Source organism: Cupressus sempervirens, chromosome 8 (assembly GCF_028749045.1).
Source record: "Cupressus sempervirens isolate cs-2001-9-10 chromosome 8, ASM2874904v1, whole genome shotgun sequence".
Classification (NCBI taxonomy): Eukaryota; Viridiplantae; Streptophyta; class Pinopsida; order Cupressales; family Cupressaceae; genus Cupressus; species Cupressus sempervirens.
This window is the reverse complement of record NC_143125.1, coordinates 369,872,385-370,016,563: the sequence shown is the minus strand read 5'-3', so window position 1 is coordinate 370,016,563 and position 144,179 is coordinate 369,872,385. Positions and strand designations below refer to the sequence as shown.

General features: G+C 35.9%; 1 protein-coding gene across 2 annotated transcripts; it reads right to left on the bottom strand.

Annotated features, from left to right (window-relative positions):
* Window positions 1-41,482: 41,482 nt before the first annotated feature.
* Window positions 41,483-110,419, bottom strand: COP9 (COP9 signalosome, subunit CSN8). Of its 2 annotated transcripts, none has more exons than XM_089797752.1 (5): window positions 110,227-110,419; window positions 109,764-109,843; window positions 109,422-109,603; window positions 42,268-42,375; window positions 41,483-41,826 (listed from the first exon to the last, which is right to left on the bottom strand). In XM_089797752.1, the coding sequence occupies exons 1-5, from the start codon at window positions 110,308-110,310 to the stop codon at window positions 41,687-41,689; spliced, it is 594 nt and encodes a 197-aa protein (XP_089653878.1). In that variant the 5' UTR covers window positions 110,311-110,419; the 3' UTR covers window positions 41,483-41,686. The 2 variants fall into 2 exon arrangements, with proteins under 2 accessions (XP_089653878.1, XP_089653879.1); XM_089797753.1 differs by lacking the exon at window positions 41,483-41,826 and adding an exon at window positions 41,915-42,003.
* Window positions 110,420-144,179: the final 33,760 nt, after the last annotated feature.

Here is a 144,179-nt window from a genome sequence, read left to right as displayed (position 1 = left end):
TTATCAATCGACTTGATGCCGAACAAACCTAACCTTTTTTTGACAAGAATCAAGACATAAACAATAGACCTCAGTACCCCCTAGGTCCCTAGGTATCCCACCTCCATCGAGTTCCTTCCCTTGTTGGCCTGCCTCCACAGTTGCCTCATGTTGACCTCCCTCTCTTGATGGGCTTGCAACAGTTTCGTTTGAAGTTTGAATTCCACCTTTCCTGCTCACTGCCCTAACTACTTTAGCCATCCTGTCCCATTGATAAAGAGTTATCAAATTAAATTATTTCTTGGAATTATGTTGTTTTATATTTAATTGCTCCTAAAGAAATAATATATGAAATTGTAATATTATATAGCACATCAAGATGAAAATACTTATAATCTAAGACCTAAAATATGTTAATAGAGTAAATTAATTTTATTAAAATAATGATTTTTTATTATTAGTAATAAATTCTAACACATTTATAATAATATTACTATTAACAATATAGTATTAAATTAAAATTTTAGTGAAAGTTTCATTATCTAGTCTAAATTGTATATTAGATTTTTTTTTTTAATACCAACATATTTAAATCAGCTACAAAAAACAAAAACTTCCAGAGATCAACTATAAAAGAGGGTTAACAAGGACAACCCTGGTAATTCTAAAGATGATCTCAACTCTAGTGAGGATGACACATATATGGATATAGAGGTTTTGTACATGCCTGAGAAGACTAGCATGACTAAGAAATAGAGGAAGGATAAAAAGCCCAAGAAACCCTGAAAGAAGAAAGGAAGGGAGTCATCTTTTGAGAATGATGAGGAGGAAGGTGAGGAAATGGAAACAAAAGGGGAGGAAGAGGCTGTGAGAAAGACCCCCAAGGAAAGGAAGAAGTGACCACATCAAGAGGGGACCACATGATATATGGAGGATAGTGAGCAAAGCTCTATCAACAATATGGACTTGGGAGACTAGCAGGGGTTTGAGACTCCCACCAACCCCGTGGAAGAATAGATGAAAGATTAAAATGTGATGGTTGATGCTGCTTCTAAAGGGAGGGTGACAATTTGGAAAAATAAGAACATGGACAACATTCGCCTGGGGATGGCCAGAGAAACTGTCAACCTACAAATTCATGAGGACCTAAAAGAGAAGGTGGAACTCCATAAGCTCATTGACCTTGCGATGTTGATCATGACTGATTTTAGCAAGGAAGATAACTTTAATTTTCTCTACAATGCAAGAACAACATGAAGGACACCTTCAGGTCCATTAAATGGTTGTTCCCCTAGATTGTTGTGATTAAGGAAAGAATGAGTCTGTTGGAAGGAAAGAAGATCACTATAGAAGGGGACATAGTTGAGTTTTTCTAGTATGTTTACCTTACTACCTTCTATAGTATAGAAGCTAAAGTGCAGGATCTCACCAACAAAGTGGATACCACTCAAGCTACTCTATGGGGCATAGCTAACTAGAGCTACCATATCCTGAAGGCCTCCAATGAAAACCTCAAGTCTTTAATCAATAAACTAGAGGGCAAAGGAATGGAAAAGGTGATTATCATCATAGATGATAGGGGTGCTAGAGTTGAGGTAAAAGGCCTAGGGAGTAGGACTAGGTCCAACAACAAGAAGAAGAAACAACAATAAGCTCACTGAGATCAAAGAGGCTACTAGAAACATGGAAACTCTGGAGAACGAGGTTGTAAACCTCCTTATGAATATGGGCTCCTAGTTCTAGTTGTCTCTTTCGTGTTGATTTAGATTGTCCTTGTGTTGATGGCCTTTTTTGATAGACTTTTTGGTCGTTGTCCTTTTGAACTCTATTTTTTGTTAGCTTGGTCTTTTAATGTTTTATTCTCCAGTGTCGTAAAGGGTTTCAAGGGCCCTTCAAAACATGTTTTCTTTATAAAAAATAACATATTTAAATCTTGAGAATGTATTTTATATTTTAATTTTATTTAAAAAATTAATTTGATAATTGTTAGTGTAAATTATTATTATTTACACTTTACTTAAGTTTACTTAGGATAAATGCATTTATTTATTACTTGTCATCTAGGAGTTGTTGACAACATGGGAGTTTGTTCCTACCTAGTCATACTTATCTTCTCACCTACATGGAGGATAATCCACCTTTTGTGGACGTATGCTGAGTTGTCATGCTTATCTCCTAGCACTTTCTAGCTCATTCTAGAAGCTTCCTAGAGGCCTTTATAAACAGGCTCTCGTAGTGTATTTGCATAACATATTGTACAACAATTTACATTTTATCTAAGAATACAATTTTCTTATTTTCAAACCAAACCCTTGCCTCTTCTTGTCTTTTTCTTCTCTATGACAGGTTTTCTATGTACAGGCAATTCAAGGGCTTGTGGACTTGATTTGCATATTTGCTCAAATCCAACATGGTATCAAAGCCTCCCTGTTGCTTCCTAACTGAAGGATTTTTGAAGTCACAATTTGAAGACACAAACCCTAGTTTGTTTGCGATTATTTCTTCAATCCATGGGAAGAGCATTTTTTCGGAGCACTTTGGGCTAAATGGATGTTTCCATTGAGTTCAGAAGGCCCATTATAGTTAGGATTCATTTTTTTTTTTTTTTTGGTGACAGGAGCTTCAAGAGGCAAAAATTTTTAGTTCAAGCTAGTCGTACGAACTGTACAGACATTTTTGGCATGCAAAAAAAAAAGAGCATAGCCATAGTAGCACCCTTGCACCACCCCCACAGTACTCCATGGCCTCCTCCACTAGCCTAGCCACCGTGGCATAGCCCGCCTGCAGCCACCACTCTGTGACCACCTCGACGCCCCTACCCATCACCTCCACCACAATGACACCGATGGCAATCACCCTTGTGGCCACCACCACCAATGGTGATCTCTAGTCCACCGCCTCTCTGCACATTGCCTGCATGGATTTTTTTTAGGTACACTTAGACCAATCTTCGGGTGACATGTGACACAGGTGCCATATTGGCATCTACTACGTGGCCCTTGCCAAGTCACCCAAACACATCAACATCTTGCCACATGGCCTCTTTTTTTTATTACAATGGTTGCAAGGCCGTCAATTTTGAACTAGTGTTTTTATGATGTTAGCATGATGTCACTCTACATCAGCACCCCTATAGGCTCTCTAAGGTCCTTTTTTACCGAGTTGCAATTTTTTGGCCATAACTTGAGCATACAGAGGTATTTTTTTGATCTGAAAGAAGCGCCAAAAAGTTAGTTTTGAGACAGAGATATTGATGTAGGTATTTTCAGGTTTTGATGTAGTTTTATTGCTCATTTTTGTAGTCAAATTCTACAATTTTATTTTTCACTTCGACAAGCTTATCTTTTGCATCTCATCTCTATTTTTTGAAAATGTTATATTTTTGGAAAGCTAGTTTTGTCTACTTTTTAGAAATGTTGTCCTTTCCATCATATTTTTCCTTATGCTCTCTCTATCATGTTTTTGGCATTTTTCTCTATGGTGGATATCTTGGGTGTTCCAGGTTTGAGGATCATTTTCATGGCATGGGATCTTTTTTTTTGGGTTGTACTATCTTTTGTATCTTCATTTTTCCTCTTATGATCATTGTAGCTATTATTTGTAAGCATCTTGATGCAACTACACTGAGATAAAATGCCACTCTTGCATTTTGGGTTCACGAACGTTGTTTTGAGATAGTTGTACTTACATTATTTTATAAAGCACCATGGGGGGGATAGTTGTTGCCATTTTTGTGCACTCTTCCTTTGTCAAGTGAGTGTCCCTTCCATGAAATTAGCCCCATGTAGAGTCGGTGACTGTGTCTTTATAGGTGTTTGTACCTCTTCAACTATTTCATCGTTCTTGGTTCTTTCTGTAGAGGATTTTGGCCCACTTTCTCATTTGCTTTTCACCTCACTTTGTCTGCATTAAGAGGAGGTTATTCTATTGTTCTAATGCTTCCTTGGTTCGATGGTTTGATAGTGTGAACTATGTATTTAGTACCTGATCCTATATACTAGGGGATTGTAGTGGTTGGCTACGTATGCATTTCGGTGAGATGGATCATCTACCATATAGACATGCTCGATTTTTACCTTCTTCTTCCATGGAGGTTCTTCAAATCAACAGTTTCTTTTTTATGACAAAGTTTGTAGCTTCTTCATGCTTCAATGATGCTCTTCATGATCTTCTCTTTGTTCCTATTTTATGGGACATTCCTCTAGTTAGATGCTTCTTCAGTCCTTCACTAAATTTTCTTACCTCTTTTTAGGGGAGGGTTTTTTCCATGAGGTTTTCTCTCTTTCTCCATTTTCAGAGGTTGCATTTCTTTGCATTGTACATGGGTACCTAACATAGCCTAGTTGTTGGGACCCATTATGTATTTCATCATAACTTTTGTGAGCTTAAGTGCATTCCACTAAGTTGCACTTAAGGAGGGTGTTAGTGTAAATTATTATTATTTACACTTTACTTAAGTTTACTTAGGATAAATGCATTTATTTATTACTTTTCATCTAGGAGTTGTTCCTATGTGGAGGATAATCCACCTTTTGTGGACGTATGTTGAGTTGTCATGCTTATCTCCTAGCACTTTCTAGGTCATTTTAGAAGCTTCCTAGAGGCTTTTATAAACAAGCTCTCATAGTGTATTTGCATATTATATTGTACAACAATTTACATTTTATCTGAGAATATAATTTTCTTATTTTCAAGCCAAACCCTTGCCTTTTCTTGTCTTTTTCTTCTCTGTGACAAGTTTTCTATGTGCAGGCGATTCAAAGGCTTGTGGATTTGATTTGCATATTTGCTCAAATCCAACAATAATGTATTGTAATTTTTAAAAAAAAATAAAAATTTTATTGTATATTTTTAATATTATTTTTTATAAATATAATTGTTAGTTTTCATCTATTAAAAATAATTTTATTTCATTCTACAATTTTTCCCCCACTAAACTATCTTAATATAATAACTTTTTTACATCTTTTATCATAATATTGTATATTTTTGATCAAAATTACTGAATCTGACTTTAAGGTAATTCACAATTTGTAAAGGAGATTTCAATTCTTGAACATGGAAGCCTCAACATATAGGACATTGAATATGGTATTTGTATTTGTTATTACAATTATTGATATGGATAAACTCACCCTATGGAAATATCATTTTAGTGCGAGATAAACAAAAATATTTCATTATTTTTTTATTTTTATTTTAATATAAAGGAGCCATAAAGATTGGGAGTCCACTATACATTTTTTTTCCACTATACAATTTTAGCCTCTTTACTTAGGCTTAGGGATTCCTTGGAATCTACGTGTTTGACAAGGTCTATTAAGATACCATTTTAGTACACTTACAAAAAAATATTTAATTTAATTTTTATTTTGATATGGAAAGGAGTCGTAAAGATTGTGAATCTTTCATGTTAGCTTTTATGCTAATATCAAGTTTAGATGGACACTAAGTGCATATAATTTAGTAATTAGTCAAACAAGTGTGAATTAGTTTTATGTTGAAGTCGCCAAATATTTTTCAGCCATTCTTGACATTTATAGGGCTCATTTGGTTGTTGGAATTTGTTATTCTAGCATTGGTTTTATATCTAGAATTGGTCAGCTTCTGGACTTGTATTTCTAGATTATGTTTTGGAAAATAATTGGACCCATTCGGTTCACCTAGAATTTGATGGGGAAGATGTTTTTTCTACAGTTGGTGCTACATGATTAAAATTGGAATTAGAATTAGAATTAAAATATTCTAAAATATTTTTCTTATATTTTTTCCTATATAATCATGATTGATTCTCTAGCAAGAACTATATTATATAGTCTTCTATTAATCATAACATTTTGAGAAGAATATATCATTCTAAAAATTCTAATTCCTAGAACTGGTCTCGTTCATGTTGTTTCTAATTTCTATGGGTTTGTAACACCAATATTGCATAGAGAACATGAGAGCATTTTCCAAGGAATCCCTTATATTGTGTGGATATGTTGTTATGTGAAGCCTAATCAAACTCATAGCTTATTTTTTCCCACTTCATTTGGTGTATTTTCCCCTTAGTTTTTCCTACAGGGGTTTGGGCAAAATGTCCCCATGCTAGGGGTCAATGGGTGATGCCGCTTACAGGGTCAAGGGGTAGTTCCCTAGGTGCACTCCCTATCATGTTAGGATTAGAGAGACATAAATAATAATTACATGCAAATATAATCAATATCAGACAGGAATAAAGCATATAGAAGAGAACACAAGACACAAAGATTTAATTTGGTTCACCCAATCCCTAGGCTACATCCACCAAACAATCAGTCCAATATTATTATTATTATCTAGTGATTTCATTTTGATTATAATTTGCAATCCCTTGCAACTCAATATCATCACAACAAGCTACTAAATCATCATACATCATAAAATCCCTAACGATATTGAGTTGCAAGGGATTGCAAATTGTAGTCAGGTTGAAATCACTAGATAATAAGAATAATAGACTCGATGTTTGGTGGATGTAACCTAGGGATAGGGTGAACCACATTAAATCTTTGTGACCTGTTTTCTCTTATGTGTTTGTTATTCCTTTCTGATATTGCTTATATTTGCATGTAATTATTTTTTATGTCTCTCTAATCCTAACATGATAGCAAGTGACTCCCTATAAAACAAATATATCAATTTCAAAAATATCCAAGCTTGAATTGTTGCACTTGTCATCATCACCATCCTCATTATTATTCCTTCCAAACTTGGGTATTTTGAGGTTGGAATCAAAATAAACTCTTCCTAGCTCTTTCTACATAAAATAGAAACAAATGCTTGCATAAATCTCAGGGCTCCATTGGTCATGTTTTCACTTCATGCCTATCTGAATATATTTAAGCGATTATTTCAGGTTCTTTTTATGAAAATTATGGTTTGGTCTCTCTAACTTTGTTAACCCTAGAAAAACACTAAATTTTGTTTCACTAAAATATTGCCCTAGAAAAGATTTTAGGTTATGTACCTTTTTCAATTAATTTGGGCAAGAGAAATCATCTTAAAGTAACCCTTTATATTTAAGGGAACTTTTTAAAACATTTTTTGTGTTGTTTCCTAAAGCTCTCAAAATAATCTTTAACTGTCAGATCTGTTCAAGATTTACAGTGGTCGCTATGTCCTTATAAGAAATGGTGTTCCTTTTACCGCTAGTGACATAGTGACCAAAATGATTACATGTGAGACCTAGTTAATAAATAAACAATGTTTCAAGGTGAATGACCCACACCGTCAAATCTTCCTATGATTGACGATTGTCGCCTTGTCGCTATGGGAAGTTGCATGAACTTTACCGCTAGCGACATAGCAACCACCCACAAAAAGGAAATACTATAGGACCAAACCTAAACACAATGCTATGAATTTATGTATCATTAATAGCCTTTTCAGCACATTAGTTTTTAGATTGTCAGTTGCCACTAAGGATTTGTACTAAAAGCAATGTCCTAGTGATCCGCACCTTCAGATCTCCTCAAGATCGACAGTGGTCACCATGTTGCTATGGGAAGTTGCATGAACTTTAACACTAGTGACATAGCAACCAAATAGAATTACCATGGGCCCACTCTATTTACAATAAAGTTATTCATTAAATTCTAACTGTCTGATGCAAAGATCATCAATGATGGTCACTATGTTGCCAAAGAGAGTTGCTCAATGTTTGCCCTTGGTGACATAGTGAGAGCATGACACATGTACAAAGGCACAAGTGGGTCCAATGTAAATCACCAACAGTGAAAGAAAAGGCTTATATGGAAGGATTTAATTGGGTTTATATGGAAGGATTTAATTGGGTTGACTGTCAACTTGGAGAGTTGAAGCTGGGTCATTAAAGGTTTTATTCCTCGATTGTTGGATTTTTCAAAAAATCAATGGCTTATTTTTAAAATTAGAAGGTTGTGCCACTTTATTTTTTCTACGATCCATTTATGAGAATAAAGGCTCCCTATGTGAAGTTAAACCAGGGATATAGTGCAGGGTTCAGAGATTTTTCTTCACACAAATGAATTTGTAATTTTCTGAGAGCCAAGAACCTATTGAAGAGCTATTTTCCACCTAATCAAATCATGAAGAATTTTCTATACTATCAATTTCACTATAGAATTCAGAAAGAAGAACATAGAGAACCAAGTAAGTATCTCAATCCATAATATAGTTCAAAGAATTCTAGTTTTTTCTGCATTTTTATCAAGTATGCCTCCAAAGAAGGGTTTCTCGGGGAAAATAGAGTATGTTAGTAGAAATATACATGATGATGAAATGGAACCAGATGAAGTGCAAATAATTGACACATTAGTAAAGGCAGAAGAGGATAGAGGTAAGCAATCAATTATAGTTACAAGCATAGAGGCCCAAATAGATGACTTGGCAACAGGACCACCAGCTGTGATTGTCAATCTATCACTACAAGATGACATGGATGGAGAACCTCAAGTTCAACTCAACTTTCAAGCACCATTACAAGGCTCATCACATGCAAGTCCAATAGTTGCACACTTCAAGGAAGAACAACAATAGCAAAGCCGATCATAAACTCCTCTTAACAACAAAAGGTGTAGCAAAAAGTGGTCCCCATAGAGGAATATTCATGATGTGAAATTTTTTTGTTGCACCAATTTTGTCTTTTGTGACATTAACTTTGTAAATATCTTTCTATCTTAAGGACAATTGTCAATACTTTCTAGACCTAAAGCTTGTTGCATCTCACACTATATAAATGAGATTCCAAAGCTAGAGAAAGAGTCTGAGTCATTGTATAACTTTAAGTTTTGTTAAGTTTCATTCAGCCTAGTCCTTGATGCAGGTTTTATGTTGTATTTTCTCTACAAATCTGAGGTTACATTAATTTTCAAGGATCATAGTGTTTTGTCTTGATTTAGTTTGAGTTCTATTTCAATGTTACTTAATTTTCAAAGAAAATTAATACGAAGATGAACTATCCCCATATCTTTTTCTCTCAATCTTGTCTCCATTGTTATTGACTGGTTATTTTGAGATTGCATGGGCAAAAGTTGTTAAATTCAATGCAACTAAGATAGGTTGTACATCAAATCACTATTGATTTTAATTCAATGAGTTAATTAAATGCTTCAATGATATGGTAGGATTTCTAGCCAGTACCAAGGATATGCGTAATAATGAGTTTTAGAGAGAATTGTTGATAATATTAATTGTAATGTAGTCAATAAGGTCAAGAAATTGGATAGACTTTGAATCCCAATGGATGAGGCACTGATCAATTAATTCAGTTTCCATATGAAGAAATAATGGATAAGCATCAAGCTTAAAATAAAAATCAATTTTATTTTAAATTTATGAAGAGTGTCATAGTTGGTCAATACTTATTTACACTTAATCTTTGTGTTTTTGTTAGTTGTTGTTACCCATAATTACTTGTAAATCTGAGAAGAATTATGACCAATCTACTGTAGGGGATGAGAATTGTAATAAAATATCATTGCATGAATTAAATTTGAAAGAATTATTAAGTTTTGAATCTTTCATCCCTAAGGTGCACCCGCCTTGGTTTTGCAAATCCAAAAAGAGTAGAAAATCTTTATGATTTTGTTGAAGTTGGGTCCAGATCTGAAGACCATTTAGTTGATCATGGGAAGTAGCTAATCCTTAGGTTATTTTGACCTTCACCATCTTGGTATCAAGTACTTTTTTTTTCTTGGTAGTGTAACAAACTCCAACAAAATGGAAACTCTACTAGGAAATTGTTCAACACATGCTTATGTGTGCAAAGTACTGCACTTCTTTGGTCCTATTTATATATGAATTTTTCAATTCCTTTTATGTAATTGCTCATGATTATATGGGATGTTTCTGGTGACAAACCTTGAGAATTTTAAAAAGGAAGTCCTCAGTACCACAGGTGCAGACTGACATAAACTCACCTTGTGAACATGTCTTATCTATTAAGCAAGAATTGTAGTCTTATGTTCTTTGTGATTGGTTCTTTTGTATGTCAACCTTTTTCATACTATCTCATATCTTTTCCCTAAGTCAAGAGCTATTTTATGATATATTTTCCCTAGGATAGGGTGGTGACTCGATCAAGGTTTTGAAAATTAGTGCTTGTTGACAAGTAATTTCCACAAATGGAAGACAAGAAAAAAGTACACAAGCTTATACAAGGGCCAATCCTCAAATACCATTGTATACTGATTTACCTCAAGGTGGTAGGAAGAACCAAAATAAGAAGAAAACATATGTAAATCCTACTTGGAAGCCAAGGGGTAGTGTATTAGTAAACTCTCAATACTAGCTTGTGGTAGGGAGAGAATCTTCTTCACTAAGCTCTAAATCAGAAACCACAAGACTCTTAGGAGGAATTTTTAGTATCCCATTGCAAGAAGAGAGAGCCTATCAAGATAAAAACATCTCTTTAATGGGGGATGCATTGCATAGACCAGATGTGATAGCTGAAATGAATCATAGGATGACATATAAGAATGTTATGGAAGATCCTTTTAATCCCAGAACAACCCCATATCTAGAAACAAATCTTATAGATCTTGATGACCCTACTAATTCATAAGCAACATCTATAGATCCAAAGGAAGTGTACTCAGAAATAAGAGTTCTAAAGAAATGGGTTGCAGAAGAAGAAGCCAAACATGCTCATTTGGAGAAAGAAAGGGAGCAAGCCACATTGAATGGTCTTATTTAAAGGGATAATTTGTTCAGAAGGATGGCTACCCCAAAAGAGAAGAAAAAAATTTAGAAGAAAGGACTTTGGTTCTACATGCTAATGTTTTTGGAGATATAGGTAGCTTGAGAGCCAAGGTGCTAGAACAAGAAAAAATCATAAGCCAAAGGCAAGAACTGTCACATCTCAAGTTCAACCCTATAAGCCTATTCAAACAGACCATGTAGAACCTACCATCAAGCTGTCAGATAAAGTAAAAGGTAAGGTTGTAGGAATCCATATAAATGAGCCTCAAGTTGTACCAAATAAGTCCAAAAACCCTCCTATGTCCAAGTTAGATATGGATCTTGAAAAAGCTAGAAAGGAGAAGGCAGATCTAGTGAAAGAGCTTGAGAAGGTTGAAAATGAGGCCTGGGCAACAAAAACTAGGAGAAAGATTCAATTCATTAAATCCAACTTGGCCTTAGTCTCATGGCCTAATTTATCCACCCAAGCCACAACCTCTATCCCCACTTGTGGACCAGTAGTCTCTATCAAAATGTGTGTCAATCTACCCTTGCTTCATCATCTACTACTAGTGCTCAGATCCCTATTGTTCAAACACAACAATCTCAAAGTATTGTCCATAATCAGACCCATGCAACAAGTACATCAAATGATGTTGGTTTTTAGAAGAAACCTATATACATGGAGAAGTACAGACAAATGCCATTCTTAGGTATTCTTGGTTTTCCACATCCAATATCATTTGATTTAAGAGACAAAGTTGTAAAATTATTAGGAAATAATGTTATTTTTTGATAAGAAAAATAGGTTTTACAGGGATCCTAAAACCCAAGAGTTAAAACACATCATAAGGCTGATAATAAGCAGTAAGAGCCCAGCCAGTAAAAGAAGGCCAGCCAAAGGGCCAATTCAATAGATGGACAAAAAGGCAAGGTTGGTAATAAGAAGATAAAGCCCACCCAAAGAATGAAGGCCAACCTAAAGGCCAGTACAACAAACTATCAGGAAATAATGTTGTTATTGGTGAAGAACATTTGAGAATTTTCATAGATATGTTAAATGACTTTAAAGTTGAACATGATGATGTAGTGATGAATTTGTTTATGCATTCATTAACTGAAGATGTAAGGGACAAGTTTAGAAGATTACCAGATGATAACATTAGTTCATGGAGTGATTTCAAAAAGTCATTCAAAGAACAATATGGAGATAACAGTAATGTTGGATTCATGTCGAATGATTTTAACATAAAAAAGAACCCTAATGAATCTACCTTTGATTTCAACATAAGGTTTCAAAAGGGAATGTACAAGTTATTTCAGGTCATGATATTAAATGAGGATGTGTGCCTTACAACACATTTCAATGCTTTTGTTAGTAAAATGGCTTATCAATTGAGAGACAAAGATCCCAAAACTTTAAGGGATGCTTACAAGGTAGCTATGAATATTGAAAACAATAGGAAAGCATCTAGTAAGCTAGGAAGGAGAGATGACCCAAAGTTGTTCAACCCCAAGAACAATAAGAAAGAGAATGATAAATCCCCTACAGGTAAGAAGCCTTAGGAAGCCACAATAGGTCAATTGTTGGATTTATTGAAAAAGATGAATCCACCTGCTTTCAGTACACACAAATCAAATGTTGGTGAAAAGCTCCCAGTAAATACAATCATTTCAATAGGCAACCAAGAATGCAGAACTACCCATACACTACTCAATGGAAAGATGGAAAACCTATTCCTAATTAGACTCAAAATGTGAAAGATAAGGTTACCCCAAACCCTCTGCAAAGGAATTATGTTAACATGAATGATGATGTGCCATGGTGCATCATATGCCAGTCACCTCACTCCTCAAATTATTGTGCAGTTGCCCAATCCTTTGCTATAGATCAGAATGTGTAGAATGAGGAAGAAGAAGAACAAAAAAATCATGATGATGTAAGTTGTAATATGGTCAATATGTGTGATTATTATGAATATTTTTACTTAGAAGAGCATGAAAATGACATTGCTAGTCAGAGAATTTTTTACCAACAACATCATCAACAAATATTTTCAAATAATGAGAACTATGATGAAGATTAGATATGTACTACATCTTCTGATGTTGGTCATATAAATATGAGAGTGCCTTCTAAAGAGGAGATTGAAAAATTTACGACAGAAATGATTTCTCAAGTTTGTAGTAATTATAATTTGAGAAGCAGGACAGTTGGTAAAGAAACTGGTAAACCTTATGGTATTTTTATAAATGATATTACTCATAAGATGAAGGATGACAACAAGAAAAATAATGTAGAGACAACAAAGGTTAAAGATAGTAAGACCAAGAAGTGGGAGCCCAAAAAAGAAGGTCCAATTGTAGATAAATGAAACAGTTAAGGAAAATGTGCAAGAGAAGAAGTTAGGATCTGATACTACTAAGCAAATAGTTGTGTATGTTGTTCAAAAGACTTCAACTCTACGTATTCTTGTAAAACCTAATGTATCTGAACCAATTAACATGATATATATGTTGTCTCAAATAACTATCAAGGTTCCTTTAGCTAAATTGTTTAGAATTGATGAACATAAGAGTAAATCTTTAACATGGTTGGGTGGAGTAGGTAACATTAGTAATACTACTGAGCAAAGTGTCATACAAAAAACCCCACTGGTAGTTGAAGATAGTGGCATTGTGTCTCAAATTACTCAAATGTTCTAAGATGATTCATCTATAGCTTACTTGCAGGATATTAACCCCTTTTTTCTCAGTTTGATTATAAAAGGAAGAACTCTTAAGAATTGCATGATAGACTTAGAAGCTTCTAACACCATTATGCATTTCAAAGTCATGGAAGCCCTAGGTTTATAAGGAGATACCAAGCAAGGTAGATGTAGAGGTATGGATGCTAGGGAAGTGTCTATCATAGGTACTATCAATGCATTACCTTTCAAATTAGTTGCATACCCTGATGTGGAATTGACAATGACAGTCCTTGTAGTTGATATTCCTCCACATTATGGAATGTTGCTATCCAGAAAATGAAGTGCTGCTATGGGAGGTAGCCTACAATGTGACTTATCATATGTCACTTTTCATATAGGTGACAAAGTTGTTAGGGTAGATAGGGAACCAAGGGTCAATCATATTTTTGGGGATGAAATTGATAAGGATTCTACTTGTTTTCTAGGTACTAGTGTGAATGCATTCGTGGCTAAACTGATTATCCAAGCGGCTGAGAAACTCCCTACTATAATTGCACATGATGTTGAATCTTGCATGGATTCACAAATTTTTTGGACCATGTATTTTGATGGGACAAGTTCTAAAGAAGGTTAAGGGGTGGGAGTAGCCTTTGTTTCTCCTAAAAAGGACACTTTCAAATATTCATTCACACTAAATTTTTCATGCACTAATAACATAGCAGAATGTGAAGCACTCTTATTAGGATCAAGAGTTGCAACTCACTATGGAATCAAGAAGCTATATGTTATTGGTGATTCTAAATTGGTAATTTCTCAAGTATGAGAAACTTATGCATCAAAAAATAAGATATTGAAGTAGTGTAGAAATGTTGTATGAGATCAAATTAAATTATTTGATGCATTTGGTATTTATTGGATGGAAAGGAGTCATAACAAGATGGTTGATTTGTTGGAAAACGTAGCTATTAAATCAAAGGATGTATCATTCATTGGGATTTCACAGATTGAGGTGCAAAATCATCCTTCAATACCTGATAATATAGAACATTGGAAAGTCTTTGAAGATTATAAAGATATTTTAAATTTCTTATCAAGTGAAGATAAATATCATGGCCAAGAATTAGATTGTAGTGCCCTAATTGAAATAACAGATAGCAAGGAGACAATTTTTGGCTAGGATATTATGCAATTAAAAACTAATAAAGTACCCAAAGGATTAGTAGTTTTGGAAAGCATGTTTAATAACCAAGATAAGTGAAGTCTGAAATCAGAGATCATAAACTACAAGAACTTGAAGACATAAACCTTGGTACTTCTAAAGCCTCAAAGAAGGTTTATATTGGTCAAAACTTATCTAATGAAAATAGAAAGCCTCTAATTGATTTGCTAAGAAAGTATAGACATATTTTTGCATGGTCATATGATGGCCTTAAGGCCTATAGAGAAGACTTATTCCAGCATGTCATACCACTCAAGAAAATGTTAAACCTTTTAGGCAAAAGCAGAGACCTGTAAACCCTACCCTTGCTCCCAAAATGCAAGAAGAACTAATGAAGTTGAGGGATGGGGGAATAATTAAACCAATTAGGCACTCCACTTGGGTATCAAACTTGGTGCCTACTAGAAAAAATAATGGACATATAAGGCTATGTGTGGATTTTAGGAACCTAAATATTGCTTCCTTGAAAGACAAATATTGATTGCCAAATATGGAAGCTATGTTGCAAAAGGTGATTGGTTCTGAATTAATGTCTATGATGGATGGATTCTCAAGATACAACCAAGTCCTTGTAAATGAAAAGGATCAATTTAAGACAACTTTTACAACTCCATGGGGTACCTATGTCTATGTAAGAATTCCATTTGGGTTAATTAATGTAGGAGCAACTTTTCGGAGGGCTATGAATGTGGATTTTCATGATTATATTGACAGTTCATGGTAGTATATCAAGATGACCTTACAAAAAATTCTAAGAAGGCTAAAGACCATTGTAAACATTTGGAGAAAATTTTCATCAAAGCCTTAGAAGATGGGGTATCCCTAAACCCAAATAAATGTACTTTTGAAGTAATAGAAGGGAGATTATTAGGTCATATAGTGTCAAAGGATGGTGTAAAAATTGACCCTGAAAGAGTAGCTACCATTGATAAAGTTCCCAAGCCAAAGAATGTAAAAGGAATACAATCATTTTTTGGGTACGTAAATTTTTTAAGGAGATTCGCTATTAATTTTGCTGAGATTAGTAAACCAATATCTAAAATGCTAAAAAAGGGAGTTATTATCAATTGGGAGGGTGAACCTTTAAGAGCCTTTTAAAACATCAAAATTACTATAAAAAATTCTCTAGTTCTTAGGACTCATGATTATACAAAACCAATGCATATATTTTCTTTTGCATCCTTTCATACTGTGGCAGCAGTTCTATTATAGAAAAATGAAGAAGGGTATGAACAACCTATTGCATTGTTAAGTAAATCCCTTGAACTGGCTGAATTGACATACGAGATAAATGAGAAACAAACTTGTGCCTTAGTAAAATTTGTCAAAGCCTTCAGGTGTTATCTTGTAGGTGCCATTGTTATTGCATTTGTACCAAGTGCAGTTGTTAAGGATATCTTTTCTTAGCAGGGAGTATCTAGTAGGAGATGCAAATGGATCAACGAAATTCAAAGAGTTTAACATTGATATCTAGAACACCAAATTGGTAACAGGTCAAGGACTAGCAAAGTTCATGGCTCAATCAAACTTGGATGCCAATCAAGTAAATGTAGTAGCAAATGATCTGAGGTTAGATTTATGTGATATGGATCATTGTGAATGGTATACCAATGTTTTATACTATTTGCAACACATGGAAGCTCCTTCCCATTTGACAGATAATGAAAAGAGAAGCATAAAATTGCATGAAATTAGGTACATTATTATTAAAAATAATATTTGGTGGAGAAATCTTGAAGGAGTGTTACTAAAATGCATTGATCAAGAAAAATCCAAGGAGAAATTGAATGAGATGCATGCAGGAATCTGTGGAGGACACTATATGGCTAAAACTAGTGCCCACAAGGTGATGAGAGTTGGTTTTTGGTGGCCTTCTCTTTTCAAAGATGCTTAGTTACTTGTTAAAAAATGTGATGCTTGTCAGAGATTTGCAGGTAATCTGAAATTTTCTAGAAATGCTCCTTTAAAACCAAGTGAGCTCCAAGCACCTTTCTAGAAATGGGGCATGGATTTTATAAGTGAAATTTCTCCTAAGTCAAGTACTACTTATTCATGGATCCTGGTAGCTACTAATTATTTTACCAAATGGGTAGAGGCTATTCCTACAAGGAATGCTACTAGCAAAGTGGTGAATAACTTTCTTTTGAACAATATCATTCCAAGGTTTGGATGCCCACAAAGAATTGTAACTGAAAATGCAATGTGTTTTAGGTTAGAGGAATTCATAAAATTCTTTGATAAATATGGCATAACAAGGTCAACATCTTCCCCTTATCATCCATAAGGAAATGGACAAGCTAAATATACAAATAAGAGCTTGTTAAAAGTCATAAAAAGGACTCTGGATGACAACAAAAAACATGTGATTCCAAACTATAGTTGGCAATATGAGCTGACAGGGTAACAATAAAGAAAGCAATAGGTGTAACACCTTTTGATATTGTATATGGAATCCAGCAAAGAATGTCCCAGAACAATCTAGTAGCCTATACAATTACATTTAGATGTATGACGAGGATGCCATTGATGACATGCAGGAAAGAATGGATGAATTGGTAGGGCTAATTGAGACCAGAAAGGAAGCTTCTCTCATAAATGTAAAGTTGCAACTACAAGTCAAAACATTACATGACGTGGAATGCTAGGATTGAAGATAAAGGGAAGCATGAAAATTTTGATCCTATATGGCTAGGCCCCTATCTGATTGAAGCCACATGGGGAGAAGACTCTTATATTCTAAAAGATTTATCAAGCAATATTCTTGAATTGCTAGTTCATGGATAGTTCTTGAAGAAGTATTTTTGTTAAAAATACAAGTATTCTATGAACAATAGTTTAAGGTTTTCTATATATTTTGTAAATCCTTGTAAATTCTTGTGTGGCCTTGTATAATTTTCATTCCTGTCTCATTGCTCTCTTAGAGTTTTCATAAAATTTTGTTTCAAGTGTGTGGTCTGCTTCTCCCAAGGATTCTGAGCTCTCGTATGAACATGCATATTCATCATCCCCAGACAAAGCCACTGTTGATCATGTTTTCACTTCATGCCTATCTGAATATATTTAAGAAATTGTTCCAGGTTCCTTTTGTGAAAATTAGGGTTTGGTCTCTCTAATTTTGTTAACCCTAGAAAAACCCTGAATTTTGTTTTGCTAAAATATTGCCCTAGAAAAACTTTTGGGTTATGTACCTTTTTCAAATTAATTTGGGTCGGAGAAATCATTTTAAAGTACCCCTTTATATTTTTGGGAACCTTTTAAAAGTTTGTTTCCATTGTATCCTGAAGCTCTTGAAATAATGTTTAACCGTCAGATCTCTTCAAGATTGATGGTGGTCGCTATGTTGTTATAAGAAATCGTGTACCTTTTATTGCTAGTGACATAGTGACCAAGCAACAATTACATGCGAGACCCAATTAATAAATAAACAATGTTTCAAGGTGAATGACTCACACCACCAAATCTCCTTGTGATCGACAATGGTCGCCTTGTTGCTATGGGAAGTTGTATGAACTTTATAGCTAGTGACATAGTGGCCACCCACAAAAAGGAAATACTGCAGGACCAAACCTAAAAACAACACTGTGAATTTATGTGTCATTAATAGCCTTGTTAACATGTCAGTTGTCAAATTGTCAGTTTCCACTAAGGCTTTGCACTAAAAGCAATGTCTTGTTGATCTGCACCGTTAGATTTCCTCAAGATCAATGGTGGTTGCCTTGTCGCTATGGGAAGTTGCATGAACTTTATCGTTGGAGACAAAACGACCAAAGGGAATTACCATGGGCCCACTCTATTTACAATAAAGTTATTCCTTAAATGCTAACCATCTGATGCAAAGATCATCAATGATGGTCGCTATGTCACCAAAGGGAGTTGCTCGATGTTTACTTTTGGCGACATAGTGAGAGCATGACACGTTTCCAAAGGCACAAGTGGTTGTAATGTAAATCACTAGCAGTGAAAGGAAAGGCTTATATGGAAGGATTTAATTGGGTTGACTACCAACTTGGAGAGTTGAAGCTGAATCATTAAAGGTTTTATTCCTTGATCAAATTTTTCAAAAAAATTGACAACTTGTTTTTAAAATTGGAAGGTGGTCACACTCTGATTTTCTACAATCCATTTATGAGAATTAAGGCTCCTCATGCAAAATTAAACCAAGGATATAACGTAGGGTTCAGAGATTTTTCTTCACACAAACAAATTTATAATTTTTTGAGAGCCAAGAACCTGTTGAAGAGCTATATTCTGCCTGATCAAATTGTGAAGAATTTTCTATACTATCAATTTCACTACAGAATTCAAAAAGAAGAAAATAGAGAACCAAGTAAGTATCTCAGTCTGTAATATAGTTTAAAGAATTTTTGTTTTTTCTGCATTTTTATTAACTATGCCTCCAAACAAAGGTTTCTCGAGAAAAATAGAGTATGCTAGTAGAAATATACATGATGATGAAATGGAACTAGATGAAGTGCAAATAATTGATACATCATTAGAGGCAGAAGAGGATAGAGGTAACCAACTAATTGCAGTTACAAGCACAAAGGCCCAAATAGATGACTTGGCAATAGTACAACCGATTGTGATTATCAATCTGTCAGTACAAGATAACATGGATGGAGAACCTCGGGTCCAACTTAGCTTTCAACTATCAGAACAAGGCCCATCACATGCAAGTCCAATGGTCATACACTCTGAGGAAGAACAAAAATAGAAAATCCAATCATAAACTCCTCTTAGCAACAAAAGGTGTAGCAGAAAGTGGTCCCCACTAAGGAATATTCATGATGTGAAAATTTTCTATTGCACCATTTTTTGTCTTTTGTGACAGTAACTTTGTAAATATCTTTCTATCTTAAGGACAATTGTCAGTACTCTCTAGAACTGAAGCTTGTTGCATCTCACACTATATAAATGAGATTCTGAGGCTAGAGAAAAGGTTTGAGTCATCGTATAACTTTTTGTTTTGTTAAGTTTCATTTGGTTCAGTCCTTGATGCAAGTTTTATGATGTATTTTCTCTGCAAATCTGAGGATGCATTAATTTTCAAGGATCATGGTGTCTTGTCTGGAATTATTTTGAGTTCTATTTCAATGTTACTTAATTTTCAAAGAGAATTAATATGAAGATGAACTTTCCCCATATCTTTTTCTCTGAATCTTGTCTACATTGTTATTGATTGGTTATTTTGAGATTGCATGGGCAAAGCTTGTTCAATTCAATGCAACTAAGATAGGTTGTATATCATATCACTATTGATTTTAATTCAATGAGTTAAGTAAATGCTTCAGGGATATGGTAGGATTTTCTAGCCAGTAGCAAGGATATGCATAAAAATGAGTTTTAGGGAGAATTGTTGATAATATTGATTTTTAATGTAATTAATTAGGTCAAGAAATTGGATAGACTCTAAATCCCAATGGATGAGGCATAGATCAATTAATTCAGTTTGCATATGAAGAAATCATGGATAAACATCAAGCTTAAAATAAAAATCAATTTTATTTTAAATTTATGAAGAGTGTCATAGCTGGTCAATACTTGTTTACACTTAATCTATGTGTTTTAGTTAGCTAATGTTACCCAAAATTACTTGTAAATCTGAGAAGAATTATGACCAATCTGTTGTAGGGGATGAGAATTGTAATAAATGTCATTGAATGAATGAAATGTGAAAGCAATATCAAGTTCTAAATCTTTTATCCCTAAGGTGCACTTGCCTTGGTTTTGCAGAGCCAAGAGTAGATAATCTATATGATTTTGTTCAAGTTGGGTCCAGATCTTAAGACCATTTAGGTGATCATGGGAAGTAGCTAATCCTTAGGTTATTTTGACCTTCACCATCTTTGTATCAAGTACTTTGTTTCTTGGTAGTGTAAAAAACACCAACAGGCTCTATCTCCAAGAATTGTGCATTGGATGCATCACCATCTTGTTGTCTAATAATTGTATCTTAGTGACCCAAACTATCTAGGGGTCTTATCTTACTTGTTTGATAATATTTCTACTAGTCCAATTTGTCAACATTCAGTATCGTGGGAATTAAGTCCACAAAACTGTGATTAAAATGAAAATTGGTAAGTGCATTATGCAATGGTGCAAATCACATGGAATGATCTTGGTTTTTATGGAGTCCTACATTATCCATGGGAACAATGCAATGACTAGAGTCCACATCACCATGTGACTCAAAAACCATTGTAAGTGTCGAGAATTTTGTGATGGAAACAGTTTTTGAAAAGGATTGTCCACTCTTTGTTGCCCACCAATATCTTCAAAATTGGGTGTGCAAGGGATTCAAACACTTCCAATGGCCATCTCAAACTTTCTTGGGATTCAATAGAAAGAATTAACAAAGAAAATCCTTCATGATTAAAAGAACTATGGACGCCTTTGTTGATTTAAGGCTCTTTTCTTTTGTGATTGAAAATGGGAATTGGAATTGTCCTTTGGAGGTGGAATACCAAATTCTCATTTGGGCCCAAAATGAGACTATGAAATCTAATTCCCTTCTGATTCGACACAGCCAAACTATGAATTAGAAATTTTAGAAATTAGCAACTTCTAATTTTAGTTCAATTTTGACAAACAAATAGACTTAAAGAAAAAATTAAGCTACTCCATATGGAATAGTTTAACAATTATCTCAACTGGTTATTTACATGAGCCCCTTTCCAAGCTATAGTTCCCCATATTAAAATCTATAATATTAATCATGCAATTTTTTGACCAATTGACGTGCATTAATCTAACCCCACTTGATATCAGGCTCAGCTTGGTTTCAACTATTCCACACCAACAATTGAAAATCAGAAAATGTCTTCTCAAATGGTTGATGAAAATCAAACCCATGCCCACAAGTTGGGGGAGAAAATTATCTCTAAGGACCCGTTTGGCTGTGAGAATAGGAATAGGGGAATAGGAATAGCTATTCTGGAATACTTATTCTAGAATAAAAAATGGGGGTATGTATTCCTATTCTCTATTTGGTTCAGCCAAAATTTGATGGGGAATTCACGGACTCAAAAATTTATGTTTTCTAAAATAAATAAAACTGGATTAGGAATAGGTATTCCAATTCCACCTATTTGGGTGGAATTGTAAAATCTCATTTTTTGGCCAAAATTGGAATACATATTCCTATTTTATTTCATATTCCAATTTCAATTTGGTGCATCCAAACGAAGAATTCAAAATTTTAAGAATTTACATATGCCTATTCCACTTGTATTCTAGTTGCCAAACGAACCCTAAAAGAGATTTTTTAATGTCATGGATGTCATTGCTTTCCCTTCAATGGGTGTTTGATTCAAAGAAAATGAAAGTCGCACCCCTTTAACTTTGTCATTCACACCTACCCACACCTTCTCCTTTGTCTCAAGCACCAAGGATCTCTAGATGATGCATCTCATGCTTAGAGTTTTGTGCTTTCTTTCTTTTTCATTATAAGTAAATTCATGTACACTTCCCATTTTTTTATCTTTCATTATAAATCGATTTTCTTAGAGTTTTTTATGGTCACCCCTCACTAGATTTGTTAACTTGCTACTCAATAAGTCTATTCTTATTAGCATGAAGTGAAGAAGGCAATCCAACATCGATATTGGCATCATGAACAATAGCTTCATGCCAAGTGTAGGAGCATCAAGACCTTTCCCATTGACAAACATCATTTCTGCTTTGTAGACGAAAATGATTAGATAATTAGAATAGCTAAGTTAAAGATAAAAACGTCATCTATAAAGTTCTTGAGGATAATTTTCCTTATCCAACTCAAATATGAAGAGTAAGGATAAAATTACAAAAGTAATCTATAGATAGAGGAAAATATTATGAAGAAGAACGCCCACAATGAGCCCAGATTAGGAAATGACAAAAAAATCATCCAAAGCTAGTGTGCAAAGGCATTTTTTTCTGTTGGGCCTAATCATACTTTCACCTTATAATTATAATGACCCACCCTATGATGTTTCTAGTATTTAGTTTTTTTTAGCAATTTTAATGACCTTGACTTGGTCAATATTAAGCATAATAATCAAATTGAATGCTTTTAATTTTGAAACTTTGTGGAAATTATATGACACATATGATGTTATGTTTTGATGATGATGATAATTGAATGCTATGTCATTTATGTTACATGATCATGATACTAACGATTTATGTTTCATTTTATAATATGGATAATTGAAAATGCATTTTTAGTTATTATGAATATGCAAATGATGTCTTCAATATTGACTTATTTTGTGTTTCAAGTGTCTAAGTGGTTGTAGGGAAAGATGAGTGTCATTAAGGTAGAGGAGGTTAGCTCCTCTGAAGGGGATGGTCGGATTGTCTGACAACCCACACACACACCACATAGAAAGTCCTGACTATTTGATTTATTTATGAGAATTCTTGCATAAATCATGATCTCAGTTTTGTTTCTATCTTAATTAGTTGTGGAACTATAGATGTGAAATGATAAGAATAGATAAATATTTTATTATGTTGTCCTTGTATTATGAGATATAGTGTGGCGATGTAATAAATGGATATAATTACACAATTATTCTTATGATCAAATGTTAAATATCGCATGATATTAGAAAATATTATTTCCATGTAGACATAATATTTTTTTTGTCTCCAACAATAAGTTAAGATTGTAGTGATTTGTTAGAAAATGAAAAAAAACCCTAAATAATGTGCGATAACTAATTGATAACCTTACCTTCTTTTAATTTTCAATGGAAAATATATAACTAACACTTGTACCTACAGGTTCAAGATCGTGTCGATTGTTAAACCATAAACATTTAGATATGACAATCAATTTTCCAAAAGATAGTAATATGAAATATAACAGATAAAACTTTTTGTTGAACACATCACTTTTACATTGAACTTTATGTCAAGTAGTAGGTGTGCATCCTTTATATTTTGTAAAATTATGCAATGATTTGCATGCCTTGTGTATGCTTGTACATGGGTTTTATAGACATTGGAAAAAGTTGGGTGAGAGATGCAGGGCTGTGTGGGACGATCCTACTAGGACAATAGTGTTGAAGAATGCATATAAAAAGCAAATTGATTTTTTTGATTTTTTTTTCTTTTATATATATATATATATATATATATATATATATATATATATATATATATATATATATATATATATAAACAAACTAATTACCTTCCTCATAGTAGCTTAATCAATAAATAATTTTGATTCATAAATGTATGCTTTATCCTTGTGTGAATTTGATAGGCTATGGTAACAACGATCGCTACAACTATAAAAAAGCCTTTTGAGTGCCAATCAAAGAGGTGATGTGAGTTTCACAATTCCAATTATTGCAACTGACAGAGTTCTCCTACAAATTAACTATGATTGGTAAGGAAAATAGTAACCTATGAGGCCGCTAACTGTGAGATGAATTTTGATGAAATGCATAAAATTAAAAGAAAGATAGATCCATTATGACCTTTGAAACTTAGCTCTCCCATGGTCTTCAATCATTGTTGTGAGTTGTGTCTCCTTCTATTGTTGATCTTCGTAGTGGAACCACTCTTGTTGAGAACTCAAGCTCTCTATTCCCATATAAGGTGAGGTTGAAAGGAAGAATTCTCACCACATGTTGAGAGAAGTTGTTGATTTCTTTTTACTTCAATGTAATGATAGATGTCTGGTTTAATATATTCAGTAGTTGTTACCTCACTATACAAAAAATCTACGAAGTGTTATGTCATTCCAAAAATTGCGCACTACTTCTCTATATTCTTGGCTATTAGTAGACATATCCCAATTCATCTAACCTTTGTTCTAGTCCATTCAGTATACATGATTCTATCCTTGTAAATAAATATAGACCAAATCAAATGATTGTTATGTCTTTAAACAACAAATAAATGACCAAAATAGAAGTTTTTATAGTAAAATTATGGTAAATTTTTTGAATATTAGGGAATAAGATATTTTGTGTTTCATCAAATTCCATCAAATATGTTCATCTTGAATCAACTTAACTCATGCATGGGTTTAGACATCAATGGTTTCTCAAATTGGCAATCACTTACTATTTTTTAATGGTGAAACGAAATCTTATGAATTGGTCATCTACAATAATTATTATATTGGTATGGAACTTGTTGATTTTATCGTTATTATTGCCCTAAACTATGTTTGGTTATTATTATCGAAAAAATGAATACAATGGTAATGCTAGATAATTACGTTCATACACATGATAGGAAACCTACATTAATGGATATGTTGAGAGTTGAGAACTAGAGTTGGGATAATGTTAATATTGTGACATGATAACTGTCTGAATAATCCCTATTAATCTCAAAAATATTAAGGAATGATCTAACAGATTCCTATACACTAAATGCCTTTGATATTTTCAATCCCAAATACTTCCCTCCTATCTATTTGACAATTCTACCCGAGAGGATCTCCTCTCCTTTTATAATTGAGCTGAAGTTAGAAAACACAAACATAAGTGCATTCAACTTTTCCACACAAAATGGCCTTCGCTAAATAAATATTATTTTGTTTGTAGCTACATTCACTTAGGAATGTAACATTCATGCTGACATTGAAATAATAAATCATCATCAGTAATGTTACCTCATCCACATTGTACCTTATGGAAAATGTAAGATGCAACGCAACCCTTTTTTCAAATAGGGTTAGTAGCTCGCAAGCTTCGTGCCTCGCTGGGCTGCCTCGCAGGTCTGAACCCTCCATCAAAAAAAAAAAAGGGGATGGGAACCTAAATTAATATTATGTCATGTTAATTTATAGGCAAGCATAAATAAGTCCTTACACCACAAACCATGTTTGATGGTCTTAAACTTTTGGTTTGACTTTCTTTTGAACACCTTTAAAAGCCCTTCGCTATAAATGTCAACTTGCATAAATACTGCAACAAACCTCGCTTGGGTTGTGCAAATAATTAGCCAAAAGCACTAAAAGAGAATTATAGTAGACAATCTGCTTTAGACAACTCCATCCATGGCCTTTGTGGCATAAGAATTTATTTCCAAGACTAAAAGAAATGCAACCAATCACAAATAGTCATAATGGAACTAAAGCATTTTCATAATGAGCATTCAAAATATAATGAGAAAACCTGCATTCACATAACATAAATCTCAAAGGAAACACAATAAGAATGCACAATATATTTGCCTAAAATTATTATGATGGAAATTTCCATTTGCATCGCAGTAGAGTATTTTGGTAAGAAAACAGACCCACAATCTGTGTGGCAATGAATGACAAGACACTGGCCAACTCATAATAACCCATCATTTCCCAAACCTACCCAAATCATAATTAATCCTCGATGCCTTATTCATCATTAACGAAACTTCTTTGTTTGCTTCTAACTTTTTCATACTTAATCAAGGAAAGCCCCTCAATAGGAATAATATCACCTTGACTCCAAATTAACTTTTCATGACTTTTGCATGCCACATTAGTAGCCCAATCAACAACTTGATTAGTTTCTCTATAGTTGTCAATGACAACACAATTTTCAAAAGAATCGATTAGATCAATGGCCTTGCCAATAATATTATGAATAGTCCTCAAAGGATTAGTAACTTTATTAAGACAATTTATAATATTAAGGGAGTCCCTCTCAAGCAAATTTTTTTTTCAAATTCAAACTTTTGGCATAGCTAAGACCATACAAAGCCACACCCACTTTCGCCACATGATTAGTTTGTTCCCCAATAGGAATGGCCATCCCACCCACCCAATGGAAAAATGAGTCCAAATGTTGTAGTGAAGGAAAACACTAAAATAAACTCAAGAACCCAAAGATATATGTATATTATAACACACAAAAAGAACCAAACAAAGCACCTACCAATCTAAAAAGAAGGGGAAAGAACCACCATCCAAAATAAGAAAATGGGGAAAAGAGAGAGAACACAAAAGAGGAGGAAAAGTGGAATGCCGGTCTACAAGGCCAAAGTGGACAAGGGGGAAAATAGAGGGAGAAGAGCCCACATGCAAAGTACAAGCAAAGATGCCAAAATGAGGAAGTACAAGGAAGGAGCACACGAGTAGGGGGAGGGGGAGCACAAGACACAAGCTAGCTACAAGGATTGGAATTTCTAAGGAAAGCTAACAAGAGTTGCTACACAGACATAACATCTATCCTTTATCCCTATTGAGATTAGAGGGGTGATTGCTAAGCTTAGTGGCTTCATTGTTATCATTTTCATTTTAAAGAAACAAATTCAATATTTCAATTTTAGTATTTCTTTACAAATCAAGTGAAGCAAGTAGTTGTGTATTGACACAATCAAATCCATCTAAAAAAAATTGTCTTGAGAAATCACTTGAATCTAATCTTCTATAAAATGCCAAAAACCTATAATTTGGGTTAAAGAATAGGCCTACCAATCTTGGTCCTACAGAACCAGAAGTGCAAGGGAATTTGATCATTGATCACTTGTGGTTATTGGCTAAAATTGATTAATAAATCTTTAGAAGAGAATCAACAAGATCTCTTGGATTTCCAATTTGTTGTCTTGGAAATTAATAGAAGGAATTTTTGGAGAAGCAGAAATCATGTTAGAATTGATATTGGAAGGAAGAATTGAATATGAAAAGGCACACTCTGGTAAGAAGTCATAGATGAAGGCAATAAAACACATAGATTACTTGTAGGAAGAGAAGGAAAAATAGGATTACAGAGACTCACATGTGTAGGATTGGAAGCTTGAATTGAAGTGGTGATGAGAGGTGGAATATATAGAGTGGAGATAGTAGGACTAGAGATAGGCAAAGAAGTTTAAAACTTTGTAAAAGGTGAGATATAGCCTAAGTTTTGAGAACATTCTAATATGAATGCAACATTCAAATCAATAAGATGGGAAATGCTACAAAAGAGGTTAAGATTGTGTTAATCATTATGAACGAGTTTCCTTAAGCCTTCTACAATGGAAAGAGTGTTAGGATTATGATTTTCTTGAGCTAACCAATATTCCAACTTTTCAAATTCATGAGTAAGCTTTTGGACTTAATGAATCATAATCATCATGAGAAGAATGAGAAGAGTTATTCTACTTGAGATTATTAGTACCCTCAGGATGCATGTTGGTTTCATCAAGATTCCCAGGAAAGGAGGGTTTGGGATCAAAAGAAACCATGAGTCTATGAATTCTGAAGGTGTACGTGGTTTTGGTGGGATTGCATGTTTGATTAGAGATTATCTGTTTAGTACTACCACATTGGTTCTTTCTGACACTTATGCTAGATTTATGTGGATTTGTGTTAGAGGCACCAGCCATCATCAAAGAGATATCTTCATTGTTGTTTGCTACTTTCCATCAGCTTCCTCACCTTACACCATGCATAGTGTTGAGGACAGGAACCCTTTTACATACCTATATATGAGCATCTCCAAGTTTGGGGCTATGGGAAATTTCATCATCTTAGGTGATTTTAATGCATGGACTAGAGATCTCCAAACCCCCTAGTATGATTGTGGGTCTGACTTGATTTGTACTATAGAGAGGGATCCTACCAGTATGGGGCTTCAACATTTGTTTGAGGATCACAGTGGGCCTATTTCTTGCTATGGTCACCGCCTTCTCGAGCTCTGTGAGTCCTCCGACCTGGTGATTCTGAATGGCCTCTCTTTCTTCCCAGGCTTTGAGCTTTTTATGTGTTGGCCTCATAGTGGGGGTGTGAGCGTGGTTGACTACATCCTCATTGTTGTGCCTTTCCTCCCCTCCATCCACAAATTTACCACCTCTCGTCTTCCCTTGGCTAGTCATGCTCTCCTTAGCCTTTCAGTTCGTGTTTCTTCCCACCCACCTCTAGTCCCCCTGCTCAAATCTGCCCCCATACCTATTTTTATTTTGATGAGAGTGATCAAAACCTCTTCATCTTTCATTTGAGAAGATTCCTCTATCCTGCTAGCTTCAAAGATCACAATCAAGTGTCCACCATATTTCACTCACTAGCCACCACGATTTGGAAGTTGACTCTCCTCTTTATCCCCCACCACTCCATTCCCAACACCCCCAAATCTACTTGACAGAATACTTGCCCCATGAACCAGTGGTTTGATGATACCTATAAAACTTTCCATAGCTCCTTGCACTTGGCTTTCGATACTCATTCCCCCGCTTTCACCAACATATGACTCTCTTTCAAACACTTTCTTCACCATAAGAAGCAGTTATTTATTGTTTCACAAAGAAGATCCCTTTGTGACACGCTTATATAGTGTCCCAAGATGTTTTGGTGCATCATGTTCTCCCAGTGTCCCCAACCCTCATCCACCCTTGACCTTTGCCTCCTCGCTGTACACTCGAAAGTGTCCCACTCTAAACCCTTCTATCCAAATGATTCCATGAGATTGGAATGTTCAGATGCCGGCTTAGAGCTCCCTATCCACGGAGTGCAAGAGAGTATATTTTAAGAATAAGAAGGCTCTCAGATGAGCCTTAGAGATACTCTTCTTGCTAGTAAACCATGCAATGGGAGGTTCCAAAGACAAGATGCAAGAATGCAAATGTCCCAAGGAGTTCCTCAAGAATGCAATGCAAATGAAGATTAAGCTAGAATGAGAATGCAAAATGCAGCTATGCTAGAATATGAATGAGAGTGTTACAATACCATTATTAAGCTATGTGAGATTAAGCTACATGTAAAAATGAAAGCTAAGCTAAGATGCTATGGTATGAGAGAATGTAGACAAGAAATAGAAGTTCTCCACAAAGCTCCAAAGAAACCTGTTAGAAAACCTGCAGCATAACAATGTTCAAAAGATGGATGGATTGAGGGGGAAAGCTCTCTCCCTTTTAAAGATGTATGGACGGTAGAGATCAAGATGAAGATGGTGGATGATCAACGGTGGAATTTGAAAAGAGGAGTGATCCATGTGCACACACAAATCAACCAATAGAATATAAGTTGACTTGTCATATAAGACAAAAGTCACAAAGCCTTTTCTTTTAATTGCAAAATAGAAAAAAGACTTTATGTGTGCACTTTAAGTGGGTTAGAAGAATGGGGTCTTTTATTTAATTAAAAGGGGACATGTTCTTTTAATCAAATAATGAACTTAGGATAGCATAGTCAAACTATAGGTTATAATCAAATAAATTGATTATTAGCAATTTGGTCTAGGTAAATGATTAAATTAATTTAGCCAAAATGCTGAGAAGGGGGCTAATAGTCTAGATGACCATTTTTAGGTGATTACATTTCTCTTTGCCTCCTAGCCTTCCATGTCTCCATGATGTATGACATCCCAAGTCAGCTTGCTCCCCTTTCCATCCCACCCCCCCATTGTCACTTGTTCTCCACCTCCAACATTTACAAGGCCATAAGACTTATGAGATGCAATAAGGCAGTTGATGAGGAGGGTTTTTAGGCTAAGCTCTTCAAGCATAGTACCACAATCCTGGGCCCTTATCTCTCTACACTCTTTAATAGTGAGGTTTGTTTTGGTTTTCCAAACTCATGGGTGAGACATAGTATTCATTTGATCCATAAGTTTGGGTTAGCTTTTGATCCTAGAAACTATAGGACCATCATGATTAGGCATACATTTTCCAAACTTCATACCACAACGTTGAATACTATTCTATCCAATGAGCTTGACAGGAGAAATTGCAGGGCTAGGGTCTAAGCAAGCTTCGAGGCAAACTAACAGACCATGGATCATATCTTGATGCTATGATCTATTATCGAGAAGGCTCGACACCACTCAAAGAAAGTCTATTGTTGTTTTGTGGATTTTCATAAGGCTTTTGATTCCATTCCTAGAGCAACCCTTTTCCAAAGACTTAGAGATATTGGTATTTCTGAGATCGTACTGACAACTATCATGAGGTTATATGAGACAATGGTTGGTAGACTTAGGACCACTAAGGGCCTCTTCGACCCTATCTAGAGCACCATTTGAGTGAAGCAAGGATGCCCTCTCTCGCCCACCTTGTTCGGGATCTACATTAATGAGCTTGAGGCCTTTCTCAGTAACTCCTGGCTTTTGGGTGATGGTTGTCATCTACACCAGGTATTGATCTCCATCCTTCTCTTTGTTGATAATGTGCTTCTTCTCTTGTAGGTCTTCAAAGGCTTCTAGATAGACTTGCATCTTTTTTTTACATGAGATAGCTAGTCGTGAACCTAGAGAAGACTCATGTTATGGTCTTCAATGGTTTGAAGACCTCACATCTCCATTTTCACTTCTAGGGTCAGGAGGTTGAGATTACGTCATCTTACACATACCTTGGGGTTAAGTTTTTCGGATCCCATTTCAAATTGAGATAAGTAATTTTTCCTTGGATCAGCAAAGGGTGGGGTTCCCTTGCCGTGCTTGAGAGACAATGCTTCAAACAGTACTTTCAAGACGCATTGTCTAAGCTATCCCTTCTGGATTCCTTAGTAAGAACCACAGTGCTCTATGGTTCAGTGGTATAGGGACCTTTCCATTTGAACTCGGATTGGGCCATGATCGAGTGCACCCAAACTCTTCTCCTCCATCAAATTATCAGATATCATAGATCTACCCCCACAATGTTATTTTGGCCGAGTTTGGAGCCCACCCATTCAGGCTTGTAGCCATTTTTGACCTGATCTAGTTTCTCCATAGTCTTTGTGGATTTGTAGACTCAAATGAAGGCCAACACAGATACCCTTACTTAGCCTACTACTCTTCAGTTTCTATTGCAAACTCTGATCCAGCCACTGAGCTTGTTGTTGGTATGCTTAGGCTACTATCCTATTGAGATTGGTTGGGATCGACATTGATTTTCTCCCTCCCTGTCAGTTCTCATTGGATGCCTTTTCTCATCTCCTCCCCTCTCGACAGGACTTGAACAGGCATGTCAGATTTGACATCTACAAGTAGTATATTATACAGACCTAGGTTGATCCTCCAAGGGGTCTACGTCTGAGGATGGCATTCTATGCCAAGTATTTCTTAGATATTCAAGATGGGATTATTGTATGACCTGACTACTTACATAGACATTGGACACGTCCTATGTATTTCTTTTGGTTCCTTCAAGGTGGGCTTGCACTGACTCTAGATCCAGGTTGATCACCATACTGCTAGAGAGGATCGGGTTTGTAGACTCTGTACCTTAGCAAAGGCAGAAACTGAGATCCATTTACTTTTCAGATACCCCATATACTACGAGATTAGAGGAAGATTTAATTGTTTTTTTAGAGATTTTAGATCCCTCTCAGATTTCTTCAAGTACATAGATCAACGTTGCATTGTGCTCTCTATGAGTCCTTATAGCTTCGCGACCATACTTTACAACTATCATTCCCCATGAGTCGGACCTAGGCACAACTTATCATGACCTTCTTCTTGCCCTTAGCTTTGGCTCAGGTGTGAAGCGATTGTGCAATTTCTCTAAAACGGGCCATTCCAAACTAGTGAGACCTCGCAATGGACTTTTTTGCCAGCGACACTCCTCTTGTAGCACTCAGCTACACCATAGGGCCCTTAGTAGCCGCTGGGCATATCAGTCGTTGTTGGATTTTTTTTCCCTTTGAAGAAGGATACCTAATCTTTTTCATGTTGTCTCCTGCTTTCTTCTTTTTTGTGCTTGTTCTTTTGTGGACACCATTTGGTGCTCTGTTTGTCCACTATCTTCTTGATTGTAAGCTTCCAATCCCATAGACCCAAGTTGTGGTCTTTTGTTGGACATTAATAAAATTATCTTATCTTATCTACTAATTGAAATACTATAGGTTGGCCTCAAAGCAATAAATCTCATACATAAAAGGAATGAAAGGGAAGGAATATGCAATGCAAGGTGTAAGTAGAAGGTTACAATCCATACAAAGTAGAACTTATACAAATAAAAACAAAGCAAATGTAAAAGGAGAAATGCACAAAGAGGATCTAACTACCAAATAAAGAAGCTTGTAAATGAGATTTGACCCCAAGATTGAAGGAAGGTCACATAAAGAATGTCTAACTGCCTTATCAAAAGGTAGAAAGAATGAAATAGAAATAAATCTAACTAGATACATACAATGTATTAAAGTAGATCTAGATAGAAAATGAAAATCTAACACTAAAATCAAAATGGAAATGTAAGAAGTTAGGTTTACCAAAAATGTATTGTGGTAAATGGTAATCAATGATGGATAGCCACTTTCTACGCCTAATAAATTTGGAAAAGAAGGCGAGGTCCTATAATGTAGCCCACCTTTAAGGTAAAAATCACATTAGTGCGATCCAATAAGATGTAGGGATGCTAATGCAATATCCACACCTATTGGAAACATGTTGATTCTAGGATCCCTTTGTGTTATTTTTTGTTTAATGTATAGAAATGTGATGCATACGCAAGGAAAGTAAAGTAAAGAAATCACTAATGCAATGTTAGACAACAAGATATCAAATCTAGCATTTCAAATTAAATGCTATGAAGGAAGGAGAAGGAAGATGTACTCGCCTTGAGGGCTAGTAGAAGAAGCAACTTCAAGTATGTGGGAACCTTGTCACATTGTACTAAAATTGGAAACACAAAATTCTGAGAGCTGCTCCTTTCTACTGCAAAAATCTAGGTTTTGTCAAACAAGTCATAGTTTAACCTATGCTAGTATAGTTTGAATGTGGTTCAAGCTATAGCATAAAGGGTTGAATCTAAAGGTCGCATGACTATGACTATAACTACAATTTTGAATCTAAAACTCGAAATATGTACCTGCACACAAGAAAAGGGAAAAAATGTTGGAGGAAAGGGGCTTGCGTTGATCAAACCCCTATATACAAATTAACCTTAAAATGAGATAATTGAAGCATATAAAACAAAATAAAGTGTAAGTATTAGTTTTCTTGTCAAATCCTTGTTGATCGATCTAGGTCTATTATATGCATTAAGATGTATAATTGCTTGAATGTATGTAGAATGTAGAATGTGGGATATATTCACGTATGTAATAAATCAATATTTTCCCAAATCGTACTCTACATATATGAATGCTTGATATGCTTGAATGGAGAGGAAGAAAGAAGATTGGATGTAGATCTCCTCCTTTGATGGCCAACTCCTTTCTCTTATATGAAGAAAGAAGCTACATCTATGGAAGGAAATTATTGATGGATGGTTGGATTGAATGCATTTAATAAATGCTTGTTTGTTTGAGATTTCTTGAGATTGGATTGCTTGCAATTAATGGATTGAGATGTGAAAATGAAGAGAGGAAACCTCCTTTTATACTAACTTCGTGGTTAAGTTTTGTGAAGATGGACTCCACTGAGTGGTTAAAAGAAAATAGTTTGCATCAATCCCTGAAGCTGACCAAAATAAAATCCTTGAGGTATAGGTCAAGCTAGTTATGACCTATACTAGTATAGGTCTAACAAGGTGCAGCCTATAGCTAAAAGGGTTAATTTCAAGGTAAATTGTGTTGGGTTCAAGTAGCTTCTAAATTTTTGGAGGAAAATAGAAAGATGAGTGGAAAAAATAAGTGCAAATGCATCCAAAATCAAGAAGAGCCCTAGAATGGGGCCTAATAGGTCATGGAGCTTCCAAATTTATGGGTTGTAACTTTTTAGGACTATATAGGAGGATGTATGGCGCATATTGTGGATTCCTATTAATTAGGAGTAGGTTTTGTGTGATAGAAGAGTAAGGATAGGTTATCTATGTAGCTTATTGGATTATTAACAAGTAAACCTAGACAAGGATGATTACTTAAGAGATCAAGCCGAAAACCATGTTGGGTATGTGTCATAGCTCCTTTATAGTACAATGTCAAATGGTAGCATGCATCTTGGCTCCTTATCGATGGGGGTATGGGTTCCCAGTGGATTGGTGGTAGATGATTTGAGGTTTGAGGATAGATAGTACAATTTATGTATGGGGGCTCTACGTGCTTGGGATTGTCCATTATCAATTACACTCCATTTCTTATATAGACTTTCATCTTTGTAATGTGAAGTGACACCTCTTCAAATTTGGGTATGGAAACCTATCACCATCTATATACCTATTTTTTTGGATACATCTAGTGGTGGGTTATCCTTATCCATACAATTATTGAGGTGTAATCACAAAAAGATAGGCCAGGGATACCTTTTACAATTGTCATCAATTAGATATTATGACATATTTCACAAGGCGACCATACACAAATTACATTTCCTACGATGATGATGATGACCATCTACCATATTGTTGGCATGAGATATATTTGATTAGGTGTACTTGTGGGTCTAGTATGTTTCCTAGGATGAACAAACATTCATGTGAGTGGGATCTTTAATCAGTCCACTTGTGGCATATGTGGCATTTGATAGCTTGGTTCCTATGAAATGGGAGTGGAGATTAATATTGGTATGTACAAGTACCACACTTGGGTATGATCCTTTGTGAGTGCTTTATAGGCCTAATCCCCTTAAAAATTTTGGTGTTCTAGCTCAGATAGAGATGAGTTAGAGAGAGACAAGTGCAAGAGTGGTGAGGGAGGCTAGGAGGGAGAGGGAGAGGGAGGTATAGAGGTGGTAGGAGATGTAGAGAGATACCACTAGAGAGGTAGACATGATGGAGAGAAGGAATACAAAGATGATGGCTCAGATGGGTGGGACAAAGGGGGAGCAATAGTAGGTGTTGTCCCTATTAGAATTATGGTCCCAGTTTCAATGGGCTAAGAGGTGCATAAGAGTGCTCAAAAGAGATTTTCTTGTAGGAGATGAATTCTAATGACTCTACTTTAGATGATTCAATCTCTAATAAAGGAGACATTATAATGTGTGACGTGGACATTGGGGAGCATGATAAGATGATACTAGACATGGGTATATTGAGGGCACATATTCAAACATAAAGAGACTAATTCTTGGATATCCAGGAAACATTGGATGTTACAAAGGCTAAGAGAGATATGCTTTAAGTGGAGTGAGACACATGCAAAATGTAGATGGATAGGGCCTTAACTAGAGGTAGACATGTAAAGGAGGATACCTAGACAAATATCAATGGATTACATGACCTAACTATGTGGAATCCTCTAGATTGTAAATGACATGCAAGAAAAGAGATCAAGTATTTGAAGGAGCTTTATGCGGACATTGTTCTTTCATATCAAAGAGAACCTACATTTACAACTTCTCAATCTCACAATCACTCACAAAGTTGCATTGTAGTGGAGAGGCTACGGGATTATTGAGGCGACCTCAATCATTATAGAGGCACTCTTTTAGGAAGGCAGGTACAAGACCACCTATAGTTAGGCCACCTGAACCTACAAGCTCAAAGGGAAGAGGAAATACTAGTTGAATTTTCTTTTGTATAAATAGTTGGCATATTTCAAATGTATGAGATCCATTTGGATTGACAATAATTTGTGTACTCTTAACATATTCTTGTGAGAGATATATGGGATACACACTTTCAAAAACTCCTATATGATGTTTTCTATATGCGTGTTCATGTGTGATGGGAATTCTCTAAGGCTTGTGACATTTACATATAACATGCACATGATATGACCTTCGTACATGTTTATTGTGAATGGATGTACTACTTGAATATTTTTATGGATGCTTACATATACAAACTAAAATGACATGTTTTTTGTATTTTTATATGCATGTTTATTATGATGACTATGAGATGTGATGTAGATGATATGTTAACATCTATATGCTAATATATTTTTTTATTAATATTAATAAAACTTTTGAAGGGATCTAAAAGCCTTTACAAAAATGGTTACATAAGATATTCCAAGAAAGCCCACAAAAATAGAATGGCTCAAGATCAAAATGAGAGTCTTACCAGCAGACTCTCTCAACCTGAGACCAATGCTACACAAAAAACCAGGATACAACCAAAAAACTAAAGAAAGGACTAGAGAAAACTCCAATGCAACCACCCGCAGCTCCAAGTCATTTAACATTCCTTTAACCATGCTCTTGTGGGAAGAAAGGGTCATTCCAAAAGAGGATGAGGACATTTGAATTTTTGTGCCTTTAGTATAATTTAATTCCCTTCCACCTTAGTAGTTGTATCCTTCCATGCCAACAAATCTACCTTTGGAATCATAATACCCTAAGGTGGAAAACTAGCAACACCCACAAGAGAACCAAAGACAGGTTCAACAAGAGCCTAAGAGACAGAGCCAACTTCAACCAATGGAACAACACCAACAATTCTTTCAAGAGGTAAAGAATAATTAGCAACCAAAGACCTATCACATGCAACAATACATTCTAAGACACAAAAGTGTAGAGCCAACAATGCCAACCATCCTAGAGGCACCATCATGAGAAGAAACCAAACAACCAACTTGAGGCATGTTGTCCTCATCACATCCAATATCTCACGTATGAGCATCTAGAGAAGAAGACATGAGGCTATCATGCACAACTACCTAGGAGAAGTGCTTTTGGGAAGACAATTTCTCAACCATATAATGTTGAGCTCAAGCACCCTTCGATCATGAGGTAGACTTTTAAAAAATTTCTGCCTGACTCACATTGAATTGCCACATGACCAGTTTTAAAGCATCTTCTCACCTAATGGGGATCGCTTCAAAGTCCAAAGGTAAGATCCAACAACCCTTAGAAGATTCAATTTTAATTTCCTTGGGAAGCACTTGTAGATATCTGAAGCAACCAAAATCCAAGGAAAGGTGGGATGGAAGGTATCAAAAGATTACTCTACCATCAAAACAATCCCAAGAGCCTCCCTCACTTCCTCTAAAAGAGCCACCCCACATATTAATGGGGAGGTAGGGGAGTATAACCCAAATAGACATCTTGTTGAATGTTTTAGAAGCATGGTTGAAATCAAGATGCTAAGGTTCAATCATAGTATGAATCTATCTTCCTAGATAAAGGAAAACTCGCACAAAATCCTGGATTTATTTATCTATAACATTCTCAAATTTAGCAATTAAAATTCCCTTATCCATATGGGAAATATGGACAGTATTAATACACATGGACTCCCAATGTTGAGAGATCCAAACATGTAGCTCAAAAAGACAAGGCCAAATCCCTCTAAACCAGTAGATCACATCATGGGTAGAAAAGACAAAGACATTATGATCAATATCTTCCATCATCTCCACCCCAACATGATGACAACATACTTAGAGATAAGGAAAGGCCTTTTTTGAACACATGTTTTCTTTGAAATGTTCCCCTAGCCAGGCTAAGGCGAATTTGGAAGTGGACCTAGGAACAAATCGAGCCACAAGTGCACCTCCCACGATATGAGAAGCGGGTCGCACAAATCCCAAAACAACAGGGGTTAACACAAGTCAACAAAAATCCAAGCTACGAAATGAAGAGTTTGAAGATGACAAAAGACCAAGTGTCAACCTAACTTGTGTGCACCTAACATGTTTATGTATGTAGGATGTACTTGATTTTGTCATGCAACTCGTTTTTGTTATGCAAGAGTATTATACCACAATGATTACGAGGATTGACTAAATAAATTTTAGTGAGATAATGTGGATGAGACTAACAAAAGATTTGTTAAAATTTATGGCCAGATAGCAACAATACTCACAACTCTATCGAAGAAGGATTCTTTTCAATTGAATGAATTAGCTAATGCAAAATTAGAGATATTCGGGAAGGCTATGTGAAGTAATGAAATTCTTAGTACTCAAGATTTCACCAAGAATTTATGGAATGTGAAGTTTTTGATAGCAATATTGGAACAATTCTCATGTAGGAGAGTCAATCCTTTGGTTTTGAGTATCATCAATTATATGGTAAAAATTAGCTTAAACCTATATATGAGAAGGAAATATTATCTATTATTCATGTAGTGGAACAATGGAGGCCACATCTAATTGGATGACACTCCAAAGTTGTGCTAGGTCATGATGAATTAAAATGCTTTTTGCTTTTTTGGAAAAGAGAGTATCTTCTGCAGAGCAACAAAAATATCTAAGTAATCTGGGAAGTGTCTTTGGAATTGTATACAAACATAGAAAATATTGTAGCATATGCATAATCTCAAAAGGATGAAAATGATGAAAGTTTATTGTGATCCTACAAAAGTGGACAAATGATGTTCGTACAAGAAATGTCATTCAATAATTATATTGTGAGCCGAGTAGTTCCTAAAAGTTTTGTCATAAGGGAGATGCTTTGTTTTTATAACTAGTGATTATATCTATGCAAGAATTCCACTCTCAAACAAAAGATCCTCAGTAAACATCACGAGTCCTCAAAAGTGGTTATTCGAGATTTTTGAAGACACTATCAAATCAAACAAGATTTTCTTTTGGGAACATCTAAAACAAGTTGTTCAAAATTTTGTGGCTAAATATTTGGTTTTGTCAAAAAAAAATGTAGGAGATAAAATTAAGATATTGGGTCTCTTGCAACCCTTGCTTATCGCAATCTAGCATTGGGAAGAGGTCTTCATGGACTTTATCAAGAGTCCTTGAAGATCGTAAGGAAAGAACGTCATCATGGTAGTAAGGGTCACCTCACTAAATATACCCATCATATTTTTTTAGAATACATTGAAGCTACATGTTACACCTAAGGTTATTGTTAGTGACTATGATCTTACCTATATTAGTAACTTTTGAATAATTTTTCTTTTGTTTGCAAACTTGATATTGTTGCTTTTGTTCAATCCCATTTTGATTAATGATGCAAAGTCATAAGCTGACTGGCTAAAGATTTGAGTGGCCAAACTTTAATGGAGAGAACATTTGATTGGCTCATTTTTTATAGGAATGCAAAGGCCATGCGTAAGATAATCCTTTTTGAAACAAAAATTCAGGCTTTAGTTGCGATTATCCTAGAGATGACAAGAGTTCAAAAATAATAGATGTGAATAACCCCCATGGATTGGTCATATTAGTTGCAACATTCATTAATTGGTAGTAGAAATAGATGAATGAAATATTATTTCCATGATTGGCTTCTTCATTAGTAGAATCAAACAATTAAATATTTAATTTTGAACATTTAATTCTAGATATTCTAGACATTGTCTCCAATTAATGAATGTAGATAGTTAATGAAATTACTTCACGTCATGATTTTGGAGTAAGCACCAAAGATGAGAGTAAAATCAACTATCGACCTTTGAAGTGAGATTATCTTTGATTGAAGAGTGACTACATTTATCAACGAGAGTTGAAACACCATTTTGAGAGATGGCTCTACATATCAATAGCAAGGTATTTGGAGAATTAAAACATCTAAGAATGTAGAATTAAAACATCTAAGAATGTACCACCTTTGATTATAGCTACATTAGATTTAGTCGTGCAACATTTGAGTGGTCAATTAATGACCATGCCAATAGCAAAGGATCGACACTAACCCCCTTTTTTCATTTCAACGTCCACTTTTTTTCAGTCTAGGTGGTTCTAGTTATAGGACTATCACTAGTTAATAAAATGTATTAAACGGGGGTCCCGTGAGGGGGGACTTGGGCTCTATGTTTGGGGAAGATGGTGCTCCCATTAACAATTTCAGTTTTGGATACAAAGATTATTTGGAATCTTCTATTTCAAAATAGCTCGTACCTTTTAGCATTGCATATTTAAGTGGGTGAAAAGAGTGGTGGGCTAGAAATTATCCCATCACCTTGGGAATGCTAGTTCAAAAAATTTATTTTCATCGTTACCTTAAAAAATAAATTAGAAAAATGATCTTTTTACTTGTTTAATGCACAAGGTACCAAAGACGAGACCAACTTAAATTTTGGAGCTTAGATTTTTTGAGCTGAACTAGACTACAAAATTCATGGGACCACTAGCTTAAAAATACTCTTAAAAAATAGCATGTAGCTTCAGCTCTATTTTTTAGGATGCCCCCTTCCATGGTACCACTAGCTATGGATTGACAAACACATTATTTGCTTCAACATTCACTTTTATTGGTCTAGGTGGTTCTAGTTATAGGGTTATCACCTGCTAACAAATGTACGAGACAGGGATCCCATGAGGGGGGCTTAGGCTCTATGTTTGAAGAAGAGGGTGGTCCCACAAACAACTTCATTTTTGGCTCCACCAGTTTAGAATGTTCAGTCAAGACCCATTTGTGAGTAATCCCCCTACTCTAAGTACTAACTTGAATTATCAAGTCTTTCAAGGTGACATCTTAGAATCCAAGTAAAACAGCCATCTGCCATGTCTTGACAGTCCAAGCATTCAAACTCTTGATCCATGATCTGATTCTGATTTTGTATCCTAACTATGGGGTCACTGACTTGTATTCTAGCCTATGGGGTAGGCATGTACAATATTTTAGTCAAAAAAATCTTGCCTTCAAAGATTTAGATTTCACACATTTAGTCAATTCTTGAATAATTCGCAAAGAAGACTTCACCTTGTACCTTTGATAATGAGGTATGCACCTGTTATTGTTTGCACTAGCATTTGATGGCACCTGTTTAGAATGTAAAAATAAAGGTCAAAGGAATTCAATTTTTATATATTAAAAAAAGAAAATTAAATATTATTTCAATCCTTGTTGCAAATTCAACATGAACAATTTATTTTGTGCATTTTAAGAGTTTGTAAGGGAATATATAGCAAGCTTCTATAGAAATGCTCCGATGGAACTCATTATCAAAGCTCACAATGTGTGCTAGATTATCCCTGCATCTTCAAAGAAGAATAGCATTTTTCGTTTTGATTTTGATACCTGAAATATATTGTGCAAACTTTGATGCCCTTCTATATACCAGATAGTGGGGTCAAACCACATAATGATCACAAACTTTGATACCATCCTATGCACTATTCTTGACAGATTACAACACAGCACGAGTACCTAACACCAAGGAGCCTTGCCAATATTCACAATACATAAAAAAATTATATGCCTGAAAGCCTTAAAATTTGAGTGGGTTCAAAACATCACAAGGAAAATTCAGTGAATGCAAAGAAACATGGTATATCCTATAACGAGCATTTGAGAGCTAATTTGAACATGTGAACACTCTTTCCATTAGAGAATCTTAAGCCAGAACCATATAGTAACGGCAAAATTCTTCTGACCTGAAGAAACACCCATTTTGACAATTTTGCAGAACACATTAATTTGATTTTTTTGACATTCGTATTTCAACTTCTTCTGTCATGGGTGAATGGATATAAGTCTATAAGGATATGGCCACTGATAGAATATCAATGTTCCAAGTGAAAAACATATTCGGTTAGATTTTGCAGTCTACTAGAATCTAATTTCTGGTCCGCAACTACTGGATTTCCTTTTACAGTAAGCATCTGCAATTCATTATCCAGAGTCCAACCTCGTTGTAATGTATCTGCACGGTGGAAAGAATATTTCAATAATAATAATAAAATGTACTTTCAATCACATGTAGGACAGGCAAGGCCTAAAAAGATAACAAATGAAGTTTTGTGCCTTTATAAGAAAGAACACCCCATTAGATTCTCTCCATAATTTCCAGTCCTCCACAAAGATATGTTAGAAACCATAGCTACATCAACCAAAAACATTGTTTATCATATTATTGATAATAATCTAGTCAACTTTATAAATAAAGGAAAAAGCATACACAATATTGCATCAGTCTACCATTTCCACAAATAATGCTTTGTTAGCCACAATTACAATAACTATGCTACTGGTCTAACAGAGTTTGAAGTCTATCATATTTATGCTAACGATCAAACAGAATTTAAAAGTCTATCATGTTTATGTTAATGATCTAAAAGAATTTATAACAAAGCAAGGAACATACATGTTATTGCATCTATCTCTGTCATTCCCAAGAACTGTGCTGTGTCGGCCACACTTATAGTGGAGTATGCAGCCACAAGTAGCTCAAAGACCTTCTTTCTGTAATTGTCTGTATATCAAAAGTTAAACTCTTTGTAAATTCTCTTTGGATGAATAGATTTAAGTGTTATTTAATCCCTCTACAGAAATGCAAGAAGAAAATTTACTACTTTTTATCCAAAGGTTTTTCCCACAAACTTTTCACAAGCTATTTTGTCGAATGGCTATATTTTTCCCATTTTCTTGAAAATCGAACTGACCAAAATAGAAAATTGTTCCTAAAAAATTAGACAAACCTTATATATCCAGTATGCCTAAAATTGCTGCATTTAACACTTATTGGAAACAAAACCAATCATTTTCTACTACAAACTATCTAAGCACCTCATGTTTATATTTTTTAAACATACAAACGTTTGTCTCATGTAAAAATTCAACAATGCTAATGGATCCTCAAAAACTTCCAGATTTGGCACCTAAATCTGTTGGAAACAAACCAATCATTTTCTACTACAAAGTATCTAAGCACCTCATGTTTATACTTTTAAAACATACAAATGTTTGTCTCGTGAAAATTCAACAATGCTATTGGATCCTCAAAACCTTCCAGATTTGGCACCTAAATCTGTTGGAAACAAACCAATCATTTTCTACTACAAAATATCTAAGCACCTCATGTTTCTACTTTTAAAACATACAAATGTGTGTCTCATGTGAAAATTCAACAATGCTATTGGATCCTCAAAAACTTCCAGATTTGGCACCTAAATCTATACGTGGAAAGATGCTTCTGTCATCCACGAACAAACTCAGAAGACCTAAAGTAACCACCTCTGAAAATGGCTGATAGGCAAAAGTAGACACAGATTTGCTTGAAAATGCTGAGGTATTTATTCACTAACCTTACATAGGAATACATGTGAGATATATGCTTGTATTATGAAACTAAGTGTTACCCATGCATGTTTACAATAAGCCGGTGGTTACAGGGCAACTTATACTATTTTGACTGCAATACGGTGCATATGAATTGCACCATAGACGGTGCCGTTGCAATAACAGTCATTATTAATAAATCAAACCTAAGGTTCCTTGATTACTAACCTCTCCAATTAGTTTCTTTAGACCGCAGTAAATAAATCTAGTCAATCTTTCCATGCTTAATTGAATGATTATTTCTCATCATAGGGGTTCTTTATTGATTTTCAGTTATAATTAATTGCTTGGTTTTATTGAGTCTGTTTGGGATGGACTATTCACTTTAATGTTATATATTTTCCACAGGCTCAATGTTATTAATGTTAGGCTCTTAATGGCTGCCTTCTCGTGTTATCAAGAATCTGGATCCACATCACTCTGTATCACATCAAATTCTCCTCTCCTGATGATGGAATGTATGCTTAGGCCCCAACACATGTTTAGGCATTTAGTTTCATTGAAAGATTAGGTCTTCACAAAAGCTTTTACTAATTTAAAACTAAATACTAAATTTCATATTAAATGCTTATATGAAATTAAAGACATACAGAATGTAAGAAATATAATCTTCCAAATTGATGTCTTTTGCAAATGGAAGTCATTATGATATTTCAGTTCTTGAGATTGTAAAAGAAATTCAAATAAAAACACAAATAAATTAATTACAAATGGCAGCAGAAATCAAAGGGTACTAGTAAATACAACAATCTTTAAAGATTGAAGAGCCTAATCAACATGGTTGGATTCATAAACACTAAGAATGATCAAATGCTATTGATCCTCAATCATGAGCTCACAGTCTGGTCCAATCAGTTGATAACAATATCCATATAATATGACATCAAGTTCCTTCTACCAACCTCTACAACATGCCATTACCTTGCCACTGAAAACAGAGACCATGTAATGGAAAAAATTATGCCATGTCCAAAAATGTGTATCCTGTGATCAATACCCCAGTTACTCTAGTAAAACTGCCCTTGACTCTTCACCTATGCTGCTCCAAGCAATATCCTATTGACTCTATACAAAATCCTCAATGAATGTCTCACCCCTCAAAAGCTGATCCCATCAGCTTTTCCTCATTATCACTTGGGAGCTAGGAAGTAAACATCATATCACATCCATCTATGTGCAAATGCATTGTACTCTCATGGTTACGATCTAAGTCACAAGATAGCCGAATTTCATCCATGTAGTCCGAATTTCAGCGAATTTTCACCCTTTTTGAATTTATTCGAATTTTATAATATTTAATATAATAATGTTATTTATAATAATACTATTTTATTTTAATATAATATTGAGTTATTTAGTTTAATTATTTAGCAATGTCAAATTATTTTGACAATTTTGTGGATATATTACTTACATTTAAAAATAAATAAATTTATCTAAGTTAAATTTAATGTCAAATTTTTTTCTAATTTTCTCCTTGCCGAATTTCATCCGAATTTTATAATCAACAAACTTGAATTCGAATTTGAACCTTGTGACTTAGGTTACGATCATCACTAGAGTGAACTCAATACAAAATTAAGATCACTCTGCCAACTTTCTCCCTCCCTATCCTAACATCAGCGCCTACATTCCCTGCTTCAAATTGACAACCAAACTGACCACTCAGAGATCCCCAGAAGATGTTAAAGGTCCTCTTCATATGTTGAATCTCTAAAGGCTATTTCCAAGTAAGAAAAAATCCAAACTGGCAACTAGAATCTCTCCTCCAGTTGCATTAGTTATGTGTACAATTTCCTTACCAAAAATGAAGACAAGGGTGAAGATTGAAACATCAACTCTCAGCATTCTACTTGGATTAAAAGGCTGACACCTGTCTTCAATGAGAAATTCAATTTGAAAAACATTATGTGCAACACGCTAAATATAACCAACACTCATAATCTCAATCTTGCCAAAAATATGATATCCACATGAAATATTTCCTGTGTATAATTTGGACACTAAATGATACAATTTGATCTTAAGTCCTTGTTTTCTTAACTGTATATTACAACTTTTTGAACTAGTAATCTACCTCTTGTTAAGGGAGCATCATTGCTAACACAACCAACTCAATCAAAAGTCCATCCCCTTATCTTTAATCATGAGCTCAGAGTTTGATCCTAACGAGTGAGCATCCTAGAAAGCTGCCCCACACCTTGTGAACTTAGATATCTCATCATATAGACCACACAATTTGATTTCCTGGTGGCAATACCTTATAGAATGAAATCATGTGTCTACTACCAGCCTCTATCACTTAGCATTACTTGACAGAAATAGTTGCCAAACCTAGAATAAAAAGTTGTGCCCCTATTCATGAATTTTTAGCATGAAACATGTGCACAATGATACAACTACTACTCCTAAAAACTTGTAGCATGCAACAGCTATGCAAAACTCTAACTACTCCTTTGAACTTGTGCCTTTAGTGTGGAACAACTATGCAATGCAACAACTATTTAACATGTCCCTGACCCTCAAAACCCCCATTCATCAAATTCAGAGGGTAAAATTCATACCATCTTCATCAAATCCCTTCAATGCTGAAATGACTTCATCGTTCATCTCTTGAGTGTTAGGATCAGGCTATCTCATGTCATCACCCAAATCAATTACCAACTGTACTCTAGGGGACGATGGCATATCTTTGTACCTTGTTGTACAAAATGCATGGATGAGGTTGCCTCCTGATTGTCCTGAGGTAAAAATTCTGTATGCCCACCCTGTACTAAATCCCGGTCCATGTCTTGTGTCTCCATTTCCTTATTTGATGAAGAACTGCGAATAAAAGTAGGTCTGGTGGACTTATGCCTTTGGCTTCCAGATCCTCTATTGATAATTCTGTCATTTGTCGTCTATGATGTTACTGCCACGTTACCCCTTTCCTTTGAAGTGTGTCATGCATTCTGAATGCGCAATCCTTGAGTGTTGATAGTAGGTTTATTGCCTCTAGAAGAAGAATCCCCACTCTACATCCTCATATGAGTGAGAGTAACACTTTGTTTCATTAAGTTTTTTCATTTTCTTCTCAAGCCATGCCCTTGCTCTATCCATCATCACTCTCATCAAGAGCCCCAAGACTGAAACTTCTTTTGGAGACCAATTGGGTAGCTCAATTGACTTGTTCTTTTTCATGTTCATAGAGAGGATGAGTAATACTTCCATCATCCTTAACCTGGTCGGAAATGGAGAAAACACCACTTTTCCTCATGAAATCCACTATGATCCTGGAACCCATTTTTCTCCTCACAGCCTCTTCCTCTATTTGATTCATCCAATAATCCTCAATATCAATCATTTGTTTATATTTCGTACCTTGTAAATGTGGATCCCCTAAATGGATCAAAATCCTTCCTTGCTTTGTATGTCCCCAATTGGTAGAACTGTAACTCTACAATAGTTGTCTCTGTTGTCTGCAACGAAGGACATGACTCAAGTGCTTTCCTTGATGTGATAGAGGAAGGCATTCCTTGCTTGCACTTCTCCTTCTTCATAGAATCAAACTCTGAAAGTTGTTTGACCTCCTCCAACAAGACCATTTTGTCCATGTCATACTAAGAAAGTTTGTATGGTTCTGAGGAAATTCCCTGGATCCTGGCATAAGTAAACATAGTGAATTGGTTATACGTATACCCACAATACTCAATCAAAGCTATGGCATCCTTAGATAACCTTTTATATGATCCCTCCAGAAGTGTGTTTTGTGATATTTAGGGTGAAGATGTCATTGATCCTTCTGTAACTAGCCTTCTCATGTTACTGCAACTCAAGATAACAGTCATATACTTTAAATTGATCTTTGTCATTTTCAATTGTGCTTTTGCATATGAGGTTTCGATAATATTTCTTGTCTGTTAAGTAGATCACATAGGAACGCATGTGGATTTACTTTGTTTTCCTTACGTCTTTCAGCTGAACATCTATGTTATTGCTAATCATCCTTGCCCAGTCCACTGTCATATCCCCTCTTATTATCTCCTCTATAAAGTAAAACATCCAAGCGTCAAAGAAGGCCCATTCAGTTGTTCCCATAACTCTGTTCAACATAAAGATCAAATCTCTATATTCATCCTTAAAATCCTCACTCACTAGCTCCTTGGGCAGCTTAGAATGGTGTTTCCCTGGTTGACTGGTCCAGTTCTTGTTAATGATGTTCATACAAGCGTCTGGATTCTCACAGACAACGCTTTAGCTGCTTCCCAAACACCTTCCCTTTAGCCCTGATTGTCCTGGTATTCGAATCATAGTTCTTTGCACATTCCACCATGAGTTCAATGCACTGGATGGCTGAAGGGAATCCTACATGGTAAAGACCACTCCTCATTGTTTTCACTGCTATTCTTGAAGGGAGACAATCTTTGAATCCATACATTATTCTCTTTAATCTCTTGTTGCGTGTCAGTGTCTGCAACTTTGCCCGATTTGGAAGTCATCGATGACTCGGGATAGAAGCCTTTAAATAGCCTCTTGATCAATACTGTCCTCATTGAGACTCCCTTACTTTCTGTTATTTCCCTACTCAACGCTCGGAATTAGTAAAGTTTTAAGTACTTAAAATAATAAATTTCAAACTTGAAATCCTTGCACCAATCCATGGATTAATTGATGATACACACCCTAACCTAATGAGGAACTTATTTCTTCATTAAAATCTGATTTCTGAGGATAATATGAACATGTCTGAAAATAGACCATTGCATTGGCCCCAACAACTTGTAGAATTCATTAATCACCAAGTCCATGGATCGTTATGAGGATTATGAATCAAAATCACAAAGTTCATTAAGCATTAAAATCATATCCCGTCACCATGCCAAATCTGAAGAGATACCTACAACTTGTACTTTCTGAATGAATTTGAGTAGCAAATTTAGTGCTTTGGATGCTCAAAGACCTTATGAAGACATAGCACTATCAAGCTTGTAGTTTGGTGAAGTTTAGAATTATGGGGAATTTCTTAAGAATCGCGCCTATTGCTTGAAGTCTGCAGACCTTGGTCTGCTCATGACATTCAGGCCCTTAATGGCTAAAAATGAGCCTCAAAACAATGCCAAAAAAGTCAGCAATAACCCCATGATCAGATTGTGGTCAAAGAGCAAACCAAGATTTAGGCCAAAAAATTGATTTTCAGAGGTGGTCTTCAGATATTTACTCATAAGTCACTTACCTTATCCCTTTAATGCCTCAGATTAGCTGTGAATGATGTATTTTTCGCCAAGGAACAATCACCAAACAAGTTTTAGTGGGTTGGACACCAAATAGTTTTATAAAATATTCTCTAAAAATCGTCCAGTCTGAGGGAGTTCTCAGATTTAAGCCTGCAAACACCCTTGTTTCAGCACCCTAAAGTCTGAACTGCAGAAGACGTACCTTGGGCCGGAGAACAGCTTGCAAATAAGTTTTGGAAGCTTAAGGCACTTGGAGAATTTATATGTTTTTTTTCAAAAATCACACAACTTCGAAAGTTGGAGACCTGAACTGTAAGTAACTCCCCTTTCAGACTTGGAATGGCCTCCAAAATCTCAGAAAACGTCCACCCTAAGTCTGCAATGATTGACGGATTGATTTAGATGTTTCAAAAAAATATTATATCATCTATATAGGGGAGTAACACGGGCATTGAACTTTCCATATTGTCTATATAGGGGTCAAGTCATGTTGACAGATAGATATATAGTGTTAAGTTTATAACTGTGATAATCTACTGGTCTGAAAGTGCAGACCGCACCTAATCTTCCTCCTCTTTAATATCATTTGAAGGCATTAAATATATAACAAAGACCTCTTGTGATAGGCGGCGAATTTTGAGATAGTTTATTATTAATGTTAACACATTGTGTTAGTTATTGATTATTGTTAACCATCCTTGCTCAGTCGCCGATTTCTGGGAGAGGGGTTTGAGCCGACTTAGGAAGGGTCATGATATTAAAGGAGGGTGTTATTGTAGTTTGAGGACACACAAGAATTACAAGTCTGCTCCCTCAAGCAATAATACCAATCTGAATTTATTGCAGAGATAAATAACATTTCAGTAAAGAATAAAAGTTGACAACTCCTCCATACTTCAGAATATAAGAAGATCATTTTCAGCAACAAAGGATAACACAGAAGTCTGAATTGTTTAGTACAGAATTTGCAGAATCTTTATATTTAGGCCATCAATCACACGAATCTAATCTTTTGGTAACTTATAAGCTGCCCCAGCAAACAGCCTGAGGAAGAGTTTCTTATCTTGGCGTTGCCTCTTCAGCAGGAAGGGTTTTGCGAAACCAGAGATGATCACAGTGATAAGATCACCAATCAAGCTTCAATCAAGATCACGCTATTAGTGATGACGCAAAAGAATCTCGATGGCCCCTATCTATATCTAGATATGGGGCGATCGTTATGAAGATCATCCTCAGATTAGATATGTATAAATTGATGCTCTCATGACTTGCCTCAGGCCCTGAATCTCAGTCCCATGGTACAGACCTCTGCAATTTGTTAACGGTCTCTTCTTTGCTCCATTTCAGCCTCCTTAAGCTGGATCAATTTTCATTCCAGCCTTGTCTTGCTTCACTTTGATCATTCAAATTTGCTGCCAGCCTTCTCTGGATCTTCATTGCAGCTGCCATGTCTTTTTGAAGGTGATTTAGCTTTGCATTTACCTCCCACAAGCAATGTGGGATAAAAGACTCCCAACAACTAGAAGCCACCCCACTCTATTGATTTCCCATTCTTATTTATTCATTAATTTTTGAAAAAGGACTTGGGAAAATCAATCCATGCATGCATCCCCCAAAATTTGACTAAGCCCACATTGTTACTGAAAATATGCAATCCATGGATCAAAAGGGGACATCCACACCTCATTTCCATTCATCCCAAGCAAGAAAATCAACCGATGTAAGGATAAGATTTCTCTTGCACACTTCGAAACATTTTATCTTGTTTGCTCTTTAAAGGAGAAATTTGACCCATGTGCGGAGAAGTAGTTTCCTTATCATGCTCAAAGGTGGAAAACAACTTTGGTCTGAACATTTCCACACCTTGTATTCAGAATTTGACTAAGTATAAAACAAAAGGTGAAGTTTACCTTGTATCTAGATTCTTCATTCAAGTGTTACGAGACTCGGACTCACCTCTGACTTGGAAAGTCAAAATTGGGCTTGGACTCGGACTCGACAAGGACTCAGAAAATTGAAAAACTCATAAAATTTAAAGATTTTTAAGGATTTTAAGATTTTTTCGTGCATCTTTTAGTCAATTAACATCAAATACACAATAATTGAGATAAATAGAAGCTACTTAATACACATACACAATTTTGCATAGATCACATAAGTATAGAAGCGAATTTCTGAAGGAAAAAAACTAAATAACACAACATAAAATAATAAACATAGTGCCACTGCAGTGTCAAATGTCTACAATATTCATGGATTACGAAATCCATGGTGTCAAGAGTTCAAAACATATATCAAAATAACAACTAGAGTGTAGAAGACTAAGGCTCATAGTAGCCTATGTCCTCCTACGAGTATGCCTAAGATATGTCATGGAAGACTGTAGAGCCATTCTCTCTCCCTCTCTCTAAGGTTGAACCTCAAGGGCACCCTCATCCTCATCCTCACCATCACCCTCACCCACATAATCCTCATCATCAAACTCAAGGCCATCACGATCAGTCTCAGGGTCCTGCACTCTGTCTTCTCACGCTCTAGCCTCCTTGACTGCCATCACTACTACCTCAGCCTCCCGATCCACTTGATCAACCCACTCCACCTCTTCATCACTAAAGACGGGAATCATTGAAGACAGGATCAACAATCTCTTTGTTCCACTCTACATGTGGATCAACAATCTCTAATATAATCGGTAATGTATCATTGCCTTGGATTTGTCTATGGCGAAGGTGAAGGTTGTAGTGAACAAAGACCAGATCATTCAATTTTTGCACTGCCAACTCTTTCATCTTTAACACAAGCATTAGAAAAAGGTGGAAGGACCATTTTAGGTCAAATGGATGTTATACAAAACAAAACAAAAACAACTTAACCTTCTATTTTTATTTAATTTTTCTCTTATGGCTTTAGCCGCTGGCAAGAGTCCTGAGCTCGGGACTCTACCGAGTTTAAGTCCAAAGGCCATTTGCCTAGGAAATGTGGACTCTAGCTCGAACTCGCAAAGTCCAATATCTATGCTTCATTCTCATCCTCTTATCTTTGGATTCCAGGTGGGGAAAAATAAACCATGTTTAGAATTACTCCAACGATTAATAAAGTTTCAAGAGAATGCCATTTAAAGTGGGGAAATTCATAGTAAGTCTAGAATTAGTGTATTTTTACAAAGAACACTCAATTTTCCTTAAGATTTTGACAATTTTAAGTATGAAAAATCAACTTCATTGAGGTTTTTAAACCACTATGCATAAAACACATCTTTATAATGTATTTTAAAATTTAGACCATTTGACTGACTAAAATTTAAATACACTTAAGATTTTAAGCTTAACCCACTACAACTTGACTGTGGGGGACTATAATTTTAACAACCCCATTCAAAATCACGACTTTGACAACTTGATTTCTCCATAACCCCTAGATCTCTTAAAGCTCTGAACTACCAAAACCTAACTAACCTAACACTTATGAGTAGGGGGGGTGGGGTGTCTCCATTTGCAATGGTGAAAAGGTCACAACAAGATGGTAGGGGTTGTGTTTTCAAGATGTTTCCTAGAGGGCCAAAAATAGGGGACATGTGCCCTTTAAACAAAGTTTTTAGCAATGTTCACCTTCAAATTGAAAAGAAATAAATAGAATCATTTATTAGGAAATAGAAAGAGGTCCACTTGTGGATTCTTTTTTCTTTCAAAGTAGATACTCTATGCACAAGTATAGACTTAAGGAATGGGATAAATCCACAAGCTAGCAATGTTCACTTTCAAGGTAGATAGTCCTCTATGCATAACTATATACTTAAGGAATGGGATAAATCCACAGGCATTGTCTTATGCATAATCACTCCATTTCAACACTCCAATGCAAATATTTTTAAACTACAACAGATTTGAAGTGAGAAATGTTTGTTTCTTTTGAAAATGTCAATAATTGTTTAATGCCTCTTTAAGCTTGAAATTAGCCTACTAAAACCTTGATCTAGATGGTACAAATGTAGCAAATGTTAATGTTGTAGCTTAAGTCAGATTGAATTGATCTAGAATTAATCCCCAATGGTTATTGAATAATCATTATCACATTTGATTAATCATCAACTATCTATCCATCTATATCAACTGTCTATCCATCCGTCCGTCTATCTATCTATCTATCTATCTATATATTATTGCTAATAATGCCTAATGGAAATTAACTAACCATAACCAATATTGATTAACATAGATGTCTCTTCATGAGACATGTCTCTTCTATTCCTATATATATGCACTTGGAATACACAGAAATAATCAGGAGTGTTACTACATTTGCAAAAAATGATTATATAAAATTAACATGGTAGAGTCAAGTTGCAAATATAGAATAGGAAAGGAAAATGAGAGAAATCATATTTTCCTCCCAATGTAGATAACTCCTTTGCTAATCAATGGCAAATGAATTAGGAGTCTCTTGATGACAGCATAATATAACTGGGTATAAATTAGCATCCATTATAGAACCTACGTTCATCGTGGCTTGTTAATCTTCACTATGAAGGCATATATTTATGAATATTTATGTCAAATAACATTCTTTGCAAGACTATTGACTTCAAGGCTTCCGACCTGTGATTTTATGTTGTGAGAATATGGAGTATGGGGGAGATATAAGGAGCGAGATTCAGAAATAAATGAATTAAATCATATTAAGTAAAGACCAACTCACATAAATATATTTTCCATCTGTACGAAGGGAGTCACATATCAATAGGTTCATAAGCATAGTACAAGAAGAAACTTCACAGAAGAAAGCCAAGTCTGTGACTGAAAGTGAAATGTGAAAAGGATATATACAGTCAGTGAACAATATAAGAGTGAAAGAATAACTACAGTTACAGAGCAGTATAATCTACTGAGCAACCATCCCAATTAGAGAATGAGGGTATTGGAAGTTGGATACACATCGTCATACTATGAAGACCAAGGTTACTGCAATACACTAGAGTGAACATTTTCCTGAACAACATCTTGGGAGATTTCTCAATGTTAATAGCACCAAAACTCCAGGCACGGGGATATCAGAATGGATTCTAGTGCATCATTACAAGAGCAGAGAACAAGGAAATATGTCGTCGGGGAATTCACATAGCAGTCTTGAAATAATTATAACCCAACAAGAAAATATCCAAATTGAGATACGAGGAAAAATAAAAGAGAAAAGGATAATTAATTTCTCCTACACCCAGATTAATCAGTTGACACTTGCCTACTTTGGAGAACCAGCAAATAGAAAAATAGTTACAATTCAAAGGGAAAAATTACCTTTTGGCAAAGGAAACACTATATCAGTTCTTGAATATAAGTACTCAATGCAAAGACAATAATCTTATTGGAATTGAAACCAATATGCCATTCGACATTGCTGAGATCACCATGAGGAGGTGCATTGGAAGTATAACAGACTACTTGTAAGCACAGACAGGGAAGAGAACAATCAATTTGCATGTTTTCTTAGATATGACTGTGTTTGGGTTGTTAGCTGACAACACAGTCTGAGTCACCGCTAAGGGAAATCAGTTTGTCAAGCAATGTATTTGAAGACTGTCAAGAGATAATTAGTATCTCCAGTGGCACCTCAGCATGCAGCCAGACATAGACAGACACAAATAATCCAGTTGTGTCAACATCGGAATCCTCGTCAGATGCTACAGTAGCATCGGAACATGTGTGAACAAACATACTGCTAAATTGTGACAAGACACTTGAACAAGTGAGTAACTTGAGCAGAGAAGTGTAGCATTCTTGCAACCATGAAATTCTATTTTTTACTATGCTATCTCCTCAATCTGCCTTTAGCAACATAGCCAGCATCAGAAATTGATTCCAAATTAAAAACAAACATAGTTTAAGGGCGATCCATCATTGGTCTAACATGTCAACACAGACCAATGACGTGTAAAGGAGCACAGTATATATTGCAGGCAATAAAGGACAAAGCGCATCAAACGAAGCTCCTCCCCAGCGGGCATATGAAGTGGATCCCACAATGTGGACAGACATATGATGTGGATTCCACGATGGGAGAAACGTATTAAATTGGCATATAATATTCAGGAGATGCAAACATATATGGCCATCATGGGTGGCAAATAATCTATAAACATCTTTAGCTTCCCCTGCAAGATAAGCCATGTAGAATATATCACTGCACGTTATACATATGCTACATAGTAATGTCAGGCCATGACCATTTATAACAGATGATTATAATAAAAGGATATTTATAATTTAACAAAACAAATACATTGATGGGCCACAACTTACAAGGAATTCATAATTAAATCTTCAACCATGGATTAAGAATATTATTTTTCATCAGGAAACATAGTCGTATAAGAAGAAAACATTCATATAAGCACTTATGAATGCATTTCCACCAAAGCACGGAAAAAATACAATCAATGTTTAAGACAAGGAACTAAATAGGAAATTCTAACTATTCAGAATTTATTCAGATGGCAATCAAGAAACTTAGACCAGCGTATCTAAATTATTGTTGTCAGTAAGCATTGAATGTGAAACGTAGCACAGAAAACTATAGAAAGAATCAATAAATATAATAAAACTCAATTCCCACATAAAGCTTTTGCACTACCAGGTTTGGGGTTGGGGGTGTAAAATGGGAGATATGAATTAAAATAAGACATGCATATTGTGCAACAAGACCAAATAACATGCATTCATAAAATAGAATAAACTTGATAAAAATGGTAACAAAGTGAATGAAGTAAGGGATATAAAGATATTTGAATCTCCCTTAAGTGATGAGATTACTAAATTGGGAACGATAATAAAGTCAAACATGTACAAGTGGGTGCAGAATTGGTTAAGCAAACGAAGACCTTTGAAGAGAGAATTTAAAATAAATTTGAGAGAAGTTTACATTGTGTGGGGAATAATAATCAACGTTTTAGTCCCATTATTTGACAATTTCTTATATGGAGACATTCTGATCTGTTGCCTATGGACCCTTACCATCAAGGATGTTGATGTGCAGATAAGTATTGAGTACTGCATTTAACTACTCATTGTCTTTTCTCTATTGATTGTATTTCTAAATGTACTATAAAGTGCCATTTTCCTTGATCTTTTCCCTTGTCTCCGAGGTGTTTCTTGCGGGAAAATAAGGTTGGTACTTTATACATGCTACCAAATATTGTGTAGAACACAAAGAAGTTTTGAACCAGAATTCATTAGTCATATGATGATCATGCCGGATATAGTGAGGCTCTTGAGCTGAATATCCTTAATGATTGAGATTGTGAAGTATCCTCTTATATCAAGAGGGAGTCTAGCAATTTATTAAAGGCAACCTTGGACAAAGAGACAACGCAAATAGAAAACATGCTCCAGACAAACTTTTGGTAATATTGATCATATTGATTCAGATTCAGATGGAGTATACCATGTCAAGATGGATTCTCCAGTGATCATGTATGTAGGCTAGAAGGCCTTAAGCTATCAAAATACTTGTTGAACTAGGGAAGCATAACATGACTTGTTGCCAGAAGATAAGAAATGATATCAGATTCAGAGGGAGTCTAACACTTCATCGAATACAACCTTGTACGAGGAGATTAGAAGGATGATCAAATTTAGAGGGAGTCTAACACTTCATCGGAGACAACCTTGTACAAGGAGGTCTAAAGGTTGATATCTGTTTCAGAGGGAGTCAAACATTACCTCAGAAGCAACGTTGGACCAAAAAAAGTCTACAAATTGAGAGGGAGAAAATCGAGGTGAAATTCCTTGTAATACATTCTTCACTGTGAGAGAAATTTGAGGTGAAAACCCTTGTTCCACGCTCTAGCATCAGCTATGGTGGACCCACCCTTTGACTTGGTTCGTAGTGGATATCATGTGAGTAACTACATGATTCTGTTGGAAAAAATCAAGAGAGGTGACAATCTCTCATTGATGCATTTGTAAGGTTGCTATTGTAAGGTGACAATCTTAACAATGGCTTGACATATTATCATGATGGACTACATTAATTTGTTCTCCCAAAATGTGTCGGAGATCATGATAACAAATCTATCATGAAAGACTACATTAACTTGTTATCCTGGAATATATTGGAGATCATGATACTACATTTGTTGCTCTTGACTTCTTGATCTATTATCATGATAGACTTCATTAACTTGCTGTCCCGGAATGTGTCAAAGATCATGATAACTAACATATCACGATAGACTACATTAAGTTGATGTCTCAAAGTGTGTCGGAGATCATGATATTTGTCATAATGGAGACTACTTTGTTGTCCCTGAGATCAAGGTTGTTATCTAATAGACTACATTCAATATTGTAACGGAAATCAGATAAGTCATGTCTTTCTAGGATATGATATTCTTGATGATAGGCATCTTGGTGTTGATGCTAGTGCTCATATCACAAGAATGTGAGTTTGATAAGATTCTTCAAAATCAAATCACCATTTTGTAAGATGGTTGTGTTGTTTAAATCCTCCCTCACTAGGAGTGTTGATGAAATAGCATCAATCGGATTATATCTGATTTCATGGATATATGTTGATAACCTTAAATATGTCATTCCAAGAATATCAAATTGAGATGATATCTCTCTATATGCGAGAGCATAATGTGTTCTATAACAATCCTCCCTGACTACAAGGGAGTGTTAATGTTATAGCTTCAGTCGGATTAAATTGATCTAGAGTTAATCCCCAATGGTTATTGGTTAAACATTATTGCATTTGATTAATCATCAATTAGACACACACACATATATATCATTGTTAATAAAGCCTAGTGGAAATTAACTTACCATAACCAATATTGATTAACATAGAGAGGTCTCTTTATGAGACATGTCTCTTCTACTCCTATATATATGCATTTGGATCTGCACTTACACAAATAATCAGGAGTGTTATTACATTTGCAGAAAACGGTCCTATAAAATTAACAACAAAGAATTATAGATTTGCTTCGAAGAGAAGTTTTATATCCGCCTCTATTTCACAACCATTTTTATCAACTCCTTTCATGATTTAACGAGTATCCCATTGTGTGATTATAGCTACACTGAAGTATCAACTTGCATTTTGTATTAATAGTCACACTTGTGGACTTATCTTGCAACAATTCTTGTGCCATCACAATGTTCAAAAGTTGTATGACGAGTTACTAATTCTTGGACTTAATGTAGCCAATATTGTCACACCCCAATAAAACCATTGTTCTTTATCTAATACTTCTTGTGCTATGTTTTCACCCAAACTTAGCATCGAGTTGATCTCAATTATTGTTGTTACCCATAATGGATCGTTCATTTAATTAACTCTTCACCAAGCATGATATCAAAAATATAATCCCCTCTAAATCATTAAATTCATTTATAAACCGATTGTCTTTAGATTTGATCATCGTAACTATTTTTCTTCAATCTAAGTAAAGAAGTCATTGTCATTAAAAGAGTCCTTCAAGACCTAAGTACCAATTAATCTGTTAAGAAATTTTGTATTCATGATAATAAGAGTATGTTAAATTTAGTGAAATGAGAGTGCAAAGAGATAATTATTATCTAGAATAAATTTTGATATACTCCAGAAGCTATTGAATTCATTTTCAAGTGGTGAAAAATCAAGAGCATTAATGTTAAAAACTAATAATAATCTAACATGTCATGTCCCCCCCTTGGATGTGATCTTTCAGCTCTCACCACTTAGCCTATTATCTGCATCCCAATAAGCTCAATTGAATCAGGTAGGGATGACATGGAGGTGCCTCAAATTGGCTTTAATATTAATCAAATAATTCTATTGAGGCCCCATGGAAGGCTCATGATTTATCTAGACTGAGTCAGAAAATGTAGTTTGGACTTTCCTATGTTGACGTGACTGGACGTTTTCCATGTCGGCTGGCCTTCTGACATTGTAACTCCTGCTGCCGACCTCATGAGTAATTCATGATAATAAGAGTATGTTAAATTTAGTGAAATGAGAGTGCAAAGAGATGATTATTATCTAGAATAAATTTTTGATATACTCCAGAAGCTATTGAATTCATTTTCAAGTGGTGAAAAATCAAGAGCATTAATGTTAAAAACTAATAATAATCTAACATGTCATGTCCCCCCCTTGGATGTGATCTTTCAGCTCTCACCACTTAGCCTATTATCTGCATCCCAATAAGCTCAATTGAATCAGGTAGGGATGACATGGAGGTGCCTCAAATTGGCTTTAATATTAATCAAATAATTCTATTGAGGCCCCATGGAAGGCTCATGATTTATCTAGACTGAGTCAGAAAATGTAGTTTGGACTTTCCTATGTTGACGTGACTGGACGTTTTCCATGTCGGCTGGCCTTCTGACATTGTAACTCCTGCTGCCGACCTCATGAGTAATTCTTGAAATGATTCCACAAACCGCTACACATGCTCTTCACTAACAGTAACTGTAAATCTCTGCAGAGGATATATGGGTGGTAGAGGTCTTTGAGCATGGATCATCGAACACTTTTGCTAAGGAACAACATTCTCTAATATGATGACTGTTCTTGAAGGATGAAACCCCTTCATTTCCTGTGGGCTGGATGCAAAACCATTCAAATGTTATGTGTCGTTTTGAGCTTGAAGCGAATTTGATCTTGGGATTGCAGACATGAAACCAATTTATAACTATCAGGTATTCTGAGAGGGAAGAGATAGCAGCATTTGTGAAAGTTTCACTATTCATTATCTTTCAAACTTCTTGTTATCAAAGTTAGGAGTGCATAGTGAATCTGGGCATGATTAACCATGTGAACTGGGAGTTGTCATGTCACTAAGGAAAAGCGTTGAACTCCATTAGGGATTGTCTACGCATGGGATGTGTTTCCAAAGAATAACGTATCTGGCTGGTCTTTATATCGGACAGAAAATAGTCTGGAGGGTGTCGCACAAAGGAGAATAGAGAATTTGGGTGTCGCTGGAAGGAGAATAGAGACTTTGCAGGCTGGGGACATACAGAGTCTGCAGCAACTGAGGGAAATTAATATTTAGAACTATCAAAGCATCATGTAAACCAGTAATCTGCATAACCAATACAGAAAGTGGGCGCTAAGCTTGTAATGGTGAATGAATCATTGCTTTGTCTAATTACATGCAAATACCCGTCCATACAGTTTAATAGCAACAACCCAGGTTTTTCATCTAACACAGCTATTCTATGTTTTGATGTTACTTGCATGCAGAGGCTTATTTGACTAAGAATTTGCAAACGAATCTAGTTTGATGCCTAAGCTTAAAGTAAACAAATATATTGATAAATAAAGCGTGTTCAATATTAGAGATTTATCCATATTTCATCTTGTTATTTTGTTGCAAATTCATCTGGATCTGCTGAAATTGCATTTTAGAGCCACGGTTATTCCGCACTAAGAACTTGCAGGAAAAACATTTGAAATAGATTTGAATGCTTATCTTCAACATCAGATTTGAGACAGTTAATTTTAATTTGAGATGGAAATTGCAGTCGCAACTTACGGGATATTTCATTATATGTGTTCATAAACATTTGTTCAAGATTATACTGTTGATTGTGACATTGTAGCACAAGAATCTACAGGAGTACAAGGTACCCTGGTTTACCTAAGAAACTAGTTAGGGTTTTGTAATTTCCCCTTTTGGGGATCGCCTTACACCTTGCCCTAAATTCACAAATCCAAATGATACAAGGAACACAATATAGAGGTATAACCCTAACCTAGGAATATGATGTGATAAGCTTGGCTTGGAACCTACAACCAAATTAGATAATAATACATTAATCATAATATAAGTAATACATCCATTTTTTGGGTTAAGAGAGAAAAACACTTATAGCACATAATTCTCATAGGTTCAACCATAATTAGTGTATAATAATATAATGATAATACATGTAATACATCCATTTTTAGGGTTAATAGAGAAATACACCTATAGCACCTATTCCTCATGGGCTCAACAATAATGAGGGTTGAGATAGGAAAGCCATGATGATGTGCCCAATTATTGTTACGGGAAGTAATTGGTAAAATACTTGCTTAATATTAACAGAAATCAAAAGATCAATATATACAAAAGAATAAATGATGTTTCCTTAGGAAATGATCGTTAAGAATAGAAGCATTATATTCTAGATAACTGATAACTAACAGCTAACTAAAGCTAACTAAATATTAAAAAGATTCAAATATTTACAATAGATTACACTAGATAACCATTAAATATAAATAGAAACTATCTATTATCGAAATACCCTCCCTTAATGGTTAATCTATTTGCTACACCAACCTATCCTTTGGATTTGACAAAACTAATCTAGACCAAGAGGCTTAGTGAGAATGTCTACAATCTAATCCACTGTAGGAACATAATACAACTCTATTGTCTCGTCTTCAACCAGTTGTCGTATATAGTGACAATGAACATCCACATGCTTAGTTCATTGAAGATTGGATTTCATGCTAACTTGATAACACCATCGTTACCAACAAACAAAGTGGTCGGTCTTGCTGGTGACATCTGCATATCCCCAAGCATCTGACAAAACCAAACAATTTCACAACTTGCCTTAAGTATCCTTTTGTATTCAGCCTCTGAGGTCAGAGAAACTGCTTGTTGCTGCTTACTAGTCCACGTGACAACACCAAATCCCAAACTAAACACATGTATAGAAGTTGACTTCTTATCGTCAACAGAGCCTACCCAATCTGAATCTGCAAACCTCCTAAGTTTAGGATTAGAACTTCGAGAGTAAAGAAGTTTATAATTTGTAGTGCCCTTCAGATAATGAAGCATGCGCTTTGTTTCCATCTAATGATCAACCATAGGTGCTGTCATAAAGTGCGAGATGTAACTAATTGCGAAGTTAATATCAGGTCTAGCAGCAGAGAGGTAGATGAGACAGCCTACTAGTTGCCTATATGTAATATCATCAACTGGAGGAGAACCAGACTTGGTTGATAACTTCAAGCCTTTCTCCATGGGTGTAGATGCAAGCTTGCAATCCTACATACAAAACTTGTCTAACAAAGACCTGGCATATTTGGATTGAGAAATGAATATATCATAAGGTTGTTGCCAAACCTCAACACCTAGGCAACAATGCATGAGCCCAAGGTTAGACATATCAAAAGACTAGCATAAACTCTATTTGATTCCTTGAATCAAAGATGTCAAACTGCAAGCGATGATCAAATCATCCACATAAATGAGAAGAAGGATGATGTCGCTGTCAGCAGTCGATATACAAATTTGAGTCTGAAGAACTCCTCTGGAAGCCTTGATCACTGAGGTACTTATCAATTTTCATGTACCATGCCCTAGGGGCCTTCTTCAAACCATAGAGAGTTTTCACCAGTGTAAGAACCTGATGTTCTTTACTAGCAACCTTAAAACTAAGAGCTTGTATCATGTAGACTTCTTCTTGTAGGTCACTCTTCATGAAAGCACTCTTAACATCCATCTAATGCACCTTCCAACCAAATTGTCTTGTCATGGCTAAGACTAATCTGATTGTGCTCATCTTTTTTGTAAAAGCAAAGGTCTCCTTGTAATCAATACCCTTGCGCTGAGAAAAGTCCTTTGCAACTAAACAAGCTTTGTACTTATCCGAAGTACCATCAAACTTGTATTTTATTTTGTAGACCCATTTGCAGCCAATGGGTTTCTTCCCTAGTAGAAGATCATAAAGGACCCAAGTGTGATTCTTCAACAGGCTCTAGCATTTGAATGTCATGGCCTATTCCTATTCTGAAATTCCTTTAGCCTCGGAGTATGTCTGAGGTTCAAACACACTAGATGTTGGCCATGAGAGTAAAATTAATTGACTATGTAGGTTTGCTCTTTTTCCAAGTAGTCCTCCCATCAACGAGCTCATCATCTCGAAGATTAGCAAGTGTCTTAGCCCACCACTTAGATCGAAGAAGAGGACCAACATTAGTATCAAGAGATGCTCTATGATCAGGTTCCTCATCAGAAGAAATTAGATCAAAATCATGTGAAGCATCTACATATCTAGGTGATCCTACAAGAGAAGTTGGAGATGTCTATACAGGAACCATTGGTATAACTGGAGCTACTAGAGTTGTTGGAGCCCTTACATCAAGTGGACCTAATGGAAATTGAACTCCCAAATCATGGACCTTCGTAGGCTGATCTATTGGATCAAGAACAAAAGAAATAGGCATGAATGGTCCTCATTGCTCATCATAGACTACATCACGATAGTGCAGGAGACGAGATGTCTCAGTGCCGATCAAGCGGTAGGCTTTGTGAAGACTATTGTGTCTAGCAAGCATGAGTTTCTGACTCTTGGCGTCCAACTTGGTGTGTGATGCATCAAGGATCCAAACATAGGCAAGAGAGCCAAAAACCTTCAAGGTATAGATTTTGGGCTTGCAACTTGTTCTGGTCTCTTCCGGAGAACCTTTGACCACTATAGTAGGTGACCAGTTCAAAAGGTAAATTGTCGTGTTAACTGATTCAGCCAAAAACTTCTTCGAAACATGTATGTGATTAAGCATAAGAGCAAGCCATCTCGGTGATTGTTCTGTTCCAACATTCAACTACAACATTCTGTTGTGGTGTGTAGTTAACTAGTGCTTGATAGCATGAATATCAAAGAAGCTAGAGAGTTCATTAGAACAAAATCCCCCCCACTATCTAACCTAAGAGTAATAATAGATATCCCAAAATCTTTTTCCACAAGAGTTTTAAATTTCTGAAATGCAATAAACGCTTCTAATCTCTTTATAAGAAAATAGACCCACATATTTCTATTGAAATCATCAACAAACAACAAAAAATACCTAGTCCCAAGAACAGGTGTGACCATAGGGCCGCAGATATCAGCATAAACAAGTTGTAGTACCTGAGAAGCCTGCCATAAATTGTCACTTTTTAAAAGTTGTGTGATGTTGCTTCCCAATCTGGCATGCATCACAAACTCCAAGTTGTTGAATTTGAATCTCTAACAATCCGCGGACAAGCTCTTCCCAAGCAAGCTAAGAGAGAATGCGCATTTAAGTGCCGATATTGTTGATGCCAAAGTGAACCAAAAAAAGACTGCCGAGAAGCCATAGCTAAGCCCAGAGAATAACCAGAATTAGCAAGTTTGAAAAGACCATGATCCTCAAGACCAGCTGCAACAACAAAATGAGTCTAACTATCAATGATGGTGCACTGATGTGAGCTTAAGGTGACATCCAACTGTGGAGAATGTCGTAGCAACTGACTAAGAGTAGATTTAGTGCCATCCTTAAAACACAGTGTACATTCAGGAAAATGTGATTCCTCCTAGCAGTCTAAATCTGAATATTGTCTTTGCCGACAACAGTGTACTCTTCCCATAACTGAATCTAAAAAAGGTTGGTAGTCAGTGAACCAGTCTCTGCAGTGGATGAAATGACAAGAGGCATCTGAATCAATGTACCAAGCAGATGACTTCACATGATATGCAAGTCGTTTAGCCATTAAGGCGTAAAAGGCAAATTTTGTCTACTTAGTGTGCTCTACAATGTTTTCTATTGGCTGCAAACCAGATTGCTTAGATAGGGCAGCTAAGTGTTTGCAACATTCAACCTTCATGTGACCATACTTGTGGTAGTAGTTGCACTGAATGTTCTTTTTCTTGGAGCCTTCTAATGCTAGAGCAAAGGAATTTTGATGAGAAGATTGTTGTGAATGAGACTTTCCCTTATCCTTCTGAATGGATTGAGCAGCAAAGGCTTGCTCTATGGAGGTAGAGTTGGAACTACTACCGAACTATTGTTTCCACTAATCTTGCTAAAGTAGAAGTGTGTAGAAATCTACAAACTTTAGAACAACACCAGTAGAAGTAATGTTAAGAGCCTCTATAAAATGCTCGTAGGACTTGGATAAACTTTTGAGGGTTATTACCACAATGTCCTCTTCCTTCATCTTGTGTCCAATGGCAAGCAACTGACCACGGATTTCCTAAATCCTATTCATGTGTTCTTGGAGCGATTTCCACTCATCCATGAAAATATAAAACAATGTTCTTGAGAAAGAAGGCCCTACTTTTGTCTGAAGTTTCTTCAGATGCTCCCATATCTTGGCAAGTGTCTTGCTGAATGGAATCTAAGGGAGTGGATCATTAGCCATAGATAATTTGATAGGCATCATTACCTCGCCATTATTCTAATTAAAGGTATCCTTATTAGTACCAACTACAGTCGGACGTTATGTAACACCCAAAGCAATCTGATCAATATTCTGATATTCAAAGATTTAGCATCCGCTGCTTCCATGTGGCATAATTGCAACCATTGAACTTTTAATATCTCTCAAGCAAAATATTAGTCATAGATGCCATAGCATGATTTTCAGTGAAAAAGCGTGAAAATCGGTGAAGGCATGTACTTCGGGGTAAAAATTTGGAAGACTAAAAAAAACGAAGAGGTGCCCAGAAGAGAGCTCGAAAAACCTAAAAGGCATATGTTGTCAACTTCTGGATCCGCTAACTCAAATCGAGGCACCCAAAAAAAGGATGACAACCCAATTGAGCTCTCAAAAAACCCACAAAGAATCTATTTTTTTTAAAATGGATCTAGTACAGAAATTTAGGGTTTCAAAAAAATGTAGTCGACTGCAAGAAAGCTTTAAAATGGCAGATTTTGCAATTTGAATAGGAAAATCCTAGTGTGGATCTAATATTGAGGGTTTAAGAAACCCTAGACGATGCCAATAATAGTGATTTCTAAAGAAAACATGCGAATGTGCAAAGGAGAAAAACGTAGGAGAAAGTTGTTGCAAAAAACAACCCACTAATAGAGTCAAAAACCCACCAATAGAGCCAAAAATCACAAAAGTGAGTTATAGGAAGAATTTGCCCAATGGCAAGAACAAGTTGCGAACTAAAAATGACCAAGAATGGTCGATGGTCAGAATTTAGAGAGAAAACGCCGTTGAGAAACCTTATTCGAGTTCGATAAAAATCAATTTTTCCAAAAAAACAACCAACAAACCCAGGCTGAAAATTATTTTCAAACAAAAAAGGCACAAGATAATTTCAAACAAAATTATTAATTTTATTCAAAAAAGAAAAGTATTAGCTCCGATACCATATTACGAGAAGAAATTGGGAAAATACTTGCTTAATATTAACAAAGATCAAAAGATCAATATAGACAAAAGAATAAATGATGTCTCCTTAAGAAATGATTGTCAAGAACAAAAACATTCCAATCTAGCTAATAGATAACTAGCAACTAACTATATATTAGAAAGATTATAAGATTTATAATGATAGAGATAGGAAGGCCATGATGAGGTGCTATAATTATCCTCAACCGTAAGCCCAAGATCGAAAAGAAATTGTCCCCCTTAGCCCTTATGGCCAGAGCCTATAAACGATTCCCATTCATTACACTATATTATAATATTACAATGTTTCTTTAATGGTCATCTTAGTCTTCAGTTTATTAGGTAGTTTCTATTTCCATCTCTAGTTCACGATTGTTTCTTTTACAAACATCCTCTTTGTAGATCTATATAAGGAGCTTTCATCTCCTTTGTTTAATACAACTACAGCAACATTGATTTACCATAACATGGTATCAAAGAAGGTCAATGGGATTTCATAAAATTTGGCAGATTTTTGAAGGAAAATTTGAGTCTCTTTTGATCTGGATTTTTTTCTAGAAATTTGGCTTTCGATTTTAGAAATAAAAAAATGTTTGAGGTATTTTATGAAACCTTTGTTGTTGTTTTTTCTTCGAGGATTTTTGTTGGAAATTGCAAGCCTGGTTAAAAGTTTTGATCCAATGATTTCATGGTTGTGGTAAAAATCTAATTTTTTAAGGTCGCATGTTTGTTGGATGTACTTGCATGTGCTGGTTTACCTTGCGAAGTCGCGTGTTTTGCCGCCCTCAAAAAAATCTGATGGATATTCATAAATTTTTCCCTCCAAAAATTTCAGCTTCTGTAATTCACAAAGTTGTGTGGAATTCTTTTATGTGTTTATAATTTTTTCCTCAAAAATTATCTGGTGGGTTTTACCGTTTTCCCTAAAAAAACGAAGCTTTGTATTGTTTGGTTTTGATTGATTTTTCACTCAAAAATCATGTTGGATTTTGAAAAAAAATTCACCTGAAAATTTGTATTGGGTTTTCGTTGATTATTGTCCTAAAAATTGTGGCTTTTTGCAATCTATTTTGGAGCATCATGCTCACTTGCAAAATTTGGAGGATTTGTCGATTTTTCCTCAAAATCGTGCAAGTTGTTCTCAATGTTCGTCTCTATCTCTAGGGAAGAGCAGCTCCGTTATCCAACATCAGGGTATCTATTTTATGATGATTTTTGGACAAATGTTTTGCTGATTTTGGGGGGGTTAGTGACAAGCTCTTGTCTCTTGTTGCAAAGCATTTTGACGAAGGGGGCACCCTTCTCTATTATTTTATGGGTGAATTTTGGCTTCTTGGCATAGTTACACGGCCCTGGGAGACGGCGGGATAGGGGGTGGCAAAAGGAGCAGGGGTGAATATAGTATATACTATACATATAGTATTTAAAATGCTAGTTATGAAAAGATGTACTATGATTATACAATATAAAATACAAAGATGTAAAAAACTTAAACATTGAACATTGCATTGAAGTTTTCAACAGGAACATCATGATTCATGATCAAATGACAAACAAACAATGAACATTGAACATTGAACATCAGCAAATAATAAATATTAGTCTAGACTCTATATATCAGCCTTCAGATCAATAGTATGAGTATCTCAATTCTACTATCTAATAGTAATCAATAATCATATGAGTCATGACATAAAGAATTTGTGATCAAAAGACATCAGTTGGACAATGACCATTAAAAAAAGGTATTAGAATATTATAAAGTTTTTTTAATGGTCATCTTAGTTAGTCTTTAGTTTATTAGGTAGCTTCTATTTCCGTCTTTAGTTCACAGTTGTTTTTAGAAACATCCTCTTTGTATATTTATATAAGGAGATTTCATCTCCTTCGATTACTACAACTACAGCAACATTAATTTACCATAACACACTATCCTTCTCTCTCCTTATGATTGAGAATTCCTTTCTTAATTAACTCAATAACAAAGCCATATAGGCTCGGAGAGAAGCTTGCAATAGGGTGCCCTTAACTCAACCCTAGGCCCAAGAGTTGAATCCATGTTCCCCTAGGCTCATGCTCCTTAATCGATCTCATGAGGCAGTGTACCTAGTGAGGCCTCATTGTTCCCCCTCCTTGCACTTCCTCTTCTTCCCTAATATGGTTGATTATTGTAGGTGTATAATTTTGACAATTGTATAGATGCAACTCTGAGTTGATCACTTCCATAGTCCATAAATTCTTCTCATTAATCTGTCAGATAAATCTGATCATAAGTATGTCATATATACCTGCTCCTAAGTCTGTCACATATATCTACTCATACGTCTGTTAGATATGTCTGTTCAAGTGCCCGCTTTGAAAGTCTGCTAAATTTCACACTCAGTTCTAATTTGTCCAATCTCCCAGGTTGACTTTTAGAATCTGATTCTTTATCGCTCCAGATCTACTGCTGAACTCTGTCATATAATACAACATAACAACTTAATCCATAAACCTGGTACAGGTCTGAGCCATTTTTCAAATTTCGTTGCTCTCTATCTTCCTTGTTAGACTCAATATCTGATGAATTTTTTTGATAAAATGCTTGCCTCCCTCACTGAATAATGACTGCTATTTCTTGTGTTACTGCTATTTCTTGTGTTCTGTTCTCTCGGATGATTGCCGCTTGTCTTGGAGGCAATCCTTATGTATTTATATCCTCCTTGGGTTGGAACAGACATGCCCCTTTCCACACATCCCTTTTCCTCACATCTCTTCAAGAATTGTACCTCTATGTAGGTCAGCTTCTAACTATGCCCCTCCACTAATTTTATTAACTGATGTTATTATTAAGGGCTTCAATTTGTCTATTTGGTGTTTTGTTAGGGAGACACTAGATTTTTGAGCCGTCCCCTATGGTTGAGCTGTCCCCTATGGTTATATTGCACCTCGCTTAATTAACAACTGCTATTATAACTAGTTTCACTTTGTGTAATTGCTGTTTGTCAGGATTGGCCAAAACGTAATTAATCGCTACCCTATATAAATATTACCAGTCTCTTTTTTTTATCACTGCTGTTTGATTGCTAGGTTTTCCCCTATGGTTATATCGCATCTCAATTAACAACAGCCATTATAACTAGTTTCACTTTGTGTAATTGCTGTTTGTCAGGCCAAAAAGTAATTAATTGCTGCCCTATATAAATATCACCAGTCTCTTTTTATGATCGCTGCTGTTTGATTGCTAGGTTTTCTTTTCATTACTGCAATTAGGGCTTCAGAAAGGGGATAAGACAGGTTTTATATGCTATTGATCTATTTTAGATTGGTACATATGCCTATCCATGTTTATAATCGTTAATCAAAGAGTTTAATAAGTGACAGTTGATATTATTTATACATGATGATGGATGCTTTGACCATTGACATTTCATAAATCATTGGTGTTTGAAATAGTAACTTCTTAAAATTCTATCTTTAGAATAAGTCTTTCTACTACAAACACATAAGAAGACTTTAGGAAATGGGTGGTATCAAAGGTGATCTTACCATGGGTATTTTGAATGCTCTAAGAGGCTTTAGCCTAGGTATCATTAGGTTAGAATCTATTATATAAATCTTAAAGCTAAAGAGACAGAATATCATGAGTATAGTCTATAGCATGGTTATGGGGAAACCCGTCTCCCCCCTAAAAGTCACGTCTCAGAGACCGAGACATACCGAGACGTGTCTCAGAGACTTTTCGCATCTCCGGAGACCTCAAAAAAGGTTGTAAACTTCATGACAAAATTTCCTTAAGTCTCCCAGTCTCCTAATCCGAATAGTGAAGTCTCCCCAAAGTCTCCTGATAAAATATAAATGTAAAATATAATATTAAATAATTTTATATATTTTAGCCCTCATTTTAATGTTTTTATTGCAAAAATTAAGACCAATGAGATACTATATTGTGATTATGTGAGTTTTAAAATATTTGACTCTATATTAATGTGACATTACTATTATTATTTACTATAGTCTTTTAGTTTTACAATATTATTATTTTCAGATTTTGTATTTAGTCTTAGACTCTTTAAACTATTAAAAAAAAATTGCCATCTCCAAGTACCCTCGTCTCCTAGTTTTGAAAATTTGTCGTACCGGTACCAGTACCAATACCGGAGACCTCCAAGTCTCCTTGTCTCCCAATGACCTTGGTCTATAGATATAAAACGTTAATCCATTAAATAATGGTTCAAGTGATTGTTCCTAGCAACTTATAAGAAATCATTTCATTGTCATGTTTTTTGAAGATTCTTCTTATGCGTTAATTAAATTTGTCTTTCCTAATCTCGGTTGACTTTTTGTCTGAATTGTGCTTAAGTATCATAATTTCTCCCTTAAATGTATACACAAAGATGTAGCTTTCGTATAGCTAGGTCACTGAATTCATATGCGTGCTTTAAGAGGCTCTACATGCTTGATTTTAAGACATGGTGAGCCTATTTTAAAAATTCTAGTTCAGTACATGTTTATAATTCTATGCATTTCAAATATATATATTGAAGATATATTTGTAAAAACTGTTAATCAAAATGAATTAAATTCATGTTAAGTGGATTTGCGGATATGCATAGTTGGATACACCGCATGTTATATGAGTTATTGTATGCTTTTGTGTGAATGGGTACATTCTTATGTCTTTCCTATGCTTGAGATAGATTCATTTTTATGTTTACTTCTTGGAATAAATATGATGGAACAAAGATCAGATTCATTTTATGTTTACTTCTTGGAATAAATATGATGGAACAAAGATGTTGAGATGATTTTAAATGGTTAAGCAAAGAATGTTACTTCTGTCTTCATATGTGTATTGTTAAATTAGTGATGGCATCTCGATATATTATACCACAAGAATTCAAAATTACTCCTAACAAAAATGCATTGCTAGTCTTCCTCGTGCTGAGTTGGTGTGGATTGTAGTGGATTATGTGAATTCTGTAATTATGTTGTTTTGATTTATTTAAGAGCTAATCACAAAAAATTAAATAAGTCTGAAATTTGTAGCAATCACTCTTTCATTTTTTGTTTGCAAAGACTTTGGCACTATCATTTACTTCTTGTTCAAATGATTAGATAACAGATATGCTACTACAAACTATTCTATCCTTGGGAGAGCATTATCCGACATTTGATAACTTCCCCAGCTAGGTGAAGCAAAAACCTTGTAGCTAGGATTCTGATTTGATATTTTATGAAAACTAAATTAGACCTACTCAACACAGGCAGGATACGGCAGACACTAAGCTTCATATTGCAGCATAAGCTATGACTGCCAAGTGATATGCACCAAAGACAGAGTGTTCTCCTTTTGACTGTGATGAATTGAAGAGAAAACTTCTAAGGCACTTTGAAATATTTTTTAACAATTCTAGACTTCAGAAGAATTAACCGTATTTGTAAATCATTGACATTCAACATCCAATAAACCATAAGTTTGATAAATACCCTCCCTCAAAAACAACCCATTGGATAGCCGACATGACATGGGAAGGATACAACAAAGATGAGGATTCCTATAACTCATGCCCTTTTGTAGGTTGTTAGTTACCTTGCTACAAAAAGGAATTAATCATAGACTTAACTCTAGATGAGCGAAGAAGTTGGTTGAAATACATATTGCCTCACTTCAAAGTATTGACATACTTCAAATGATTAACAGACTCCTAAATGTTGACATACTCCAGTTATACATTGGAATGTTGATGCAAAAGATGCTTGATGGAGAAATGCAAAGGAGATGTGTTATCCCCTTTTCTAGAACAAGTTGTAGTATGCATTTGTCGTTAGCCTATTATACCTTGGTCTTGTAGGTTATCAAGGGCATGAAAGAGACTTAGAGGCCATTTGACCAAGGCAGTTTCAGTTGTAGTTCATTCTGAGGTGGTCTGAGGCAATTTTGGGCACACTTACTATTTATAGTAAGTCACCATGGGCATGACTAGACATATAGTAGCAATGACATGTCAATGATAAATGTTTAAAATCGACAAGATTTATTTATCATTGATATAATTTATTATGTGTTAATAAAGTTATTTTATAAAGTTAAATTTAATTATTGAACTTTATCCATGCATAGTCTATGACTCTATACTCTATAGTCTGTGGGAAATACTTAGTTAAATTAACCCCTTTATTCTATAATATATAGGAAACATAAACAAAAGTTATTGGGGACCTAAGTCAAGGAAAATCATGTCGCATGGCATAGAAATATTAGAGAAAAAAACAATCGCAAAAAAATAGGGGCCAAAAAAACAGCCACGGGAAATAAGGGCAAAAAAGTGATTTGGTTTATCCCATTGTCAAGGTGAGTGGTTGAGCTCTTAGAAAGAATTATAAAAGAGAATGAAGAGCTCTCTTTCAGCATGCTTGGAGATTGAATGAGATTTGTAAAACTATGGAGATTATCTCTCTCGAGCTTGGAGGACACAAACCCTCTACCCTATCAATCTTGACACCATTGAAAGATATGGTCTTGATATTTATTCTTGATCTTCAAGGTAAACTCTGAAGATTGTGTGTGTTTTCTATTTCTATTTAGAGTTGCCAAGAAAACTGATTTTGAGAATTTTGCATTTCTCAAGTTGATCTATTAGAATATTATTATTTGATTACTTTAATGGTCAATTATGTAATGCATTGTAGATAAGATCGTTTCTTTGATCTTCTTAAGTTTCTTATTAGAAACCTTCTATTTGGTACATTTTTAAACTCTTTGTAATGATCTCTTCGATCATTTTCTAATACATCAAGATCATTTTCTAATACATCAAATACTTTACCAATTACTTTGTGAAATATGGTATCAGAGCAAATTCTTTTCAAAAAAATAATAATTTCTTATATGAAATTTTGTCTGAAGATTTTTTAAAACCTTTTCTAGTATTGTTTGCAAGAATTTTTCTTTGAACCCAACTAGGGTTCTCATGAGTGCATCTTCACAAATCATGATTTTGACATGTTGGACATTTTGAGACTGTTTTTGGTGGTTGTTTATGCTCAAACGCCTCTCATTTTTTGCCAAACGACTTGTGTTGGGCATTTTTCTTCAAATCCTCGCAACCTCGAGCACAATACATCAAAATTGATCAATAATTGGCTGCTCATGGTTTTCAGCATTGTCCTTCAAATAGTTATATGTATATCAAATGCTGTGGTGACGATATTCTCTTTCTCGTTGTCTATGTCGATGACTTGATCATTACTAGCAGTTCAACACATTTGGTTGCAGAAATTAAAAAAAATCTATGCAAGGATTTTAATATGATGGATTTGGGGCTTCTCCATTATTATTTAGGTGTTGAGGTTTGGCGAGCTGACGGTAGTATCTTTATTTCTCAGTCTAAGTATGCCAGAAACTTGCCTAACACTTTCCTAACAAGTTTTGTATGCAGGATTATACACCTATGGAGAAAGGACTGAAGTTGTCAACCAAGTCTAATTCTCCTCCTATTGATGAACAACTTACAAGCAACTTGTGGGCAGTTGCATTTACCTCACTACCACTAGACCTGATCTCAATTTGTAGTGAACTACATTTCACACTTCATGACAGCCCCCAAGGCTGATCATTGGGTAGCAGAAAAGTGTGTGCTATGTTATGTGAAGGGCACCTCTGATTATGGACTTCTTTACACTAGGAGTCGTGATTTCAAACTCAGTGACTTCACAAATTCAGATTGGGCATGTTCAGTTGATGATAAGACATCAACTTCTCAATATGTGTTCAGTTTGGGATCTAGTGCAATCACGACTACTAAGAAGCAGTATACAGTCCCACTCTCCTCCACGTAAACAGAGTAACAAGGAGTTGTTAAGGCAGCTCATGAGGTAGTTTGGTGTAATTAATTTATAAAAATAATTAATTAAACATCTCTTTTATTCAACACAAAAATATATATATAATAAGGTAATCATGATTAAAGCTAATCAATTCTTATGCCTTTGTTGATTATTATTAATTAATACTTTAATTGATAATTCCTTATAAATTATCATATGTCTTTGTTGTTTATTATTAATTAATGCTTTTTAGGCAAAATATAAAACATGGCTATTGATCAACTCATCAAATAATCTTCCAAGGCTAACGTAGGTATTTAAGTAATATGGAAAGTCACTATAGTTGAAGGATAAAAGATATTGTTAAATTCGAATTAAGGCAAACGATCAGGATCAAATGTTGCGACCCTCCAAGAAGAACCCCTGCATAACAGATAAATCGAAGGGAACTCAGAGAGGAAAAGCACGGGAAAAGCAGAGAAGTGGGAAAACACAGACTTTGAAGTAGACAAAATATCGGAAGAGAGAAAAAGATAGGATGAAGCATTAGAGGAAGCATAGACGAAAGCTACTATAGACACGGAACACATCCTCCGCAGTTACGATCGTGAGCCAGTCCAGACTGACGGATATAGGAGGGAAGAGACACCTAATAGTGAAGGCAACCTCAGCCTCATCATCCAACTCGGCAAAGACAATCAAGGAGAGAAAACCTACATCTTAGCATCTGTAAAAATATAAGATAAGAGCAGATCAATCAAGCAGAGAAGGAAATAAACAAAGGATAAGCTTCGTCTGAATAGAATATTATCACAGCAGTTGCAGACAGTATAGATATTAATCCAAGGGAGGAAGGAATTTCTATTGAACCAGACCACATTCACCCTTCCAATTCATCACTCACACAGCAGCCAGACAGAAACAGTATTCAGTAACCAGCGGGTTGCTGCATCGCAAGAACAATTAGAGATTCACCCTAGGGACGGGATACATTACAGGCTCTACCTGAGATATATTGAACAAGAACCATATTAATAAATAGAGGAAATAGGAAGGGCAAAAACCATTCTGAAACCAAGAAACAAGGATTAAGGCAGAGGTCACCTACCTCTGAAGGTCAGTATACTGGAAACTAAGACATATGCATATGTAGGACTGGATATATCTAGCATGATTATCCAGGAGACCTAGAATGAGGAAGTCCTCTTCTAGGAAGGATGGATAGATCTGGAAACAACTATCCATAAAGGCTTGAAGAGGAAGACGTAGTGGAAAGATGGTCCATAGTAAAGGACTGTTCTATTCGATTAGAGCCCAAGGAAGTTTAACTAAGGATCTAACCACCGACTTCCTCCTCAAGAAGGAGTTAGATAAGAATTAAGAGTTATTCTATTTCCTTTTTTTTTTTCCCATTTGTCTTGTACATATAAAATATATTATCTATAAGTATACTAACACTCTTGCAGGTTCATCAGCTTAAAGTTCTAAAGATCACCAAGGAAACCAGGGACATTACATTTGGCTTCGTCAAATGCTTGTAGATATGCATTTGTCTTAAGTAGGCCCAACTCCTTTGCTCTCTAATAATCAGGGAGTGCTCAAAGAACCAAGCATGTGGACGTTCATTGTCATTGCATTTGACAATTGGTTAAAGACACAACTGTTTACTTGTATGTTCCAACATCAGATCAGATTGCAGACATTCTCACCAAGCCTCTTGGCCCAAATAAGTTTGTTCAAGGCAGGGGGTAGCTTAGTGTTGTGGACATATTGGCCATTTAGGAAGGGTATAAGAATATTATTATTTTATTACTTTAATGGTCAATTATATAATATATTTAATTATTTGTAGATAAGATCATTTGTACAATCTTCTAAAGTTTCTTATTAGAAACTTACTATTTTGTACATTTGTAAACTCTTTATAATGATCTCTTCGAGCATTATTTTACCAATTACTTTGCATAATATGATCTATGCTGTTGTGAAATAAATGAAGGGGTTTGATTTGTGGTAGAAGAGCTGTGATGATTCTATTCAAGGGTTTCTATTGCAAAGAATTCTCTACAGCTATTCAAGGTTTCTATTGTATAGAATACAATGTCTGTGACTCTCTACTGCCATGTGAATTCATTGCTCTATTAAAAAAATTATGCCATAATTTAATAATTTTAAGTATTAACTTTTAAGTATTCTTATAATTTCCTATGCCATGAATGTTCTCTGCCTTCAAGTGATGTTCTTGAGCTAGATTATGTCTTTTATATTTCTTCTTTAACGAAGAGTCTTCCTTCGATTTCCTGCATGACAAATCTATAATGTTTAACTGAGTTTGATGGCCAGCAAGTGATCATCAGAAAATGTAACCCTAAACCTGGTTAAATTTTGGCCTAAGAGTTTGAAATGGTGGCTACAAGCTACTAGTTCAACCAATCAAGACATGGCAAGATACCATGATGGAGAGTGTTTTCCCAGTTTTGAGGAGACAGGTTCTAAAAAATACCGTGGAATCATTGCTGATATTTGATTCAATGCATGTACTCAGATAAGTTTATCATTAAGAATTCTCTCAGAAAGAGGTTGTTGAATTTGTTGAAATCTTTGCCTCAATTCCCAGAAGCTTGATATGCTGAGGGAGGGACTTATCTTTGGGAATTTAGCTTGAACCTTGAGTTGCTCAGTTAGTGTTCTCAAAGTGATAGCACAGCAGTGACAGCCGCAAATCCAGACCTCTGTGCAGCTCACCTATCGGCATGGAGAGGAAATAGTTATATAGGAGAGTAAGACTTAGCTAATTAGGGAATCAACTTTGATGTTAGAGTCTATTAATTACTTGATGTGACTTAAGTTTCAACTATTTCAATTAGAAGTCTTGTTTTGAGCTTTTTCCAGTTAGCACTAAATTTTCGATGCAGAATTTGCTTATCATGGCCTGAACTAACAGAGGCTATGCTCCAGGTTATCTAAAGCAGTGGCTATAGCAGAACAGATGCTAAACGGGATCTATTAGTAAAATATGCTGAAGCAAACAATGCCATAATGATCACAAGATTCACTAAAGGCTAAAATCAATTGAGAGCATCCAATCAGTTTCATATAGATCAGGCACTTATCAAACATGATTATTGAGGATTGGTTACAAGATAACACAAGCAAGGGTTTATAATTAATTTATGTTTAATCAGTGAGCTAATGTAGCATTTTCCAACGATTTCTTTAAGTTACATAAAATATATCAATGAGCAGAGCTGATCGCAATGTACTTGCAAAGACTGCTAAATCATGCCCAAACCAAGAACTGAAGAAAAGATTAGTTGGGGCCCCTATTCTCATATATCCCGACTGGGACAAAGAATTTTGTGTCCATGTGGATGCATCCAATTATGCAATAAACAGGGAAGGAAGGGCTCAATCATCTTGTATATTTTGCAAGCAGGCTTCTATCTAAAGCAGAGCGTAACTACAGTACCATAGAGAGGGAAGCATTAGGTATGGTGTATGCAGTATATAAATTCAGACATTACTTATTAGCTACACCCTTTACATTTTTTGTTGACCACCAAGCTAGTAAACAAGCTGGTGATCCAAGGGAGAGTAAGTAGATGGCTAATTCTAGTACAAGAGTTTACATTTAAAATCATAGTCCGGCCAAGAATAACTCATATAATTGCTGATCAATTGTCAAGAATCAAATCAGGAGAAGCCTCTAGCAGTGGAGTGTGCGAGGACTTTCCAGATGCACACATATTGTAGATCACGGTGTTACCGCAATGGTATGAAAAAATCGGACAGTACTTATCAACAGCAACCTTTCCAAGAGAAATGCCTGCAGTGGAGAGGAGGAAAATTGCCTTAAAAAGTAGCACATTTTAGCTAATAGAAGGGTTATTGTACAAAATGGGACCGAATGGAGTACTAAGGAGGTGTTTGATGGAGGAAGAAATTCCAGGGGTCCTAAAAGAATCCCACGAAGGACTAGCTGGAGGTCACATGGGACTGGATAATACAACAAAGAAGGTACTCTTGGCAAGATTTTGGTGGCCGACACTGTATGCAGATGCGAGGGAATTGGTATTGAGCTGCAACACTTGTCAAAAGGCAAGCAAACCACTAAAAAGGGACTTCATGCCACCATTCCTATCTCAACCTCAAGAATTATTTGAACGGTGGGGACTGGACTTCGTGGGTCCCTTATCGATAAGCAAAAGCCATCGGTGTAAATACATAGTGGTGGCAACAGAATACCTAACGAAATGGGCTGAAGTACGAGCCCTTCCGAACAACACGGCTCTCAACATGGCCAGATTTTTGTATGAGCAAATAGTCACGAGATTAGGGATTCCACTCTAGCTGATAAGTAATAGGGGAGTACATTTTGTGAATCACACCATCAGGATGATGACAAGTATAAAAATTTCCATTCCTTCTCGAGTCCTTATTATCCAAGGGCAAATGGCCAAGCAGAGGCCACTAACAAAGTGATAGTCGCAATCCTATATAAAACTTGTGGAGTCGAAGGGCAAGACTAGGAAGAACAAATTCCAACAATGGTTTGGGCGTAGAGGACTATGTATGAGGCCACTACTGGACACACTCCCTTTCATCTTATGTATGGGCAAGAGGTGGTGATGCCAATAGAATATATAGTACCAAGCCTACAAGTGACAATTCAAAGCAGATTGGGTGATGAGGAGAGCCTCAAGGAAAGACTATATACTTTACTCAAACTGGACGAAAGGAGGACACTTAATTCAAAGCAGATTGGGTGATGAGGAGAGCCTCAAGGAAGGACTATATACTTTACTCAAACTAGACGAAAGGAGGACACTTACTCAATGGAGTACAAAGGTGGCCCAGCAAAGGCGAAAATTTTGGCATGACAAACATTTGAAGAAAATGAATTTTAAACAAGGGCAACTAGTACTAAGGTATAATGGAAAAAATGAAATAAAGTCAGGAAAATTTTAAGTCTGATAGTTATGAACATTTAGAATATTAGCTCTTTTGCCTAGAATTGGGTCCAACCACTCCCCCATCTCCCTCTCGATTGTCCCTTTTGACCCCTGTAGACCTCCTCCCTTCCGTTTCGAGAAAATGTGGACCTCCCACCCTGACCTTCTTGAGAGAATTAAGGGCCGGTGGAGTATAGATGTGGAAGGCACTGCTATGTTCAGGGTAGCTAGAAAACTCAGTAATGTTAAAAGGATGATAAAAGCTTGGAATAAGTCGGATTTTGGTCATTTATTCTCTATGAAAGAGGATCTTTCTTCTAATCTCGCTTCCATCCAAGACTCCATTCAGGAAAATGGGTATGATGCCTCGAGAAGAGATGAAGAACTGTCCATCCTGTCTGATTTACGTGATATCATTAGTAAGGAGTAAAAGTTCTGGAGGCAAAGATCTAGAATCAATTGGCTCAAGGAAGGAGACCAGAACACAAAGTTCTTCCATTTATCCACTCTTAAACATAGAGCTAACAACAGGATTTCTGGCCTGAAGAAAGATCAGGGTGTGCTGACTAAGGAAGATGATATTTCACTTGAAGCTGTCTCTTTCTTCTCCTCCCTTCTCCTCCCTTCTTTCTTGGGATCCTTTTCTCTCTAAGGTGGACCAGGAAGACATTGTCTCTTGTATCCCTCAGATCCTCCAACCGCACCATAATAATCTGATCCGGGCCATTCTTTCTGATTTTGAAGTGAGAGAAGCTCTTTTTTCTCTTCCGGCGGATAAATCGCCTGGACCTGATGGTTTTCCTACCTTCTTTTTCCAAATGTACTGGCCTGTCATTATGAAGGATGTTGTTAAGGCAGTTCAACAATTCTTTGGAGCCAAAAGCATTCTGAAGGAAATCAACTCCACATTCTTAGTTCTTATTCCCAAAGTGCCAGGGGCTGACACTCTGGATAAGTTCAGACCCATCAGCTTATACAACTCGTTTTATAAGATCATCTCGAAGGTGCTCACTTTGAGGCTACTTAAGCTTCTCCCCCAGATTATCTCTCAACAACAATCAGGCTTTGTCCCGGGCAAACAGATTTTAGATTCGATTATCATGGTGCATGAAGTGATTCACTCTATGGAAGCCGGTAAGAGAGAAGGGATGTTACTCAAACTTGACATGTCTAAAGCTTACGATCGGGTGGATTGGTCCTTTTTGGAGTTGGTGTTGAAGGCTTTTGGCTTTGATGTCAAATCCTGCAAGCTAATTTCCTAGCTAGTCACCACCCCCTCGCTAGCTGTTTTAGTGAATGGATCCCCCTCTGATTTCTTCAAACCTACTAGAGGCCTTCGTCAAGGGGATCCTCTATCACTGGTTCTCTTCATCATCTTGGCGGAATGTATTGGCAGACTCATGGAGAAGAAAAAGAAAGAAGGAAGGATCAAAGGCTTTAAACCTTCTTACAAATGCACCCCCTTCACACATCAACAATTCGTTGATGATACTATTATGAGAGGAGAGGCTTCGGTCAGGGAGGCCAAGGCTTTGAAAGACACTTTGAACACTTATTCCAGAGGATCGGGGCAGCTCATCAATTGGGACAAAAGCTCTGTTTTCTTTATCAACACTCCGGAGGGAAGACAGCAGAGAATCTCCAGAATCTTGGGATGTCAGGTGGGGAAGCTTCCTTCTACCTACCTGGGTCTCCCCTTGGGCACGTCCCCCTCTGATTCCTTCTGGAACGACATCTTGGATAGGTTAAGTAAGAAGCTGGCCGGCTGGAAAGAAGCCTCTCTCAGCCAAGCTGGAAAATGTCAACTAGTTAAATCCATCCTTCAAAACCTGCCAATATATGCCCTGAGCTTTTTTACCATACCCGGTAAATACGCCGAGAGGATGGAGAAAATCCAAAGGGATTTTTTATGGACGAGAACTGAAAGGATTAAAAGGTACCCCCTTGTTGCTTGGGACAAAGTTTGTCTCCCTAAAAAAGAATGGTGGTTTGGGAATCAGGAAGCTCACTCATATCAACAAGGCCCTCCTAGCAAAGCAAATCTGGCGCATCTTTAGTAGCACAGGGGAATGGAGAGACATTGTGGTGAACAAGTATATAAAAAGGCCCTCTTTTCAGTGAGGATATCCCCAGAGGCTCAGTTGTTTGGTACGGCTTCTTAAAAGCCAAGGATTTGGCTAACTCTAAGGTCTCCTGGAAGCTGGGAAATGGGGAGAACATTCTTTTCTGGACGGACTGCTGGCTTCCTCAGGGCCCCCTCATTAATAACCCTTGTTATGGTGTTTGGGCTAATGATTGCATCAACCTTTTTGGGCACAAAGTCAGCAACTACAGGACTGAACAGGGATGGAAGGACCTCTCTATTATCTCAGAGGACCTTAAACCAATTATGATCATGCTTAATTCCTTATCCCTCAGCACCAACAAGGATGAAGTGGTTTGGAGGGATAATGCCAATGGGTTCTATTCGGTTGCCTCTGGGTACTCTGCTTTATGGAGCACAGAAGTGTCCCCCCCTTGGTCGAGGGCCTGGCTCCCAGGCCTAACACCAAAAGTCAACATGTTTTTTTGGTTGGCACTTCAAGACAAAAATCTCACACAGGAAAATCTCATTAAAAGAGGTCATATCATGCCTAGCAGATGTGTTTTATGCAAAGATGAGTCAGAGACTGGCAATCACTTGTTTGTTCATTGCTCTTACTCCAGGACAATCTGGGACTTCCTCACCCAAGACCTTGACCACAGCTAGTGCATTCCTTCCAACCTCCTAGACTTTTTCTGCCAATGGCATGGTATGTTCAACGGGTCTGCCTTGAAGGAAATCAGCTCCTGGCTCCTCCCCCATTTTTGTTGGAGCATATGGAAGGAGAGAAACAACCGGATTTTCAGAGACAGGGAGAAGCCGGCTTTGGTTGTTGGAAGGAAGATCTTCAGTAACATAAAGGAAAAATTTTCCCTGAGGAAGGGGGGAGCTTTTGAGATAGGAGGCAGGAATAAGGAGAAGGTAAAAGACAAAATGAGAAAAAGACAAGAAGCCAAGTGGCTCCTCCCCCCTGAAGGCTAGCACAAAGCCAACTTCGACGGAGCCTCCAAGGGCAACCCTGGATCCTCGAGTAGTGGAGGTGTGGTTAGAAATGAAAATGGAGATAGTATTGCGGCTTTCGCTCTCCTGTTGGGTTTTTCAAACAAATCATTTTGCGGAAGCCAACATCGTGTGCAATGTTGTTAAACTGGCTTTTGAAATTGGGGTCACCAATTTATGGCTGGAAGGGGACTCGAATAACATTATTAAGTGCATCAATGGCAATTCGTTTCCATCTTGGACGATTGCAAATCTTATCAATGAGACTAGAGAGACCCTTGCCAAATTCAAAAAATTCCACGTCACCCATACTTTCCGAGAACCAAACCCGGTTGCCGACAGGTTGGCAAATATAGGGGTCGGCACAGACCAAAAATTGACTTGGCTTCTCGGAATTTCTTTGCCAGCGGACGTCAAGTGTCAAATCGACTTGGATAAAATCCAAGGAAGTACGGAGGATATCAAGTTGTAATTATGAATATGAAAGGGTTAAGATATATGGGTACTTTTCATAATAGAAGAGTGGGAATTCGTAAATGCAAATATCCTTTATTGATTAATTGCCACACTTTGTGGGTTGTTTATTGCATTTGTTTCAGGGGCAACAACAGAGTTATTTTTCTCTGCTCTTTGCTTAATCTCGGTGTTCCATTCCAGTCTCACAGTGAAGAGCTTATGAGTAAAGCGAGTGTGCAGTGTGCGGAGATGGTGGGCGAGAGATGCAGAAAGGAGCCGGTGGGGGACTTTGAGAAATGAAGAAGCAGGCCGAAAGTTTGGGAAAAGCTGGATGAGGGTGGGGTAACCAAGTATCTCATGAAGTTGCACGGTTTTGATCAGGAGGTGACCAACAGTATGGTGGGGTCCTGGAAAGATGGCAAGGTTAAGGTGAATGGCATCAATTTCCAATTAACGGAGGAGGTGATTGCGGCTGTCACCGAGATCCCTATCGAGGGTTTCAAATTCTTCAAGGATAAGAAGCTCTCAGCCAATGCGATTAAGGATTTTGTGGAGAGTGAGAAGGAATTGAAGGCGTTGAAAAAAATTGACACCTACTATGTCCCCGACTCCATCAAGAAGCGGTGGAGGTATGTTCTGAAAGCTGTTATTGAATATATCACTCTGGACCCAAGGTTTGATAGAGCCCGAACCCACCACTTTGTTATTTTAAATCATTTCCGGAAGAAAGCTAGAATTTCTTTCCCTTTTTATCTGTTAACCTCTATGAGTAAGGCAATGGACAGCTTCAAAAAGAAGCCCATTGCTAACCCGACTCTGCATGAGGGACTACTGCTTCTTATCCATGAGCACTCCAAAGCTCAAACTATTAGCAATGCCCCCCCTCAGACAGAGATAGTGGAGTCTGGAAGTTCCAGTTACTCCTCTAACTCGGATGATATTCAGAGCCTCGGTTCTGAGAAAGGCGGGATTTCCTCTTCAAGGAAAGCAGCGACTTATCATGTCAAAAAATCCCCCCCCCCCCCCCCCCCTAGCCCCAAGCAGAAAAAGCCCTAGGGATCTCAGGCAGAAGTAGGCTGAGAAGGCTGAGGAGGGAAGTAGCGAGGAAGAGGAGGATCCGAAGTCTAAGGAGGTGGTGAAGGAGACGCAGAAGGAAACAAAGGAGGACACTGGAAGGAAGAAGCGCAAGAGGGAGAGTCTGGAGGATGTGCGCTCTCAATATGAGGAGGCGTCTGTGCTGCCCCTTTCTCCTGTCCATCTCCACCCTGAGGAGCAAAAAGAGGAGAAAGATGGGTATGCGGAAGGGGAAGTGCAGACCAATAACAGGAGGAAAGCGTGGATCAACTTCAATGTCAAAACAGCCAAAATGGGAATCTTTAGGGATGCCATGAATCCCCAAATCCTCGTGGATAATTAAAAAGAGCAGCGGCTGGAAGAATTAATTGATCCGGCGATTGTGGCTATTTTGGACAGAGCTAGGGAGACAGGGATGAACCTTTTAAATAATGCTCGCAACAGCATGATTGATAATTTCAGATCAATCAAATGGCTTTTCCACAAGCTTGAGGAGGTTAAAGACCAGGTGAAACACATTGAAGCAACAAGGAAAGGAATGGATGCCAACAGGACAGATACGGCTGATAGGCTCACTCTGGTGGAACAGAGGATACACAATCTGGAAAACTACAATCACAACCTTGCGAATCAGATGTTTTCCTTATTAAGTTCCATCAACAACAACATCATCTCTCTCATGGGCTGGATCAAAGACAGAGAAATGCACGATGATGAGGATGGAAATGACAGGGACGAGGCCAAAACGGAGGATGACCCTACAAAGGACAACTCCACTCCTGCTCAGGACCAAGTGAATCAAAGGGCGCAACAGATGGAAGCGGAGGAGAATCAACAGGCCTTTGAGGCTGCTCAAGTGAAGCATGATCTGGAGCGAAAGAACGAGGAATAACTATTGCCTGTTCTTTTGTTTATCGCTGTCTTTTGGCTTTTTGTTCTGGCTTTTGGCCATGGCTTTGTTTGTTTCCTTTTCCTGGTCTTTTCTCAGTACTCTTTCCTTTGGCTGGGCTTAATGCTTATTATCAGCCTTTGAACTTTTACTTTTTTGGCTGGGCTGTCACGCTTATTATCAGCCTTCTTATGTACTAACTTTCGGTTTTCAGGTTCCCTATAAAACCTGTTTATCTAATCAAAAACATTTAGAATATTAAAAATAGTGGAGAATGGGGCAATAAAGTTATCTACTCTAGATAATAAACCTATCAGAGACCTAGTAAATGGGTCTAAGTTAAATACATATAAAGAAAGGAATAAACAGGCAAAAAACTACTTTATAAGTACAGAAGAAAAAAGGAACAAGTAAGAAAAGCAAAAAGTGATGAAGGAGAAAAGGCTAAACCTAGTCCATATAAAGAGACTATTCCACAAACTATCACTGTACTTAACATAACAGTAGGAACAGCAGTAATACATCCTGCACCAGAAGAGGAAGGAACGGTTGTACGGAGATCCATACAACAAAAGGAGGAAGATGTGGTCATACAAAGACATTCAAGGGTACAACCATACGAAAGAATAGAGAAGTATGGCAGAAGAAGAGAGCACAGGCAAAGGGGGTATCCATACGGCAGACAACAATACGACAGGCAACCGTACGTGAAGCATCCATATGAGTAGCACAGAAGGAAGTACGGCATCCGTACAAGAGGCATAGAAGGAAGTAAGTACGGCATCCATACGAGTGGCACATAAGGAAGTATGTACGGCTTTCATACGAGAGGCAAAAGAGGAAAAGTCCATACGAGGAGGAGAAGCATCTGTACACATACGTGAGGAGGTGACCATACAATAGAAACTGTTCGTACGACAGGAGGCATTAAAGAGAAAAACAGCCATACTTATTAGTTCCAAGACAGTAGGAAGCTCAAGGTCGTACGGTGGCAATCTATATACACGTCTAGTTCATACCAAATTGCCACACATGGTAGTTTGTTACAAGCAGTCACGTCACAAGAACCATTGGTACAAGTAGCATATACAAACAGTTAAGGAAATTTTGGAATTGACGCATCAATACACAATGGTGAAATTAGGCACAGGAAATTCGAGCAGAGGGAACATTATTGACTCCAAAAGGAAGAAACCTGCGGCATTGAAAGCCAAGAAGGAGATAAGGAAGATGACAAAAAAAAAGGGAAAATGACACAGAAAATCATCGTTGAGAATATCACGTTTGAAAGTGTGATGGGAAGCGAGTGCAAGACATGGTGGGAGAAGGCAAAAAAATCATCCTCTAAATAAGGCGTTGTGCACAATAGAGGTAGACAAAATAATTTTCATGCCAATTTTTGAATTAAAAGAGTTTGAACCTATACTACAGAATTTAATCACAGGTTATGAGAGATCATGTCATAAATCCATAGTGCAGTATTTCCAGTAGCAAGTGACAGTTTCTTATTCAACAAAAGAAATAAGTAGGGTTTTTGGAATTCCCAATAGAGGGCAAGAACTAGAAAAACCCTTATGACAATAGAAGACAAGAAAAAGTAGTTGAAACTAATGTGCCGAAAAGATCTTACAAATCTGGAATGGGAAGAAATTCAAAAGAATAGTAGGGGTCTCAAGAAAATTTTCATTGTAAATGATGAGTAGCGGTGTATTGTAGATTTGGTGAAAAGTAAGCTCACAATCGACAGCCACACTTCAAACATTGCCCTTTGGATGTTGCCCGTAATGGATGGACTGTATAAAGGACATGCGTATAACAGGGCTAAATTTCTTTCTGACAGACTTCAAGAATTCATGGATTTGAAACACAAAGCCTTTTACATGCCCCATTATGCCATGACCTTATTCCTAGAAGTAGTGCGCACTCAAGTGAGCATCGAGCACCAAGGGACATTGATATCGACGAATAGAGTAGAACCCTACAAGCCTACTATGACATACTCGCTCCATATGGATACCATGAGTGTAGGATCTCATAATGGAGGCAAACCAAAGAAAAAGAAACCGAAACAAGCAGTTGTGGCTAAGACACTTGAAGAGGATGAAGAGGACGAAGAGAGTTCAAAAGAGGAGGGCAGCAATACGGATTCATCTTCCTCAGACTCATAGGAGGCAGAAATCCGCCTAAGTCACCTACAGGGGACTCCACGGGAAGTTACTATTTTTACCACCTACGGAGGAGCCACTTCCAACTGGAATATCAAAATCTTCAGAGATTTACCATAACATGACTAGTGATCCCAAAGGAACTGCTACAGCAGATATTTCCAAACCAAATCAGGCAAGAGTCGAGGAAGGAGCAGGTAGTAGGCAACAAATTCTGACATGGGGGACTTCTAGAATATCACTTCCGAGGATGGCGCCACTAATCTATCTAGAACAGCACTCTCGTACTAGAGTAATAGATTTGAGATGCTAGACAAAGTGTGCAGATAAAGTGAGGTTGCAAACACCTCTCGGCCCAAAAGTTGTACATCCAGTTGCTCTTGTGGTAAAGCCAGTAGGAGCAGCAAATAAACAGCAAAGCAAAATCCACACTCAGAAAAGTATGACGACTAGGGCTATGGCGTATATGGTCCTGGAGGAGGCTGACAAGTTACTCGAGGAGGAAGGCATGGTGTCTTCCCCTTTACAAGCAGTTGTTGAGGAACAAGTAGAGATACAAAGCAAGTGTGGGGAACCTCCAGACACGGCTTCTTTTGCAGCCAAGGTAGAGTTGTTTCTCACCGAGTTGCATGCCATGGAGCATTCTACTAGGGAGCTCATGCAGCAGGCTAGGGCTCAAAATCTAAGAGTTGTCATGACAGCAGCAGAAGCATTGGCCACATTTATGCAAACTAGCTACCATACAAATTGGGGACTATTAGAACAGCAGGCTAGGTCTCGAAATCTAGGAGCTGTCATGACAGCAACAAAAGCATTGGCCACATTTATGCAAACTGGCTGCCATACAAATTGGGGACTATTAGAACAGGGTGGATATTCAGAGGACATGGCCACTACGTGGACAAGCAGTCCTATCATTTCCAATGGATAGGAACAATCGCCGCCTCTCGTGGAGGCCCTTGCAACTATGAAAGTTGCTTTCGGGGAACCTTCTTGGAACTTCAACAGGGAAAAAGCCTGGCTAATGCATCGAGGCTGGAAAGGCAAAATCTTCAACATCAATGGAAAGCCAAAAAAGTTGCCATGCAGGAAGCCTGGAAAATAGAGAAAGTTGAATTGGAGAGTAAGGTCGCAATAGCAGAAGCCAAGAAGATGGATGCTTTAAAGGTTCTTCAAGGTGTTCGGACAAAACAAAAGACGGCTAAATGGGATCTGCAACGGCTACGGGGAGCTTCGAGCACAAGGATGTCCTCCCATCCTTCTTGAAATCAAAGTTTCTTTTGTTGTTTTCAAGTTCAGCAGTTGTTTGGAAGACGACTTCTTTTTTGGGGGGGATAGATGTAGTCAGAATAAAGTAACTATTGTGTTTAGTACTTGTTATAGCTAGGCGGGCAGGGCAGTTAGGAGGTGAGGGAATGCGTCGGTTGGTTTTTATAAGAACTTGAAATATTGTCAATGTATGCATGTTGTTTTTGGTATTAATAAAGAAACCATTTCCTTGCCTACTGGTATTGTAGTATTAATGGTAAATTCTATGTTTTTACTTTATATGTATCTCAATTGTGTTATTCTGTATGATTAGCATGTCTCTGTGAACTTGAGTGATATTTCCACTCTACAATTTTTTTCAAGTTTGGTTAGTACAATTTTTTATGCTCTACCCAATGCCGTCTCTATTACGTTAATAAATAGTTTCTATTATCTCTGTTTAGCATCTAATGGTTATCTATTGTAATTTTCTGTAAATATTAGAATGTTTCTAATATTTAGTTTTATGTTTCTAGAATACAATGTTTCTATTCTTTACGATTGTTTCTTAAGGATACATAGTTCAATCTCTTATATAAATTGATCTCTTGATCTCTGTTAATAACAAACAAATATTTTCCAATTACCTCATAATATGGTATCAGAGCCAATACTCTAAAGTTTTTCAAAAATAATTATAATTTATTGGTTGAAATTATCTGACTTTTATTTTTTAAGTTATTTACATGCATATTTCCTTCCAACTCTATCTATAATCCGACTAGTGTTTTTGTTCTAAGAGATTTGAATCTGCCATCTTCTAGTTCGGATCTGCAGCCCATTTTTGTCCAGATTTGTCTTTTTTTCTGCACATTTCTGTAATTTTTTTTTTTTGAAGCAATGTCGTTTTTATTTTAAACCCTAATTTTCGCGTTTGGACAATTTTTTTGAATGTAGATTCTTGGAGGGTTTTTTGAGAGCTCAACTAGGTTATCGTTAGATTTTTCTAGGTGCCTCAATTTTTGTGCCAACCGATCCAAAAACCAACAACATATTTTTTCAAAGTTTTCCGAACTCTCTTCTGGGTCACCCTTCAAATTTTTTGGGTCTCTACTTTTTTAGGGTTGCATGTACTTGCATGTTGTTTACATGTCCTGCTTTACTATGCAAAGTCTCATGTTTTGCCTCCCTTAAAAGTTCTTGTGGGTTTTCATAATTTTTTCCCTCAAAAAAAAGAATTCTGATGGATTTTCATATTTTTTCCCTAGAACAAATTTCTTATGGGTTCCTAAAATTTTCCCTTGAAAATTTCTAATTCTATTATTCGCAAAGTTGTGTGGGATTCCTTTGTGGGTTTTTAATTTTTTCCTATAAAATTATCTGTTGGATTTTACCATTTTTCCTTAAAAAACAAAGCTTTGTATTATCAAGTTTTGATTGATTTTTCACCTCAATCATGTTGAGTTTTGATTGATTTTTCACCTCAAAAATCATGTTGGATTTTGATTAATTTTACACCTCAAAAATCATGTTTGGTTCTTTTGATTTTCTCCTAAAAATCATGTCTTTTTGCAGTTTATTTTGGAGCATTATGCTCATCTACAAAGTTTTGGAGCGTTATCCAAAGTACCATCAGCATTCTTCTCAGCAAACATCCTCTGCTCCAAATTCAGAAGGCTCCAAGAAAAAGAACATTAAATGCAACTATTGCCACAAGTATGGGCACATGAAGGTTGAATGTCGGAAGCGCTTAGATGCCCTATCTAAGCAATCTGGTTTGCAGCCCACATCGAACAATGCGGAGCACCTTGAGCAAACAGAATCTGCCTTTTACGCTTTTTGACATCTTCGTGCTCTAGATAGATTAACCATTAAGGGACGGTATTACGATAATAGATAATTTCTATCATCTCTATTTAGTATCTAATTGTTATCTATTGTAATCCTCTGTAAATATTAGAATGTTTCTAATATTTAGTTCCCTGTTTCTAGAATATCTTTACAATTGTTTCTTAAGGAAACATAGTTCAGTCTCTTCTATCTCTTGATCTCTATTTATTTACAAGCAAATATTTTCCAATTACCTCGTAATAATCTCATAATCTACTTTGGAATGCTTTGAAGAACATTCTTTTCAAGTATATGTAGAATACATGATCTCACTCTGCCCCTCTTGTGTTTTCCATGAATTGGTTTCATCCAAGCAACTGAATTTTTATTTATTTTTCAATCATTTATCAAACCATCAGCCTGGTGAAGCATTCAACAGGAATATTTGTTTCAGCCTAGTCTAGAGAGATATTTCAAGGAATACAACAATCATGGTAGGCTATGCGATTGTCCTCATGAATTTGCATAAACCTTCTTCCTAGTGATTGAAGATCAAAGATTGCTGGTTTGTGATAAGTTAAAAAAAAAAAAAATGGCAAGCCTAAGCAGTGAATATAAGTTAACACCATTCGGCTGTCTTGTTTCAACTTCTTATTTTCTGCAACTTCAGTTTCAGTCAAAAAAACATGAGTCAGCATGTAACGTCCAAATAAGAATAGAACCACTGCCCATTTTGTCATGGCCCCCACATGAATAATACCTAAATAAACATTGTTTTATCAGAAAATTGTCTTATTTATAAGACCCCATGATTTTCTGAGGAATTTCAATCCAAGAAATCAATGTGTCAAGATAATAATTCTGCATCAGCACAAGTTCCTGTCCTGCAATGACGGGCAGGAGTATGTTTATCAAAGGGCGGTCACAACCATTACATCATCATGGTCTAATGAAAGCCATAAATATTATAAACACTTTGCTCTTCTAGTTATCAAAAGCAATGGTCAATAATAAGGAAATGCCACACTTAGAAGGCAGGGATGTAACATTGGAAAAGACACGATTATTCCACTACAAGGAAGAGGTATATAAATTCAAAGAGCAGCATTCAAGAAAGAATATTGAACAAGATTAGATTGGATTTAAGGCGATCATACTCCAGCGTACACAGACCAGATACTATAACTGTAAATGGTATGAAGTATTAATTCTTATAATAGACAGCATAGTGGATCCTATTTACTTGCTTATAAATAATGTATATGCAATCTAACAATATGATATTATTATGTGATCTTTTATATGTAGAATATATGCAATAATATGCAACTCTTTATATATGTTTTCTGTAATCAATCATGGTAGAGATAGAGCAATACAAGGAGGGAAACAATTATGAGGTCCTCTTCTAAGAACACCACTTCTTGGTAGTGACAGATAGTCCCATGAGGCCAAGCGAGTGCAAGCAGTGCCCTGTCTAAGTTTTTGTATCTGAGAGAGAGAGTTATCTACCTTATATGATATGCTGTGAGCTTCTCTGAAAAATGCCTATTATGATGGACTTTGATTTGTCTTCCTGTTCATTCTTGTACCTGGTCCACAAGCACTTCATTTGCAGTGATAATGTTATCTTCTCATTTATGTATCCATCTATGTCTTTGCTGAGCTCGAGCTGTAACAGTTCTCTTTTCACCACTTTTTTATGTTCATTTTGTACAATGTTCAATCTATTATCCTGTTGTCTCTTTCCGTGCTTCATCATGTTTGAATCACTCTTGGCGCCATGTGTTCGCAGACTTGACATCGTGTGGGCATAAACGGTTATGCCAGCAGTTTTGAAGATGCTCGTATCATTTATAGAAGTCGGCAGTTCTTAGCTGAGATCGACAATCCTCTTTATGAAGGCGTCGGACCATTTTATACAGTTACCATGTGTGTTTAGTAACTGCCATTGATTGGTATTGATGGGCGACTCTTCAGTTTCCAAGGCAACAACTATCCCAATTATTATCGTTATCAAAACTCTTGTATTGTTGTTGTCATTCAGTCTGTTGTATTAGTGAGATAAGAGTTTAGCATTCTCTCTGCTCTGAAAGTACATGAGCCATTTTGTATTGTCTGTTACATTTTTCAATATTATGGAGTTCTGTGTAATTATCGTGCTAAGTGTAGTAGCGTATTATACACATTTTGTACTGCAATATTAGTTTTGATCTGGATATGATCATTGAGTCGATTCTGTGAATCTTGGTGTTTGTAATCAGTTGATTGTATTAGAGACTGAGAGGTTTTGATTGATTGTTTTGAAGACTTCAATCATAAGCAAGGATTTTCGTATTTGTTTTAAGAACTGAATAACAGCATCATCATTTTTGTGGGTTGGATTTTTCCCCTCGAGAGGAGAGCTTTCCGAGGATAAGTTTCTGTGTTATTTGCTGTTTTTTGCTATGTTACCGGATTCGCACCCTGGAGCTCGAGTCCGGGTCCGGATTCATTCGGGTCCGGATTCGAGCCCGGGTCCGGGCAGGGTCCGCATTTTGGCCTACAGGTCCGCCCGGGTCTAGACCCGGGCGGACCCGCAAGCCAAAATGCGGACCATGCCCGGACCCGGGTGAATCCGGACGGACCCGCAGCAGGTGGGGCCAAAAAGTGGCCCAACAAAGCATTAAAATTATGTTTTTTTCATTATTTTTTTTGCCAAACCCTAAAGTAAGGCCTATTAGATGCATTTCATTCATCTAATCTCTCATTTGCTTTGTCATTTTGCTCTCTCATTTTGGTGTGGCCATTTTGCAAGTTTGAAGAGAAGGTTGTAGAGATTGTTTGTGGAGTCTCAAATATTCCAAATAATCAGTGCTGAGTGTTCCAGGTATGCATTTGATCCTTCCTTTTGCTTCTTTCATAGTTTGTTTTTAGTTTTTTAAATTATTTATATTTATTGTTCTAAATTTTTATCAAGTTTTGTATAAGTTTTGAAATTTTTTTTAAATTTGTTTTTATAGATTGCAAGAGTTCAAGAATGAGTAGTCAGGGTTCAGTGGGTGGGGTGGGATCCCAAAGATTTAAAATTGATAAAGGCTCTCCTTTGTGGAAGTATACAACAAGAATTGAGCAATGTGCTTGTGGGTGAGGGTATATATGGAAATGCAATTTTTGCCAAAAACAATATAGAAGTTCCTATTTTCGGGTTAAATGTCATTTGATAGGTCCACCAGGTCAAGGGATTTCCATGTGTGAGGGACCCTCAGAGGGAGGTTAAAAAGGGTTGCCGGCTCCACAAATAGCAAGCATGTCAAAAGAACAAGAAGAGGCTGATAGGTTAGTGTCAACGGCAAAAAAAGATAAGTCAAAGCAAATACCACCAACACCACCCTCTCAAACAATTAGTAAACCACATCCCTTCCTACCTACCCCATCTATGGATGAAGATGAAATAGAAACACCCGCATCCCGCAAGAGAGGCCCATTAGATACGGCATTTGAAAATGACAAGAGAGAAATTGCTGACATAAAGGTTGGGCGTTGCCTCATTACAAATGGTGTTTCATTCAATCTAGTGAGATCCCCTAATTGGAGAGAGATGGTGAAAGCAATAAATGATGCACCTCATGATTACCAATCCCCTGGATATGAAAAGTTGAGAACCACCATATTGCATAAGGAGAGAAAGAATGTAGAAAACCTCCTCAAACCAATAAGAGATTCTTGGATCCAAACGGGGGTGAGCATTGTCTCTGATGGATGGAAAGATTGCAAAAACCGTCCATTAATAAATGTGATTGCTGTTTGCCCCAAGGGGGCAATGTTTTTGAAGGCAGTTGATTGTGAAGGGCAGGTAAAAGATGCAAATTTTATTGCCCAACTTCTCATTGAATCCATAGAGTCCGTGGGAGTTGACAATGTTGTCCAAGTAATAACGGACAATGCTAAAGTTTGTAAGGCTGCAGGTGCTTTGGTAGAAGCACGATATGAGCATATCTTTTGCACACCATGGACTGTCCACACCTTGAACTTGGTGATGAAAACAATGGGCAGCCAAATTGAATGGATGAAAAATGTGTATGAGGAGGGTGAGCAGATCCAAATGTTTGTGACAAACCACCATATGTCACAAGCAATTTTCAGAACTTTCTCCCGCTTGGAATTATTGAAGGTAAATTTTAAACTTTATTTAGCTTCATTTATCATATTAATTTTTGTGTCATACTTTACAAAATTTAATACATATTCTTAAATTTTTGTGTTATCAACTTATCATATTAACTTACAATTTGAATTAACATGGTAATAGGTTGCTGAAACAAGGTTTGCTTCACACACAATCGTCCTTAGACGACTTGTGAGGGTGAAAGAGGCATTTGGTCAAATGGTTATTAACAACAAATGGGGTGGATGGAAGCAAGTTGATACAGAAAAGGCCAAAACTGTAAAGGATTTGATCTTGAGTGATAATTTTTGGAATAGGGTGGAATATGCATTAGAACTCACCGAGCCCATCATGTCTATGCTTCGGTATGCCGACACGGATGAGCCTTGTTTGGGGAACATATATGATGCCATGGACTCTATGCTAGAAAGAATGAAATCAGTAGGTTTAAATTTTTATACAATACTTCATCCTTGTTTATTGAGAGATTTCGATTTTTGATTTTAATTAAGTTATTAACACTACATCAAGATAACTTACATGTACATCATTTGACATCCCAGGTCATTCAGAGGAGAGAGCAGGATCCTGATACCTTGTACACTAAGGTGGAGAAAATTGTTCTACATCGTTGGAACAAGATGACTACACCTTTACACCTCTTGGCATATGCACTTTCTCCTAGATATTATAGCAGTGAGATACTTGCTATTCCTGGTAGAGTGGCACCATATAGAGATCCTAAAGTTGATGTTGGGTATAAGAGGGCACTTAACAGGCTCTTTAGTGATCCTGATGTGGCATCAAATGTTAGGAGAGAGTTTATTGATTTTGTCTCAAGCAAAAATGCAAAGCCTGATGCAATCAATGACCAAAGTAAATTGGATGCCATTGGATGGTGGTACTTACATGGGGAAAGTTACATGTACCTCCAACCTCTTGCCATTAAGATCTTGTCACAAGTATGTATTTAAGTTTTTTTTCCTTTTCTTATGGCCACTTAGCTTGTCGAATTAGCACTCTTAAATTCCTATTGTATTGTAAAATTACTCAGCTAATTTTTAAAAATTTGTTGGTTGTCTCTCTAGGTTGCAAGCTCTTCTACTGCTGAGCGGAATTGGAGTACATACTCCTTTATCCACTCAGTGAAGCGTAACCGGTTGGGTTCGAAGAAAGCAAAGGACTTGGTATTTATTCACAACAACTGGCACCTCTTATAACGCACGGATCCATGATATAAGAAGGGACCAGAGAAGTTGTGGGATGTACTACCTGAGACTTCTAACTTGGATATGACTGTCCAAGATATATCTAGAATTGCCTTGCTAGATGTTGAGGAGGACGAGGAGGAGGATGTGGCTGCATCTAGGGCTAGTGGAACCGGTTTGGGTTCCAATGATGTGGAAAATGTCGATGATATAGATGACGATGAAGCCATTGATCCCTCATATTTTAATGACCCATTTGATAAACTATGTTTAAACATTTGTCATTGACTCATTGAGTCATTTATGATTTATCACTATGTTTCACAGTTTCAAACTTTATTAAGTCATAATTTATTATCTATCAATCTGATGAAGTAGTCTATGTTTTGAAATTCCATTTTGCATTTTAGTAATTCAATGTATGATTTTATTTACAACATTAGCATAGATTAATGAGTGAGTATTTAATGTTTATCTTTGACATTTGGCATTGATCAATAATCAAGTAACATTGATATATTCATACTATGGAATGACTTAGTTTTACTTTTACAACTATATGAGTTTTTTTTTTTTTTACATATATATATATATACACTAACGAACCCACCCACAAACCCAAATGGGAAAAAAAAATTGCCCGAACCCACAAACCGAACCCCGAACCCGAATTGGCAACTTAGGTTTTTTGTGTTCTTGCATTTCAATTTGTTGCAATCTCTATATTCTGGTTCAAAATTTAACTTGGTCTTAGAGCAGGTCTAAGGAAAGAATCCAGAACCAGAATCTTTAAGTTATACATTTCTCGTTACTCTACTTTCAGTTTATTTGTTTCAGCTTCCTACAATGGTGAATGGATCATCAAATTTATCTTCATCGAAATTTAGAATTCTAATTACGCTTGAAGAAAAAATTATCTTCTTGACTATGTGAATTCTGAAGTAGCAAAACCTTTTGAAGAAGCATAGAAAACTCAATGGAAAAATAACAAAGTCATGGCAAGGAAGATTCTAATGATTCCGTTAAGGATCATCTAGATATGTTTCAAAGTTGAACTCAGCCAAAGATATGTTTCAAACTCTGAAGTGTATGAATTCAATAACACTAATAAAGCTCTAGCCTTGAGATATCAACTTTTGCATGTTAGAATGGCTAGAGGAGAATCAGTTGTTTCCTTTTTTATGATGAATATGAAGTTCAAGGATCAGCTCCATGCAATTGGAGAATCCTTTGCAGATAAAGATTTGGTTATGTTAGCCATGAATGGACTTCTCCATTCTTGGTAATCCTTCATTCAAGGAATCGGTGGAAGAGATAAACTTCCTTAAGTTTGATTGATTGAGAGCTAATTGCATTCAAGAAGAATGTAAAGTAGAGGGTAGAGGCAATGGACATAAAGTTTCTCATGAAGATGAATATGTACTTGCTTCCCATGAAGTAAAGGGAAAGGAAAAAAAGGTAACTTCAAGAGTTTCAGAGATAAGAATTGTGATTCAGCCCCTGAATCCAAGAAAAAGACGAAGGATCTTTCTAGGATTCAGTGTTGCAGATGTGAAAAATATGACAATTTTGTTAGAGATTGTACTTTCAGACCCAAGAATCAAGTGGCTACTACAAATGTTGAAAACCTTTCTCCTCGTAGAGAGTTGTGAAAATTCAAAGGGCTTCTTATCTATTTCTAATCTTTCTACCAATGTTCCTACTAACAGTGATGCATGGCTTATTGATAGTGTAGCCTCTCGTCACATTATAGGTTATAGTGAGCACCTCTCTGTTTATCGTTCAGGGTAAACGGTTTATTAATGCATTCAAACAATAGACAAGAACATTTAACACAGAAGTATTCCTTTTATCATTTGCATGTATACAGAAGATACTACAATATTTGGTATGATTGATGCCAAATGTTTGCTTTTTGTTCAAGTACATATATATGTTCAAAGGGGTGACTCAACCACCACACAACCTTTCAGTTCTAATCTACCCATCGGCTATACAATATAGATTTTACCGACAACATCACCCCCCCAAAAGAAAAGTCGTCTACGACAATTACAAAATATTCAAGACAGATTAACAAAATAGAATACACTAATTGTGACTAACTATAACGGGATAGATATTTTTCCGTCACACCACTTTCACATTCATCCCATTCTTGTACCAAACTGGTCTCCACAACACGTTGCATTTGTAGCCTCTACTAACACAATACTGTCACCTTAGCTAATCTGACCTTGATAGCCACCTATGTCATCTTCTCTGCTTCCAACTCCTAGGTACACTGAGCCAAGTGTCGCTCTGCTGCCTCCAACCGGATGATCAACTCCTCCCGAGCTCTCTATGCATCCACCAAGACAGCCTCACGTCAAACACCTACTCCGAGTGCCTCAAAGCATAACATCCCTCTCGAAAGACTTCTCCAGTGCCCTTTCCACCCCTGGCATACAAACACTTCACGCCTGCAACAACTCCAAGTCTCATCAACTAGTCACACTTCCCACGACTGATAATTGAACTGACTGGGGGCCTAGGGGCGAGGTCCTGGGGTAGAGCCCCAAGCGCGCTCCTCGCAATACAGGGCAGGGCCACCAAGACCAAATTAGCACTCTCAAACCCACACAAAAGTCCATGGAACACACCATTTTTGTGATTTTCTTCCAATCCCACACTCTTTCTGCCAACCGCTTATGTTTTCTTCATTACCTATTTATGTTTGTCCCTCCGTTACCATACGTTTTCCACTCTCAACTATTTTGATTTGTCATTTTTTTTTTTTTAGAACCTCTTATCACCCTTCTTCTATGTTTGCCAATTAACTATAATTTGCTTCCCTTCAAGTGAGTCTGTACAGTGATCTCAGACTTCTGTGTTGTATACATGACTATGCCTATGTTGTACGGAGTACGGCTATACCATTCATTGCCTCCACTAGTTCTTCATACAGTCACCACACAGTATGACTAATCAATACTTGTGTTACTCCTTAGTGTCGTACAGTCATATGGTCTACTTCCTGTCACCTCCTTTCTTTGTCTCCCTTTCCGTACAATGTACCATGTACCTCCTGTGGAATTTCTATTCTTCTGTTTAGCCGTACAGTGGATCAATTGTCATCTCCTATATAGGGTCGTACAATCCATGTGCTTTCTTTAAAGTCGTATAGTGCATTAACTTGTGCTCTCCTTGAGTCTGTATGGTCCAATTCACTAGCTGGTTGTTACCCGTACAGTGATACTTATTCCCTTCTCTTGAGTCATATGGTGTGTCATATACAATATCTTCTCCTATCTGACTGTACAGTGGATCACTTGTGATTTCATGTCATCTTTTGCCTCGTTGTACGACGTCCTTCCTAAGTCATACAACATATTGTTTTTCTTTATTGCCTTCCTTTCTTTCTTATGCTCCTGAAAGGTTGTACGGCCCTGTTTTATGGTGATCATACTCCCTTCTATTCTCCTCCAAACGTGCCCATATGGCCAAAATTCCTTTTGACGCTTGTTAGTACGATGTGTTTGTTCCTCAATAATGTCTATGCGCTCACTTTCTTATACTACTAGGACCGTACAGTGGTTGCTTTTCCTTCTTCCCAATCTATCTTTTTCATGCTACTGTAAGGATTTCCAAAGCCGCACGATAATAATCCTGTTCTTTATACTCATGACTTTATTACTTTCGGGTCCGTACTTAGAAAATATGCTCAACTTTATATATTATCTACATTTACATATATACATTAATAATTACTATTTTTATATTGTGTCTCAATTGTTCGTCCACGAAAGTGCGTTATTTCTTTCATGATAGACTTTCAGCTTTGACCCATTCATTGCATTGGCTACTTCCTTCTCGTCGAGCGTCCATAATTTTATTCCTCTATTATTTCCCACTTCGCAGATTTTATATAGCCCGACCCACTTTATTTTAAATTTGCCTGGTCTAATCTTGTTGTGCCCATTATACTTTAGCACTAATTGTCCCGATTGAAATCTGTTCAACTTCAAGTGCTTGTCGCACCATGCCTTATGCCTATTCTATATAACCTTTGCGGCCCATTGTGCCAGCAATCGTCGCTCATCAAGTTTATTTAAATTATACCATCCCTCCCTTAGACTTTCCATATCTCCAAGCTTGTTTCCGATTGCAATCCTCGGACTTGGTACTATGAATTTCATCGGCTGCCACTCCTTGTTGTCAATAACTATATTCTTGATTTTAGAACCTTCACTCCATGTTGCTAAAGCTTTTATTAAGCCCTTCCTCTTTATTTCCTGTGCGGACCATATGATGTGTTTTCCTTGTCGTTGATACTTTTCTACTAACTTCGTGGTGCGACGTAACATTTTCTTTCTGCGCGGTTCGTTCACTATGTACCGTACAGTGGAATATTTCATTTTCCTGGGTTCGTACAGTATGTTCTTCCTTACAACTTCCACCCTAATTGCCTTTCCTTCTTCTGCTTCTCTGTATTCCTTCGGACATTCATTTTCCTCTCCTTCCTCACCTTCATCGACCCTTAACATATTACAGCTCGAAAAGAGCTCGTGATCCTCCATCTGCCAGTGGAATAGGTTGTTCATCGAGTCTAGGTCATCATCATTCGACCCTCTTAATCTCAACACTCCTTCATCCGGTTCCATTTGCTTCTTACCTTCGTCCTCTCCTTCTGAATCGAACGATCCGACTTCTTCTCCCAACATTTGTGTGTAAATCAATAATAAATCTTTGTCCTTTGCTCTCCATTGATAGTGTATTATTCTTCCAATCATGTTTAACCTTTGCTTGTAAAAGCCACCCTCGTCCAAGAAGGGCGTCATATCCCCTTCTTTTTAGCGGGATGACTACAAAGTCGAGCAAGAACGGTTGCATTCCAATCGTTACTGGTTGTGCCATCAGGATCCCTAGAAGCTTAATGCCATGTTGGTCTACAATTAGCAATTGGAACGCGGGTGGCCACAACGTCAACTGTCCCAACTTCTTCCAAGTATCTTCTGGTAGGACATTTACCCTCAAACCTTCGTCGACAATTGTGTCTGAGAGGCTCATTCCCAATATACCCATTTCTACAACCGTTGAATGCCTTTCTAATGTGAGGGCTAGCAGCATTGGGTCTGTTGCGCTTGTTCTGCTTCCCTTCTCCTTCCTAGGTTCTTCTAGTAGTTTAGCAGTCGGGGCCATGTTTGTGAGTGTCATTCGTAGTTGGGGCATTATGAGGATCAGATCATTTAATTTTATTGACACTTCAATTTGCAAGATCCGCCTTATGATGTTCTGTTTTGCGTAGTTCCTCATTGAGGTACCCGCAGTGTCCCCCTTCTCCATTTGTGGTTTCTCTGTCTGCATCCCCTTCTCAATTTCTACCCGTGCTTCTTCCAGTCTCTTCTTTTCTTCCGTCGGGTCTGAGTACAACTTTGCCTATTTACGTGTTATCACCAGGACTTCCTCTTCGTCCGTTCCCAATTCGATGCTGATCAAATTCACTCCTGATTTCGATTTTGGCCACTTGGCATCTTCATGGTCTCCAGGACTACACCATCTGCATAACAACTACAATGTGTTCATCGTTGTACAATTTTGTGCAAAGCAGCCACACAAGTTGCATGCCTGACATTGAACCATCGGTTGACCGTTCGCATCATACTGAATCCGACTATGGCCCTTGTTATTATTGTTATTATTGATGTTGTCGGTGTTGTTGTTTTGTCCCCTTCTGTTGTTTCTATACCCACCCAAGGTGGCATCGTCATTATTTGTGTTTTCATTCCCTACTGACGTGGATGTTTTCTGTGTCAGGAGCACTTGTTGATGCCCTCTTGTTTTCATATTGAACGGGCATTCCTTTGTGGAATGTCCTGCAATTTGGCAGATATCACAGAGTTGATTCTTCGGATAGGATCCCTTAGTGTGACCTTTTGTCTTGCGTTCTGTGCACCATAGCTCGTTTTCTCTGGTGTGGCTATTCCCTTTATGCATATTCTTAAACTCTTTCATCATCCTGATCATATCCTTCTAGAGGGCTCGAACCTTCTTACTGCCCTTTTCATCACTATTGCTATCCTTAGAAGAGGATTCATCTAAGTCAGATGATCTGCTTTTCTTCTTCTTTTTTGTTTTTCGTTCACTCTCTAAATCCATTGCTCGATTGTACACTTGAGTGTACGACAATGGCGGTACAATCTTCATTTTCCTTTTTAACTCCGAGCGTAGTCCTTCTATGAACCATCTTTTTTTCAGCCCGTCTGTTGGCTTAGTTTCCATTTTATTTACTGATTCTTTTAGTTTTGTAGCACATACACGGACTATTTCATTTCTTCCTTGTTTTGTGGTGTAGATTTCTGCTACTATCTCGTTGTCGTCTCATAACAGTTGAAACTCTGTAATAAATTACTTCTTTATGTTTTCTCATGTGGTTAGCTTTGTTGGATCAGTGTCTAAAAACCAATTGATTGCTACACCTCGTAAGGTGGCTGGAAATTGCCTTGCCCATTTGTCATGGTTGTTTTCTCCATTTGCTGTCCAAATCGTTTCACAAGTTTTGCAGTGTCTGATTGGGTCAGTCGTGCCATCCCCGTCGAACTTTGGTAACTTTTCCTTTGGACCGGCCATTGGTACCCTTTCTTTCTTTTGTTGTGCGTTGTTGTCGGTACCCGCAATGTTTTGTACTCCTGTACTACTCTGAACACCCGCGTTACAGACACCTACATTCTCGAGTGGCATGAAGGCTTCCTCAAGGACTCGGTTGTTTCAACCAAATTGTATTTGCTTGTCAGGTGTATCAAGGACAAAGAGTTCACCCCACGCTCGTGTTCCTTTGACACTCTGAGCCGTGTTGGTCCTTTCCCTCCCGTCTGAATTCCCCCTTGGCGTACACCAATTTGTCAATGCTTCCTTTGTTCCTTTGATCACCCTTTACCTTGTTCGAGCTTCTTCTATCAACCTCTCCCTTGATCGACTTGGTGACTACACTTTGTTTATCAATGCTCTCGTGGTACTATGGTCACCTCCTATGACACCACTGTCGTACCCTTCAACGATTTGTTGTGCCTCCGGTCACTTTGTTATGTGCGGTTTAATATTTCCCGTGCCACACATATGCTGTCATCTTCTAGATTCTTATTTCTATCTTTATTCAATGTGTTTGGCATTCGTAGCACCCAGTCCTTATAAGCAACGGCACCAAATGTTTACTGTTCAAGGTAAACGGTTTATTAATGCATTCAGACAATAGACAAGAACATGCAACACAGAAGTATTCCTTTTATTATTCGCATGTATACATAAGATACTACAATATTCAGTATGATTGATGCCAAATGTTTGCTTTTTGTTCAAGTACATATATCTGTCCGAAGGGGTGACTCAACCATCACGCAACCTTTCAGTTCTAATCTACCCGTCGGCTATACAATATAGATTTTACCAACAACACTCTCTAATTTGAAAGAAAAAGATTCTCATCAACAAGTTATAATTGGTAATGATGCATGATATTCTACTAAGGATGTTGTATCTCCATCTTTTCAGTTAGATTCTGAAATTCCTCTTCATCTAAGTAATGTTCTTTTTGTTCCTAGTATTAAGAGGAATCTGATTTCTATTTCAGTGTTAGAAGACAAGGCTAATCGTGCTGCATTGGCTGAGGGAAAAGTTCTTGCATGGAATAAGTATTTAGAACACTAGCACTCAAACAGTTTATGAGATTAATGTTTGCCATTACAGCCTTACAAACTTTTAACTCATCCTATCCAGGCATTAGGTCATGATTTTCTAAGTTCAAGTGAACTGTGCCATAAGAGGTTTGCTCATCTAAATTTCAGAACCTTGTCATCCATGGAGAAGGTGGTAGTTGGTCTTCCAAACCTGAACCAAGATCATGAGGGAGTCTGCAAAGGGTGTGCTCTAGGTAAGAACATTAAAAGTCCTTTTCATAGTAGTGAAATTAGAGAAAAGGATACACTAGACCTGATTCATTTTGGTTCGTGTGGTCCTATGTTTGTTGCTTCTCTTAGCAGTTTTATTATTATGTTACTTTCCTTGATGACTTCTCTCATGAATCACGCATTTAATTTCTAAAATCTAAAGAATCTACTGAAGTGTTGTCTAGATTTAAAGAATTTATAACTCTTGTTATAAAAATTGTCTAACAAGAAGATAAAGGTTTTAAGGTCTGAAAACGGGGGTGAATGTCTCTCTGGTATATTTTTGTAACAATTGTATTGAAGCTGAGACTAAGAGAGAGTTATATGCCCCTTATAATCCTCAACATAATTGTGCAACTGAAAGAAAGAACGGGACTATTGTTGAGGCAGCGAAAGCTATGATCCATGATAAAAGTATTCAAACATTTTTACGAGAAGAAGCTTGCAGGACGGCGATATATATTCAGAATCGTAGTCCTCATCAAATCCTAGACAATATGACACCAAAAGAAGCATTTTTAGGTACTAATCCAAATGTTAGACATCTCAAAGTTTTTGGATGTCCAGTGTACATTCATATTCCAAAAGATAAAAGGATTAAGTTACAACCTTCAAGCAAAAAGGCGTCTTTGTTGGTTATAGTGAATCATCAAAAAGCATACAGAATTTATATTCGAGGTCAAAAGCAAATTGAGATCAATAGAGATGTCCCTTTTGAAGAAGATGTAGCTTGCAAGAGATCTAAAAAATCTAATATGGAAATCGATAGAGAAGATTTTGAGCCTTCTCAAGACATGGATATGGCTGTTCCGGATTTCCCTTTTGAGATTCAGAGGAAGATTACAGAGTTAGAAGACTTTGCTGATACAGCTGATCTTATTGATACTTATGCGGGTCCAAGTAATGCTTCAGCTAATATGAAGAGGCCATTTCAGGCAGGCATAATGCAAGAGGCTGAAAAATATACAGCCTCACATGTTACTTTCAAAGAAAATAAGAGACCTCACAAGTTTGTAGGGTATATAGCCTTGACAAGTCATATTACAGCATGCTTTCCAGCTTTGAAGAGGCTTTAGATCAACAAGCGTGGAAGGACACCATTATGGAGAAGTATCAATCCATCATCAAGAATGATGGGTGGGACATTGTTCTTAGGTCCAAAGGCAAATTTGATGTTTCTTCTATGTGATTCCAAAATTAAACATGCAACTAATGGAAATGTAGAAAAATATAAAGCTAGATTTGTAGCTAGGGTTTTCTCCAGAGGAAAGCATGGACTATGAATAGAGTTTTGCACCCATAGCACATTACACTTCTATGAAAACTATCAAAGTTGTTGCAGCAATTAACGGCTGGAGACTTCATCAAATGGATGTGAAGTCAGCATTTTCTAATAGGATAATTGAAGAGGAAGTATACATAGAAACAACCAGAGGGTTTTGTGATTTATGATACGGAGTCGCATACTATTACATCCCAATTTTTGACCTAAATTAAAATGTTCATATAGCCGTTGAGGTTCACATGAAGTCAGTTCACAGTTAAATTTGTTATAATCCTACGAAATGATAAGATGGTTAGTGGTTATAATTTCATGTGAAGATAACATGCTAATTGGTTATTTACCACGAATTCGTGGAATTGAAAAAGTGGTTAGCCATTATGATTATTTATTTTTTAATTAACTTGTTATAGTAATATAATTTAACTACGGAGAATTTCTTTGTAGGAAGTACGACGAAGGAGTGGAAGCATTGTCAGAAAAGAACTGGGCATAGGAGCATCACCATCACTAGGCAAATGGGTATGAATCGTGAATCATCATAGTTGAGGACCTAGCGACTTGAACATCAGGATACAATCGATGGAACCGCAAGAGCTATTAAATAAACAATTTAAAACATAAATTAACTTGATTAAAATTATTTTGCGTACCACAAAGGTTTTGATTAATCTTTCACCATATTATTATAATATATACCTATGTACATACACGTAGATATAAAATAAAGTGACACCATAATATTATTTTCTTTATAATAAAATGATGCCACCTCACAAATATATCTACGTGCATGCAGATAGATATAAACTAACTATTTTCAATTTATAACTTTCAAATCTTCTTCCATCTTTTTATTCTTTTTCTTGCTTGAAACTGATTGAACACTTGACTTATTTATTTGGCGTCCAAGAGCCAAGACACTTCTTTTATGTTATGGCTTCTTGGAAGCCAAAGAGACATTATTATCTCTTTTTATTAAGAAGTCGAGAGAGGCGGAAGACATCGATATCTTCAAGCACCTGGCTTCTTCATATTCCCGACCACGTTTATCATGGCACCTAATAGCTCTGTCAACTAGTAACAATCGCACTGTATTCCATCCATGATTTCTAGTTATTCAGAAGTTTTGCTAAAATCGTGTGCAACATTCATATTGAAACTGGTGTTCAAGATCTTTTCTGAGGTGGTTTGTTGAGCATCTAGCAATACTCCATTCTTTCTTTCAGATTATACCAGGTTATGTGATTAAAACATTGCATTATAATTTCTTACCAGTTGCTACAGCATATTCTGATTCATATAGTAGTAAGCTACAGCTTATATCATGATGCAAATTATCTTGCTTAATATCATAGGTTAGACCTTCTCTAAGTTAGAGTTGCTTATAGCAAATAAAAGCCAAGTACCCATGACATGCTATCATATTCTATTTATATCATTGAAAGTCATAATCAAATGATATTTATTCTGCAAGTCTTAAAGATTACATTTTTCGGAATTATAGATTGTGATGAGCTGGAAACATATAATATTCTTATATCAGTTGAGGATCAACAGAAAGAGCTAGTTGCTCTAAGATTCAATCACCTGGGACTCACCCGACTGTATAGCCAAGAAAAAGGGTGAAGAGGTGAGAGGAAGGAATCTGCAATAACATGAAACAGCATCAGATATGACATAACAATAAATTATTATTTTAAAAAGAATCATTTAATAGCTCATGCATGATCATGTTTATTGTTTTCTCCTATTGTCAAGTCGAGTGGTGTGATTGGATACCAGGATGCTCAATGGCTGACAAGGTGTTTCATGTCTACTATGGGTAGGGAGGGTCTTTCTAGTTAAAGAAAGTGTGGGGATAAGTTTAAGGTTCGTGGTTGGGAGGTTAAGCCCCTAACAATGTTTCCCCTCTCCATAAGATGTCAAATGTGCATCAAATAAAGCTAAGCTATGCATTCAAACATTTGTCAGAAACAAGTGTTTTTACTCTTATGATGTATATTCAAGTGGAAAATAAGATTAATTGAGTTGTATATCGTTACAGTTATTTCTTCAAATGAAAGCAACTCTTATCGTCAATATAATTGGCAACCAGTTAGTTCATTTGATCTTCTAACTGAACATGAAATATATTTATTTGCGAGAGATAGATTTATCTGATGGATTGTTATAAGAATAATGTTTATGAGCATATCTTCTAATCTTATGTTATTGCCACAATTAAGAAATCAAAAGGAAAGGAATGATACAATGGTATTGACACCCCAAATGATACAATGGTATCTGATGTCCTAAATGATCCAATGGAAATTGATGATACAATGGTATCTAAAGCCATAAATGATACAGTGGTATCTGAAGCCCTAAATGATACATTGGTATCTGATGCCCTAAATGATCCAATGATAATAGATGCCCTAATTGATATAGTGGTGTTTAATGGTAATCCTCATTTGACTTTGAAATAGTGGTATTGGATGGTAATCGTCATTTGATCCTTAAGTGGTATTTATGGACTAACCTAGGTGATTGTAGAAGCATTCCTAGATTGATTTCGGTTTTGAAATTTCATTGGTAGATTTTAATTTCCATAGTAAATTCATTGATGGTGTTTCAATTGTTAGTTATGAAATTTCGTTTAATTGATTGTAACCGTTAATCTCATTCACGTGAACGTAACTGATATAACTGTCTTCCTATGAAAATGAAGTAATAATTGTATTTCTTTGAATATGTTAGTTGTTAATTAAGACCTGGAAAAAGCGGATGTTACACATACGACACGTTGAAAAAGGCCTTGTATGGCCTTAAACAAGCTCCACGTGCTTAGTATGAGAGAATTGATCCTTATTTATTGAACTTGTGATGGTATGGGCTTCTCTTCGATTTTTGAGGCAACAACTCCTCCATTAATATCGTGATCCAAACTCATCTATTGTTGTTGTCATTCAGTCTGTTGTATTACCGTGATTAAAGTTTTGCATTCTCTCTGCTCTACAAGTATATGAGCCATTTTGTATTGTCTGTTACAGCATTTTCAATATTGTGGAGTTTTTGATTATCATACTAATTATACTAGTGCTGAATCTTACATACGTTTTGTATTACAATATTGGTTTTGATCTGGATGTGATCACTGAGTCAATTCTGTGAAATTTGGTGTTTGTAATCACTTGATTCTATTACAGATTGTGAAAGTTTTTGATAAAAGAAAGACTAGCTTATTGATTGATTGTTTTGATTCATAAGCATGGATTTTTGTATTCCCTTTAAAACTGAATAAAGACATTGTCATTTTTGTAGGCTGAGTTTTTCTACTCAAGAGAAGAGTTTTCCCAAGATAAGTCTCAACGTTATTTGCTGATTTTGTGGTCTTGCATTTCAATTTGTCGCAATCTCTATATTCTGGTTCAAAAGTTAACATGCACCACCCTTGGGCTTATTAGGGAAGGACTATCTGGATACCCTATTGTTGTTTCCCCAAAACCTTGTTGTATTTGACCATTAAGGAACTCCACTCATAAGAGGGAGGATAAGAGTGGCAATGGAAGATGGTAATGGCTATGGGATTCCTCACTGGGTACACCGGTGCAGGAGCACCTCAAATATTCAAGCCACAGTTGAAGATTATAAAGACTGCAAAGATCATCAAAACAAATCAAAAGGAAGGAATGTATAAACAAGGTCATCAAATCAATTGGGCAGTCTTGGAACCTATAATGATGCTAAAATAATATTAGGTCTTCAAGATAGGTTTAGGTATAGAAAAGAGTTTAATGTTTAATAAAACCATTGTATGGCTTTTTGTGTTCAAACATTAAATAAAAAAAGTAACGGCTGGTTTAGAGGGAAGTTTAGGTTGTAATAATTTTAAAATACCCAACTCAACAATGATAGTTGGTTGGAGTCAGTTATTATAGGGTGTCTTATAAATTGGAAAGAGTCTCTGATGTAAAGGGGAGGAGAGAATATATTGAAAGACTGGTATGTACAAATTGGTGAGCAGCAATATTAAAACTTAAATATTCTGCAACTCAAAGGTCCGCAAATTGATTGGTTGGCTCTACATACACATTAATAAGGTTTTCTTCAACATTCCAAGTACTTTGTTGATAAGTTTCATGTTATTATAGGTTGTTGTTACGCCTATTGCAGAACCAGTAGATTTCTTTTAATTATTTATTTGCTGCAGTAGGTTTTAAGGGAAATGAAGATCTTTCCATAAGGATGAAGGCCTGATACTCATGGAAAGAGTTAATCTAACATGTATGATCTATTACTAACCAAGCACGTGCAGAATTAAACAAGATAGAGATTCTGCCCAAACAAGGGGTTTATTTGCTAATTGGAGACGTTAAACAGTGTACATGTGAAGGTGAATTCGTTGTTAGTTGGGATTGGAAGTGTGTGTAATTAAGTGATTGAGAAAGCCCTAGTTCAAGAGTAAGAAGTGTTAGGAGGATCTACCATATGGTTCCCTTGTAAATTGTGTCATTTATTATTTTATTTTCATTATTGTGAAGAACTCTCTCCACATCATACTCCCCCTCATATGGATGGCAAAAGGGCCACATAATGACCAAGAGGGATGACATCTACTGTTGGATCTGGGCTACAGGATTGTTAAAGGCACACTAATATGCCCCGTATCCTAGCTCTCTAAACTCCATAATAAATTACATATATTTTTATGATTAAATTAATGTCCCTGGCCCTAGTAAGAAAGATCTATGCTTAAGATGTCTCTAATAAGGAAGATCTATTTTGTGAATCATGTTTCAATGATTTCCTCACATGTTGCAGGATCTCAACCAGGCACATAGATGTTACTAATCCTATTTCATTTCTAGTTCTACTTGGAATTTACATTTAGGGCAACAACTGGGCATCTAAAGAAGGGGACATTACACATTTGTGTTCACTGTTATATGGCAATTGTTTCACAACCAGGAAAAACAAGCAACTAATTAAAGGAAACTCGATTTTCTCAGACCAGTGCCCTTCTCTATGCTGTACCTAATGATAATGAGGTAAATGAGGAGATTGTGCTGACCTCTAGTGAGGTTATTTACTAGCTTCAGGACTTTCACAACCAGTACTTTCTCTCATAAATAGATAAGATTAAATTAGCAATTAACCACAATGGCAAAATATATCTGACCTGATTCTTTTGACATACAATAATTTCAAACTACAATGCTGCAAAGCACCACATACTCATGCACATTTTATGCATCGTTTTTATGATATGTAACAGTAAAATGATAGAAACCAATTCGCCATGTTATTATTATATGACCTGTCATTCACCTCCAATAGTATGAGGAATGCACAAGTTGGAAGAAAGCAGCTTAAATGTTTGGGGCCTTGAGATTCAACGAGAACAATAATCTTATTGTCGTCAAATTTCATGTTTCAAAATTTTTTATGTTATAAAAGAATGCAGATTTCTCCAACTATTTAAGAGGCTAACGCAAAATATTTCTGATCTCTTTTTTCCTTAGATACAATAGTATCAAGCTATGATGCTGGAAAGCATCATTTCCTAATGCACATTTTATTTATTGTTTTTATTTTATCTAAACGAGTAGAAATCAATTACGCTGTAATTATTTTGTCTCCTATCATTTATAATGTGTTATCGACGAGTTCAAAAATAGCAGTTTATAGTTTCCGTATCTTAAGATTCAACATGAACAAAACAGCAAACAGAATAACCCAGAATCTGAAGCCAGCATTGAGAATATCATTGATGCTATATAAAAAGCTTACCAGATAATGCAGTAATAATCTGTTGCACTTCCAGGCTCCAGTTGAAGCCACAAAGAGCTCCATGGACACCAGCATAATCGTGTGTCCACATGCGCTGACCTATCTTCCATATTGCAACAACTTCGGGCTGGCTATCTTTCACAGAAGATGGCATGCGCCTCCAGAGAAATCTTGCATTGTTCCTGCAAGTTTAGAAATTGTAACCCTCCAGAAAAAAGCTCTATTCTAGTTCTCGTAGTTATTAACAGATTGCATGCACAGAAAAGTTCTCGCAGTTCTTTCAGACTTCTGCCTAAACACTAGAATACATATATAAATAAGCATAACAGCAACACAACCTACATATCCTGTATGTAGATATGCCCCAGCAAATGTATGGCATAAGGCCAGCCTTCTGGATCTTTGATGCCTTGAGCAGCCAACTGCAAAGGCCAAATGTGTAAAATGTTGTGAACACTAGGAAGTTCAAAAGCAACTAAGCATTAATTTCATTCATGTTTCCAAGTACGGGAATATATTTTCCACTCATCGCAATGGCGTACAAAATAATTTTAAAAAGGGATAAACGAGGACTACCAAACATGTTCTCCTTAATGTCAAACATACTAAAAGAAAGGTTGAAAGACAGAAAAAGACAACTTGATTAAGAAACCCTCCTGCTGAAAAGGCGGAGGTGAAACTATTGGGGTTTGTTGGGGTGAATCGATATATTATATGCTGGTTAGCCATGAAAGGCCACGAAATGTTAATATATTGAGTTTGTGAGAGAGAGAGGCATGATTTTTAATTGTAAACAGTAAGATACCTGGAGCTCAAGGTCGTCGCAGATATCTGCAATTTGATGGAAGTTGTTGGATAGAATCGCCTGCTTCAGCTCTGTTAAATCCATCTCCCCTCTCTTTTCCGAATCGATCTCCGCCGAATATCACTCACCACAACAAAATCGTTAAACTTGCTGCCGGCAATGAGGATATAAGTTAAATGAAGGCGTTGCGGATGTAAACTGTGAAACGGGCAACCGCATTTATACGCCAATTGCTTTTATAACGGACAGGGTCCAGTCACCACGGAACTCATAGTATTGCCCGAGTTTTTAATTATTTTGTACTGTTTCATAAATTGTGAGCTCTTAAAATAACAATAAAGAAGACAAAGTTGAAGGGAGAAAATTAAAAAATGCAATGAGGCCAATTGATACTCCATATAATTGGCATAAATATATTTAAGTAAGGCTATCTAAAGGATGTTGCGATATATCCATGACAATTTAGTGGAGAAATTTTAATGCTATTTGTTTTGATTAATAGCCTCTAAATATTTTTTCAATTTTTAAAAGTATTATATACTGTAAGATTGTTTGTAAGCTGATAGGCTATTTGTTTTGATTAATATGATATAAATATTTTTTCATTTTTTAAAAGTATTATATAGTGTGAAATTGTTTATATATTTAAGTCAATAGGCTTATATGTGGGAGGGAAATGCATTTTTTCTGCTAATCTGATTTTAGTTTCCAATATAGTAAATCACTTTAATATTTTTTGAAATGGTTATCATCCAATCAGTATAATATTAATTTATTAATATTTTTAAAATTCTAAAACAATTATTTTGTAATTTCACTTTAATATTAAATAATAAATTAAAGTATGTTCATACATTTTTTCCTTGTTACTTTAGTGAGTTGCCTTGGTTTTTTTTTTTTCATTCTTATGGTTGTTTTCCTTGGAAACTTAGAGATTTTTTTGAGATGAATACAATTACATAACTATTGCTAAAACTAATAATATAGTTGAGATTTTTTATTTTTTAGAGCACAAATAGAAAGCATACCATTGATTCTAAAATTGGGTGAAAAATCAAGGGGAATTCTTATATACCTTTGGGTTATAAATATTTGATCCAATTTAATATTTGGGCATTCAAACTTTATTGGAATAAAGATATTCTCAAACTGTATGAGATCTATTCCTTTTGTTTGGTCAACCTTCAATGCTAAATTTAAAAGGTTGAAGATGTTGTCTTTATTAGTACTTGTAGGTGGGCTAGGTATTATTGTGATACTTTTTAGATTTTATGCTTTAACTAGTGATTAAATTTCTAAGTTTCTACATTACACTAGAAATGTGTCACACTCTAAACCATTCTATCTAAGTGATTCCATGAGTTCGAAATGCTTGGATGTCGGCTTAGAGCTCCCTGTCCATGGAGTGCAAGAGAGTATGATTCAAATATGAGGGCTCTCAATTGAGCCTTAGGAATGCTCTTCTTGCTAGTAAACCATGCAATGGGAGGTTCTCTTAGAGACGATGCAAGAGTGCAAATGTCTACAAAGGATGCTTCAATAATGCAATGCAAATGTAGACTAAACTAGTATGAATATGCAAAATGCAGCTATGTTAAGCAAGGATGAGAGTATTACCACCAACCTAGTTAAGTTATGTGAGATAAATCATTGCAAAAGAGAAACTAAACTAACATGCAACATGATATTAAGCTAGAATATGATGGAATGAGAGAATGAAGAGAAGACTATGGAAGTTCTCCACAAAGCTCCAAAGAAACCTGTTAGAAAACCTGCAACATAACAATACTCAAAAGGTGGATGGATCCTTTGACAAGGGGAGAGGTCTTTCTTTTAAAGTCGTACATACGATAGAGATCAAGGTCAAGATGATGGATGATCAAGGGTGGAGTTTGAAAATAGGAGTGACCCATGTGCACACACAAGTCAACCAATAAAATAAAAGTTAACTTCTCATATAAGACAAAAGTCACAAACTCTTTTCATTTAATTTGTAAAATAGAAAGAGGTATTTATGTGTGCTTTAAGTGGGTTAAAAGAATGGGGGCTCTTATTTAATTAAAAGGGGACATGTTCTTTTAATCAAATAATGAACTTAGGATAGCATAGTCAAACTATAGGTTATAATCAAATTAATTAATTTTAGTAATTTGGTCTAGGTAAATGATTAATTAATTTAGCCAAAATGCTAAGAAGGAGGCCAATAGTCTAGGTGACCATTTTTAGGTGATTATATTTGCCTCTCTTTGACTAATGTGTGATCGATCTGGGAACACATTACATCAAATAAAATAGAAGCCAAGTAGGCAACAATAGATAGAGATATTTGATTCCAAAGGACGAAATGCAAAAAGAGATAGCTAATCTTGAATGTACAACCTAATAGCAATAGTACTAAACAGTTAGGAAAGAGACGATGTCAACACTCAAGAAGAATGCTAACACTAAGCAAAGCAGATAGATTAAGAGCAAATGAAAAGATCAAACATGTGCTCCTAAGAAATAGATAGTTTTAGCGAGCGATGATAGAGTATTTTTGCCTACTCAGGATCAAAATCGAAATGAGGTAAGGGAGATACAGAAACAAGCTAGATATGAGTAAATCAAGATATAGCAATGTCTAAGATGACAAATAGATGATTACAACCAAAGAGTGACTATTAAGGAGCGACAAAATACCCCTATTTGACCAAAGTTGACCACGAAGGATAAAACATGAAAATAGGTCAAATTGAGTAGAAAGGTGATTTTAGACATGAAAATGTGAATAGAAGAAGATATGAAATATAGAAATGATGAAGACATGAAGAAATGAAGATGCCCTAGCGATGATTTGAAGATTACACCTCAAAAGGTCAGCTAACTACTCAGAAGAAGGTAGAATTTTAAAATGTGATTTTGACTATCAAGCTAAACTCAGATTCAATCCCAAAAATAGATCCAGGACATCAAAATTATGTAAGAGGTCAAAAGGTTATTTAGATGTGATGATAGGATAGTAACAAGGCAAAGCGAAAGATCAAGAAGATGAAAAGATCTGATAAAGAAGAAAGTAAAGAAAGATATGAAAGTAGTTAGCCGATATGTCTAAGAAAAGATGAAGAGAGAGCTCTCCCCATATGCAAGAATGCAAAATTATGCTAGAGAATGAACCTATAATGCAAGCTAATATGCAAATTGGTTCACCAACAAGAAGCACATAACATTTAGACTCTAATGTCATCATTGAGCATTTATTAAAGATGTCATGAGATCAGACAACCATCACTAGTATAACTATGAGAATATGAATATGATCAATATCATATAGGTATTTGGAAATCCAATCTAAGCATCAAAGACATGTAAGTCAAGATGGTGTATGCAATTAGATTTCCTAAGTTTAATATAGTAAGATTATGTAACGCCCCGCCAAGGGATCCAAAAGAATTAACCTAAAGTTTCACTAAGTTTGCTAAACATTTTTTTTTTTAAACAAGAAGTATAACGTACACATCAAACACATATTAGCGGAAGCAATAACATTTAATCATTGACAACATACATTGCAAGTTACATTTCTTAAAGATCCCAAGACGTTGAGTCACGTTTAAATTTAATTAAATCTAAGTCTAACAACTATCACATACATATGAAAGAATAATCAAAAAGTCCCATGTCCATAATATACATTTGATCCGAATGCCTCTCGGCAAACTAATTCGGAATGCTCAATCATCCACTGTACAAGTCACAGGGTATGAAAGGCTTAAAAGAATATACATATGTAATAATAGAAATACATCAACCTCCATGAATCCATGATACAAAGTACAGTAAAGATATATACAAAACTATTCACCATACATGATACATCCATACATCCATAATGATAAAACATCTATCATAAAATCTACCCATCCATCATAATAATCCAAGAACATAGTGAAGGTAAATGCCAATCACGAAAACTCCAGCCATGGTGACCACGGAACGGATCTCAATGGTAAGAGTAAAAAGCACTACCACCCGACCGCGTGGAACCTAAATGGTCCACTCCCACCGCGCTGAGGAGATAGTCTCAAGTCCCAAACAAGGTATCAAAACACAAAACACAAGTACTCTCTAAGTCTGGGAAATCCTAAAAGTATGCTAACTCAAGCTTTCCTAAAAAGATCGACATCTAAATCCCAGAGGTACCACAAGACACGTAGGAAACCTAATATGCAAGTGGGAAAGTGTCATCGCAAAAGTCACGTAGAAGTTACTCGAGCAATCCCTTAGGAATCTCGGGTCCCTACTGATCCCTGCGGCCATTAGTATCCTCTCGTACTGACGAGGCATACTATGGAATGCAAGGTTGTAACCAAGCGTTCTCTCTACCCCATCCTAGTCTGTACTAGCACTCAAGGCATGGGAGAGAACATAAAATTATCTTATTAGGTTCATTTTCCCTTATTTAGTGTAAATGTTTTCACTTATTAAAACAACTTACAATGGGTTACTCCAGGCAGCCTCGTAGGGCCTCGATCCCCATTGCAAGCCACTTCCCGACTCTACACATAGATAACCTACCCTAGGCTCATGAAATCATAAATCAAAGAATCATAATAAAACCACCTCAGTCCTATACAAGCAACTGAAAAGACATCATAAAAGATAAGCCACAAAACTACATCAGTTCTTCATGAGCAACAGATAAGCACCAAATAATAATCATATGACCACGACAGTTCTCTATCAGCAACTGAAGGCATCAATGATAAATCACAAAATCCAATGGTTCTCCAATGAGCAACCAGAAAGTATCCCAATAGTAAATTACAATACTGATCGAAGACTCCAAAATGGTCAAGTCAAAACATGACATCATCAAGAACATAACCACCACTTCAGTCCTCTCAAGCGACTGAAAGCAATCCAAGTGTAACTGATCGAGACTCAAAAATGGTTATCAAATATAACTAATCGAGACTCGAAAATTGTTAAGTTAGATATCTTAAATACATACCTCTCAGCTTCACACAAGGAAACTGGAAAGCAATAACAAACAGTAAATACAATCATGTCATAGAGCACTTCATCACATTACCATGGTCGGGTTAAGAAAGATCGAGACCAAATCATCATGACATCACATTCACCACCCCGAGCCTCTGGTAACAACCTAAACTAGTCAACGCTAAACCAACCCCATAACACTCAAACATAAACAATATATAGAAAACATCATAGTCTCACAATTGGTTTTGATTTGAAATATACAGTTGAGTTAAACAATAAGGTTTCAGTTTTCAGTGTTTATTTTCAAATAAAAAGTTTTATAGTTCAATTTGATTGATAATATACTATTGAGTAAATGTGAGGTTTCCATTTCCAGTTGAACGTATGTTTTAAACAGATAGAACCCATAGTTCACCTTTACAAATTAACCCGTTCCTAACTCCAAATGAAACACCTAATTACCCTTAATTGATTTTAAGTCAAAGTCCTAAAACAATCTAAGGTAATAATTAAATTATTAATAATCCTTGTTGATTATAATAATCTGTGCTTCCATTAAAATCGATGTTATAATATTAAACTTGCTTACACAAATATTCGATTTAATTAATCTTAATTAAGTCAAACTATAACTAAGATTAATTAATGATACATAAAGAATCATATTATATTTATTAATAATTTATTTATTTATAAAATTATTAATAAATAATAATAAAATTTCAATATAATTTAAAATTTAATAATTTAAAATTATCTAATAACAATATTAAATAAAGTAAATCTATTTAAAACCTTTTTTTAAAAAACGATTTATAAAATTTTAAATCGTAATTTTTTTTTAAAATAAAACAATGGCGTTTTTAAAGGCCCGCCGGCCTACCGTCCACCTGCGGCCGCAGGTGTTACTGCTGCCGCAGGCAGCAGTACGAAGTACTGCTACTGCGCAACAGTACCACCTGCTGCGGCAGTCGTGGGAGAGCGTGTGGGGCGTGGGAAGTGGTGGCCCCGCCCCACCCAAAATATTTAATTAATTTTTATTTTTATTTTTTTTAATTTTTTAATTTTTTATTATTAAAAACTCTAACTTGTTTTTTTTTAATAAATGTATAAATTAAGTTTATTTTAAATTAGATTAATTTAACAATATATATAAAATAATTAATGTTTATTAAAAGACAACCCTTCTCATTTAAGTTCAATAATATATGTTTTTATTATTACATATATTTTATAATTAATTAATTCTAAATTTTTAATTTTTTTTTTTATATAAACATTCACAAATATAATCTGGTAGAGAAAATAATATTAACCATTCGAATTTTCAACTACAATTTTCATTTCCAAAGATTCAATCTCCTGCCAAATTTAAATTCTTTAAGTCTATTAATTAAACACAGATCCCAATTTGATCCCAAATTCCCTTTTTTACCTACGAACGAGGTTTTCTAAAATGGTTCTCCAATCTAGATTTACAGATGAAATCGAATAGCAAAAAGGTCCAGAATGAAGAATTGACACATTCATACAATGAAATTTGAGAAGACAAGTTCTTACAATCATGAAGTAGACAGAAATATCAAATTGCATAATTCAAGCAATGATCAAAACACAAACCCTACCTGAATCTGATGCTAACACACAAACACCCAAGAATTGTGAGAAGATTCGCCTCCAAAATCCGCGTCCAAATTCGTCTCTAAAAATCTTGTCTCCAATTCCTCTCCCAAAAATGAACCCCCCAACGTTTGTGATAAGCAAATTTTCTCCTCAAACCGGGGCACTTAATTGTGCGTTCACCCGAGAAGACTCTTTGCACAACTGAGTTAACTCCAATTAACCTTTCTTATCTTTTATTTTATTTTGCATTCATCTTTCATGCGCATTAAGTTGATTTATTAAATAACTTTATTTAATATTCTACTTGACTTCTATTTTAGATTAATTTATTACTTTAATCTCATGTGCACTTCATGAAATTAAAATAACATTATTAATTTCTATTATTTAATCTTTTAATTTAATTCTCATATTTAAACTCATGCTTAGATCATGCGATCTAGAATTCTTAATAATTTAATATCTTTCAACTTTTAATTTATTTTAGAACTTAATTGATAACATATTTAATTAATTTAATTAACAATAATATTTAGCATTTATTTAAAAATGAACTCTAAATATATTATTATTAAATTAAATAAATATTATCCTGTTCTAAATTTATCTTTGAACTTTAATCTCCAAATTTAGTTCTTTTTATTTAATTAATTTCTCAATTAATTAAATATAATTAAATATTAAAATATCATAATGATTTTCTATTAAATTAAATCATTAATTAATCCTTTTAATTAAACTTAATTAATAGAAAATACATCAAGGACTCATAAAGCAACATATAAAAACCCATCATAGAAGAACCATACTAAATCAAACAAAAAGGGTTATAATCATGAAATAACATCATTTGATGCATTCGGAGGGTACTTAACTCAGATACTTGTCCTAATTATCAATTAGGACAATTGGCTAAAGGGTTTAGGATTTGGACTTAAGAGTTTATCTCCCCTCTCTTACCATTGAGATAATGCGATAGGGTACGCTCATCCTGGCAATTCAGGGAAGTCGATACCCGGTACCTGCAACCTGCATAAAATTCACACATGTACGGACACAATATTCTAAGCTAAACAGACAATGGCAGGAAGTGGTGTATCGTGTAGATCCTGACTAGCAGGTGACTACGACTCCCTTCCTTAACCACATCAAAAACACCATACATAAAGAAAACAAACACGCACACCATACACATGCAGTATGGGGTAAGTATCCATAAGAAAGCACGTGTGATAATAAACCATCTAACTAATCATCATCGATAACTGAAAATATTGAATAATCATCATACATGCATGAAATATAGAGTACCAAGTAATCTCATCATATAATAAACTGAGTGTACAACAACATCTGATAATCTCTAAAATAATAATACTAATCATCAAACATAAATTGGCCTAAAAGAGTTTGGCAAGGATGACAGAAATGCGACTTAGGAGCAGGCACTACAGATTACACTTGTATCAAGGCATAAGTGCCAAGATAACCCCCAAGTGCAGTCTTGCAAAAATAGTCAAGGATAATATGTTGTAAGTCAAAGTGTCAAGTAGGACAAGCATGAATGCTCAAAAACACCATAGACAAATAGAGTATACCCACAAGTAGAAATCAAGAAAACATGCCCCGTGCCCCCAGTCTTTTGGTCAATAACATCCTCAAAAGACTATTAGGGAGGGAACATATAGCAAATAAATTGTTGTAGACAACACACAAGGAAAAATAAAGATCAACATAGCTCAATCTTTTAAATGTTAGAGAGAGAGAGAGAGAGAGAGAGAGAGAGAGAGAGAGAGAGAGAGAGAGAGAGAGAGAGAGAGAGTGTGTGTGTAAGTCACTTAGCCATTTCTTCAAGACTTGATTCTAGTAGTGAGAAATATTGTGACATTGGAGACTGTAGGTAAACTATCTGAAAAGTGTTGAGAAACACTTGATGTCAAGTTGGGGGTAGTGATGAGAAACAGTGTTGTGTGAGTTGCCAAAGAAACCCTAATGCATGAGGACACCTCAATAGGCCAATTAGTTATGCCCCCGAGACGAGGACAAGAAACAATCCCAAGCTTAAAAATGTGTTGCAAAGTGAGTGATTGAGACTGATAGACATAGGTGCAAGGGTCTCAAGTAGTGCATGTTTCCAGGTTTTCACCACTTAGTAGATTTTTTAAGGACTTCTCAATTTTTTTGATTTTTTTGGTGATACATCAAAGCGCCTATTGCCAAGTTTTCACTAAGATGATCATTTTTTTAGGACATTTTCTGATTTTTAGGATTTTTTTCAACATAATATATGATTTTTAGGATTTTTTTAGGACTTTTAGAAATCACTAATTCTTAGGCAAGGTCACATTTTTGTCCCAGTTTGTAGCGAGGTGTAGGATATGATGGAGCAGAAAGCTGGTGGATAAGAAAAAATGGATAGGCAAGGAATATGAAGCAAGTGAAAGCAATCTTTAAGGTCAAACTCCTCAAGAGTACCCAAGCAAGGGAAAGATAGCCATAGGAAGCAAGTATTTGGTAAGCAATGGAAACAATGAGCAAGATAGCATGTAGGATAAGTAGTTGAATCTAATAAGTGAGATGGCATGAATTGTGTAGTCCAAAAGAGTAGCCATGTCAAGAGACCTATGAGAACATTGTTTTATTTATTGTGATCAAGACCAAGGGGTCAACTAGATAGGATAGCAATGGGATAGAGCAAAAAGAATGAAGCCAGAGATGAAGGCTATGAATGAATGAGCAAGCGCAATAGGGAAGATGATGGATAGGATAGCCAATACACAAGGATACTTCAACATTGTTAAGATCAAAGAAAGAAGAGGGAATAGATGAATGATGGAAGAATTACGTACGATGCCTATTTACTAGGTTTTCACCATGGCACTTATCCAAGACACTGCAAGAAGTGGTTTTCACTATAGGACACATTTATTTCTCTTTACTTTTGCTAGCAAGGTGCCACAAGAAGTGGTTTTCACCAAGGCACATTTTCTCTTTTTTCTTTTCTATTTTTTTTGGATTTTTAGAATTAGGTCAAGCTTTTTCAAGTAAGATAGAGCTCTTATAGGAAATATAATTCATGATAAGACAAGACCATAAAGGTGTGCTCAAAGATTTTGATAGTGTGAAGGAAGAGAGATGGTAATAGGATAATTATATGATAGATAAGGGTTCATGTATAGAAAGAACTAAATGAGCATGGATAGCAAGTAAGTGTAAGTTTTAGAGGATTTCATGAGGGTAGGTGAAAAAGTGGGCAAGATCAACATTGATACACACCTTGAAGGGTGATGTAATGATGGAGGAATTGTGGATGAAATAGCTTGAGGTCTAGATGTATGAGGTGGTAGGAGAATTTTAGAATAAGATGAAGTGGAAGCCTTTGGAAGCTTTTTATGAAGATGTTTGGAAGAATATGGAGAGGAAGCCTTCAGAAGCTTGAATGTCAACTTTGAAGTATTTTCAATATTCAATTCTTTCAAAAGAGACTTTGGAATCCATGTAGCTTTAGATTTTTCATTTCATTTGGATGCTTTAAAATGTACTTCTTCAATAATGGATTTAGGAATCCATATTTTCTTTGATTCAACTCTTTGGGTAGTAGACCTTTGCAGTCTCTTGAATATTTTATCTTTCTTAGAATTCACATGTCAATTAGATAAGGCATAGTGATCTTCATTTTTCAATGGATTATCGCATTTCTTACGTTGATCATCCAAATTGCTCTGAAAAGACTTGGGACTGGTGGATGAATAAGGTTGGTATGACTAGTTCATATGGATAGATGAATGAGAATTCATCAAGGATGAGTGTCTTTGTTGATCTTGAGGTATGATACGAGAGTTAAGAATGAAAAATGGAGGAGATGAAGGAACATAAGGTTCCAATATAGATGGAAGGTTTGAAGGCTTTAGCTTTGATGGATAAGGACCAAGGATAGCTTTAGAAGATGCAAAGGGATAGTGGATAAGGATATCAATATCTTTAGAGTGAGCAACATGGTCAAAGTCATCAATAGACTCATGAATAGCTTTAATAGGAGCAACATTTTTAATAGGAGCACTTGAAGCTTGAGCACAATTTTGAAGTGGATATGGAGAAGAAGAACATGAGGGGACATTTTAATCTTGACAAGTAGCTTTGGATAACATAGGAAGAGAAATTTTCTCATAATTTTTAGTAAGCTCAACAAAAATAGTGGAATTGGTGTCTTCATCATATTTAGGAGGTGGATAAGATATATGATATGGAGGAGGAAATTTTTGAAGGGGATAAAAGTGTTCTTGATCTTGATCTTTCTTTACATTTATAGCTTTAGCTTTTTGAGAGTCCTCTTGACATTGAGCCACTTCTAAGGACAAGGGATTATGAAGAAAGAATGGAGTAGTTTTTAGAGTAGGCATAGTAATGGATGAAGGTTGAGGATCTTTAGCCTTAGTAGCATTGAAAATTTTTGCAGCCAAGTGAAGGTTAGCTTGAGTTTCTTTTAGAGGTAGCCCTTGAGGGTACACATAGTCCATATGGAAAGCACTAGGTTCTTTATTTGATGGAGGAATATTGGAAAGCTTTGAAGTGATGGGAGATGCCTGAGTGTTGGAAGAAGTAGAGGTATCAAGGAAACCACCACTAGAAATAGGTTTATCAACATGATCTTGCTCAAGATAAGTATCCTCAACAGACGAGTCATTAGAGGTATTAATAATCCTACCATCTCTAAGATCTTGAAATTTATGTTTTAGCTCGATACAATCTGAAGTACCATGCTCATTGTGTCAATGATAAGTGTTGGGACTCAAAATTGAAGCCCTGATTTTGAGTACCATTCAAAAAATCAAGCCCTATAAGGGCTTTTTGATCCATGTGTACCTGACTATCTATTCAAGGCCTAAGAGGTGTTTAATATTTCTAACACCTTGTATTCAGTATGCCTATGTGTTCCATAAAGATAAATTTCCATTCTGAGCCATTCTGTGAAGTTCCATTTTGAGTAATGTCCAAATCTGCATTTTTGCCCAAGAGTCAAATAGCGACAAGAGGCCTAGTTTGCAATTAAATATCTTGCACCCAGTAATGTTTCATGACTCACCACCTTGGGAGTATTTAGTGTCCATAGAACCTATGTTTCAAATTTTGAGTCATTTTGATATGTTTTGTCTAGGTTTTGAATCCCTCAAAGTTGGTCATTTATTATTGTCATGCTAATGCAAATTGTTCTAAATTCTAGGAGGCCCTGTTTGACTTGTTATAAACTTTGACTCTATTGATTGAAATGAGAAAAATCCTTTTGCATTACATTCTAGAGGTCATAGACTTTCTATGTTTCAATTTTGAGCTTATGATGAATCTGTTTGATCAGTTTTTGAATGTGATTCCAAAAGCAATTTGCAAAGTTTTACTAGTGTCAAAAAATGTTGAATGGTTGGTACCCTTGTTCAGGATGTTATAACTTTGAATCCATGGTAGATAAGATCAAAAGGATTGTACCACTATGTTCTACTCTAAAAATTCTTTAAGTGTGCCAATTTTTAGATGTTGATGAATTTGTTTGCACACTTTCCCAGATCCATTCCATTTGCAAAAACGCTTTTCTGCCAATGTTTCCAATTCTGCAAATTTGAGTAGCCCACTTTGACCGCTCACCATTTTGGTCCAGTTATTTGTCATGAGACAAGATTTGACATGGTGCAAGAATGCAAAACAAAGAATCAATATTGTTGATTTCAAAGCTCGGTCAGTTATTTTTGTCAATTTTTAAAGCCCATAAAAGGACCTCCCGATGCAAAACTATTAGTTTGAAGATAACATGTGAAATGAGTTTTAAATGGATGGTTTAGTGATTGAATGGTTTTCAATCATTATCAGATGTTCATCAGATCAGTGTTGAATGTCAGCTATTTGAAAATGAATGTTTTTTAGCTGGACCCACTTTGGGGCCCGACTAATTCCACCAGGATTGACAGGTTTCAAGGCAAATAGAGGATGTTTTAAAAGGGAATGTTATGTACAATTAAATAAGAGAAAGGTGCATATGATCAAATAAGAAAAATAAAACATCCATGTTTTGAATGTCATGAGATTATGAAGGTGTAGACTCAGTGATGAGTATGGGCATTTTTTACAAATTAGTCTAACATCTTTTACCTATGAGAAGATTGGTGAATTAGATACAAGAAGAGCATCATGAGATTTTTTAAGATGAGAAATAAATTCCATTTTGAGCATTTTAGTTTTGTACAAAGGTAACTGTATGTATTAGTGGCTTATAGTGGCTTTGTCAATCTTGCTAACTTTGGATTTGCAAGGAGGACAAAAGAAAATGAGGTAATAAAGGGTTTGATCAATGTCTCCTAACAAGATTACAGAAAATCAACTTGAGAAGAGACACTCTCAGCAATACCATTCTTCCTTGTTTGAAGCAATGAGTCACCAAATGAAATGATTTGACTTTATCCCTTTTTTGTCAATTGGATTGTTAAAGGAAAACATTATGACATGACCTCTTTGAGTGAGCTTATAAGATGGTATAAACAAAGAGGCACAATTGGCAACTTCTCACATCAATCATTAGCATTTCCTTCTCAAAGTGCGTACACAGAGGTCCATGTGGCAAATTTATTTTGAATAGTTTTAGGTGATATCTCTAGCATTAAAGCACCCATGTTGTTGTAATATCTTAATGGGAAGAATGCTTCTGAGAGAGAGGGGGGGGGGGGGGGTGTGAATCAGAAGTACTGGCCTTTTAACCACTTTTAAACCCTTAATAACATATAACTGAAATTAACATGCATGCATATAAACATTAAACAATCATGAGAAACAAACATGCATCACCACATAACACTTGAGATTTTGGTAACCCAGAAACCCTCCAGGAATAAGAAGGTAAAACTAGGGTGGGGATGATACTCACAAAATTACTGCAACAATTTATTTCAACCACTTTTGATGTTTTGCCCTATTAAAGGCTACAACACACTATTAAATGTGACCCTATTAGGAGTGTGCCTTGTTAAAGGACTTAAGAACATTCAACTTAGAATGTCACCACATTAAAGGATTTACATAAGGTTGTTAAACCTACCTAACTCAATAGGATTTCCAAATTCCTAATACAATTGTGAGAGAGTATTAGAATAATACAACTGAATTAATGCAATCTCTAATGTTGATCTCAGGCTCTTGATCTGCTCTTCTATCCCTTGAGCTCGGTTGGATCTGATTTGTTGATTGTGTTCCTTGTTCTGTTCTAATCAACTAGATGTGTAAGTGTTGTCCTTTCCTCTTAATCTTTGACACCAACATTCTGCGACAACCTTAATAGGCTCTGCTTTTCTTTCTTTCTCACAATTCCTCTCACCTCTCTTACTCTTGCATTGTTCAATGGCATCAAGACTCCCTTATAAAGATTAGTGGTCTGCCATACATCCTTGATTAAAATGTTCTTTCTCAAACCCTTGAAATTCACCCATTGGCTGCATGCAATCTCCAATTTTTTGATTGGTTGCATGAGGATCGCATAGGTGATTGTGAGGATTTGATCTTATCCTTTTATCCTGTTATGAATCATGCATAACCATTTTTCATCTTTGTTTGCGATTGCACAAACTTTTATGTTGATCCTGCATTGCTTGGCACATGAAGTAATACTGATGCTCGACACCATCTATTCTGGATTGCTCAGCATCTACTGATTCTTGAATTACTCGGCTCGTATAGGATTACTGTGTCACTCGACACCTATTGAATTCCTGCTTTGCTTGGCACTATCTGTGACTAGGCACATAAAGAAATTATAGCTCGACTTCCATTGTATACTAGACATGTATAATGAAGATGATTAAGTGTGTTGACACTCATTTGTCAATCTTACTTATAGATCAACAATCTCCCCCTTTGACATGAGTGTCAAAAACACTTAACTGATCATTCATGATCTAAACCTTATGTGTACATTCTTCACTTAGAAAATTTCAAAAAGATATTGTGAACAACAATATACCTTATGACTCCCCCTGTGTTGATTATGCCTTATTATGTCATGTTTCTGTCCTGTTCTTGCTTTCTGATCCTGTTCTTGCTTTTTGATCCTGTTTGTTCTTTGTTTGATGACCCTGTCTTCATGTGATTACCAAAATTTGCATGGCCCTTGATTCCTTTATTTCTATTTGCAGTCAATCAACTTCAAGCTGAACAAAATTTCAAAATTTGGCCAATTGTGCTCCCCCTTAATATATCTCCTACATTATCTCCCCTTTTCTGCATTATCTCCCCCTTTTTGAAACTTATGTCAAAGGGTCCTAAATAATAATGTTGTGCTTGGCCAAAAATGTTTTATTTACCTCAAGGAGAATTTTGAGAGCTGCATCCCAGTTATTCAATGCAATATCCAATGACTTGTGTTGGATTGCAAGCTCTGTTGCTAAATCAACAAGTCCTTCATGTGTAGAAGTATTTGGATCCTTCTTCAGGACTATTTCTGCATACATTTGCTCCTTATGTAATATCTCCAAATGAGGAGTGATAGAGGCTTGTATTTGCATCAACTTTTCTTTAACAGTAGCCTCTTCTGCTGATAATGCAGCTAATTCCCTCTGAATGTGAAGCGTTTGAGAAAAATGCTTCTCACTCTATGTAGGATTTGAGGATAGTTGCATACTGGAGAGCTTAAGGTTGCTCTCGAGGCTCAAAATTTTCTAATTTATTTCTTGTGTGAACTTAGAAAAATCACACAATTTGCTATAAAGGGAAAAGATGTTCCCTAGCACAATCTTTACATTATCCAATTTCTTGGCTAGATCAACCTGTCCCAAAATAATGTTATTGGCTATCTTTTGGTTGACTTTTCCTAGAAACTTCTTCTCTGACCATTCCATGAGTTTTACATTTGTATCATGGTCTTCATTATTCACTTGGTCAACTATATCAAATAGTTGCTCAAGGATTGGCCTGCTTGAATCTGGAGGTTGTAGGCTAAAGGCATCCATGAATATATCTTTGATCTCATTCATTGCCTGCTTGTATTTGTAGTCTTTCCTCAATGCCTCTTGCCTCCTTCTCTTATCCAATGCACTATGTATTTCATTCATCTTTTCTTCAGTTAGAGTGCTTGAATCATAATAGGGTATTTTAATTTCTTCATCGAGCTCAGGAATACCATAATGAATGGTCCTGGCTACCCTAGTAGAACTTGAGCTTGGTGTACTGACTTGTAAGGTTAACTTGTCAGTACTCGGTCGCTGAACAGATTTGGTAGGAGTTCCTGTTCTTGGTAATTCAACCAAAGTTTGTATTGCAGACTCCTCCTTATCTTGTGTTTCTTCCTTATCTTCTTCTTGCATCATTGTTGTTGGGGGTGTATTTGTTGTCTGTACTGTTGTACCTGTGGCTTCCCCTGTTGTTGCACTTAGCTCTTGATGAGCTTGCATGGCTATTCTTGGTAGTGATGGAGGTACTAGAAATGGGAATCTAGTAGTTTGAGTGATCTGAGGTGGTTCTTGTGGTGACACCTTGGCTTCTTTGAGTTTATCTACTACCTTTTGAAGCTCATCTACACTGACCAATATGGGACTTGTACACAACTGTGCTTGAAGAGTTATTTGGTCAAGGATCTTAGTGAGATCCTCTACAGTTAGTGGATTGATGTTTTGACTAGAGGTGTCAACAACATCCTTAATCTTTATGATTTCTACATGCGTGATAGTAGAGTGAGGAGGCCTAGGAGTTGGTAGTTGTGTGTCTTGCACACTTTACTACTCATCAGTACCTTTGCTTTCCTCCTCTTCAACCTTTTTCTCTACTTATGTCTTCTCTTCTATTCTCTTCCTTCTTTCCTCTGCTTTAGTAGCAGCTTCTTCTTTGTATTCCTCTTCAAATACATCTTCAATTTTCTTATACAAATTCTTCCACGATCTAGTGGTTTTCTGTACAACTTCTTCAATTTTGTTTTGGAGAATGGAGAATGCCTATACTTAGGTGTAAACCTAGTGTTATGCCTTTGACTGCTTTGCTTATTTGTTCCTTTGTCAAATCAGGCAGTATAATTGCTAGGGTTGATTCCCTCATCTCGTTTTCCATCATTAGATAGAAATGCCATCTATCTTCTATAATTTTAGACAATTCCTTTGGCAATTGTCCATCAAGTTCAAGAGGCATGACTTATTGAAATCAATTGATTTCAATTGCTACAGAAGCTTGATCAAGTTGTCCATCTATCTTCTATCTCGTTTTCCTCTTTGGTGAACTTATTGAAATCAATCTTTTTCATTTCACTTAAGTCTCCATTCCTAATATTTTCACATAATATATCAATTGAAGACTTAGGAGGATGACTTACCTTTTCAGTCTGATCTTCCTCATCAGTATCAGGTTGAGCCATATATCTTCTTCTTTTCCCTGGCTCTTCTTGTGCCTTCTTGGTTGCTTTCTTCTTTGTGGCTTCCTCTTTGTCTTTTTGTGTGGAGGCCCTTATTATAGCTCTGGTTGTTGGCTTCTTAGATGTTGGTGTGGCAACTTTCTTTGGTGTAGGTTGAGAAGCGGGAGGTGTCTTTGCCTTCCTTTTGATGACTTTTCCTTTGATGGGTGCTTCCTTGGCTTCTCCTTCCTTGGAACTCTCATCTTTGTCTTCACCTTGGCCTTGTGACAATTCAAGTGGCCCTTGTTCTGACTCATCTTCATCTTTCTCATCATCGCCTTCTTCTTCATCATCACTAATCTCCTCTGCTTCGCCTGTTGCACTTGTTTCGTCAACACCAAATTTCTTCTTTATCTTCTTCACTAGCTTGTCCTTCTTCTTTACTGTTGTGGTTGTCTTGAGTTCTATAACAACTCTTAATTTGATAGTGTCATACGTTCCAAATTCCTTGGTAGATTTTTCCATTTCCTCAACTGGCTACAGAAGCTTGATCAACATCAAGTTCATATCCCAATGGTCTAAGCCATCTTGCTCTTGGAAGGACTACTTGGATATAAGTATAGTCAATATCAACAAGAAAGCATATATCATTTACATGCTTTTCCACCAGTGAAATTGGTATCATCATTCTTTTCTTCATTGCATTCTTGAAATCATCAAAATAGATAGACATTTGATCATCAAAGCTATCTCCCATTTGTGCAATAAAATCATTTATTTGATCAACAATTGTTTTGTTCAAACTCCAGTTGACTTTGCCAAATGAAGGGAATTCCTTCATCACATAGAAGAACATACAAACTAGCACTGACCTGAATTTGCATTATGCTCCCTTGGACTTTCTAATAGCTCCAAGATTTTCATTAATTTGCTGCAACATGAGCTCTGCAAGGTCATAGGTGTGGTCTTTCTTTACAAGCTTATATGCCACATCCATTTCTATGCAGGGTACACTATTCAACCTACTGGATTGATAAAACTTACGTAATATGATCCTTACAGCAAAGTCTAGAAGTGGATCAGTTATGGTGTCTATAGTCATGCCTCTGTTATTCCACTTTGCTCCTATGTTCTTCTCAATTGTTTCCTTTTTATCACTTCTCAATGTCTTTGGTCGATCTAGGGTTGGAAATCCTGTGACCCTATGAACCATTTTCTTGGTAATCTTGACTAATCCTTGCTCTAACTAGAATGCTCCATCATGGATTCTGCTAAGTATTATGCATATCCACTCAATTTTGAATACGATCGAAAAAACTAGGGCTTTGGTTAAACCCTTCTTCTCTATGACTGAAAATTCATCCTTCAATATTCCATTATCATAGAGTTTGTCAAAGGCATTAAAGATTTCTAAGTCTCCTATGGCTCCTATTTTGCAGTTATAACACTTTCGCATATCCTTAACCATAACAATTTTTTTAGGGACGGCGGATAAGGCACCAGCGGGATCATTTTTATATGCAACTTTTGGTATGGGCCTAAACTTAGGTTGTTTAACCTCGTTACTGACAAGTTGAATTTCATGGCTTTCCTTCCTTTGGGTCGACTTTGAACTAGATGCCATTATTTATCGAACTAGGGTTTGACATTTAAAACAAACTTCACAAAGTGTAAAACTTGGCACCTAAAGGAAATACCTGGTTAGATGCTTAAAATTGCTTGGGTAGATGTTGGATCGCTGTAAATTGTTGGTTGAAAGCTTGAAAATTACTCAATCATGCTCCTAGTAATCGCTTTTCATTTGAATGACTCAAAATGAATCAATTTTTACTTTTAAGCGTCTCAAAAACCTTACATTTAATGCTTTTTTTGTACCTTCACCTATCACTCGACTTCCAAAGGTTTTTCAACTCGACAACTTATTCACACTCGGCATTTACTAACTTTGTTAATAACTCGGCTACCACTACAGTTTTACTCGGCAACCAAAGACAACTTGACATCATCATTCAAGTTTTGTCTTAGCATCTTATCTTATGCAAATTTATACTTTGCAGTGCTTCATCATGGTTTAGGGCTGATGTATGATACATCCTTATATGTATTAGCCCCATAGGCTCATCTTGAGATTAGTTGGATGAGATATAATCACTTGACCTCATGGGTGAAGTGACCCCTCCATTGGATGTACTTGGTCCATCCTTTTTCTGCCATGCCTTCTTCATGTCTGTTTTGATGTGTTCCACATCAATCTTTTCTTTGCCCTTATTTACTTCAGTCTTGGGTGCCTTGGCCTTTGTTGGACAATTCCTGCTGACATGTCCAGTTTTCAAGCAACTGAAGCAAGTGGTTTGGTTCAACCATCTTTTATAATTCCCCTTGAAATGTGTTCTTATGCAATTCTGAGGTATGTGACCATACTCTTGACAATAGTGATGGCTTTGCCTTGTATTGTAATCCCAATTGTAATGGTGTACATAGTTGTCCCTCCTTACATGTTGATTTGGTGTCCACATAGGCTTTGTTCTGCATTCAAAGGCTCTATGTCCATACTTCTTTCAATTATGGCAGTGTCCATCAAATCTTTGTGTCCTTGTGACTTTAGACCTGCAGTCTTGTGTCATATGTCCTTGCATGTTGCACTTGTGACAGTAACCCTTGCTTTTGGGTGTGTTTGGCTTATTGATCCTTCTACTCCTGCAAACATTAGCAGTATGTCCCTTTTTATTACAGTAATGACAAGTGGGTTTAGAATCCTTACCTTTGTCACTTCTTTGCTCAGCACTCTTTGATGATTCACCAACTTCAGTGCTAGTGTATCCAAGTCCTAATGTATCATGGGTTGACCTTGGGGATTTCAGCAATTGTTCAAAGTACTTGATAGCTTCACTTGACTTGTTGCGATTCTCTATTGTTTCTTTTTCTCTGTTCAATTCATTCTATAGTTGTTCATTCTGCATCCTTAAAGTAGAGATCTCAATATCTTTCACATTGAGTTCATGATGAAGATTCATTAGTTGGGCAAGTGTATCTATCTGCATGTTTGAGATCCTTGTTAATTTAGTACATTTTTCTTCAAGTTAGTTTGCAAGATTTCTTTTGTCATCTTCCATCATGATTCTATCCTCAATTGCTCTTTTCTTTTGCTCAGTGATCTCACATAGCATCATGGCCTATGATTCATGCTCTATCTTAAGAGTTCTTATCTCTTCTGCTTGAGTTCTATTTTTCTCCATCAATTATGCTATTGCTGCATCAAATTCTTTGGAATCTCCTTTGGAAAATACTTGTGTGGTGTCAATCTCTTGTGGTGAATATGATTTTCGGCTATAGCTATTTCCTTCCTTCTTTTTAAGGATTTTCTTAATTCCTCTCTGGCTTCCTCTACCTTATGTAGAGCGAGATGCACATCTATTACCTGGTTCTCAATGATCTTTCCAAGTTTAAAAACTTCCATCTTCAGATCTTTTCCTCCAAGCTGTTAGGCTTCTTCTTGAGAGAACTTGGATCTGATACCAATTGTTGGAATGTCTTAATGGGAAGAATTCTTCTGAGAGGGGGGGGGGGGGGGGGGGTGAATCAGAAGTATTAGCCTTTTAACTACTTTTAAACCCTTAATAACATATAACTAAAATTAACATGCATGCATATAAACATTAAACAATCATCTGAAACAAACATGCATCACCACATAACACTTGAGATTTTGGTAACCTAGAAACCCTCTAGGAATAAGAAGGTAAAACTGGGGTGGGGATGATACCCACAAAATTATTGCAACAATTGATTTCAACCACTTCTGATGGTTTGCCCTTTTAAAGGCCTGCCCTATTAAAGGCTACAACACACTATTAAATGTGACCTTGTTAGGAGTGTGCCTTCTTAGAGGACTTAAGAACATTCAACTTAGAATGCCACCTTGTTAAAGGATTTACATAAGGTTGTTAAACCTACCTAACTCAATAGGATTTCCAAATTCCTAATACAATTGTGAGAGAGTATTAGAATAATACATCTAAATTAATGCAATCTCTAATGTTGATCTCAAGTTCTTGATCTGCTCTTCTATCCCTTGATCTCTGTTGGATCTGATTTGCTGATTGTGTTCCTTGTTCTGTTCTGATCAACTAGATGTGTAAATGTTGTCCTTTCCTCTTAATCTTTGACACCAATGTTCTGCAACAACCTTAATAGGCTCTTCTTTTCTTTCTTTCTCACAATTCCTCTCACCTCTCTTATTCTTGCATTGTTCAATGGCGTCAAGACTCCCTTATAAAGATTAGTGGTTTGTCATGCATCCTTGATTAAAATGTTCCCGCTTAAACCCTTGAAATTCACCCATTGGCTGCATGCAATCTCCAATTTTTTGATTGGTTGCATGAGGATCACATAAGTGATTGTGAGGATTTGATCTTATCTTTTTATCCTACTATGAGTCATGCATAACTATTTTTCATCTTTGTTTGCAATTGCACAAACGTTTATGTTGATCCTGCATTGCTCAGCACATGAAGTAATACTAATGCTCAACACCATCTATTCTAGATTGCTCAACATCTACTGATTCCTGAATTACTCGGCTCGTATAGGATTACTATGTCACTCAGCACCTATTGAGTTCCTGCTTTGCTCGACACTATCTATGACTCAACACATAAAGAAATTCTAGCCCGGCTTCCATTGTATACTCGACATGTACAGTGAAGATGATTAAGTGTGTTGACACTCATTTGTTAATCTTACTTATAGATCAACACATGTCTCCCTTGTTTCCAGCGTTTGGTGCATAAATCTGCAGGTGGGTGATGCCTCTATCACATAGTATTGGACATTTGTATACTGCTCACATTCACATGTAGTGGATGCAATTGAAGGTAAATCTCAAGAAAATAGAGAAAGTGCCATACACATTCTCAATATTAGAGAAGTTAGACAACCATAGTTTCCCAGCAAGAAAAAGGGAATGGATCAGAGGTGTGGTGCGGGTGGAATAACTTTTGTTTCTACTGTCTTTTTAGCATGATAGCTTGATTAATCGACCTACCATGGTGAAATTGAAAGTCTCCACTACATGCCTTCAACAAGTAATTGCCAAACACACTGCTCCAAAGATGAACACATCCGATTCAATGTTGGGCTTGCGGGATACCACACATTCAAGCGCGAATATATCCAACTGTTCCAGCTACAATGGTCAATTTACCATTTCCAAAATCACCTGCAATTAGTCTTGCAAATCCAAAATATCCAAGGTCACACAAATGGAGAGGGGCATAATCCCACATAAGGAAAGCCACCACTAAAGTCCCTAGTGGAATAAATAATGGTGCACAACAAAGGTTACAACCTGCAAAATGAAATAAGGAGTAGTCACAAAGAAGGATGTAAAAACAAAAGATAAGAACAAACAAAGGCTATTAATCCCACATTGCCCGTGTTGAGTGGTTTTTATGCATTTAAATACAACTTTACACAATAACATGAATGTCTTAAGGATACTAACCTTTTGAAAGGTAGAGCTCACATGGTGGAGCTCACCTAGCCAAGTGGATTGCGAAGTCAAACGATTTTTAACTTGTTGGGTTTCTTTGAAGTTTCTAGTGGTTGCTATGTCACCACCAGAAATTGTGAGAATTTCACTGGTAGCAACATGGCTACCTCTCGTGAATTAAAAACATGGTGGACCACTTAGATGGTGATGGTGAATCAGAAGTGGATAGGTGGCATGATGACTCGGCATTGATGTGGTAGAATATTTGGTGGTGACATGGTGGTATGAATAAATCGAGCGAGGATTCATGGTGATGAGGTGTCATGGTCAGATCAATGGTATGGTGCCACATGGCACACATCTGGCGCCCAAGTGGATAAAGGTTAATAAAATATTATCTATTTTAATACTTTATTCAAAAAGCAAATGGGCGTTCATATTCAAAAAATCAAAATTTTAATTTTAAAAAAACCTATAGTTTATACTATAGCATTTATTTATTTTTTTCAAATATTTTGCATTTTTATGTACAAAACTGAAGTTAGAGCCTGGAACTTTGAATGGCTACCAAGGGACATTTTTTGCTCAAAATATGGACTCCAATATACCATGGAATTGGTAGAAGATGAACTTTTTGATTCTGGAGTTATTTTTTGCACATGTAGTCATTGGTGCATGCTACAGGAGGATTTTTAATTCCTATAAATCCATAGTTTTTGATAAGGGTTTCATGTTTTTAGTTGTAGATATCAGTTGTGGTGACACTTGGCATTGTTCCATTATGTTTTTCATCAAGTGTTGAAGATATTTTCAACTTTGGAGGCAAAATGAGTGAGGATTTGATTTTCCAGTTGTTGGGAGAGATTAGAGAGATGTTTTTAACTTTTTGGGGAAGATTTCCAAATGGACACATGGCGGTTGCAGAGAAGATTTGGGAATTCATTCCTTCTATTTCTTTCTTTCTCTCATTCATTGTAAGGTTTGGCAGTTTTCACTGTGAGACTAGAGGTTTCCAGTTTTTGATATGTTTTAGGACTATGATACCATTTTCTTTAGCAATTTCTCTTGTAATGAATGGCAAGAAATAAGCATATAGATAGTTCAGATTAGCTAGGCAGTTTTACATTTAATTTTTGTGCATCTTGTTGTATTTGTTTCAAAGAAATGAATGAAAATGCAGTAGCAAGTTAGTATTCATTCTAATATTTTGTCTCCCATTCATGTTGTTTGTGATATTTTGTGTTTGGTAAACAAAGATTATGAAACTCAATTGTAATCTTTTGGTTGTATATGTTGATTCATTTTGCTTATGACTCAAAGAGTTATGTAAATGCTTGATTCATCATCATAGGATTGTAGATCTCATGAAGGGATAGGTTGAGTATGAGATTTAGAAGGATGTAGATGTTTGATTCACAAGGTGAATAGATAGATTAGGAAGTCCTAATGTATGGGATATGTCAATGACTTTCAGGGATGTGTGTTAGGGTTGTGTGCAATTTGCCCAATAGATAAGGCACCGATTAGCTTTAGGATCATAATGTTATGTTGTTCATGTCATGTTTTGTTGAAATCAACATCATTAATCAAATATTTTTCCCTTTAAATATTGAAGAACTGAAATGTGATGCCCTCACTTAGCTTATCAAGTTCTTAGGTCATGTTATGTGCTATTCCATGTCTAAGATCTTTGCATAAGTATTAGAAGATTTAGGATTTTTATTTGCTTTGTCAAGATTCAAGTGTATGTTTTAGCACTGGTACCATATAAGTGAATTTGAGGTATACCCGCCCAGGTTTTGAAAAGCTTGAAGTAGAAGAAGGGTCTAGCCTTATAATTGGCCCAAGATTTTAGTCAAGTGCATCCATCTTGATAATTTTCTAGCCTTAGATGTATTGGTATAGTTTCTTGCTTATTCTTAAATTTGTTAAATCAGGAGCTAACAATAAGAATAATAGATATCCAAGAATGGGTTTCCATATCAGCTAGACTTAGGCAATGTGATGAGCTTAGTGTCAAGAAGTATTTGCAAAATGTCATCATAAGAATATTCAAAGGGAGTAAAATTTCTCTCAAAAGTATGTCTAGGGTCACCAAGCACATAGAATGCATCAATATCTTCATCAAAGATAGGTTTATCATGAAAGATTGGCATAGGCTCAAAGGAGGTATCACTTGCATGTTCTCTAAAGAGGTCTTTAGATATAGAAGATGAAGACATTTGATGTCTTAGAGTAGAATATGTAGACCTTGAAGAAGATTACCCATGTGTATGTAAAGGTCTTAAGGGAGATTCATTCAAGAATGCTATCTTCTCCTCTAAAATTTTCTCAAGTTTAGACTTCATTTCTATCATGCTCTTAGAGAGATGAAGGTAATAAAGATCATCTAGATCTCTTCTAGTTCTTTGTATTGAGCGTATAGGTCTTGAAACTCTTTTGTGGCATGGAGGATATCATGATCATATAGATTTGGTTGAGGTTTGGTAGCATAAGGTATGAATGCCATAGTGGTAGATAGATAATCAAGCATAAAGGAGACTAGAGGAAGCTAAGAAGGTGACACAAGATATAACTTGATGTCCAAACTAGAGAGATAGAGTGTCCGCTTGCCAAAATAATAGAGAGAGATTAAAGTGACTTGTCAAGAAAGGTGTCCAAGCAACTTAGGACACTAATAAATCAAGTTAAGAGCTAGGCAAGAAGCCAAATATCCAAATAGATAGAGAAAGCGGGGTGACAAGTGAACAACTTTTCCAACCCAAAAGTGTAGTCAAGAAATCAAGGTAACCATTTCAAAAAAAAATAATAGCAAACAGACATAGACCATGAAGATAGAAGACCAAGAGCACTAAGACTAAAGAGTCTCTTTAAGAATGTTCAAGCACTAGAGACATAGAAAAGAATAATCAAATGGATGAGACTCCCCTGCAAGCAACACAAACAAATGTTTGCACTTGATGTTTTGACTTGGTTGACAAAGTTTGACAATAGTTGATAGTATAGCAAGTTTGATGTTCAAAAGCAATCTTTTTTGAATCAAGATAGTGACACATGGAGTATTCTTCAAATAATCAAACAAGGAACAAAGCAACCTTGCATGACACAAGCATATGTGAGGTCTCAAAAGAAATCCCTAGAACTATTTTCATGTGTATGTTCAAAAGATTTTCTTAGGTCCAACACATTCGAGAACACATCAAGCAATATCTACCTAAATGTCATGATGCATTACTCAACAACTTGGCTCATGCTAAGTGCTCATTTGCCTCACACCAAGTGGTTGCCCATAAGAGATATTGGATTTTTCATGGAAATGCCATAAGCATAACCACGAGAACGCAGATGGTGAGTACAAAATCTTGGGGTGATCTAGGTAATCCACTAGGGTCGATCCTTGCACCAATAAGTTAAGCAAAAAAATAAGGTAGCTACTAACCTATGGTGTTTAGAAAGGATTTTTGTTCATAGAACTCCTCTTGCTCCTAATATAGTACACCTCACCTTGTGATGAGTAATCGATCTCACGACCACAAGAGTACCTTAAGCATTCCTCCCTAGTGTTCTCTTCATGGTCACAATCCCACAAGAAATCACACTAGGTAAGACATGTGCTACGTATACTGAGTTTTTGTGTCCTAAATAGCCTTGAGATTATAGTGGGTCAGAATAGCCAGGTTCACTTGTCTCCACTTGGGTCATTACTCTTAGTTGCCCAAGAGCAGGCCCTCTAAAGGTTTCTAGACCAAACAAGAAGCGGATCAACTTTTGAAAGTCAAGATTTTTGATCCACCACAAGGGTGAAGAGCATACTCTCCTATTCCAATAATTTCACCTAAACACACCAAGAAGCTTCAATTATCTCCTTGCTTTTGAAATCCAAAGGCAAGTCAAGATTTCTGATTCACCACAAGGGTGAAGAGCATATTGTCCTATCACCAAAGAAAACTCCAATTGCAAGTTTAATGTGACTACAAAAATGAAACAACTAGTAGATATCACACATGGAATAAAAGAAAAAATCAAGCAAGTTTGGTTTTTATGTGTTGGGCAGCCCTACAACAAAACGTTAGTAGCCCTTGTGCATTTGAAGCTTTGACATGCATTGTTTTTTGCTAGGTTTTTATTTTGTTTGTCTTTGACATGTGTTCCCTACAAAATCACAAGTTAAAGCTTATTAAACTAGATAACAAACATGATTTATGAAAATGTTAACACCTTAGCATGAGTTATGATGTCTACCATCCTACATGAAAGCTTGACTATGAAAAAAAAACTTTTTTTTGTCATTTTTTATACACATGAAACAACTTAGAAAGGGCCAAATCCTACGAAACCATCAAAAGTCAAATTTCATTTCTTTTCTTTTTTAGTATACCATGAGTTAGTCCCAAAATAGTAGCAAAAAAATGTAAAGAAATCTTTGTTAGATAGTCATTGACCTGTAAAAACCAATAAGCAACAAGCAACAACTGAAAAACTGACAAAATCACCCAAACAACAAGCAAATTCAAGCCAAACAATAATTTTTGCTAGAAGACTGTCTTACGATACTTCTCAGTATACCTGTGTAATAGTTTTCCTTTGTGTGATATTTCTACTTAAGTCGAGTGATAAAACTTACTATAGCAAGGTGATAAAGTTCAATATTAGCGTGCAATACTTTGATAGGAATAGTGTCGCACTACAGTACTAACAAACATCACACGATATTGGAAAAATATCGCTTGAAATTTGTGACAGTAAAACTAAGATGTTTTGCCCCATGATGGGCGCCAAAAATGTACACTAGAAATGTGGCACACTCTAAACCATTCTATCCAAGTGATTCCATGAGTTCGGAATACTTGGATGCCAACTTAGAGCTCCTTATCCATAGAGTGCAAGAGAGTATGATTCAAATATGAGGGCTCTCAATTGAGCCTTAGGAATGCTCTTCTTGCTAGTAAACCATGTAATGGGAGGTTCTCTTAGAGATGAGATGTAAGAGTGCAAATGTCTACAAAGGATGCCTCGATAATGCAATGCAAATGTAGACTCAACTAGTATGAATATGCAAAATGCAGCTATGTTAAGCGAGGATGAGAGTGTTACCACCAACCTAGTTAAGCTATGTAAGATAAATCATTGCAAAAGAAAAACTAAATTAACATGCAACATGATATTAAGATAGAATGTAATGGAACGAGAGAATGAAGAAAAGAAGATGGAAGTTCTCCGCAAAGCTCCAAAGAAACCTATTAGAAAACCCGCAACATAATAATATTCAAAATGTGGATGGATCCTTTGACAAGGGGAGAGCTCTTTCTTTTAAAGTAGTATGGACAGTAGAGATCAAGGTCAAGATGATGGATGATCAAGGGTGGAGTTTAAAAATAGGAGTGATCCATGTGCACACACAAGTCAACCAATAAAATAGAAGTTGACTTCCCATATAAGAAAAAAGTCACAAAGCCTTTTCTTTTAATTTGTAAAATAGAAAAACATCTTTATGTATGCTTTAAGTGGGTTAGAAGAATGGGGGCTTTTATTCCATTAAAAGGAGACAAGTTCTTTTAATTAAATAATGAGCTTAGGATAACATAGTCAAACTATAGGTTATAATTAAATTAATTGATTTTAGCACTTTGGTCTAGGTAAATGATTAATTAATTTAGGCAAAATGCTGAGAAGGAGGCCAATAGTCTAGTTGACCATTTTTAGGTGATTACATCTACCACTTAAAATTAATTGATTTTAATTTAATTTTTATTGAACTAATATGTTGTATAGAATAGATGCAAGATTGTTAACTTTACAATTTTACGAAATTATTTTTCTAAGATTTGATTGGGTGAATTCATTTACCTCTTATATTGGCCGGATTGAATTGTAAAACTAATAATTTTTAAGAGTTAGTTTTTACTTATGTGAAAATGATTAATTAATGTTTAATTATTTTTAATGTAAATGGGTTGGTTTAATTTTTTTTTTAATATTATATATTTTTTATAATATAATATTTTTCATACAATTAAAAATACAAAAAAGATATCTTTCGTATATTATAGAATAGTTTAAGAAATAATATTATATATTAGTATTATAAAAATATTACTATTCTCATATTATAATTTATTTATAATATAATAGTATCAGATGATATATATGCAATAGAACATATATATTAATAATTATATTTATAAATAAACTTAAATTTAAATTATAATTAATATCATTATAAAAAACTAAAATGATCTAATTTTTGTATTAATTTAAATATTTAATTTATAAATTAAAACTATGTTTACATAAAAACTAAGGGTAAGCACTAAGTCACTATGTGGCACTTGTTTAAATATTTGGATTGAACATTCTAGCTTGTTTGGTTGTAATGCTTAATTGATTTGTTTTTTTCCTTTTCATTTTTAATGGCTCTAATATTTTATCCTGGATTCCATATATATTGTCTTTCACTAAATGTTTTTATTTTTATTATTAATGTAATGACCCATGAGATTATGTACTTTGAATTTTAAGGGACAAATGTTTGAAGGATTTAAAAAAATAAAAAAATAAAAAGTAAAACATTTGAATATTTTTCAATTTACGATGTTTGTCAAAATTTATTTAATTATGTGAAATATATTTTTTCATATTTATAAAAAGATTAAAATTATTATTATATATATAGATATGTATATATAATTTATTTTTTCATTCAATTCTCAATTCATGTTGCTTATAAATTTTATTGCTTAAAATAAATTAAGATTATATAAGATTATTTATATTTATGTATAAATATTTTAAGGAAATTATCACTTTCAAAATAACTTTTAAAATTATTAATTTTAATTATATAATATATCATGAATTTTTCAATCAATATACTTACCACATGATGTGCAATATATGTAATGAAAGATAGTGAAATTTCTTGATTAAAATCAAAACTACAATAGACATATCAAATTAAGATAACTATAAGATCACATTTCTCTTATTAGTAGTTAAACATTCATTATTAGGTTAATTTGTTTTAGCATTCAAAATTATTTTCATTTTAGGGATTTCACTCAAAATTTCAACAATGGAGATTTCGCTTAGAGGAATGACAGGAAGAAATGGAACAGAGAGGCATTTAAATCCAATCAATTCAGGAGGGATTCGAGATCCAATTCCAATGTAAAAAATGTATATAGAACTTCCTGAGGAAACCAAGGAGGATGTTGTGATTTGGAAGAAGTCGATTGTTATTAGTCAATTCATGGGAGACCATTTGAAGAGAGAATCGATCAAAGAATGGGTTTGTGAGCATTGGAGTAAGGAAGTGGTTATCAAATTTATTCCTACGGGCTTTTTCATTGTCATTTTCAAAAATATTGAGGAGTAAGAACAAATCCTCAAACAAAATTGGAATCTAAGGTCGCTCCCTCTGTATCTGCAACCTTGGCAAAAAAACTTGATCTAAGTCCTTTAGTGGTGTACCAAAAACCTGTATGGATTTGATTGTACAATTTACCATTAGAGTATTAGGGAGATTCTAGTTTGGGTGCACAAGGAAATCTTTGGGGATGCTTTTGGAGATTGATGAGACAACAATTGATAATGATTCATAAAAACATTCACATATGAAGATTGTGGTGGTTCAGACCATTCCATCCCTATTTGAATAGGAGAAATTGTTCACAGAAAAAATAGGTTGAAATCAAAACATCTACCATGAAGTGCGATAGATGTGGCATGAAATCCCACACCAGGGAAAACTATAGAGTGTTTGTTAAGCTTGCCAAAGCATGACTTCCTATGCAAAATTCATAGAAAATGGTTAAGAAAACCGTTATGAAGGAACCAATGAACCCACCTTCATCCGCTATAGTTGTCATTCTGATGGAAGAAAGGGAATGTTTTGAACCTACTCAGAGGAAGGAGGAAAATTTGAAGACTTCGTCAAAAATTCAAAATAATAAGGTTCATTTGGATTCAGAGATAGAATATGATATGGACTCATTGGAAAATTTCTTGTTGGGTGATGACTTAGATAATATAGAACCGAGAGTCATCAGTCAATTGGCCAATGTTCTTTTGGGAAAAGCCAAAGGTGGTTGGGACAGAGATCATACAAATAGTTAAGAGAGAAAATGGCCAAAGAAAAAGGGATTGTTAGTGTAGTAGACTTCATGAAAAAGACCAAGGGAGTAGGGATCTCTCTTGGAAAGAAATGAAGATTGTTACTTGGAATGTCAGGGGTCTTTTGGCTCCTAACAAAAGATGTTTGATAAAATGAGGGTTATCTAAATCTGAAAGTGATATTGTTCTTTTGTAGGAAACTAAATTATGTTTGTTCAAAGCTTTAACTATCTTCACTCATGTAATAAGTATGAAGGATACTTTCAAGTTGCAAATAGTTTGGCGGGGGGATTGAGATTGATGTGGAAGCCAAAATCTACTCCGATGCAAGAATTGGAAAAACATGAAAATTGACTATATGGTAGAGTAGTTTGTAAAAAGGACAATCTCAATTTTCATCTATTTAATGTTTACAGCCTGATCAAAACAGAGGCTAAATCTCAGTTGTGGACAACTATATCCACTAAGATTTTTGATATTAGGGATGATAAATATATTGTTGCTAGAGATTTTAATGTTATTTTGGATTTGGAGTACAATGAGGGTGGATTGAGAATGTCAAATCAAGTCATGGCTAATTTTAAAGATTTCATGCTTTGAAATAATTTATTTGATGTGGTGCCATCTAATGGTAGATTCACTCGGACTAATAGAAGGGCTAATTTTGCCAAGATTTTTGAGAGAATCGATAGATGTCAAATAGGACCATTCTGGTTCAACTCCTCCATTATTCTGGATACTAGCATTCTTTCTTTATCCTCGTCAGATCATTTCCCTATTCAGTTGTGTTTTCTGAATGAGGTTAAGAGTCCTAAAGGTAGCGTTCGTTTCCAAAATATATAGTGGAGGGATAAGGACTTTCTTACCAATATGGAAGGTTGGCAGAAAGACAACAACTTTTATAAGGGCACTTTGAGTTACACTTTTGTTCAAAGACTTAAGTGGATTAAAAATAAAATCAAATTCTAGAATAAGCATACATTAAAAAACATTATTCAAGAAAAGCTTAAGGTGGAGACTGAACTAGAAAAACTCAACCAGATTATATTTAAGACTAGAATGTCTAAGGAGGAATTTAATAAAGAACAATCCCTTAAAATTGAATTGATCCAAGTATTGCACAGAGAAGAAATATATTGGAGGGACAAGTCTAGTGAGATATGGATTCAGGAGGGAGATTTGAATACTAAAATTTTCCATGCCTCTGTCAAATCTAAGAGAGTTTCAAATAGTATTAACTACATACAAGATAAGTAGGGGAAGTGTTTTGTTAGCTCAAAAGAAATAGAACATATAGCAGTAGGTCATCTTTCGAGCTTTATTAGGAACTTCTAATGATACAAAGGCTCAAATTTCTTCAGATTCTCTAATAGTAATAGACAGAATCATAAAGGATGAGGATAACTCTTGGCTCATGCCACCTTTTTCTCTAGAGGAAATTAAAAAATCTACCTTTGCTAATCCTACCTTTAAAGCAGCGGGGCTAGATGGTTTTCCCTCAGAATTTTTCTAGAAATGTTGGGATTTGATGGGATCTGATCTCCTCAAAATGGTAGAATCATTCAAGAAATAGGGGAGTTTTGTAAAAGAATTGAACAATACGACCATCACTTTGATTCCTCATAAATAGGAGAGTCTTACTACAGATGATTTTTATCCTATTTCACTTTGTAATGCTCTTTAAAAAATATTGTCCAAAGTCATGGCAAATAGGCTCAAGGAGATTCTCAACAGGATTGTATTGTTAGAACAACATGGATTCGTTTTAGGCAGAGAAATTATGGATAGCATTCTTATGGTGGGTGAGTTTGTACTCATTGAAGAAATCAGGTATGATTGCCAAGCTTGATGTTAGCAAAGCATATGATAAAGTTCATTGGCCATTCCTATGGCAAGTTCTTTCTAGATTTGGTTTTTCACAATAATGGATAAAATGTATATCTTTTTGTATATCATCTGTTCATTTTTCTATTATTGTTAATGGCTCAATTTGCAGGTATTTTCAAGCATCTAATGGGTTGCATCAAGGAGATCCCCTGTCCCCTTTTCTTTTTGTTTTGATGGTAGAAATATTGGGCAGACTTATAAAAAAAAAGACCTTGATTGGCAGATGAAAAAATATTTTATTACATAATGGGTTGGAGCTTTTTTCATATTCTCAATTTGCTGACAATGCAATTTTGTTTGGGGAGGCTTCTATTCAGGAGGCAGAGATTATTAAAGAAGCGTTGGATACTTATGCTAGGGAATCAGGTTAGTGTATGAACATTCAAAAATCAAAGATATATTTCCTCAATACTTCCCATCGCAAGAGGATTTCCATTTCAGTGATTTTTGGGTTTGAGCAAGGTAGTTTCCCAATTATATATTTAGGGATACCTTTATTTGTAGGTTGGGTGGATAAAAGTTTCTAGGAGGACATTATTAACAAGTGTCGAGGAAAAGATTCATCTTCGAAAAATAGGTGGTTGTCTCAAGTGGGGAGAATTTTAATGATCAAATTAGTTTTATCAAAGGATAAGAATAAAATTCCCCTCATTTATTGAGACACTACTTGCTTCACAAAAAAGGATGCGGGAGTAGGTCTTCGTAAAATGTCCCTCCAAAATTAGGCTTTGGGAGTGAAGCTGATTTGGATAATGTATAATCCTCCTAAGAAACCATAGTGTCAGATTATGGCTACTAATCATCTTGACACTTGGGATTTAGATAGGATTTTGATGGTAGCTAATGCTCCAATAGGATCTCATTTCTGGAAACATGTTTGGGATAGCTACGAGGTAATCACAAGCCATTTAATGTGGCAAGTTGGAGATGGCAGGAGATTGCATTTTTAGAAGGACTTTTGGAATGGTGAACCTACTTTTGATTCCTTGTTTATGGATAATGATTGGGTTAATTCTATGGAAGCTTCAAAAGGTATTTGGGTAGCAGATTATATGCTCTTTGAATCCTCAACCTCAACGAAGGCAAGGTGAAGGAGTATAGATGTTGTTTCTTCATAACAATTTATTTTGTTATAGAATATTCTCCAAAAAAGAACGATGGTTAGATCTTCCTTAGTAGATACTTTAATATGGTTTGCTTCTAAATTAGTGTCATATACAGTTAATCTGGGATATGAACTGCTTAGAAAAAGGAATTTAAATCAATTATAGCCATATAAATTATGTTGGGATAAAGGGCCTTTACCTAAGGTTGGAGCCTTTCTATGGGTAGCTTTACATGACAAGATTTTAACTAGCAAAAGATTGAAGATGATAGGTATTAAGGGTCTTCATTGGTATATCCTTCGTAAAAAGGTAGAAGAGTCTTATGAGCATTTACTTTTTTGGTGCCCTTATGCCTATGAATGTTGGGATTGGTTATTAGGTAAATTGCAGTGGCTAGCAGTCA

Coding starts and splice junctions, on each gene's coding strand:
- COP9 (XM_089797752.1), bottom strand. CDS start 110,310: ATGGATTTAACAGAGCTGAAGCAGGCGATTCTATCCAACAACTTCCAT. Junction 109,844..110,226: donor GCGACGACCTTGAGCTCCAG/GTATCTTACTGT, acceptor TGGCCTTTGCAG/TTGGCTGCTCAAGGCATCAA. Junction 41,827..42,267: donor AGAGATAGATGCAATAACAT/GTATGTTCCTTG, acceptor TCCACCGTGCAG/ATACATTACAACGAGGTTGG.